General features: G+C 29.2%; 8 protein-coding genes and 1 pseudogene across 12 annotated transcripts in view; 4 read left to right on the top strand and 5 right to left on the bottom strand.

The window, feature by feature from the left end:
- LOC119678244 (elongation factor 1-gamma) overlaps positions 1–853 on the bottom strand; it is a 1,792-nt gene extending 939 nt beyond the window's left edge. The window contains exons 1-3 of the mRNA XM_038089967.1: positions 743–853; positions 451–600; positions 1–392 (exon numbers count right to left, since the gene is read on the bottom strand). The exon at positions 1–392 is cut by the window's left edge and continues 939 nt beyond it. Coding sequence (XP_037945895.1) covers positions 1–392; positions 451–600; positions 743–754 — 554 coding nt within the window. The 5' untranslated portion in view covers positions 755–853. The remainder of the gene's footprint in view (positions 393–450; positions 601–742) is intronic.
- A 2,807-nt stretch (positions 854–3,660) lies between these two features.
- LOC119678775 (ubiquitin carboxyl-terminal hydrolase 1) lies at positions 3,661–9,334 on the top strand. Its single transcript, XM_038090825.1, has 5 exons — positions 3,661–3,743; positions 4,404–5,060; positions 5,226–6,153; positions 6,225–6,771; positions 7,773–9,334. Exons 2-5 carry the CDS (start codon positions 4,415–4,417, stop codon positions 8,847–8,849), a joined length of 3,198 nt encoding a protein of 1,065 aa, XP_037946753.1. The 5' UTR covers positions 3,661–3,743; positions 4,404–4,414; the 3' UTR covers positions 8,850–9,334.
- Positions 9,335–17,184: 7,850 nt separating this feature from the next.
- On the bottom strand, positions 17,185–32,197 carry LOC119680068 (aminopeptidase N-like). Its single transcript, XM_038092702.1, has 6 exons — positions 32,062–32,197; positions 22,494–22,992; positions 21,097–21,252; positions 19,560–20,973; positions 17,606–18,132; positions 17,185–17,550 (listed from the first exon to the last, which is right to left on the bottom strand). Exons 2-6 carry the CDS (start codon positions 22,988–22,990, stop codon positions 17,319–17,321), a joined length of 2,826 nt encoding a protein of 941 aa, XP_037948630.1. The 5' UTR covers positions 22,991–22,992; positions 32,062–32,197; the 3' UTR covers positions 17,185–17,318.
- Positions 32,198–41,011: 8,814 nt separating this feature from the next.
- On the bottom strand, positions 41,012–41,826 carry LOC119675508 (annotated as a pseudogene).
- A 1,565-nt stretch (positions 41,827–43,391) lies between these two features.
- On the top strand, positions 43,392–49,146 carry LOC119685934 (origin recognition complex subunit 2-like). Of its 4 annotated transcripts, none has more exons than XM_038100343.1 (5): positions 43,392–44,101; positions 44,155–44,994; positions 45,055–45,288; positions 45,356–45,591; positions 49,023–49,146. In XM_038100343.1, the coding sequence occupies exons 1-4, from the start codon at positions 43,534–43,536 to the stop codon at positions 45,556–45,558; spliced, it is 1,845 nt and encodes a 614-aa protein (XP_037956271.1). In that variant the 5' UTR covers positions 43,392–43,533; the 3' UTR covers positions 45,559–45,591; positions 49,023–49,146. The 4 variants fall into 4 exon arrangements, with proteins under 4 accessions (XP_037956271.1, XP_037956273.1, XP_037956272.1 ...); XM_038100345.1 differs by lacking the exon at positions 49,023–49,146 and adding an exon at positions 47,230–47,328; XM_038100344.1 differs by lacking the exon at positions 49,023–49,146 and adding an exon at positions 45,650–45,826.
- On the bottom strand, positions 49,019–112,035 carry LOC119685935 (protein roadkill). Of its 2 annotated transcripts, XM_038100348.1 has the most exons (9): positions 109,820–109,950; positions 104,987–105,493; positions 54,078–54,228; positions 53,327–53,448; positions 53,101–53,262; positions 51,208–51,503; positions 50,961–51,139; positions 50,743–50,885; positions 49,019–49,163 (listed from the first exon to the last, which is right to left on the bottom strand). In XM_038100348.1, the coding sequence occupies exons 2-9, from the start codon at positions 104,998–105,000 to the stop codon at positions 49,019–49,021; spliced, it is 1,212 nt and encodes a 403-aa protein (XP_037956276.1). In that variant the 5' UTR covers positions 105,001–105,493; positions 109,820–109,950. The 2 variants fall into 2 exon arrangements, with proteins under 2 accessions (XP_037956276.1, XP_037956277.1); XM_038100349.1 differs by lacking the exons at positions 104,987–105,493; positions 109,820–109,950 and adding an exon at positions 111,792–112,035.
- Positions 112,036–113,673: 1,638 nt separating this feature from the next.
- Positions 113,674–116,410, top strand: LOC119681322 (dnaJ homolog subfamily B member 12). Its single transcript, XM_038094481.1, has 6 exons — positions 113,674–114,106; positions 114,167–114,332; positions 114,386–114,788; positions 115,645–115,763; positions 115,824–115,987; positions 116,057–116,410. Exons 1-6 carry the CDS (start codon positions 113,974–113,976, stop codon positions 116,167–116,169), a joined length of 1,098 nt encoding a protein of 365 aa, XP_037950409.1. The 5' UTR covers positions 113,674–113,973; the 3' UTR covers positions 116,170–116,410.
- Positions 116,411–117,040: 630 nt separating this feature from the next.
- On the bottom strand, positions 117,041–117,706 carry LOC119682707 (huntingtin-interacting protein K-like). The gene is made up of 3 exons (XM_038096200.1): positions 117,473–117,706; positions 117,294–117,401; positions 117,041–117,235 (listed from the first exon to the last, which is right to left on the bottom strand). Exons 1-3 carry the CDS (start codon positions 117,620–117,622, stop codon positions 117,137–117,139), a joined length of 357 nt encoding a protein of 118 aa, XP_037952128.1. The 5' UTR covers positions 117,623–117,706; the 3' UTR covers positions 117,041–117,136.
- Positions 117,707–118,326: 620 nt separating this feature from the next.
- LOC119675509 lies at positions 118,327–119,163 on the top strand. The gene has a single exon (XM_038086716.1). The coding sequence runs from the start codon at positions 118,327–118,329 to the stop codon at positions 119,161–119,163; it is 837 nt and encodes a 278-aa protein (XP_037942644.1).
- The last annotated feature ends 3,441 nt before the right edge of the window (positions 119,164–122,604 follow it).

The raw sequence follows: 122,604 nt of genomic DNA on the forward strand, positions 1-122,604 counted from the left end.
CGATTCACGTTGCCAAATCCACTCCTTACACTCGGTTCAAGAACATATTGGTAAACGTGTAAGAGAGATGTAAAAACTACTATATCAGCTAAAGTGATACGTTCTCCAACCAAATATGTTGACTCAACCAATTTATTATTTAACAGATCAAGTACAGCAGTTACGTCTTGTTTTGCGGTACTGTTCTTCTGTTGCGGCATAATTCCCAACAACGGGAAAACCCATGAACATGAGGCTGGAACAATTTCATTATCTGCATACGAAAGCCATTGCTGAACTTTAGCTTGTGCAAAAGGACAGTTCCCACCACGCAATTGTTCATTAGCTAAGAAGAAAGCAATTGCATTTGATTCGGAAAGGTAATTGCCGTTTGCAGTTTCGAAAGCTGGAACCTAGCGGAAAATAAAGATGATGTCACTGAAAAAAGCATGCTTGTACCAATAAACTTACTTTGCCGCTTGGAAATTTCTTAAGAAAGTCTGAAGTCTTATTAGTTTCCCCAAATACGAAATTCTCAGCTACTTTAACCTGGGCTCCTGAGTATTGAGCGGCTATTAGTGCTTTATATGCACGGAAATTTTCAGGGTAGGTATAAAGTGTCTATTTTACAATAAAAAGAATAAATTTATTATCGAGTTTAATCGCAGTATAATATATGGCAATTCTTTTATTATTTCAACAAATTAATATGTAAGATGTTGCAGATTTTTTTAAATTACATCTACTCCAAAATTTTACTTACTCCTGTCGCCATGGTTGTTTTTGCCGGAGAGAACGAGACTTGACAGACGTTGAATAAAGAAATTTTCGCAAATGTCTTTTTTGTTTTATTTGAAAAACAGTGTTGTTAATTCCGATCAATCATTTTATTTCATAAGAATACTCGTATAATTACACCTGATTTATATATATATAATGTTTCTAAAATTATATAATAATTTTGTTTCCAAAATTGATCAATTGGTCAATTGTTAAATAATACTCTTTTTTAAAAAAATTTAGTTTTTACTTCTGTATCCTAAAGATAATTATAGAATATAATTCAAATATTGGTGTAAATAAAAAACTTTTAAAAATCAAATTTTGTTTAAAAATATGTTTTATTTAACAATTGACCAATTAGCTCGTTTCAAAAATAAAATTATTTTTGAAAAATGTTAATCATTATAACAATAAATTATTAAAATTATATATAAAATATTTTTGTTTAAAATTATAGACGTAATTTTATTAAAGTAAAAAAGAACCAAGTTAAAGATAATAGTTTTATTTTAAATTGATACTGTTTTATTTTTATTTAATTTAAATTATTAAGTTTTCATATAAAGATAATGAAAAAATTAATACGAAAATTTCTAAAGTAATTACTTTAGTATTTATTTAGGTAAATGTTTGATTTCCTAGAGTAACATAATTAATTGGATATTAAAAACAATTTATAACATACAATAAACATTATAAATATATACAATGTACAATTTCAAGCTGTAATTGTTTTCTCCGTGAAATTATTACGAAATTACTCTCTTATTTTTTTTTTTTAATTCTACTAAAAAATAATAAATTTAATTTTCAAATAATTTGATATTTTATACGTTTATAAAACCGAAAACAAATTAAGACTAAGACTATATATGACTTACCCTACTTAATTCTATTTCTATTATATATTTATACAGTTCATACACATTAGACGTTTTCGGTGGTTAGCAAGTATGCGAAAAAATAGGACGTTGCTGGCCTATACTGATCAAAATGTATGCAAAACAACCACACTATTTTCTCGATCTAGGCCAGTAGTTGTATACTGGACACACACTTCGGCCAGCAAAGAAAATAGTGTTACCAGTAAAATAAGAGAACTATTGTGGACTTTCATTGGAAATTTCAACTAATATTTGCAATCATACATCATAATTACATGTAAACAAAAATTAAAATTTCAAAAAAAAAAGAAAAAAGTAAAATTCTAGTGTTTTATTTTGAAATTTTTAACATTTTTACCATTTCATTTAATTCTGTATTCATTTTAATTATTAATTTTATATTAACTATTTAGTTTTATATAAAATATAATATGTTCGCGTTATGTGCACATATGCAAGATTTGATATTTACCAAAACATAACACTGAACAGACTGCAACAGTGATGCGAATGTCTCGCTACACGAATATAGGTCAGAATGCGTTTTTTATCACATATGCGAGACCTTAAAATCGCCATCAATGTATTTAACACAATTAAAGCCTGATAATAACTCTATAACGTTAAAAATCATAAATTGTTACAATTCTCGTTTTAAGTAATTTGCTTATTTTATTCAATTCATACATTACTTATAAAAAGGATACACTTAATTAAAATAAATTATAGAGACATATGAAATAGTAAAATATTAATCATATTTTGCAATAAAAACAAAAATTTTACTGAGGCTAAATCTATACATCAGAAGGTTTCAGAATTTGAATAATTGAAAATGGCACTCTTCATCATTTTTATCTTATGTGAAATCTGGGACTAAATAATTTTTATAATATGTCAATTAACATTCCATGCGACATTTTAATTTACTATGATGTTAAATTTGAACTATGAAATCAGCTGTTGCTAGTTTATTTACATATGTGCAATTTTTTGGGGATTGTTTTAACTTATAGAATACAATAACTAGACTTTGGCAGTGGTTGTAGTTCCTGGTAAGATTTTTGGAGTATAAACGTTATATTATATAACGAAATTATATTTGAATATAAGTTTTTTCAAGTTAATTAATTAAAAATATATTATTATTTAGGGTCAAGTAAAAATTATCGGTGCAAATCATTGTTAACTTCAATTCCTATTAAAAATAGAACGTAATTTAATATATTGCATATTTTTACTAACAATAGTTGCTTGTTTATTTCAGGACTTTGTCTTAGAAGTTTTTTGTTATGGTTCAGTTAAAAAAACACATCAGTTCGGATCGGGGCTTTGCTTTAACAAGAATATCGTTTTTTTTTCGGTTTTCGTTCCGAAGAATATTTTTTAGGCATGTGTGCAACAAATTAGTTTTTCTATCATGATTAAAATCATTTTATTCATTCTTTTCAAACCATACTTGATGAATTTATTCAATAAAAAGACAAACTATAGGCTTATAGTTTAGTTTATTAAAATTTATGGTTCAAATCCCTAGTTTAGATGTTAATTTTAAAATATTGTAAATAATTATTTATTAAATTAAAAACAAAGTTAATTGGTCTGTAAATTAATTGCAAGGAATGTGTTGGTTCACATTATTTTAAAATATGTATAAGTAAATTTTAAGTAGTTTTAGTGCAAGCAGTTTTGTCGCATGTTTCATAGATGTAGCAACTACACGCCATTTCAATGGCTTGACATTACATTTCAATTAATTTCGCTTGGAACGTTGGAATTCAGAATCTGTCAAATATTCCAGTTGGACGTGTGAGAGTCTGAATTATAATTTTGTTATAAAATCTTAAAGTTGATAAAACTTATTTAAAAATATAAATGTATTTGTGTTTTAAAATGAAGTGTTTTATTTTATAATATATAATTCACACTGTTTAAATGTTAAAAAAAACAAGATGTAAGATATACTATGGCTAAAAATTTATTAATGAAAAAGGGAAAGCGTAACATTAAATAAATCATGCTATAGAGGGTGAAAAATAGAAAATCGATTCAAACACAATAGAAATATAAAAACAACGATAAAAACTGCGAAACTATGTAAGTTATAAAATAATGCTAATTATTTAAATAGATTTATTTCGTTATTATTACAAACGCAGAGAACAAAACTTTCTTTACTACCACGATGCGTTTTTTTATAATCCTGTTAAATTTGGTCACATTGACGTGAATAACGTTACTTAATAATATAGTTTTTTTCTGTGCAACAATTTAGTTTAGCTAGGTGTATATGTAAATACATATATCTATGATTGACACGTGATCTTCAATAAACAATAAATCGATAATTTATATTAATGATTTATATAGTTTTTAAACCGTATTTAACCAAATATATTTTAACTTTCATATTATTATTAATTTAAAAATAATATATAATTAGGAAAGAAATGTACAAGTCGAGCTATATGATATCTTTTCTATATTTTAGGACGTTTAGATACTCTCTACTTTATTTAATACAAAAATCCTTATTTGGGTTATAATTGGAATGATTTATATCAAAATAATTTATTTATGTAATAAATATTATATAATATGATATGGTATGTATGTAAAGTAAAAGTTGATGATATTTTTTAATGTAAATATTTAAATATTTATTATATTTATAACGTCTAAAAATATTGAGATATAATGTAAGTGAATTGCGTTATATGTGTAATAAATTTAAGATTTTATTTTTATATATTTAAGGTTTTCAAAAAATGCCCAGAAATGATGTGAAACAATTATGTAATGATAGAAAAAGTCTTCCCGGTTTATTAAATGAACGAACAAGAACTCGAAAATTTAACAAAACTTTAAGCATAAAAACAAACTCAAATGTGCTGACTGGAAGGAAAGGGAATATTATAAAAAAAGTGCCAACATACCATACTAAACATCCAGAGCAACTAACAGTTAAAGCAACTGCATTCAACACATTAAATCCCAATATCAATGTTGGGTTTTGTAATGTGGATGTCGAAAACGACTATACTGAAACTAATATATTTTCTACTCATTTTTATCCGGTTGTTACAGTAATTGTTAAAGATCCTGAAGCAATAGAGATTCAATCAATCGAGGACTCAAATTCTTTAAATTATAAGCTGCTAGATAATATTAGTGTAGACTCAAAATCTAAAATTGATAAAGTCCATAGTCATGATTTAACATTAAAAAAAAATAGAATATCTGTTTCTCCTGTAAAGTCTTTAAAATACAAAAATAAACCGAAACCTCTAATAACTAAAACTGTATTAAAATCAAATCATAGACTTAAGTCTCTGAGACCTAGAAAAAACGTTGCTGAAATTAACCGTAAAGAAATTGTTGTGCCAGATGTATTTAATGGGCCCGTTTGTTCAGGTTAGTATAAAATTTTGTTGTCATCTAATAAAATAATTTTTATTATTGAATTTATCACAAACTTAAAATATGAATAGATTTAGAGCAATATTTATTTATTTAATTTTTTTTTTGTTTTAAATTTCTATATTGTTTTTACAATGTTTATAATATTTTGTTTTACAGTGTTCACAGAAATTGATTCAAACCAACTAAATAAAATAGAAGTACTGGAAGAGTGTTTAGCAAAAGGTCCCAAGATTAAACGTAAATGTTCTAGCAGTAATACTTATCAATTTAAATCAAATAGAATTCAATTAAAAAAAGGTATTGAACAAAATAGTGATATTACTTTAGATAGTACAAATAAGAGAAAACGTACATGCAATATGTCACTCTATGAACAGCGGTACACAAACGACGATAGCCGAAATGTTGCAAATGGCTATGGAACATCCACACGAAGTTCTACCTCTGCTGTGCACACGGACATTGATGCACAGGAAATGTCCACACATAATCAATATTACATGAGTACATCAACTGCAGCTCTGAGTAGTAGTTCTACAAGTAATGTTGGTAGTTTACAAAGCATGGCAACACTTTGTAACATTGGAAATACTTGTTACTTAAATTCCGTTGTGTATACATTACGTTTTGCACCACAGTTTTTACACAACCTGCACCATTTAATTGCAGATTTGAGTACAATACAACTTAATTCAAAACAACGTTGCAAATCATCTTCTTTGGGACGCGGTATTAGTTCTATGCATATACGAAGTTGGAGTAATAAAGATTTGGCTTCATTAGAACAATATAATTATGTATCTAATGCTGGTAATGCTAGTAATCAGAAGTCGAGTCATCAATTGCTAACTGAGAAATTACATGAATTGTATCAAAACTTACATCATAATGAAATAGCTGACTCAACAGAACCTTTTCACGCTGACACATTATTACATGCTATACAGGATGTGAGTGCAATATTCGAGGGAAATCAACAACAGGATGCTCATGAGTTTTTGATGTGTCTTCTAAATAGCATACGAGAAACATGCCAAGTTCTTATTAAAACAATCGCAGAGTGTCCCGATATTATTACTAATGGGTATGAAAAATATTTATATACCATATGTATATAATATAATTTTTATAAATGTTAAATATTTTACTTTATAGTTATGTATCATATATGGATGAGCTAGATAATGGATATACGGCAGATAAAAATGTTGAAAAATCTCTTGGTATCAGTAATTCAACAAAGAACTCATTTTTGCGTAAAACAAAACGAAAAGAAGATACGAAAAACTCCAAAAATCATCGTGTGCAATCCCCGTTAAAGGAGTCAAGCAATAGTGGAATAAATAACTCCATTTCGAACAGTTTATTTTACCTGAATACTGTAGATCTTGCAAGCACAAATGCTCAAACAAACCATAATAATGCTAATGCAGTGAATTCATCTACTACATCAAAAAGTTTTTATGGTGATGATTCTGTAATAGCTACCACACTAAAGGATAAAGAACGTCTGACTAAAAAAATAAAAGATTTAGGTTTAGACTTTTTCAGTGAAGATTTTGAAGGAATCACTGTTTCAACGACAAAGTGCTTAAGTTGTGAAACTATAACAGAACAAAAGGAGAGAATGATTGACATTGCAGTTCCTGTACCAATATCGGGATGTTCAGATTATATGGAAAAATCAAATACGTTTATACAGGTAAAATCTATTATCAATATTGGTTTTTATTTTTTGCATATTTTGTATATTTAGGAAATGCAAAATCTATTTTAAAAGTGAAACAAAGTGTTAAATTTGGTTATTGGTTAATAGGTAGTGAAATAGGTATAGGATACGCGAAGTGAACTATCTTAAAAGGTAAATAAGTATTTATTTGGCTTAGAATACTTAAATAAACTATAATGATTTAGTTCACAAATTTTAGAATATAAAAACTTCTGTAGTTGAGATCGTCCTAAAAAGTAATATTAAGTACAAATTTTAGTATTTATACTGGATCTATAATGGATCTACTTAAGCCAAAGAGCTAAAAATGACTTCAGTTTGGTTGAAAACTACTTCAGCTTTGAACTTGAGATCTGTTTTCCAAGAACGTGAAAACGTGAGGTCACGTGAGTTGAGATCTCTGCTGAGAATTTCACGTTAGCTAAAGCAACGTTTCGTTTGAGAATAGGATAATATTCTGAGTCCAATTTTGCGACAATGTAAAACATTTTATCGTATTACGGCAAAATGCTGTTTGCTATTTAAAAATGTCACATTTGGAGTGACAGTTATTCCGTGTGATGTACCAATTAATTATCAGTTTTTGAACATAAATATAAACTAATTACCGTGCACATTTTATTTAAGAGTAATGTAAGTTGGCAATTAATTTCAACTTGAAAATTAATTGTTGCATTTATTGGATGTATGTTTAATTTAACTAATACATTAATACATACAATTAAAATACTTTTATTTTTTTTTACTTTTTGATTTAATTGTATTCTAAGTAGATTGTAATCTTTTTTAAGTATACTGAGTTTCTCAAGATTTTCTTAAAGCTGATTGAAAAAATTTGTAATAGTTTTACATTACTCAAAGCTTTCTCAAATGTGATATTATTTTATGGGTAAGAAACTCTACTTCGTAAAATTAAATCATGTTTCATCTAATGTTTCTAGCTGTAATAATTTACTTATTTATTTTTTTTTTAGAACTCCTGTGTAACACGAGAATATTTTCGTGGTGAGAACAAGTATAGATGTGAAAAATGTACGGGGTATACTGAAGCAATACGATCTATATCTTATGAAGTTTTACCGCGGCTGCTTGTTATACAGTTGAGTCGTTTTTCTGGTGGCATGGAGAAAATAAATAGCTACATTCCAACATCATTTACATTACAATGTTTTTGCGCGAAATGCTGTGAATTAAGCGATGCAAATAAATTACATATATATAAATTGTACAGTGTTATAACACATGTAGGCGCAACGATGTCAGTTGGGCATTATATTGCTTATACATGCTCACTTGATTGGGCAAATGAATATATTAATTGTCCTAAAGATCGACGTAACAATCAAACAGCTAATCAACATACGAACAATACGAATAGTAATGTTTTTACACAAGTGAATAGTAATGAACGAACACAAGGTAGTCAAAGTTCGAGTGCAAGTGCTGCAGCGTCTGCGATAGCGTCATCAGGTAGTAAACTCATAAAGAAAATGATTTGGAGTAAAGCTTCTAGCAGTGGAGATATGAGCAAAAGTATTAAAAACTCAAATTCGGCAAACAAAAGTATTACAAATGGAATAAGTAAAACCAATTTAAGTACAACTTGTAACAGTTTAAATTGCTGCGCTACACGTACTTGTGCATTTCAATATAACAACACAGAGGACCTTAGTGAAGAATCTTTACAGAATGGTTTCAATTATAGCGGAAATATTAACAATACAAATTATAACAATATGCCAACTAGTTATGGTAGTACTGGACGCGCAGGTATAAGAAATCCGTACAAACCAAATCATACCTCAACCGGAAACAGTGGTTCTGAACCTATTTGGTATATGTGCGATGATGATAAAATAAAAGCAATGACTCAAAAAGAATTTGAAGATTTATTATCGCCAACGCGTAAAATAACAATAACTCCCTATTTATTATTTTATGCCCGCTTTGATCTGCAGCAAGCTACAAATCAAACTTCCAAACAAATAACATCGTCTAAACCTACTTGGTCCAATGAGAGTCTAGCATCATATGGATTACAAAAAGTATAAAAAATGTTATAATTTAGAAATTCTAGGTTTTTATAGAATGTAAGCTATTTAAATATTAAAATAAATGATGACAAAAAGCAGTTAAAATTTATATGCTTGTCACATTAAAATATATAGCACTTTAGGACTATATATTATTCAATATTTTTTACATTACTTTGCGCTAGACTTTTGCTCTTTGAATAAAAGCAGTATTTACATATTTTGTTAGCCTTTTTGAAGCAAATATTTCTAATTGTTGATAGTATCATAACCAAATGACTGATTATATTTCTATTAAATATATTATTTAATGTCTGAACTATAAAATATACGTGAGCTATAAGTGTAATATGTGTAAAACCTTAAATGATAATATAAAAAAATTAGTTTAAAAAAGTAGATTTAAAAAAGGAAAACATGGGATTTAGAAACTATAAATACTGGCTGCCTTCCGGCATTTTAATGCGATTTAAATATATTTAAAGAAATTTACGTGGACTTAAATTAAAAAAAAAAGTATTTTAATTTACATAGAAATGTATAAGTAAAGTTAAAAAAATATATTTTATATATTTTATATTTACAATGGTTATATAGTTTGATTTTTGCTTTATTGTATAATTTTAGATTAAAATCTGTGTAAAATTTAATATGTTAATTCAAAATGAACTTATATTGAATTTGAATAAGTGTTTAAACTCATGTAGAGTTTTTGAATGAAAGATTCTTTGGAATATATTTTTTTACTTAAAAGGAGCTTACATTTCAGTGTTTGAATAAAACGCATGTTTATTGTGGTCGAAAATAAAAAGCTTAATAGCAATTTAGCATTTAAGCCAGTATTATTTATTTTTAAAAAATTGTCAAATGTTAAAAATATAATTATACATATAGCAATGTTTGTCTTGTGAAGAGAGGTGCATTTGTATTTCGAAGATTAATCTAGATTTAGTTAATACTTAACTCTTTTCAAAATAAAATAAATTTATATATATATTATTATGTATATATAAATAATACATAAATGAATGACGTTGTTAAGATATTATTAACGCCAAATATCTCAAAATTGAAGTTAAAATATGGTATATTAGTGTGACCAATCAAAAAAAGAGAGTGTAATCCATTTCCGAAATTATAAAAATGAAATACTTTTTTCTCTGTATTGTTGCACTGTGCAGTCATTGAACCATTGGATGATATGACTAATATGAGAATTTTGACTGTTTCACTGCTGCTTTTTAATATAGTTTTTCATCTTGTTATAACAATACATAAGGATATTTAAAAATATGTCAGAAAAGAACAAAAATAACAAAAATAACAAAATAATATGTTAAGTAGTTGTTATGAATTATTATAAAATACAATAATACAAAAAAAATACAGTTACGATTAAAATATTCAGAAATATATTAACTATTCATTATAAAGAAATATGTTTAAATGTTTCTAATAAATCCACAATTGTAATAAAATATATTAATACTTAGTATACGTCAAAACAAGTGAATATGTATTGGTTCAATATTTCAAATATGAATTATATACGTGAAACCATTAAACAGTCTTATTTTACTTTTAATTATTGAAAACTAAAATTTATTTTTTAACACAATTAGTGATATTAATATATATTAATTTTATTATTTGTAATTGATATTAAAATTAAGCTGCAAGTAATTTTGTAAAATTGTATCAATCTATTTTTTAAGTTCTATATGTATATAATCAGACAAGATAATGTATAAAACAAATTATCAGAGTTCTGTTGTTGTTATATAATTAATATTTAATTTAAGTAAATTATTAAGGAACAATAATAATTGACACTCATGCCTAAATATACTCTTATTTATTAAAAATATAATAATAAAATGTATTTATTTGACAGCTGTACGAGTATAAGTATTTTTATTTTATGCTTAAAAATACGATTTTATTTTATTTCAAATATTAACTGATAAAATATATATTATGTACATATAGTATTATTGTTTATGTGTTTGTATTATATTGATGAATATTATAAGAATACCGAAACTGTACTTCTATAACATATATGTCTATATGTATCATAAGTTATTAGAATGCTTTAGATGTATTTATCTCTGGTTGTGATTTTTTTTATTATGTCAGTGCAAACTGTTGTTACTGTTTTTATAGTTATAGAATATACATAGGTATATTTTATAACGAATCTTCAACCATCAACGAAACAACTCGTCTATCAAATGCACCTCACATTTCCTTTTGAACAACAACAAGATCATATGAAGTTTTTGTAAACATATATATACGAGAAATGTTAAAACAAACGTGTATATGGAACATATGTTAGACCCAGCCATTAATAAAAGCTATAACCGTATATCCACCTCGCCTCCAATCAACATGAGTTTAGTAAGCGTAACAGCATCACCTCCGCCGTCACAATTTAAATATCGAATTTTCTTAACCAAAGTCACCCTTGCGAACCCACGATGTTAGTAGGCTTTAATCTAGAAAATGCGTTTGACACCTATCGCTGATTGAACAAAATGACGAATCTGTAACTCTGATATAGGTGTATCATTCTTCGTTCATCTTAGAGGTAAAATGTCAGGAAAAGAAGCTGAAATAAAGTGTTCATCCGAACTGTGTTCTTTCGCCGATCCTATGCAATCTTTCAATTCAACCTTTTGCCACATTCTTTAGTTTCAGGACTAAATAGGTATCCTTGACTTTGCCCATCAAAATTCCTGAATTCGGGACCACCACCACCACCTCTAAACACAAAAACTTGGGTATCCTACTGGACAGTATGTTGACCTTTACTTCACATGCAACTGCGATTTTCAGTTAATTGAAATCAAATAATATATCTTGAAAGCTCTCGCAGCTTGTTAATGTGGTAAAAATAAATAAAATACTGGACTTATATAAAGCAATAGATCGCACTATTACGGCCTATGCAGCAATAGTGTGGATCCCACAACTATGCAAGATACAATAGAAATACATCCAAACGTGTCAGAACACAGCTTTGTGAATTACAACCGGTTGTCATCGCATGTCGCATGCGGAATCTAAAATAATTTTTGGAAAAGAGTATAACAAATTGCTGTCCAAACAATATCTATTTGTATGCCACACAGATGGACATCCCAGTGCTATGTTAAAAAAATTAAAAAAAAAATCAAATCTCAAGGGAAGACCAAAATCATTCGAATAATGGAAGCCTTAATTTATTAGTCTTTTTGAATTAAGCAGGTTAAGGCAAAAAATTCGAATTATACGGTTTTGTTTTTTATGATATCTATACTTTCCAAATAAAAAACAAGACAAATATTTTTATATGTAGATATATTTTAATACATACAGTGGAATCTCGCAAATAATAACCACTTGGTTTTTTGGGTAGTTCAAATTTGCGAAAAGTTCTAATTTCTGGACTTTTTGAATTCCTATAAAAAAACTATTAAAAAATTAAAACTCTACATAAAAACTTTACTTTACAGTTGAAATCAATTTTTATTATGCATTATTGTTTGAAGTAATCGGTAATGTTTGTTCGTTTTTTAGGTTTAGTCTCATTTTTTATAATGATATCGTTACGGAGCGTTAAAAGATTAGTCATGTGGTTAGTAAGAAATGAGTCATTCCTTTGCATCAATTTATTAAAATATTGACGCTTTCAATCGCTTGAGAATGAGACACATTTGGTGGGGGATTATGCGCAAGTGGCATATCATCATCGCTGTCGTAATGATCAGAGTCCCAATATAATAACTTGGACCAAGAATTTGTTAATACTTTTAGTGGCATCTTATTCCAAGTCTGTTTCAGATAAATTATTGCATTTCGGATGGAATAATATTTTAAAAAATTGTTCACTTCACCACCTTCAGCACCTTCAGCAATTAATTCGACAAGAAGCTTATTTTTATAATTGAGATTTGTCAAGCTTATAGGATTTTGGTCCATTGGTTGCACAGCTGCTGTTACATTTGGTGGGAAGAAATATGCAACAATGTTTCCATCATCAGTTTGCAGTTTTTTTATCGGTGCATGACCAGAACAGTTGTCAATAAGTAGAAGAGCCTACCTAGGCAATTTATTTTCTAATGAAAATCGAGTAACCTGTTTAACAAAAATATTTTTTTTAATGATAAATTTAAAAACAAAATTTACTTATTTAATAAATATCTTGTAAAACCACTCATGAAAAATTCGCAGTGTCATCCACGCATTTTTCGAAAAGTTGTAATGAAGTGGGTTATTAAATCCATTGATACATCTTGGTTTGTTTACTTTTCCAATCCCTTATGGTACTAACTAATGGTGTCAGCCATCAGTATTTGCGCCAAGTAAAATTAAAGGCGTTCTTTTCGTACTTTAAATCCAGGGGCGCTCTTTTTATAAGCAACAACAAATGTTTTTTCTGGAATGCAACTGAAAAAATAATCAGCTTTTATCGACATTATTATATATTTGTGACTCTTTGAGTTCCAACTTTGCGACTTCTGTCCGAAATTTGTGTATAAATGTAGTTATAGCTTCAACAACGCTGGAAGTATTTCGGCACAAATTTTTAAATAACGAATACCAAATCGCTTTTTAAACTTTGTGAGCCATCCATCATTTGCTTTGAACGCTGATGTATTGTTATCAGGACATATTTCAGCAAATAGCTTTAACCTTCGTCTTTAACTTTGGTCCATTAAGTGTACACTTAAAGGTTTTTACGCTGATGTAAAAGCCACTTAAACAGATATTTTTCCATCAGTGGATATTCTGCGCCAAGCAAAGATTTATTGCTTCCTTTTTCATAAGATTCAGAAGCAGCAGTAATTATGACCTCTTTTTTGGATTAATTGTAAGTGATAGTAGATTTTGTCACATTGTACTTCAAAGCTAAATAATTCGCTTGGACGCTCTTATCAAGCTTTACTAATATCTCTGCTTTAGTTTGTAAAGATAATATATTTTTTTTACGCTTATTTGACATTTTTTTTATAGTTTTCACTCTTAATCAAAAGTACATATATACGTCAGTACACATCAAGCAATTAATTACTAATGCACTTGAGCATGGCAAAAACTTGCATTTCTGAATGCGTCTCATAAAAGTACGCATTTTGGGAATATCCCTTTTTTTGTTAAAGTAAAGTACGAACAATAACATTTATCAACTTACTAATTTATACAAAACAAAAAAAAAATAAATAATAAAAACAAAATTCGTTCAAAAATTAAAACCAAAAGTTCAACTTTTAGAGATTACAGTGCAAATAATGTATTGAAATTTTTTGATTCTAATTTCTGGACAATTCGAATTTATAAGAGTTCTAATTTGTGAGCCTCTTCTGTATTATATTAAAAGAAAAAATCAATAATTTATATATAACTTTAATATTACATCAATATGGAATAAATACTTTTCACATACTTCTTATAACATCAAACCAACTTTTTTCAAACAAATGAGTTTGTACTTAGAACCTTAGAACCATACATGTTTATGCAGTGATCAAACAAAATCGAACGCACTTGCAGCGTATAAATGTGCGGCCAGCTACTCCGCACACAAAGCGGCTATTATATGGTATATAAGAGCAACAGCTAAAAAGGGAGAGACGAAATTTGAAAGAAATGTATGGTGATGTGAGCTGCAAACTTTAACCGCTTCGGCAAGTTAACATGTTGGATTCTTATACATGCAGTTGATATTCAAATAGAGAACAGAAAATTACTCTCATACAATTCCCAGTCTCTATTTCTCATATTTTAAGCTAGAGCACACGCACAGTATTTTGTTCATTCTACTTTTGTGCACACTTATGACAGAAATTTATGAATGCAATTGCTTAAAGGGGAAAGACGAAATATGATAAATATGTTTTGCGATGTGAGCTGCAAACTTATGATCACAACTAACGACTTTGGTAGCTAAGAGAAGCAAATTAAATGAATCTTTAAAAATATGTATGTATATAAAAATGTAATAAATATTAATTCTGGTTCTAAAGATATTTTATATATTTTTATATATATTTTGACAATTTGCAAATTATATTAGGGTGTGCACCGCACACCTCCGCACCTTAGAGCAGTCGTGACTGATTTAGTCGTCACTGATTTATATACATTATAAAATTTAGAAAGGTATAAAGTCTTTCTAAATTCTAATTAAAATATCGTGCTGATCCCTATTGATAATTAACTACTTATCTATCGGCATTCGGAAATTATTCCAAACTTCTAAATAAGCTCAAAAAAGTTCTTGTATTTTTTTCTTTTTCTCCTTTCTTCTTCTTCACAATTGTCACATTCTTTATTATTACATTCAAATATGACTATAATATTCTTTCGTGATCATCTTTACTATATGATCTGTTTGGGAACATGCAGTAATACCTTTTTTACAAGTAAGAGTTGCGACTGTCAATAAAGCGTTTAAGATGATACGATTTGTCAGAAATTAAAGTGGCGCTTCAAGTTTTGTGCTGTGTACCCTTCTGACTGGTTGATATAAATAATCTTCACTAACAATTTTATCTTGTTATGGGCGGCGCGATAGTTTAGTTCCGCCATATATGTACTGTAGACTCAATTGGGTTTGATTACTTCAAAACAAATTTTTCGATTAGATTTTTTGTTGCAGTAGGTGAGAATCATCAACAGCCACAGTGTGAGACTTGATCCAACAAAAACAACCTCTTAGGAATGAATAGAGAAAATGGGGAGAGAGATATGAGCAGGAGGCTTCGTACCTAGGGAACTAAGTTTATCCAAGCCTGAAAACATTGGCATGGCATAGATTGGGAGTAGGTGAAGGTGTTGGGAATATAGCGCATTCGCGAGAATTGGGCTAGCAGTAGAGCGGTAGACTCTGTGAACAGTGTCACGAGAACCGCGGTTATAGACAGGGAGGAGAGGGCTCAGAGTCTCACTCATCGAAATATAGTGTAAGATATTGGGCAGGTTTGTAACGCAAGGTTTGGACGAGGTCCGCGGGAATGATTCTGTAGATGGAGACGTTGGGGAGAGATTGTGCAAGTGAGTGAGATACCTTTGGGCGAGTAACTGGGGGGGGAGGTTGGTTGTTTATTGTGTCACATAAAGGACGTAGTTACAGAAGTTATGCTTTCAGGGGTATTCAGGGGAATGGGGGTATTGCGGAGCTTTAGACCGATATGTGTGACACTAAAGCCTCTGGTACGATCTCGTCTTTGGCATTGTTCGATAAAATGAATATATTACCATCACATATATCTATTTCTAGATAAATTATAGTATTCTGCGTGATAGTAATAATACTGCAATGATTTTTTGGCAAAAATACCTTAAATAAATACCAATTTTATATATGTACAAAAACGAGCTCAAAATAAAACTGTATAAGTTCAAAAAAGGAAATTGACTTGAGGGAACGATAGAAGTGTTCTCCTGACACGAAAGCGGCTAACTAAACGCTCATGTCGTCTTCTCTGATGAGTTAAAATTTCTAATTTATAAACAATTAAATCGACTTTATTTAATCTGCTAAATAAAATCATATCAAAATGCATTTAAATGGTCACAAGAAGTGAATCTACGCTATTTACGATAATGTCTGCAACCTTAGCTATCGATAGTTAGTAGTTATATATAGTTGGTATATCTTGCTATTTTTTAACCATGACAAAAATATCAAATTTTAAAGCCCGATATCTTAAGTTGTTTAGAATAGCTGACTCTACTAAAACTAGTTTTTAGATAAGCAAGCCCGGAAAATTGGAATCGTGCCGAAACAATATGTTTTAATAGTATATCCCAAAATGAGGTTATAAAATATTGTTGCACCATCTATTGATATTAAAAAATGTAAAAATAAAATATAAAATATTCATTTATAAACTTTAAATTTTAGAATTCGTTTCTTGAACAATTAAATTTAAACCATACATATATGAGATCGAACACATACTATATATATATATATACATATTTATGTATATGGTATATTTATGTATCACTAATATCCGTTTGGAATATATTCTTATATGACATCTACATATATTAAACCTTAGTTAATCTTCTTATTTTTTTTATTAGAGAGTCATGTTTCGAAAACTTCTGTCTTCAAATTATTTGTTATTTTACCGAACGTGTTCTAAGTGCCTTATATAACTGTGGAACTAAAATGAATAGTTACAATTTTTCCATTGTGCATATATCATATTTTTTTTATAAATATGATTTAAAGCCTATATTATGTTACATATCTATAAGTCCAAATATTTCATTTTAATCCAATTGCATGGATTTGAGCTAAAAAGGAAGCGAATTGATACAAAAATAGAACAATTTTTTTTTTCATTTAATTACTTATATTTATTAAAATAATACTATTATTCTAGAAATGGGCTGGTGTGGCTTTAATGTGGTAATAGGTTTTTTATTTTTAACATGTGGTAATAGTTTTTCGTAAGTAAATAGGTAAGTCACCACAGACAATTTTCTTTAGAGAAGACGGCTTCTCAGTCGCTCAGAAATTTCATTATAGTTACGATTTTTCCATTGTGCATTTATTTGAATTGTTTCTAATGCTCGTCGTACACTCTGCTCAGCTTTGTGTAAATACTTTTTATTTTGTTCAGCAAAACTTTTAATGTATTCATAATCTCTCTGGCTAGCCATTTGACTCGCCAATGGCGTCAATAAGCGCGCTAAATCTGAGCTATCCGGTTCATAACTAATAAGAAAATAACTAATATTAAATTCATTGATATAACTGAGCATATACTTACAAATCGTGTAAAAATTCAATATTCGATAAAAAGTAATCTTTAGCTAAATGGAAACCAACTTCTCCGCGTGCTACTGATCCAAAAGCATAAAACGAATCCTGTTTTCGAATATGTGAAGTTTCATCAAATGACCATTCCAAGTATCGCTGCAGTAACCAAACTTCTCGCGTACAACCAAGAGCAGAGATAATTGTTTTCTTTTCGGCAGCAACATTTGAGTTTTTATAACGTAACCAAAGGAAATGCCAGTCATCGTCATTACCATGACGCATAGCTGTACAATATACTACTGATCGTAGATCAGTTGGTATGGGGTTATTTTTGTCTGGATCTTCAACTCTACGCCATAGTTTAAAGTAAGTTCTAGCACGAGCTATACAGTCGTGCACTTCAAATCGGCAAGACCAACCGGCAATAAGTACTTTGTGCAAAATCGCACTATGATTATCTTCATCTGGATTTCTTGTAGTTTCATTTAATCCATTTAAATAAATGTAAATTGGAGTCAAAATTTTACGCATATATTTCTGTAAATCAATTAAAAATGATAAAACTTTATAAGCAAGTTATTTGATTTTTTTTAATACATTTTAACTTTTATATAGTACTATCAATACCGATAATTACGCTAAGCTTGGTGGCTTAAAGAAATAACTGATCTTAGAATTCAAAGCTGAAAAATTATTTTACTCAATTAAAGCCCTGGTGATTTATTGTTTATAGAGATTATTCTAATTCAAATTATTTGAACAAGTTGTCAAGATAGCGAAGCGAATATCTCGGCTAATATTTGTTAGCAAATTAAATAAAACCGCTGAAGTCTGTAAATATAGAAACATCCTACCCAAAATTGAAACTAATAACATTCTCAAAACAGTATTGGTTCAGAATAACCTCGTGATATGAAACTCTAGACACTATAATAGAAACTTACTTGCCCGGGAATTTCAAAAGCTTTAAAGCTTCAATTGAAAATAAAACCTTTACATCAAGAGGAATACCTCAAGCAGAAGTTATATGTTACCATTCATAGAGTACAATGATAACTGTACAATTATTGGACAACCCATTTTTAAGGATCACGAAGATATCTTTTATACTTACAATGTAATATGTTTATATATATAAGTTGCTCTGATACGGAATTCTATTCTGTGTTAGATGTGGCTTATTATTCCAATGTAAGTCATTCTCAAATAATTTTTTTTTTTGATGTGGAGTTTATTGAGATTTTATATACCGAAATAGATACTTTATTGCTTCATCTTTACGGCACAGCGTGTTTTTTTAACTATTACAGCTCAGTAGACTAATATAAAAAGCAATGATCAAAGGTTTTAAATATATATATATAATATATATATAATATATAATATATATAATATAATATCAAAGCTTTTAAATATATATATATATATATATTTAAACGCTTTGATCATTGCTTTTTATATTAGTCTATTGAGCTATGAGCTAATAATAATTTTCAGTAAGAGGAACACTAAACTATAAATTTTATGGCTCAGTAACTTGATGCTACAATTGAAGGTAGGATATATGTTGATTATAGAATTGCTCAGAACTTAAGGGTGAATTGGAAAGGAATTAATATACTAGACGAGACGAAACGAGCACAGATAAAATAAAACGCATTTGTGCGTTTATATGCTATATATGCAAATATACGATGGCATCTCACATGAAGCATTGTCGTCAATTCTTAAAATACTGCGATGACCTTTAAAACTATAACGTATAACGAAACTTATAAAACATTTTATTTTAATTTTTAATCAATCGAAATCAGTCAATCAAAGACTTGACGGCATAGCAACAGTTGAAAAATTACATTATAATCTTAAGCTCCTAAATCGAGTAACTATGTACTAAATAATTCATATAAATGTGTTCTATCGTCCTTTTAGTGCAAGTTTTTAAAGTTACATTTTTTGCTTACCTTAAAGAATTCATAATCCGGAGTTTGTCTTAATATTCTGTTAACATTGCTGAGGTTCTCTAGTGCTGCTATCCATGGTATATATTCCCTCTCACGTGTTAAATATTCAATAAGACGCATCGCTACATCGTAATCAACATCTCCACTCCAAGCAAGTGATAAGGCGTCATCAATTAGTTGAGCGCGATTTATTATATGAATTTTTTCAAAGTTGCTGCTTAAAAGCGTGTCTATTAACATATTCCAATTGTGGTCATCATACTTAACTTTATATAGGCCAGCCATTTGTATATTGAATATAATCCATTCGTTATCATTGGGCATATTTTCAAGAGTTTTTGAAATAGCACCAGCAGTACTCTCACATTCTAACCAGTCTTTTGGTGTGGTAGCACTGAAGTCAGCTTGGTTTTCCAATGTATAACTCAATGGTACCCACCAGCAATTCTTTTTATCAGTACGACCGCTTTCTGTGTCAAGTAAATAACGTGTCTGTGAAACTTCAGCTGTTTTTCTTTTATAGTCGCGTGAAACAGTAATGACAGGATATCCAGTTTGTAAGGTCCATGAATCCATTATAAGTTTTATATTGAAATGAGTTGGTATAGCACGAAATTTATGAGCAGATTCTGTTAGTGCAGCCCATAAATTATCTTGTTCAGCATTGCTGTATGCATGCTTTCTAAGGTAATTAGAGACTCCAGTACGAAAAGATAAATCTCCCAAGAATAAATGCATCATACGTAGTACAGCAGAACCTTTCTTGTAAGAAATTGAATCAAATATTTCAGAAATTTGACTAACATGATGGATTGGTTGAGAAATAGGATGACTAGTTTTAAGTGCGTCCACTTTAAATATTGCTAATGTGTTGTCAACAGATTCTTCAATTAATGATTTCCATTCTGGACTTATATGTTCTAAACCTAAACTGGCAATATATGTTGCAAATCCTTCATTTAACCAAAGGTCTGTCCACCATTTCATTGTTACTAAATTACCGAACCACTGGTGAGCCAGTTCGTGAGCAATTACCGAAGCTACGCGCTGCTTATTAGCTACAGAAGATACATTTGCAGCATACAATAATGCGGTTTCTCTATATGTTACCAGGCCCCAATTTTCCATTGCTCCAGCACTAAAATCAGGTATTGCTATTTGATCAATTTTGGCAAGCGGAAACTTTATGTTGAAGATTTCTTCATAATATTCTAATACTTTCGGACCAACAATACCAGCATAATTGCATTGGTCGATAGCATCTCGTCTTGCCCACGTACGGAATTGCACATTATTTTTTAAGTTCGTTTCAGCTCTCACGTAAGCAAAATCATTTACTGTATAAGCCACTAAATAAGTAGACATCGGAACTGATTCTTCAAATTCACTCCATAGCCAATCCTTTTGTTCGTGCCTTCATAAAAAAAATTTATTTTATTAATAAATATGTTATTCAACCTACTCGTACATACTCGTAGAACAAATAATAAATATGGTAATTATTAATATTTAAAAAAAATACAATATGAATACATACATTGGACGAGCTTCCCTCAATGGCATATTACTTAAGGCTGTGTAATTCTTATGGTGCCCCAACATGACAGTAAAAGTAGCCTTATAATCTGGTTCATCGAAACACGGAAAAGCAGCACGAGCAGCAGCTGGCTCAAATTGGGTTACTGATAGCCATCTGAATATGAAAACATAAGTTTTATACATAAATTATATATTTTATTTTAAAAAAATATTGATAAAAATAATTAAATTGATATATCTTTTGTAGCAAGATCTATTACGAAAAAAAAATATAACCGTTTTTTACAATAAATAATAGACAAGATTATCTGATTATATAGCAAGAATAATCTATGCTCTTACTATTGCAACTCTTCACAAATCCGACCATGTTGTAATAATATTAGGTTGTTAGTGTAAAACACCTATTAAGCATCTACAAGATTCTTAATTAGATTAAATAGTTGTATATATCCAAACCAAATTTTAACAATTTCTATCTTTAAACAGTCTAATTTATATGCATACTTTTATGTATATTTTTAACAATTGTTATTCAAATTTACCAATTAAGTAAAAACTGCATACCCGTAAACAAATTATCATATAAGGATAAGGCACTTAAACTGGTACTTTATAGAAAGTTACTCGTATACCAAAGTTCGGATGAACTTCACCTTGCTTTTTCATATTACTTTTATACATAATATATTGAATTTTTACATTCCAATACTAATCCCAAGTTTAACTATAAAATATTAATTTGTTGAATCGCAATGTTTTGGCTACATTTAATTAAATTAATTAAATCCAGTAACATTTAGAGCAAGTTATACGAAGATCAGATAAAAAATTCTTATAAAACAGTGCCCAATAGATTCCTTTTATTTGTGCAATATTTAAAAAAAGGGAAGGAAAGATAAGTAGTTTGAAATTTCTGAAATATCTCCTCTACCATTTTCATGGCGGTTTTTTCAAACTTCAATAATAGGTTTTACCAGATTTTAAATTGTTAATAAATCGTGATTTCGTGAATCTATATTTTCTTTTATTCATATGTATTACCATTATGTGAGAAAACAAAAACACTTAAATAACTTGATGAGTACAGTTCCTTACATTAATATGACATCGAATTGACTATGATTTTTTTATAACGGAGGCACCAACTTCAAGTTCTTTTTTCAATTATACAATTATTTTTGGATTATTGGAATAATTCTTAATTTTAACACTCATATCAATGTTCATTAATATAAAATTTTAACTTCTTGTTACGAGCGGATGTGCTCATATTGTGAAATGAAGACCATTAAATGTACAACATGCACTTAACATCATTAAGGGACATTTTTAAAGGGTTTTTATCGAATCAAATTAAGAATTATATGAAATAAATAGATAATATAAACTCACCTTGTTTTATTTGTCGTTTTGTCGTGATATGAAGACCGGTAATATCCACGTAGCTTATGATTCAGAATACCAGCGAAAGGTATTGTCATAATATACTCCTCACCTTGCTTTGCCTGTTTACATAAATGCATGATGTAGTAATCATGTTGCGGATTCACCTCCGTTGAGCTGATGCAATTTTGTCTGTCATTATGGAGCAAATTCTTCAGACTGATTTGTTTTTCGTCGATGGTCAAATTTTGAGAATGTATCGTTATATTATTGGTATTTTCTGCTATAATTAAATGCATAATTACATCTCCAACAAATGTTAAATTATTCGGATTAGAGAGATGTGTGACCACTTGCAAGTTATATTTCTTAGGACGTATCGATGTTGGTAATCGATAGTGATCATAGTTCGGTGTTTTTGATACATTATTGTATTCGTCTATAGATGTGTTGCCGAGCGCAAAGCCCGTTATTGAAACACATATTATTAACAGTTGTAAAAACATTTCTAAATATATGATAATAAAATCAATGCATCAATTTATTTTTTATTATTTTATGTTGTTTAATTTTATTTAATATTATTATTATATGAGCTATATATGTAAGTGTACTATTAAATTATTAAAGTACATCCAGTTAGTATTTTGAAATGACAGATTTTATTTAGAAAGTTGTTCTCTATTTATACAAAATAACCTTAAAACTAACTTAACTAATTTTACTATAAAGGTTGAAACAATATGTTGTCTGTTAACTCTATTTTAAGTTGACTGTATTAAATTTCATTGCTGTCGCAAAAATCGTTCAAAAAAGGATACAAAACGGAAGTCCTGGCACTTGGGATTTATCCTTCTATTGTCTACAAATATATTTTTATTATCATAATTAGATACGGTGCCTTGTTTGTCAAAAAATATTAGAAAATGTTACAATATTTGCTATTTTAGTTTAGGGTATTTTTTCTTAGTTTACATAATTCTGAGAATTTAAACGAAAACAGACTTATAATCAGGGTTCGTATTTGCTCACTCATGAGCAGCTCAGGCTCATGAGCAAGAGCCAATTCTTATGTGAGCCCAAAATTGGCTCATTGAAGAGCTGCTCACCAGCGTGAGCCTTCAAGTTGCTCATATTGAAGAGCTGCTCATGAGGTCTCACGAGCTCAACTGTTTAATAAAAAGCGATTTATTATTTTATTTTATTTATTTATTTTTTTAAACGTGAAAATATATAATTTCATATTAAAACAATATAATAAAACAATAATTTGAATTTGAAAAACAAATTTATAAAATATTATTTTCCACAAATTAACAATAAAAATATATTTATTGTTTATTTTAGGATGTTTGATTATTTCCATATTTTAGTTAGTTTAAGGTTATAAATGTTTTTAATCTTTTTTACTGACATGTTTTCACAAAAAAAAATAATAGCAAAATCTTAAATTGGGCGCATGAGATCTCATGAGCCGCAGCTCATACTCTTGCTCACGAGCGTAAGCCCATTTATAACTTAATGGAGGCTCTTGCTCGTGAGCGTAAGCGTGAGCTCTGTAGTTGGGCTCGCTCGTGAGCGTGAGCCATCGTATGAAAAGAGTTTTTGGCAGGCTCATGAGCCGTGAGCAGAATGAGCCGAAATGAGCCGCTCATGGGTACGCAAATACGAACTCTGCTTATAATAATAATAAACTATAAAATACGTGTTCATGCTTGAACAATATGCTTCCTATGGTATACATACATATGTATATATCAATGAACGCAGTTAAGGGTATTAGCAAGAACACTAAATACAAGAGTACTTCTCAACTGAACTTTTGAAAAATTTGTCTCCAAAAACATTAGGCCGATCAAGAGGAACGCTTTGTGTTTGTTCTCTATTTTTGCTTTTGCTTGTAAATTTCATATAAAATGTATGCATTTTAGCTGAAGAGAAAGAGTGCCATATTTAGGACGTGTGCGAGTTAGGCTAAGTTGATGCTAAACCAAATGGGAGATTTTTTGGGATTTTTTGCACTGCACACATTTTGCCTTTTATCAACACGTATCGACACATCAATACATTATCGACACAACTTAGAATTTCCCTCATTTAGAACGCAACTTAGCCTAACTCGCACACGACCTTATTTTCCTTTCTTTTTGTGTTTTGCTATAGAATAGAATAGAAATAAACAGGGTACTAGCTCCCACTGGAGCAGAGCACTGCGACCAGATTGATCTTTTGTGCCGTAACTGACCCTAATTGAACAGAAGACATTCCGCTTTCCGAATGAAGGCCAGAATGTCGTCCGTTGAGGACCTCTTAATGTCAGAAGGAGAGAGCAGCTCTCCTCCCAGTGATTTCCTCCTTGCCCAGATCAAGGCTGGGCAGTCACAGAGAATGTGGCTCGTAGTCTCGTCTGCCTCTAAGCATAGTCGACACTCTATCTCTTCGGACAGACCTATTTTGTTAAGGTGATAACGCAGTCCATGGTGACCCGTTAAATATCCCACCAGCAACCTCAAATCTGATCTGCTGAGGAGGAATGCCTTGCCATAACTATATGGATGAACCAGCTGTTTTGCCTGACGGTTACCTCGATTGTCACTCCAGTAGCGACCTCTCTCGGCTGAGATCCATTTATCAATTAGATAACTAGTTGTTGACCAACTTAGTCCACAATAGGGTTCTGGTCCACAGATTTTAGTTGCAGAACCTGCCCTTGCAAGGCTGTCGGCAGATTCATTTCCTTTTATACCTGTGTGTCCAGGCACCCAGCAAAGCGTCACCTTATTTCTGCTTGCCAGCTGTTGCAACATATCAAAGCAGTCTAATGAAAGTTTTGAGAAAAACCTCCAGGTGGATAGAGCTTTGATTGCCGCTTGACTATCTGAGTAAATACAGATGCGGGCGCCTTTTAACCCGTTGTTTAAGTTGATACGAGCGCAGACCTCGATGGCGTGAACCTCTGCTTGGAAGACAGTGGGCCATATACCCAGCGCTAGCGAGATTCTGGTGTTAGGACCAAATATTCCAGCACCAACACCTTCCGTGGTTTTTGAACCATCGGTAAACCATGATATCACTTCTGGTTCTGCTCCAGGGGTGCCATTTACCCAATCCAATCGATCGGGAATGAGGACTTCGAACTTTCCACCGAAGCGAAGTTCCATGTTCATGCGATCTGTCCTATCGCAGATCTCTATGCCAGGAACTAGTCTGCAGATAGAGTTTTGACTGTCAAGACTTCCGTGCATATTGATACCAGAGTGTAGCCTAGCTTCACTCAGGGCTGCCGTCTTTTTAATGAAGAGGTGCAGAGGGGTAAAACCCACTATGGACTCCATAGCTGATGTGGGACATGTTCTGATAGTTCCCGTCATAGCGATACATGCGAGTCTTTGCAGTTTATTGCATTTGAGTATTGCAGCTTTTTGTTGTGCCTTATTCCACCAAACAAGAGCTGCATAGGATACAATTGGTCTGACCATTGTACGGTAGATCCATGAGAGAATTCTGGGACTAAGGCCCCAGGTCCTACCATATGCGTTCCTGCATGTCCACATTACCCTTGTGGCTTTGCCAATTACATTATCCAGGTGAGTGTTCCAATTAAGACGCTTATCTAGGGTGATTCCTAGATATTTAACTTCGTCGGAACATTCAATAGCCGTATCTTTTATAGATAGGGACCCTAAGTTCAGTTTATACCTTCTGGAAAATGGTACAATTACTGCTTTTTTTGGGTTAATACTTAGGCCTTCTTTTATACACCAGCTCGAAACTTTGTGTAAGGCCGCCTGCATTACGTCAGTAACTGTGGCCTCATATTTACCGCAAACTATGATTGCCAAGTCATCTGCATAACCTATGGCATGGTAGCCAGATTGTTCCAGTTTGACTAGTAGATCGTCTACTACCAACGTCCATAACAATGGTGAGAGAACCCCACCCTGGGGGCAACCCCGTACTGCACTAATGCTAACGGTGGTATTACCTAACTTGGTAGATATGTTCCTGTCACGTAACATCCTATCTATCCACGTTATTGTACAGGAGTCTATATCTTTCCGGGCCAATGCACTGGATATGGACTCATAAGATGTATTGTCAAAAGCACCTTCTACATCCAGAAATGCACATAAGGCAATTTCTTTAGATTGAAAGGTGCTTTGAATTTTGCTGACCAAGTGATACAGCGCGACCTCCGTAGATTTGCCTTTTGAGTAGGCATATTGTGTGGGGTGGAGTGGAACCGTTTGTCCCATTTTTTCCCGTATGTGCAGATCAATTAGCCTTTCGACAGTTTTTAATAAGAAGGAAGTGTTTTGCTATATTTTCTTTTGGAAATATTTTAGTACCGTGCGTAGTCAGAATTCAGTTAAATATTTACTCATTTTAAAATATATATCTTGCATCAATATAAAAACCTTTCCTGATTAAAATGTATATATATGTTTTAATATTGTAATTGCTTTATGTGATAATTTATAATTATTTAAGCATGAAATTTGCAAATGTACATAAGAGGGAGTAGGAATCCTTTAATCACAAGCTACGCTCGGATTATATCTTACATTGATAGGAGTAAACGATTACAATTACAATTTAAATTACTTGTATTTACAATAATCCTATTAAACTCTAAATAAAAACAGATGCCATAATTTTTGTTTAAAAAAATGGAAAATTAGCATGAAACGGTTCCCTCGTCATAATAGAATTCGTGCAAAGGTTAACGTATCATGCCAAAAATACAAATAATATTTTACATAAATTTTTTTTAAAATAAAATATATTGATAAATATATACAAAATTTATATTCCAGGAACGTAAACACTAACCAGTATTATGTTATAAATTATATTATTTAAAACATTATTGAACGCCGCTTATGGTGACAGTGAGAAGTTTAAATTAAAGTTTCATTGGCCCAGACCTCAAATCGTGTTTTAACTACAAATGAGAATTTTTACATACTCATATACATACATATGTACAATATATACTCGTATATTATGCATGAGACGTACATACATTTTCATGCGTAGCTGAGATAATTTTTAGTCTTAAATATAACTTTAAAATAGCGGCATCATGTTTATATAATACAATTCAATTGATAATTACGTGTAAACTTAATTTTATTATAATTTTATTTAGATATGCGTGAGTGATTAAAACCCAAATCTTTTCGTATACCTCAAACGGTCTTATTTATATTTATTTATACATTTAAAAATCAAAAAATTGATTAACATAATTCGAGGGTGAATGCATCGGCGCTGATTAAAAATGCTTATTGAAAATTTGAACTTTAAAAATATTTTGAATAATTTTAAGAAATTTTTTAAAGTTAAGTCAACTCATATTTTTGCAGTTCGAAAACTTTAAATTCTTGTACCCCACCCAATATACCATATGGTGGAGTGAACACACTTATCCTCATACCAGAAGACTTATTTCGTTCATTTAAATGCGTATATATTAATGTGTCTGAGTAAAAATTATTATATTTTTTTCTCATTTTTCAGCCATATATGTCATATATAAATAAAATGATCTACACTTGCAATAACAAGATGCAGTAACCCACATTATTTAATAGATGAATCTGAAGAGATTGTAGACCCAAAATCTTTATGTCTATACTAAACATATTTGATACCAATATTTTTTGGAATTAATTTAATTTAAAGTAAAATCATTAAAAAAATTATGTCACAGCTACGACAAGATTCTTAACGGTTTCTTCAAATGTGTTACTATATTCTTTTTATTTCAATTTTTTAATACTCAGAGTATAAATAGTTCATAGTTGAGACAAAAACACACTTTTAGCCTTTAGATCTTTTACTTTTAGCAGCGTAATTGTGTAGAAAAAGATCTACATTTGCAAGTCTGTAGCTCAACCGAATTACCTCCCAAGATCAAGATCAATGTATATAAGGCATATGTGAAATCAATTCTACTGTATAGCTCTGAAACATGGCTGCTGAGCACTGAAACTAGCCGCATCCTGCTGTGTTTTACCAATATGGTAGATATCTGCGAAATATATTCAGAATTTGGTGGCCCCGTGTGGTGGACAATGAAACGTTGCTGCAACTCATAAACCAAGAAAACATCATCGTGCAAATAAAATGACGAGAATACAACTGTCTCGGACACACATTAAGAAAACCCTACGAATAGGTCTGTCATGCTGCCTTACAATGCAACCCGCAAGGCAATCGAAGACTTGGCAGGCCTGTGACGACTTGGAGAAGAACCATTCGGCATGAAACTAACAAATTATTTAATGAATTAAGATATTTAGCATTAAACACAAATACCTGGCGATTCTATGTAAATAGTCTATGTTCCTGATGGAATACGTCTTAATAATAATACATAATTATTAAACAATTTTTGAATAGGAAACTTGCGTTGATTTGAAGAAAATATCTCAACTCATATATGTATATTCCATTCGCAAGTATTTGTTTTTGTATGTGCCCACATGTAACATATGAAATGCATTTTTTTCCGGTTTTAGAAGCATCAAATGGAATGCTTAGGAATATGATATTTAAGAAACATTGGTAGGCTTGTCGTGTTAATTTATCCATATTCAGCTCTTAGATCCTTACTATTTTAATGCAGTTGAAAACCTGTAGAAGAGTGCACTGTGTAATAGACAAAGATGTTGCGATTCTACAACGCTAGAAAAACTTGTTAACTTGTTTGTTAAGCCACAAGGAAATGGAAAACTAGTCAACTATTGATAACATTCTAAGAGTCATTAAACTTCGGAAACTTATACTAACTTTACAAAGAAGAAGAATTTTAATACATGAATTTATTAAATGAAGACACAGTTCAACAGACTTGTTAACTACATGTTAACAGAAGATTTCACGGAATATTTTAGCAAGCTATTATTTATAATAATATTGAAAATATTAGTCCCCATAAAATACAAGACTTATTGATATTATTTTAATACAATATAATGAATCTATGTTGAGGCAAATTTCATGCTTGAGTAAAATTATAGCGTTTACTTCTAAATTTACTTGAATTAAATTAAAATTAATTTATTATTGGGAGACTTCCTTTTTAATCGTATTTCAGTAAAAACCAAGCATCGCGATTGATAATGAAGTAAGGAAAATTTACATATTATAAGCAATGGTTTTATGAGCAACGTTACGAGTACATATATAACGTAGTGAAAACATAATTTATTAACGGGCTAATTGGTCATTTAAATAGAAATAAATAACTGTAATTTATAATTTATATTTAAAAACAAATTATATTTTATTAAAATTTTTTTTCAATATTTCAATAGTCATCTTCAGGAAAATTCAGTTAATCCTAACACTGAAATTTACCAAGATCCATTCAATTATAGTGGCGCTCGGAAAATATTAATTGGTTTCATAAATGACTAAAAATATCCACAAATAGGTAAATCCACTTTCTGTGAACATTATTCATGTCTCGATTAATTAGAAATTGATGTTGAGAACTTTTTATTTAGCTTAGTCATCTTAGTTTTATTAAAAACTAGTAGAAAAACAGCCATGTGGACACTAACGCGTTTACCATCATCAATGTACTTCGGTTTTCAGTATATTGAGTTATCAATGTTCCCGAATAAGCAAAGAGCGTAACATAACGACTTATGTATGTTATTTAAAATAGGCGTTTTCTGACTCCATACGTCTTTTTAAAACGGTCTAAATATAAATGAATGATTATGAAAAGGTAAAAGTTCCATTGTGGCATATCAAATGAATACGGAAGTGATTGACTTTACAGTGCATGTAATGGATAATAGCCACAAATAACCATTCTTAAAAGGACTTGTTTTGGACCATCAGAAAATGATTGAATTGGCTAGTGGATATCCTTATTTGATCAAAAGTAGAGTCTTATTATAATACTATATATTATATGACTATATAATGCAAAATAAACCAAAGACTATAGTTAGTTTTAATTCTAGCGAAACAATTTTGAATCACTTTGGACTTAATATAATGGCACAAGTTCTTCTCTAATGAATGATTCTCGATTTATTTGGAAATGAAACAAATTTGGCTCTTTAAATGCATTAGGTATAATATATACACAATATTATGAAAGTATCAGTATTTTAAAGTTGTTAAAAGCCTGGATTTTGGTTGAAACATCAAAAATAAAATGTAATTTAATTTCGTATAATTTGTGGATGTTTTTGGATGTAAAAAAGATATGTGCAGAGCACTTCTAAAATTGCTCATTATTAGCCACAAACAGAATAATAACTTTGAAGGGGTATTTTAAGCGTTATTTAATAGCAATTCAGATAAGGTTTTGCAATCAACGAAACATTAATGAATACAGTAGCAAGAGCTTTTCATAGAATGGATGTGGATTTATCGGAGAAGAAGCTTAGATAGAGAAACATGCAATTTACATTATAAATTCTTAGTGGAACAATTTTTTTTCCTGTAATATCAAAACCGAAATAAAGAACTCTTTATTAGGTAGCTTTGATTCTTCGGTGCATCAAAACTCAGAATCAACTTAGCCATTACAATGAGAAACTTTACAACTCATTTTTTTTAAGGCAAAAGTAATTATTTTGAAATCTAGCAATAGAAGACTCAGATCGCTTTACAAAAACTATTCGAAAACTGCAGCCGTATTATGTATCCCATTGATCACACTGCAACAATATATCCTTAGTATTTAGCCTTTTTTATAACATAATAATTAAAAAAAAACTGCTTTCGTAAAGAGATAAGGAAGGGTCACCATCCCAAAATTTTATAAATATGATTGCGTAACGTACTGTTTTTTATTTTAAAAAATTCTGAAGAAATAGTTTGAGAATTCAGGTTAATCTTATTGTTTGAAAGTGATCAAATATTTGTAGAAATGTTGAACAAAGTACATTGATCTGAAATATTTTTCTGAAAATATGTTTTTTACTTTAAAAAATTATCTGTCTTTAAAAAGTTACTGAATTTTAATGACCTCTTGAGTTCATGAATAACCCAAAAAATGCTATCCAAACACCAATAATGGCGGTTACAACAATCTGACCACTTGATATTTATGTCTTTTAGACTCTGTATATCATTTTTATAGCAATTTATTCAAAAAACACGAAATAGTTGTTATAATAAATTGCACTTAAAATATATAATTAACAATAGATTGCATCACATTATCGTTAATTTTTAACGTATCTTAATGTTTTAAAAATTTATAGCGGTCAGAATTAACAAAATACATTCGAAGTTTTTTATAATAACACAAAATGTAAAATAATTACATGTATTTTAAATAATTCCTCTAATTTTCTCAGACTGTATATACAAAAATTTTAAACTTTATAAAGTCAGGAGCGGATGTTGCATGTCTTTAAAATCGTTTATTTGTTAGTGGTAGCGAGTATTTATATTTATTTTTATTTTATTGTTTATTTAATTTATTTTTTGAATTTCTATTTATAAAATCTTTAAAATAAATGTTTAATAAATATTTAATTGAATACTAATGCGTGCATAAAAATGAAATTTGTAATAAATGATTAGCTTTAGTTAGCACCTGTTTTGTATCCTAAAAAATATAATATTACTTTAAAATTCACTTTTCAATTTTTTAAATTAAAGTTAAAAATTGAATATGTTCGAAAAAAATAACTGTTCCGCGCACTTTCAAATCGACTGCGTCCACCGCCAAAGGTGGCTGACGAATGTCTGAAGTATTCTTAACTTAATCCACATATTTTATATTGCCAACGGCTTAACATTGCTGCATAGAAATTCATGTAAAACGAACTTCGTGATAAAGTAAAAAAATTGTGAATGCAAAGAAAGCTGCTTATTTCGATAAGTTACCCGCCGGGTTTGAATTGAAGTTTTTTTCAATAGTTTTAACTTAATTTAATTATAAATATGTTATGTTTTTTTTGTTATATATTTAAAAAAAAAATTATTACTTAAATAATCTATAATCTATCTAATATGGACATTGAAAATATATTATTGATTTCAATTATACTGGCATTGTATTTAAACCAAGTTTTTCAACTGTTGTTTTCATTAGAGATTACTGAAAGTTCATTGAAAAGCTTTTATTATTCCTAGTTGCTTATAATTAACTCTTTATTAATACTCGTTTTTGTGCTACAAAGAAAAGAATCATTCAATTCATCCGAACGAGTCCATTTAAACGAAAAATTTGTAGGATAATAAAATTTGTTATAATAATTTCGTACGAGAGTTTTGTTTGTAATTTTAGCTGCCAATTGTTATTGCTTTCAATGTAAATTGAAAATATTTAACAAATTAAAATTACAAATTAAACTTTCGTGTGAATCCAATATAATTGATGATTTGGATCACTATAATAAAATATCCTAATAATTTTGCTATAAATGGCAGTGCTGTGGAATTGTGGATTTTGAAAAATAAACCTTTTATGTAAAAGTTTATCACACTAAAGCTACGTTATGACAACCAGATCAAAAACATAGAAACATTTCTCTGTTTTTGTTAGAAACAACATTGCAGTAAATATAACAATAACGATAATAAAAAATCCTAATAATTTTGTTATAAATGGCAGTGCTGTGGAGTCGTGGACTCCACATGCTGCGTTGTTACATCCAAATCAAAAACATAGACGAAACATCAAAAACATAGAAGCGGTTTGGCAGTGGATAAGTAGCGAAGTCTGAGTCTTGCAAGACTATCACAGTGACACAAAATGTGTTCTGCTGTTTCCTCTTCTTCGCAACAATTGTATTACTGGCAATTGTATTATTCCAAACATTTTGAGCTGCTCTTTCCAGTCATTCATTAGTTTTAAATTTGAAAAAGCTCCACGAAGGACCGCAGAATATAATATGAGACCGCCCCTTTTCTCGCTAGTTCATCTGTTTTTTCGTTTCCCTCAAAACCGCTGTGCCCTGAAAAAAAACCGCTGTATTTCAGCCTGAAAAACTGAGTTTTCTTTACTCATACTCTCAAATATTTCCTCTTATTCCATATACTCCCGCCCCCACTCCTTCCATCGTTTTGGAGCCATCCGTGTACCACAGATGGTAGTCTCCCGCGAATAGAGGTATGTTCCGTTCCCATTCATTTCTGTCTTAGTATTAGGAACTTTTGGTGAAAGTTGAATTTAGGTAAGCAAATGTCAGATATGGTGATATTTACCTAGTCCTTCCTCTCTTTGCATTTCCTTACCTAACAAGGAGTTATCTAGTTTTTGCATTTATATTCAAGGATGTCAAAAGTTCTTTAACTTTATCAAGACTCCATGAAAAAATATTTTGTGACATTTAAAGTATTCGATTTAAACGTTTGCATTCGTAATGCTCGAACACTTTAAAGCACTAATAATCACGTATGTTTATTTATATGTCAGGTAAGATTCAGAATGAATAATTTTTAAATGTGATAAACAAATAGAAAATATGTTAAATTATTTTAATCAAAATAAATGTGTGCAATTTGTTTATTTATTTTTTTACTTGTGAAAATGCGCCTAAATGCGAATTGTTTCCTGCGGTGTGAACAACTTCTTATGTCAGTAACATACATAAACAACTCAGCATGAATATGTTTATCTAAAGCTGCGTTCTTTACATAATTTCTGTTTTCACAAAAAATAACTGTTGAAATTGAAAAATTGAAATTTAGAGAAAGTTAAATTTGAATTTATTTAGAAATTCAACAGCTATTAATTCTAAGATAGTTATACCGATATATGTAAGTCAAAAGCATTCTAAGAAATAAACTTTTAAAAAAATATATAAATAAAATTTTATGAGTATTAAGCAATGGATCCACCCAAGTGGTACTATCTTTTGAATGTAATTATAAGTTCTTAATTTCGACGATGATATCGATCCGAAATCCTAGAAAAAGAATTTTTAATTATGATCAATACTGTTAAAAAATTTTTCAAAAAATTAACAATTCGTTCATTTCGGAATATGTTATTCATCTCCTCGAAATGCACTGTCTCTTTTATCTTCATCATTCTTTGAAAATTGCATATTAAAACAACATGCGGTACTTAACTTCGTTGTTTCTTGCATTTTTTCAGGTACTGTTCTCACAGCTCATACTCGTATTTGCTATTTATTCAAAATACTCAACCGTTTTTTTAGGAAAACGCTAAAATCAAGCATCTAAAATACTTGCCGTCAATTCTATTTTACTTTTTAGTCTTCCATTTTTTTTACTCAATCTTATTCCAAATTTTATATTCTCAAACTGGAAAGTCTACAGATATCTTCCTCCAAAGCCAAAGTGTCATGCAACTTGATCCTATTCGACTATGGTAAGTTTGCTTAGGTTTAACTACATTCTTATTAACCATCTTGTTACCAGATTAGAGTAGTCCTGTTGTAGGGAACTGCATTCATACAATTCTTTTTCATCATTCCCTAACTGCACTATACAGCGTTTACCTTGTCGAACAGTGAACATTATTATGATTTAATGATATACGAGCTTCAGATCTTTTAGTAGCAAACATAAATTCTATTTTAAACATCCAAAAAACCATTTCAGAATGATAATCTCAAACTATAACGACCAATATAACTTAGATACCAGTTCGGTGAACTACTAGATTAGAATCAGAATTCTCTCAAATAACCGATATAATTGATAACATGAAAATAATAACTATAAAACTTCCAGCTGTAAAAGTTCCAGTTGTTTAATGTTTGATTCCAGGTTTGAATAACTTTAAGAAATATTGAAAATATATCTAATGTATATTTCATTTGCCAGACAATGATGCGATGAATAAGGTTGCATCTAAGTATTACGGTTACGTTAAACTTTAGTAGACGTGGAAGTTGCAAAATCGTGTGAAATCGTCCTATGTATAATTTATTCATATATGTTTGATAAATATATGCGTTTTTTTTACCAGTCGCGCACAACCTGCCGTATTAAATAATATATTAATATTATATATTAATGAAAAAAACTAAGGCTCTGTTTATAACATGTCAGTGGAGACAGAATTTGTCGAAAGTGAGATTGGGTGATATGGTAATATGTTAAACTAGGACGATAGCATGAAATATTTCGGTATCATGCTAGGCAAACGAGGAAGCTGATATACCTATAACCAAATAAGTCGTCCGTCACCTCTATATGGTTGTGTAGCATTTAGCAAAGCTTCAAACACTACTATTCGCCAGCTAGAAATTGCACAAAGTCAGGCTCTGAGAAGATTTTTCAAAGTACCATGGTACATTAGGACGAACGACATCCTCAGGAACCTCAAAATTGATCTCATCAAAAAATACATAATGGATAGAGCCCTGAAATTATTTGAAAAAACTGACAGACTTAACAACACTGCGTTATCAAATCTCAGAATGGTTACAGACTCCTCGGGGAGGTATGCAGATCTGAGGTCAATTATTGCTTAGTCTGATGAAGTGATAAATAATAATGCAGTCAAGGCGTAAAGATGGGTTTTGAAAATATCTCAAGTTAAGAAAGAGTAAAAGTGCTCAAGTGCACTAGCTAAAAGAGCTTCAACATAATAATTAACTGTAGTTTATAAATATCAGATTATTAAAAGCATCAAGTTGTCATCTTCAATACGTATATACCAAATACCTCTTCCTCTTCCAGAGCAGAGTATAACAACAATTTAAAGCGCCTTCACCAACTACGAAATCAAATGCGATACTTAGTTTTGCTATGATATAAAAGTAGCATATCTCACAGAGCCGATTAAGCCTTGATACATGTTTAAAAATTTAGGTTAGAAGCAATATGAAACCTCAATCCTATGAAAGATTAAAGGAAATGAATTTACACTTATAAAAAATGGTACTAAACTTATACACATTTTTGGACCATACCAATCAAAGGTCGCCTAGTACTGAAAATGACTCACAATATCGAAAAAGTATCCAGAATGATCTGAAAAGTTCACATAGTAACACTCTAGCAGCTGTTTACAAAATTCGACAATGAATCGATACAGTTTGGTAGAATTTATACGGTTGCGCAAAAGGAGAATTACACAATTTACGCTCCGGAATCCTATTACGTTTAAAATCGGAAGTTCTCGCAATATACCATCGATATTGCGAGAACTTCTCTTTCAGTTTGATCGCTTGCATATATAATATATAATATATAATCTTATATATATATTTCTTCTGTACGTGTGTTGACAGTGAACTCCTCCTAAACGGCTGAACCGATTTTGATGAAATTTTTTGTGTGTGTTCATGTGGATTCAAAGAAGGTTTAGATTCACAATTTGGCCCACTGGATAATGTCTTTTTAATTAATTTTTTATTTTTTGGTATCCATGTACATTTATATTAGAAATTTAAAATTTATTCATGCTTACTTTGATTTATTTCAAAAGTTTAAAATCTCTAAAATGAATCGTAAAACTGCCGTTGCATAGCTTAAATGCATTTAAATTCAGCAGTATAATTATAGGTGAGCCAATTTTTAATCTTAAGTTATGTGGTGGTATTCCTGGAGACTCCAGCGAATTCAAAAATTCAACAGGATAGCTGAACGATTCATTTTAGACTTTAAACTTTTTAAACAAATCAAAGTAAGCATGAATAACTTTCAAATGTCTAATATAAATGTATATGGATACCAAAAAACTGTATAATAATTTAAAAAACGTTATCCAGTAGACCAAATTGTGAATCTAAACCATCCTTGAATTCACTTGAACACACACAAAAAAGAAGAATTATATATATAAAGATATAAATAATGTACAAAAAACACTGCCACGTCTTCGTGGACGAGGAGAAAATATTGGTCAACGGACTCGGAATTCACAATTACTCCAGAACCGTCGGTTAAATAGATCGGCAGAAAACAATGAAAATGTAAGAAACCAGGATACAATCACACGTGCTAATGAAAGTCAAGAGCAACGCAAAGAACGCCTTCGAGCTAATGCATTAAGACAAAGACTGGCCCGTCAACGAGTCACCGACACATTCAGAACACGTGAACAACGGCGTTTGCAAGTGTATCGGGCATTGACACGTGCATCATTTCATCGCCTTGCGTTTAAATATGAATCGGATATCGACTATTCGTCACATTCACGAATTGTAATCGGTGCTATGAACAAACAGTGTCAACACTGTCATGCACTCAAATACAAAGGTGAATCGGCCGATTTCTGCGTGGCATCTGGAAAAGTTGTATTGCAACCATTGAATTCGCCGCCAGAACCATTGAAAGCACTATTGGCTGGACCTACATCTCAATCTAAATTGTTTTTTCGTAAAATTCGCAAATTCAATTCGTGCTTTCAAGTGACATCATTTGGAACAACAAAAATCGTTCAGAATGAGAATGGTCGCAATTTTCAATCTTTAATGCCGATGCCCAATAACGATCCCAAATTTCTGTAAATCTACTTCATGGGTGATGACAAGCACCAAATAAACGCACGTTGCCAGTACAACCATATCGAGCAGATGGAGGAGCAAGAAATTGTAGGTATTTTAGAACCGTTTTTAAAAAATCACAACCAGTTGGTCCAGTTGTTCAATACCGTTTCAAACAGACTGCTAAACGACAACTATACAAACCAGGAATGCTACCATATAACTTAAGATTAAAAATTGGATCACCTATAATCATGCTGCGGTGAAATTATTTGCGAAATCTGACAGACTTACCAACACCGCGTTATCAAATCTCTGAATGGTTCCAGACTTCTCTTGCAGATCTGAGGTCAATAATTGCTTAGTTTGATGAAGTGATAAACAATAACCTTTTTTCATTTAAAATGTAGTGCTTATAAGGATTTGAAGTAACATGAAAATATTTGTAACATAAGCAATGCATGTGGACTTTTTGTAGATCAAAAAAAAAAATCAATTGAAAATAATTTTCGGATTAAAATGCTAAAGGTTAAGTTGAATAACAACAAATATTATAACTCAGCTGAGCCAGGAAAATTAATTGCAAGGGGAAACAACGTTCGCCGGGTCATCTAGTATATATATAATTTTGTTAAACTACAAATTTAAACTTATAATTGTTATTTGTTTAACAAGACATTTGAAGGGGTAAAACGGGACACCTATCTTGAATATTATTGTGTTATCTAAAAATTTAATTAAAGGTTTCATAATTTTTGATAGTTTGTTGTTTATAACTCTGAAGCTAGGAAGATTAAATACACCAAAAAACTGCTAATCATACAATTTTAATCATTTATAAAATGACTCGATTATTGATTTACAGTTTTAAACCACATAAATCGTTAAGGACGTAATTCTTAAAAATGTGCTCAAATGCCAAATAAACTAACATGGACATTAAAAATATTACTTGTTTTATTAAAGTGACAAAGGGGTTGCGTGTTCATAATAATGATATTTCACTAAAGTTTTTTAGTAAAATATTTAAAATGATCCGCTCTCTCTCTGCAAAACGGGACGTCTATCACACCTTCCGGCCCTGCAATTTCATGTCGAAAAGCAAATCTGGCAAATTCAGTAAAACAAGTCCTAGTCCCTAACATTTTCGTTTCTAGGGTCAATGGGCATGTGTTCAAACTACAGGTTCTCAAAAGTTATCAACTGCTCGCCGACCTCTCTTATCTGCTCTACATGACATGTCCAAACGCTGTTGTCGTCTAGTTTAATATTATACTGGAAATCACCTATGCGCCTCTCACACACAATGACCGCAAACTGCAATTTCACTTTCGACAGATAATCCCACACCGCTATTCTCTTTCCCACTTCAAAAAACTTACTAGATGGTATATATGGACCTCTTTTGACGTTATTTTGCGATAATAAACAGAATAACTGTGTTTGTTTTTGCTTCCCAAGCATCAAAATTTCTGGCGATTTTTGTGTTGTTGGAACTTTTTTGCTTGTACGTTCGTTACAGGGTGGTACGGTGCCCCCTGATTGTGTATAATACCGTAGCTTTTGAAAAATTCTTAATATTCTGCTCAATTTAACTGAGTAACGTGATCTGACACTATTTTGTGTGGAATGCCAATCGTTGCGAATATTGTCTCACATACTTGTATAGTTGTTTCTGCAGAAAAATTACGTATTAAATTCACTTTTGGCCAATTCATATGAACATCGATTAATACGAAGAAATGTTTTCTCATAAAGGGTCCGGCAAAATTCACATAAACATACTCAAATGGTTTCTTTGGTATTTCCGATGTACGGGATTGAGTTTTTTATTGTCCGGTTGTACAATTTGGCATGGCTCACAATTTTTTACCACATTTTCGATATCTTGATCTATTGCTAGCCTCCAGTAATACGCTCTAGCAAACTGCTTCATGATACAAATTCCGAAATGCCCCGTATTTTGGGATGTACACACGAATTCCAAGAAGTAAACAACCTTTTTGTACCGTAAATTGTAATTGTTCTATTTTGAAACTGCTTGAAGTCTCGCATTGTCTTTTGTCTTCTATATTTCAGTTATTTTAATAAAATATCACCGTCAAATTTTTTATTAACTCTGTGTCTACGAGATCCACTTGTTCAACGTGCTTATATTCTTTGGCCTCTGGTAATTGTGAAATTGCGTCTCAGAATAGTCTTTCGATTTCTTCATGTGCATGCCGTAATCGAACGCTTCCAAGAATACTGCGTAAGGCTGCATTCTTCTTATAAAAATATGGGTAGTCTTTTATATGGAGCGAAAACTTGTGATACCGCTTGCTTGACTGTAACTAATGTTGTAATGAACCCCTTTAGGTGGGGACGTCTATAACTGGGATAGTTTAGCCGTAGCCAAAGTCCTTACAAGAAAATTTGTATTTCTAACAAATACCTATGATCTCAGTTTAAAATCAAGTTTAAAATAAATCCCTTATTTTATTTCAATTGGTATATTTCTTTTTTATTCTTCAATAAACTTAATGTTCACAGTAATTATATATAAAAAAATATAAAATTTTAAATCGCAAATGTTATTCAGAATATTATTAAAAGCAGCTATATATTTCTTAGTCGTAGCTGGTTTCAAAGACTCGGATATTATCATTAGAGACGCAACGATAAAATTTCTTAGACACTGCGAGTTTCAAACACTCGGGTATTATTGTCATGACGCAGCTATACAATTACTTAGACACAGTTAGTGTTCAAGAGGCACAATATTATATTCTTAGACGCAGCTCGGTCAAAAGGCACATATATTATATATTCTTAGATGCAGCTCGGTCAAAAGAGACAAAATATAAATTATTAGAAGCAGCTCGATTTACAAGCATAATTATTATATATTCTTAGGCGCAGTTCGATTTTAAAAACACAATATTATATATTCTGTTGTTATAAATCTCTTACCATTTTTCTGGCTACTCGAGTCTCATCTTACTCTGGAGTTCCTTGCCTCGATTCCTTGCCGCAGGCACTATATTTTCGTGTTATGCCATACCTTTTGCATAAGATTTTCATAGAGTATGTTACTATTAAAGCCTTCTATGTAATTCCTCCATCTGAGAAGGAAGCTCCTAGACTGGTATGCTAAACGTTATATAGTGGAATGCCTTGTATAAAAAGTCTGCTCCGTCCCAGGCTGAGCTTTTTCTTCTTCGCCAAATGCGGTCCTTTTTGTTTCAAATCAACGTCGAATCTGTTCAAAAGCTTTGAATAATATTCGCCGGTGATCATTTTACCTTTCTCGAGGTAATCGATGTGAATGACATCGCTTGCATCCCAAAAAACTATGGCCAATACCTTGTTGACTGATAGACTCTGTTTGGACTTCTTTGATCCACGTTCACCCCTAGCAACCCAGTTGTTTGTTGATTGTTCCTTGGTGTCTAGCGTGTTGTGATGGATCCATGTTTCATCCATAGTAACAAAACGGCGAAAAAATTCGTTCGGATTACGGCTGAACATCGCTAAACACTCTTTTGAAGTGGTCACACGATTGCGCTTATGGTCGAGTGTGAGCAATCGCGGCACCCATATCACGGAGAGTTTTTTCATGTCCAAATATTCATGTAAAATATGATGTAACCGTTCAGTTGAGATACCTACAGCATGAGCCAACTCACGCACTTTCATTCTCCGATCATCCAATATCATTTCATGATTTTATCGACGATTTCCGGCGACCTGAACGATTTCCGGATCATTTCTTTTGGGCGACCTGAACGTTCGACGTCACTAGTGCTGGTACGACCACAACGGAACTCTGTAAACCACTTCTTAACCATTGAAATTGATGGTGCCGAATCCCCATAGTATTTATCAAGTCTTTCCTTAGTTTCAGTTATGGATTTTTTACGTAAAAAGTAATGTTTAATCAGCATATGAAATTCACTTTTTTCCATTTTCGTAGAAATTTACGAGGTTGTCTGCTTTGAACGGCTATTAAACACCAACTGAACGACGTAGCTTGCTCAAAATTAGAAAGTTGCCCACTGGTAGATTACATCTGACGGCAGCACTGTTGCATTTGGAGTAACTGCGTGGGAAATTCAAAAAGTCACTGACTTATCAAACCGCTCTCGTACTTCTTCTATTCTTTTAAGGTATGTTCTATAATAAGGCCCTGTTATCTTGATAACAGCTCTTTCTAAAAAAACTTTCACTCCAGAAAAATCTACTAGTAATCTACTAATAGCTTCACGGTGTACAACCACTCTCTACCTAGCAAGGGTTTCTTATCTGAACGTACTACCTAAGCTTTGAACCATTTCTTATCCACCATTACTTTAACGTAACCCAAACATTCAATTGGTGTTTTACAATAACTAAACAAGTTTTCATTACCCGGTTACACGTTCGATTTAGGAAAGTACTTCTTAACATTATATATATATAATATAGTGACTGAGAGCCCGTGTCCAGTTAAAATTCTATTTGAATATCGTTCACTTCAAGTACGCAAAAAAATTTTCTTACGTGCATCACTTGCACTCTATTTTTCGTTACCTGTAGTAAATCCTCAGAGATTTCGTCCACCCTGTTCACAGATATTTGTTTAATGGAAGGTTTATATTTTAAACCCACATTTTTTAGATGACCTGTATCTTTATAGAAATGACAAATCGGCTTTATATGCCTGCATTTATTAGTCATGCGTGTTACTTTACCACTCTACCACAACGAAAACATTTTTTTCCTTTAATATCATTCTTCGATGTTTCTTTTTATTGGCATTAGTGTTATATCCTTTCTCTTTCTTTTTCTCTTGCACTACGTATACTGTCTCAACACCACTTCTTTCTAGTTCTACACAATTTTTCTCTAGCGCTTCAAATGTCGTCGCTATAACTACCGTTTCTTCCATTTTCAATTGCTTTTTTTCCAGAATTCTATTTTGCAATTTCCGTTGTATAACCCAAATACAAATTGGTGGCAACACTGTCTGCAGATATTCACCAAAGTTACAGTTTACCGCCAAGTGTCGCAACGCCAAATCCACACCAATGAGGTTAAGGCATAGACCAACCTATGAAAACATTCACAAAGTTGAAAAAGGTATTGTTCCCTATTGATTGCACTAGGTTACTAGGTTACTTTGGGGGGGAATGATGTGGCTGTGAGTCTCATTTATAATTTGTTGCGTTCGCATGGCTATCTGTTGCCAAAACGCAACAGACTGTAGTAGATGAAAATGACAAGTGAATTGAAACACAACGTTTTTGTGATTGTTTCACTATTGTTGTGTTGATTGAGAAATAAAGAAGTAAAACTAAAAATCGTGTTTTTTCATAAAAGTGCATCGTGTTATTTTATATGATATTATATAGCAAAGCAACCATAAAACTTTATATAGTAAAACAGCTGTAAGTATAATGTGTTCGCAACAAATGTGTTCGCTACAGATGTAGCAGTAGTTAAAAAAATTTCCTTTTACGATTTCAAAATACAACCATGCCTTTTAAGAATAAATGATAAATGTCTCTGACTAAACATACCTAACGAGCACAACTGTTTTTGTTTTTGCCGCCAAGCTGCAAGCAATAAAGATAGAAATTTTCCATACAACAGATCAACTATTAAATTGCAAATAAATTGGTATTAAAAATAATATGTGTGATGATGAAATAAAAACGCTAAGACCCAATCGAAAGTCCAAAACAACTAATAAAAGGAATCATGAAGGATTAATACAAGAATCGACCAACAAAAAGTTAATGAATTCTGAAAATAGTGACTCTAACGATGAAGAAGTTATCGTCATCATTGAATCTGATGATGATAATGGAAACCAAACCCCGGTATTAAGACGATCCAGTCGAAAACCCAGTCCAAATAAGAAGTATTGCAAAAATTTTGTAGTGAATGATGAATGCAAAAGAAACTCACGAATACATACAAAACGAATTGTTGCAGACGATGAAGACGAATTGGAAGACAGTAATAGCGAAACTGAATCAAATATTTTCAAACCAAATCAACAAGATTTACAATTGTTACAAAAAGAATATGAAGTGAGTGGTAAAAATGTATTTGGGTTTAATACTCCAAAAAAAAGAGGTGGCATGAGTTTAGTCGCAATAAACACCGCAAAAACACAAAAAACACCAGATACAAAACGTCGTAAATCTACAACAGAGTTAAAAACACCATCACATGTAAGAAATCGGGTAAAAAGTCGTAAGTAGTTTATGTGAATACAGGAATTAAAATATAGTATTTATATATTTTAGAAATAGCAAAACTAGTAAAAGTCAATTCAGATTCTGATTTCTCTGCTGATGAGAGTGAATATGAACCTTCAGATTGTGCATCATCTTCTGGCAGTGACAATGCAGATGACAGTTCGGATGATGCTGCTGATGACGAACCAAAAACACCACACAAAGGTCGACGCCCAATTGTTATTCCCTCTTTGACAAAAACCCCTTCTTTAGCACGTGCACGTCAGTCTGCGCGTGTCAAAAAAACAACAGAATATGTACCAGAAAGTGATGGTTACTTTCAATCGCGTTCAAGTAGCAAAATTGTAACATCCGATCATACACTTGATCGTTTAAAAAATCCTCGATTACCTGCTGATCGTTTGTTTAGTCTACTGGCCTCAATGAAATTATCTACTGAACATGAAACATCCATAAATGCTATTATAGAAGAATATCGGTCATACTTTTCTAAGTGGATGTATATATTAAATGAAGGCTTCAATTTGTTGATTTATGGATTAGGTTCAAAACTACAATTGTTACAATCATTTCACCGCGATATATTAGCACAGCAAACAGTGTTAGTTATTAATGGATTTTTTCCAAGTCTAACACTTAAGGATATATTGGATAGCATAACCTGTCAAATACTCGATGCTGGTATTAGTTCATCCAATCCACATGAAGCTGTTGATATGATTGAGGAGGAATTTTCACTTATACCTGAAACACATTTGTATATTATAGTGCATAATTTAGATGGCATAATGTTGCGGAATAACAAGGTTCAAGCAATATTAGCACGTTTGGCTAAAGTAGAAAATATTCATTTAATAGCATCAATTGATCATATAAACACACCTTTGTGTAAGTTAAATTTAATGCAAGTAATAATTTTATATATATTAAATATTATATGTAATTTAGTATGGGATCAATCTAAATTAAGTAATTATAATTTTTCCTGGTGGGACTGCACAACAATGCTGCCATACACTAATGAAACAGCATTTGAAAATTCATTACTTATACAAAATTCTGGTGAATTAGCACTAGCTTCTTTGCGTAGTGTGTTCTCCTCCCTCACAACTAACTCTCGTGGCATTTATATGCTAATTGTGAAGCACCAACTACAAAACAAAAACAATCCAAACCACCAAGGTAGGCTATAAAATCTTTAAAACTTATTAATAAAGCCCTCTGTCAAACAAAACATTTTTATCTTTAGGTATCGCCTTTAAGGATTTATACTGGAGTTGCCGTGAAGCATTTTTAGTGAGTTCTGATTTAGCGTTACGTGCCCAACTTACTGAATTCTTAGATCATAAACTTATTAAAACCAAGCGCAGTGTAGATGGTGCAGAACTATTAAACATACCAATAGAGTCAACATTACTGCAACAATTTTCAGATGAACATGAAAAGAAATAATTATGCAAATTTTTCCATGTATTAATTTCAAAGGTAATCAAAAATTAATGTGCTCCTACAAATCATGTTTAAAAAAATATATGAATTACAGAAAATATTAGTTTTAGCTTCGCGTAGACTGCAACACTCAACACCCATAATTATGGTACAAATCAAATCTTTTGCAATTTTATTACATATTTTAATTACTACAAATTTACAAACATCATCAAATTCTATTTTTTTAACTGATGTCAAACGATGTAATCTTTCGAATAGCTCAGCATCAAATTTTGGTTTAATGATGCTTATCTTCAAACTTATAATTCTTAATATTGCATTTAAATAAAAAAAAGTATTATAAGTGCATTAAAGACTGTCGAAGAAAATAACTAAATTTATTTCTAAATTAATCCTTAATGAAACAAGAACATTTTTAAATTAAGTAATAAAGTGCGTTGCTACACTTAATTAACAAATACTCTCAATTACTCATTTGTTCCTACATTCACAGATCTGTATAAATTGACAGCATGGTACCTGTTTAATGAATTTAAAAAATAAATAAAAATACGGATATATTTGTTATATACGCATGAAGCCCATAAAGCTCAATTCCAATTAGATGACAATATAAATATAATTACATACTTTATGCAGGGACCGTAACAGTTATCATTAAAATTCTGATTTTAAAATAAAACTCAAAAAGTAATAATTAAATTTTCTTTATATTATATTAATCAAAAATAATTATTATCATGTGCTTTTTATTTTTTCAAGAATAGTCAAAAATAACTTTTATTTTTGAAAGCAAAATATAATTTAGTATTATTTTTTGAGTTCTATTTTAAAACGCTCATATATTAAAAGCATGCATAATATTAAGGAGAAAGTTGTTAGAATGATAACTATGTACTTTAATATGAGTTTAGACAACTGCTTTTGTTGCTGCGTTTTTTTTGAAATTTTTTTGAAATAACTTATTTTCGATCCCTGATTTTATGTAATAAATTAAGCTGCTATTAAAATTATCAAATTGATCAGAAAGCATCGAGTATTTTCTAACAAAATATGTATATAAAAACCTATTGTAGAAGTTACGTTGAAGCAGTTTTTATTTAAGTATTAAAAATTGTTATTCATTAGTTTAATTCAGGGGCTGTTCAATGTACGGCCCGTGGGCCACTTGCGCCCCGCGATCTACTACAATAACTACAATTAATTTTATATTGGTGTACTGGTAAAACTACATTATTTTATTTTTATGATATACCAAATAAATGACTTTAGTAAAATTTCTACTAAAGATTTTGTGAAATAAGTAAACTGCGTTTTAAAAAACATTTTTGTTTTATATATTTCACATATTTCTCGTGTGGGATAGAGAACGGTAGAGCTTCGGTACGACGGTTTGGGCTTAAATTTCAGTAAGATCTGGCTCTAAAACATATTTATAAAAATTTCTAATGGTCGCTAAACTGATTTTGGCAAAAAAGCCTTCTACTAAAATCTGCATAAAACAGCCACTAGAAACCAATAAATCTTTGAAACGATTACAGCTAGTCAGATTAACCTAATCTAATAATCTGTAATCATAGCATGATAAAACAATAATTTAAAACTATATTATCTGTTGTTATTCAATAAGATTTTTAAATTATCTTATAAAATTTTCAACCCTTATTACAGATAAGAGCACTGGAAGAGTTTTAAAATTCATTATATCATTATCACTACCATCATTTCCGGCATTATTAATTATTAAGCAGTTGGCTTACATTTCTAGTTGTTCCTAAAATGTTAAAAATTGTTAAAAATGGTTAGCAACTTAGAGTACAAAATGAACTTTAATTAAAAACAAAACTGTTTGATTTTTTATTTAAATTTATTGATTTTTAAAGTTCTCTACAAATTGTTTTATTTATTGTTATTATCACGTTCTCTTTTGTCTCTATAATTATAAATAATTTTTAAAAGTTTAGGGAAAGTGTTCAAAAAATTAATTCTGCAAAAATTAACAAAAATATTGTTCTTCAAACTTGAAAAATAATTTAATATTTGAAAATAATAATTTATTATTTTTCAATTTTCGCTTAATAATTATTTGATTTTTTTCTTTAATTCAGTATTTGTACATCCAAAGCTTAATAAATAGTTCATTTTAAAATTGATTACATGTATTTTAATTTTTTTTCATAATATTTAAAATATATAGAAAATCTTTAGATTTACATTCAAAACTTAAATAATACGCAAATTAAAAAATAATAGTTGATTTACACAAAAATTAAAACTTATTAACATACAAAAAATAACACGCGTTAGCTTACAAAAAAAATTTTCTTAATTTAAATTTTACGTTATATTTTTCTTAGTAACACACATATATATATGTATATATAATATATGTGCATATGTTTTTTGATTTCTTAAGTTTGTGGTTTGTTTTAGTTCAACTATTTTTTTACAACTTTTACTTGATGTTTACTTATATTAAGTGAAAAAAATTTACACTCAAAATGAATAGGTTAGAGATATTTAAAAATTAAATTTTCTACTTTAACTATGTTGACAGAAGTTATTAATATATACTTTTTTTTGCATCAAAAATATAGAATATAAATTTTTAACCATTTTATTTTTATTTGCTACAAACTTTTTGCTGATATATAAATTTGTTTAAAAAATAAAAATAAAAATAATAATAATAAGAGTAAACAGGCATTTAAGCAAACGTACTTGTAACACAAATGAAAATAAAATGTTATTTTAAATACTTTATTATGAATTTAATTGCATTGAACTTATATTTTATAATATGGCTTAAAACAACAAAAACAATAACAAAGAGTCTGCACTTTTAAATTAATTATGAGTTAAAATTTAACATTGGTAATATGCTTTACTTTAAGATCACGGGGTTTACTATAAAGAATAATATTAGTAAATATAAAACAAAGAAGTCAGTAATTCTAAAAATAATAATTGTTTCGCATTGTCATCTCCTAACATTATTAGAAATACATACGTTATAATACATAACTGATTTAGGATAGAATATAATATTAACTGAATTATTTTCATTTGATGTGTGTACCCTCTCTCTTCTCTTTGTCATAAAAATTGTTATTGTTGTGTTGCTCTCGATATTAATTGGCGTTCTATAAATATGTTAATTACAGTACTGTTATTAAATGTTTATAATTATTGTTGCTACATTTGTCACAATTGGGGTACGTAATAAATTTATCAACAAAGTTGTTCGGTCATTTCCATTCATTTGAAAGTTGGGTTTGTTGCGGCTTTTAAAATTCTTATTGTTTAATAAATTTATAAAAAATCTTCTTTTAATTATTTTGCAAAATTTTGAGAAGTACAGTTTCTTGTTACTAAACTTGTTATTACATTTTTTGTGGTGATAGTTATTATTACAATTATAAATATTAAAATAATTATGCATATTAATGTTGCTAATGTTTCAGCTCAATTTAACACGTTTTCTTGGTGGTCCAATTGGTGGGATTTGTTGCGTTGCGAGCGCTCGAAACGCCTCCGCAATTAAGTGCGAATGTGTTGTTATCATATTTTGCCAGCCGGCGGTTTCCATCACATCAGTGGCGTGACTAAAAATATGAAATGTAAAATTTAATAATAATCATTTGATTTCAAATCATATTTAAATGGTATGCCAATAAAAATAACCTTAACTTCATTTTTTCATAGTTTAAACAATATAAATATACTTTAACTATTATATTCATGTTTTTTTTTAAATAGATTTTTTTAATATTACGATTAGCTTAAACTTCCGTTTTAAATCTAAAAAACTCATGTTTAAGTTCTTAATCATGGAAGTTTTACTTAAACATAACTTTATAGCTAAAATACAATATATTTACAATGATATTTACACAAGTCAATTGCTGTTCATAGGCAACATCATAACATAAAATGAGCTTGTCGTTTATTTTATATCACTTTTAATATTTGTATCGACTATAACCGTCTCCTATAACCTAAAGAAAATTTTTATTTTCATTTCAAAACAATAAATATGAACACTTAAAAATACTTATAATATAATTGGGTATACATATGGAGACAGGATCATATTTCTTAAAAATTCTAACTGCTACCTGGGTATCGTCCCAACGTTGTAGCAATCGCGATCACATTTTCAATAATTTATTTTTTAACTCTTGCTACACACAATTAGCCCATTTTTGTCAATATCATTTACTCCACAATATCTCTACTCCGATATTCTCGGTTTATTATATTTATTTTTTTTGATTTAGGATATGTCGTTTTTATATGTATTTTTCTATTATAATTAAATAAGGGTCACTAAATGTTCAGGTTATAAAGAATTAAGTTACATATACAAACAGTATATCGATCTAATAGTTATTCATTTTATATTAATAATTAATAAATACTAAAAGGAAAGATATTTGCTTTATTAATATATAATTAAGTCCCAAGTAATTGATACGCTTGCCAAATGAATTAATAGTCTTTTTATTTTAGTTGATTTAAATGAATTTCTAGAATATATGTATAATATTAATTTACAAAATTATAAAAGAATTAATAAATACTTATTAAATACTTTTATATATACTTTTTTAAAAAAATAAAAACATTTTGATTAAGCTAAATTCAATAATTCAACAATAACGCAACATCTACACTGGTTAGACTGTGGCAAAATTTTTACGTTCGAATGCAAATATTTTTATATATGCCACGTAAAATTGATTGTTTGGCAAAGTATAGCCATTGCAGATGCTGGACAAATTGAATGAGAACTCAAATATTTATACAAATAAATTATTATTATATTACATCGATTAAAACTATACGTCCTTGAATACATAATTTTTAGCTTCTACTTAAATTAACTCAAATAAAAATTGCCATTGATATTGTGTAGTTCAAACTAATAACAAAACTTTAAATTTTGTGTAATAATAATTCCTTATTGAATCTTGATTAAGAGCACATAATCTACCAATATTTGGAAGTGGATAGTTGTTAATTGGTGGATTGGCGGTTTGACCTGAGACAGATGTGTATTAGTTTTTAGTAATATTCACATTAGTTAATATGCAAAGTAATAATAATTATTGTGCCTTTATGTATATATTTATATAGTTGCTGTTGACTTTCCATATTGATATTTTTGTTATTTTAACTTACGTATTTATGAAATCTATAGTTTGTGCTTTCAGTTGATCCGCACTATGGAGATCGGCTAATATTAGTGTGTCAGCAGCTGTTTCAACGGATAAATTAACGCACAGCGCCTCTTCGCACATCACTTTCAGTTTTTCAAGTGCGTACTTTAAAAAATAAAACAATTATTTTATAAACTTATATCGCGCATATATATTCAAGTATTAAAACTCTTAACCTACCTTGTCAGCAGCTGCTAAGAGATCATCAGCCATTTTATCTAAATTTGGCGCCTTGCCAGTATATATAAAACGTAACATTTCCTTTAAAACTTCATGCTCAACATCTGTTATGGCGACACGATTCAATTTTCTTTCTTCCATTTCATGTTCGAACATGGCAGCAAATACTTCGCTACGAGCTAAAAATATTTTTTTACAATTATTATTATTATAATAAATAAACTTTTTGATTACAATTATCACTAACCTGCTAATATTGCTTTATGTGCTTGAAATTCGCGACCGCCAACAGCTAACGTAACATCACTAAATTTTTCATTATCGAAAAGATTGCCTAAGTCTTCGGATAATTTACATTCGGGCACTTTAAATTGAACAATATTAGATTGGCCAGATATATTCACACTATCAGCTACAACGCTAACTTCGCAAAATATTGTTAGTTTATCTTCCGGTAATAGGCCATTTGCTTCATCTAAAAGAAAATCTCGCCGAATGAATTTTTTAAAGCCCCAATCTTTGCCTTGCACAAACCGGTATGCCCTTAAATATAAAAAAAAAATATTTTTAAATGACAATTGCATAAACTAATAAAAATATGTATTTTTATAATAATATTACTTAATACACAAACACACAGATAGATTAATTGGAGTTGCTATTTGGTTATAAGTATTAAATTCGTTATAATTAGATTTCAGTATTTCAAAGCACTATTAGTATAGTTAATCAATCTTTTCCAATCAGGATCATTTTCCCCATTAAACACACTGATTACATCCTCTTCCATTAAAGATTCTCTTTAGGACAACGGCCAAAGAAGTGCTGTATGCTTTCCCTTTCTTTGAGGTTGCACAGTGTACAGTTTCTATTGTATTTGCCTTCTAAATAAATTAAATCGCATCTCGCCTTAAAATTCCACATTATGCGCACACGACTGAAGTACTGAGTCCCTAAGAATTATTACTATTTCTCAATGCAACAACTGTGTTAGCTTTATAGTATATGTTAAAACTTCTAAATACAAGAAAGGCGTTATAGTATATGTTTAAAGTGATAAATACCGGAAAGGATCGAAAAACTGATGCTAGAGCCGAAATTTAATTCAATTTCTTAGTAAAAGGAATGGTTATCTCTCTTCGGCAGCACGCAAACGGATTTGGAGGTGCGAAACTCACGTTCAAACAGAATCAATGCGATAGGTACCACTGTAACCACATGGCCTAATGTTCCCCTGGGAACGTACTGGATTGATTGATTGATCGCGCGGTTATAAGAGAAAAATTATATTTAATAGTAACATTAATCAGTAAAAACTGAATCTAATCGTTTTCAGGATATGTATAATTAATTTTGATAATAATAAATAGTCAATTTATTATTTTGCAAAAAATTATATAATTTTATTTAAAATCTTAATGGACAATAACAATATGTTGTGTGTCAAGTATCGCCTTTCAGAATATGTATGGAATGATAAATACCATAAACAATATATAAAAAATTTGACCTACAATAAAAGTACTTAAAGATCGAGAAAGTTTAGATATTAGGAAACGCAACCAACTAAATATCATTTAATATTATATCTCTTCTTATAATATTTGTCATATGTGTATTTGTTTTATGTTGAAAATATAATAGAAAGTTGGAATTAGGTCTTTATTTAAATTTGATATACAGTAGTCGTCCAATTTAACGAAAGGTTTCCTTGAAACTTTAATTCGTTTGTTTCTTCTAATGTTCTGATGTTTTGTATTGATTTTTTGTAAGTTTCTTATTGTAAGTCTGGTAAACTCATGAGTTTGGTTTAATGTATACTATATACATTAGTCCATTGTGCAGAAACTTCTGGTCTGGTTCACAGCATTTATGTGGGGTTGTTATTTCAACGATAGTTCAGATTTTATATTAGTTTTTTCCTACAGTATTCGTTAAACCTATGACTACTTTATATAATGAATTATACATTCGTTATATTGGAATATTCAATGATATAATTTTATTATTTGTTAAATTGGACATTTCTTAAATTGGATATTTGTTATATTAGACGAATACTGTATGAATCAGAAATACTAATCTAAATTTTCATGTGAATAATTATGAATATAAAATTTTATTAATTATTAATTTTTACCTCTGCGATTCCATAGCTTTCGTTTCCTCTCTCTTAGCATTTAATATCGAGAATTTAAATTTGGCTCTAACTTCTGATTTGTTACAAGATACTAATAATAAATATAAAGATAGGTAATCCTTGCTTTCTTCATCCAAACCTTTGGGATTTACACGTAAACACCTTAAAATATTAAAAATATATTGTAAAATATAAATATATGAAAGGATATTTTTCTTTAACTTACCATTTCAACTTGTCATTAGCACCGGCAGAAAAAGTAGATGACTTTAGTACCTCACCCATTTCTTCGCGACAAAAACTAAAGTTATTTATTGTCCACATGTAACTAAATTTTACAACTTTCACCTAAGAAAATAAAAAAAATTATTTTTATTAATAATTGAAATGTTTGTGATACTTCAGGAATATCTTTTGTTCACATATCCCAAAAATGCAACAACATTAAATAAAAATACAAGCAGGTGTAACATATTCTTTATACATAAATAAATAAAAAATAAATGAGAAATTCCTTAACAGGAAAAAATAAAGGTAAATTGAGTAAATGGAAGTACCATGGATAAAAAAAAATGATTTTCGGAAATTATTTTTGCATAGTAAATAAGTATGTATAGGTATATATATAATATTTTTTCTTACAATAGAACATAAGAAAGTAAGGAAGACAATAAGATATACAAGGAAAGTAATAAGAATGTAATTCAATATGTAACAGGAAATTGGTTTTAAAATTTCAATGTGAACGTTTTTTAGAAACAGTAATACTAGGTATTACTATTACTATAATTATGTTACTGTGTGGAGTTTTGCGGTCAGTACCAATGACACACATTCAACAATGCGTTTACAAAATCATATTTAAAAGAAATTTTTAAAAAAATTTAAATATTTTTAAAAATGAGAATATTATATTAAAATAATATTCTCATTTTTAAAAAACATTTTTCAACAATTAAAAATTAGTTTGGACTTACTTGTGTGTAACACCAGTTTTCAGCAACTGGTGTGTTAACTTCTGGTAAAGGCGGTGATGGTACGCGACTAACCGCCATTGTGCTGCTGGATGCGTTCAGGTTAGACGTTACTCTAGCAGTTTGGCTCGCCTGACATTCGTTTACCGGCAATCTGCACAAAAATAATTAAAATTATTTATTGATTTTTGTATTGTATTAATTGTAAAAATATTGTATATAAACAAAAAAAACAAGAAACAAATCGTTGGAATTTTGAAAATTTTAATATCCTTAACATTATCATTTATTTGCAAAAATTTTGTTTTTCTCTTTGATGTTATATATATATACCCCCCGTAAAATGTTTCATTCAATTACTTTAAAATAAAAATTACTTTCCTAGAGTTTAAGAAAAATCTTATTTTAAAACACATAATGCATAAATTCAAAAAGAAACTAGACTAAATCTACAATCTATAAGACGGATCAAGATATTCATTCAATAAAAATTTACAAACACAGGTCATAATAACAGCTATTCCTTAACTAAACATTGATATATGAGCACGTTTCAGGTAGTTCCATTTGTAGGTATGTCAAAAATATGATCCAACATATTTCCCCATAAGCATGTGTTAAATTTTTAATCGTATTCCGTAGATTAATCCTTTTTAGTGTAATCTATATCGAGGACAATTAGGTTATATTTTGTGTTATAATTAGGTACGGTCTTTGTGCGATTAAATAACTTTCATAAAGATTATAAACTTTCATGTTTCGCTTTTTCATATATTTGGTCCTAATTATATAGAATATCTCTTCTATATAAAACGCGTTTACAGAAAATGTGAGATGAAATGACAGGAATCTGCATGATCTATGTGTCTATATAAACAAATATGTTAAAGTTCGTTTATTCAAAACTGCACATCTCTGAAACTTCTTTACTGATTGCTTTTAGAATCCGAATTCAAACTTATATTATATAGATATTACACCTTCGACAAGAAAAGACATTTTTAGAAAAACAGAGATTTTTCAAGGTTTCGATCGTAAAATTCAGTTTTCATAAAGTTTAAAGTCCTTTTTTAATATATTTAATTCTGGATTTTGTGAGACATTCTTTTTGAACTCAGCTGTGTCGTTTACTTTAGCCTTAATTTCCTACACACATATATTGCTTTATCTATCTGCTTTGCTTTGTTTTTATTTTACATATTTATTAAAATCAAATTCAGAAATTGTTTAAACTCTTCTTCACCTTCAACAGAATTTATGTCAGAAATATAAAACGCATTTGGATGGATGTATTTTGAATATTGCAATTCTCGAACCGATCACCATCGACAAAGCTCAGAACAGAACTCTAAAACTGAACAGTCTTAGCATCGAAGGACGAAATATTTTACATGAACAAATATATGTTGCATATTCTAGAGTTGTCGTCGTCTCAGAAAATATTGTATACCGACAAGTATCACATAAAACATATTATTAGAAGTGTATGCTTTCTCTTTTCCTGAGCCAAAGCAGTGCATTTTACAGCTAGTTACTATAATATATTAAATTTCTCAAGATATATGAAACAAACATTTAGAAAGAGACATCGAGAATAACATAAATATATTTTTATATTATATTTACAAAAGATAAATCTTGATGACTTTATCATGTAGAACCTATGCAAGACAATTACTGAAAATGAACTCATATCCATCAATAATAGATACATAAATTGAATTTTAGCTTAATACATATAGGTCAGGATATAAGAGCTTTGTCATATAAAAGATGACTTTAGTGCTTGTTTTCAATTCAGAACTGAACTTCTTTATCTACCCGTTTTTTTGTGTTGTTTTCTAACATTTGTTTATTTATTTATTTTTTTGTCTAAACAAAACAACATGTAAACTTTTAATTTTACTTATTGTATATGAAAACAATTTCTTTTTAAATTTAAATCACGAATTATTAAATTAACAAGCACGTAGTTTTTTTCTATATTGCACCAGAACTTTACAAGCTCAGAAGAAGGTACACACATTTATTCTTGTAAATATATAATTAAATACACTTTCACAAATAGACTTACACTGGATCGTAAAGTAAATCCATTATGCTCCGATCAAACTCAATTTGAATCAATTTAAGATCAGTATTCGAAAACTCCGACATTATATTCAATAATTTTGAAAGCAATGAGTTTTCCAGTTTGATAATTTACGAATTTACGAATTTACGAATTTAATATTAAGTGAATGTTTAAATTTTTTTTAATTATAAAAAATCTTCGAAGAAAGAAAAATGTTTATTACACATTAATCATATATATTATAATGATAATAATAAAACGCACTATATGTACAAATGACTAAATGTGCAAATCTGTTTTAAACATTTTATCTTTTTTTTGAGAATATCTGATAGTTACTATCATTAACACTATTACAATTATAAATTTTTGGTCTATAGTATACAACTAGCCAGAGACAACTGCGGGGATAAATCTATCTTACAAAGTAAGGATCTGCTCAAGGATGTGAGAAATGTCGTTACTATAAAATATAATTAAAAAAGGTGAGTAAGAGAGGAAAGCAGATGCATATTTGGATGTAAATGTGTCGTTTTTGCTGGGTTTTTATAAATAACAATAAGATACAAAGAACAAAAACAACAAAGGAGATATATTTTTTGTTTTACAATATACAACAAAAAAATCTGTAAAAGTTGTACAAAGACAAGGTAAATCAAGGCAACAAAATCGTGTGTTCAAGGTGTCAGTTATGTGTAAATGGTTGTCGTTGCAGTTTTTGTTGTTGTCGTCGCCGTTGTTGTGATTGCTACGGTTAGTGCACATCAGTTTCTCTGGGTATATTGTGAAGTCCTTCGTCAATTTGAACACTGCTGATTGCGTGGTATGTGAATATTCCAGTATTTAATGGGGAAAGATTCGTCAAGGTGAACAAACTACTATGAGTTTTATTTGACAAAATGAGAAACGAAAGCATTTTTCGATTGAATGGGTACATATTTTTAATATATAACGCAGCAAAAGATTGTATATAAATGTTAAAACTCATATATTATAAGAGTAAATTTATAAATTGATGATTTTAAAAATTAAGACATCACAACTATTTAAAATTAATAAAAAGTAACAATTTAAAAGTTTAAATACGAAGCTCTTTTTATACGAGAAGCCTTTTAGATATTTTTTGTAACTATAATAATGGCAACTATGTGAATGATTATTCTCTTTATACACATTTATCTATGTACTTCAGTAAAATAGAACCAAGGACTATTCAATGTACAGACTCGTTATAACTCAATTTTGATTTTGTCAGCCTTATAATGCGGGAGGGGTTGGGGTGTTATATGGTGTTATAGCATTTGATAGTTAACGATTTAAAAGAAATGTATATAGCTTTCGAATCATTTTGTGCGTGTCAATTGCAGTAGTTGGTATTTTTGTGTACAAAGGTGCATGTAACAACAGAGAAATCAAAAATATATAAACGACATTTGAAAATATCATAACAATAAATGTCTACCGAAATAGTAAAAAACCTAATTTTATTTGGTTTGTTTTTAATGTATTTAATTTCATTCATTTTACAATTTTTTGTAAAAACCGAAATTCTGTTTTCAAGCTTAAATTTACCATATTTTATAAAAGTAAAAGGCACTTTTTTAATTTATACGTAATTGTTGTTTTTTAAATTTATAAATTTGAAATATGTTTTAGTGAACAAGTATATTTTATTAATTTAATAATACAATAATACAACTTGATGCAAAAAATGATGTAATGAGTAATGCGCCCAATTATTCTTTGGTTATATGCAGTTTTATGAAATTATAGCGAAGTTAAGATTACGCAAAACTTTAAATCCTTATAATTTTTTAACTAACTATTCAAAAATGACCACTAATCATGTTTTTCAAAGCTTAGGATTTGTTATTATGTGTCCGTAAAAAATTCAGAAATCAGTTTTTATTAACAGTAAAATTTTATAAATAAAAATGTGCAAAAAATCGGTCAAATCGGGATATCCAAAAAATGTGTCCGAGTTTTTCTACAGAATTTTTCCTACTAAATAGGAAATAGCCAAATGTTAAAGCTGCACAACAACAACAATTTGTCGTTTACACGCAATGTTTTATACATATTTCAGGTCTCAGAAACTAAAAAAAATCAAAATCGTAATGTTTTATTTCAATATATTTGTTAAACCTATTTCAAATTAATTAATTGTAAATTATTGTATAAAATTAAACTCAATTTCAATTCAATTAGTTGCAATGGAAAGAAATCTAAACAGATTATTGTTTAAGCGTAAAGCCATCATTGGATTTAGTAAATCAAAAAAAAAAAAATAAATAAAAAGATAACGGGTGTTGAAGTTGGTTGGAGGGAAAAATGTGGTTTTAATACAGGAAATGTTGGCATACAATATTTATGTGCTAATAGGGTTTTGTCAGATGAAACTAATTTGAAAAATACTTTAGAAATGGGTTCGAAAAATACACATTTAATCATTCTGTACCAACTTCGGAAAATACATACGATTGTCGGTAACTTTGCCAAATGTAATACTAGACAACATTCATATTTTAACAAGCATCACTTATTCTTTTCTTGTATTCTCCAAATATACAATAACAGTTAGAGTTAGAATCAAAATCAATATCACATTTGAAATCATTTGCTTATTATTGTCAGATATGCATTTATATTGCTTTTTTGGTTCAATTTTTGACAATAATGCCGCTTTGAAAATTTTAAAATTCAAATATTCAAATATTTTAGTTAATGGTCAGTAGTTATGATTTGAGACCTGATTACTATACTGTGATTACATTTCCCATTACTATAAATGTTGTGTACTTTTAATTGATGATCGTGAATACTACCCACGATACTAGCTTATGAGCTTTAAAAACAAAAAAAAACTCTTAGGGATAGCATAAAACAGTAAGCTCATTAGCTTTTTAATGATTAACAGTATCATCTTTTTAGATGAAAATCTACCGTATTGTCCACATCTGCCCTACTAATGGAACTATATTATTTTTTTTAATACTGTAAATGCATATCTAGGAACATAAGACTGTTGGGATGATATCTGACCTATTACTGGAATAATAGAGTTTTATTATATAAATTTTCTTTTTATTATATTTAGACCCATCTCTGCATCTCTTAGGCAAATTTTTATTAAACTTCTCTCGTGGGTATATTAATATCAAATTTCTGCTTAAAATATAGAATAGATGTATTTTAGTAGATTTTTAATGAAAGTATTTAACATTTCAATAAGGAAGTTTATGTATGACATTAAAACTCCACTCTTGCTTTATTATTGTTTGAAAAAATTATTGCTTTTCCTTTATATTCAGTTCAATTTTATTAAAACATGTGCTTTTATATTGAAAATTTTTTAATAATTTTGAAATCAAAATTGGTATATAAATTATACTCGAACCATGCAAAACATTTCACTTGGCACAAATTTTCACCGTAGATATTTAGGCTGCTATCACTCATCTAAGTCATTCACTTTTCTCTTACCATTTTTCTACACTTTTGGAAATGTTTTTTTTTTTGTTTTTGCTTTTTTTTTGTTATTTTAGTATTTTTCTTGTTTAATTTTTTCTTTGCAATAATTGAAGAAAATTTTCAACTTTAAAGTTGCTGAAAAGATAAATAACTAAAAGTCAATTTAATTTAAATAACGTAAACTTTCATGTTTGCAGCTGAAAAAAAACAAAATACACAAAAAGCAAACGATTACAGAGAAAGAGAAATTTAACCGAAGTGATCTCTGTGCTGTGAATGCTTCCGGTATATTTTTACTCCCACCAATGATGATTTTACTATCATATAAGAGTTATAATTAATAAATAATAATTATTTTAAACTATAATTCATACCAATCACTGAATGACAGGATGATATAACAATTCAATTTGCATATTTTAATTTCTTTAATTAAACATATAGTATAAAATTTAATTTCTTCGCAAATGATATTTTACATTTTTACAGCAAATATTTATAAATATTTATGTTGAATGTTTTCCACGAGATACTTTTAATAGTTTCTAAAATCCAGTCTGTTACAGACTTATTTATTATAGGTGATTGATACATATCTCTTGCGGTTCGTATTATTTTAAATTGATCAGTTCTTTGTTTATAACTATTTTTGTGTGAATTTTTTACACAATATGTTAAGCAAATAAAGTTTTTCAATTGATTGAATTTAGATTTTAATTAATTGCATTCTAAAATTAATTAAAATAATATTAAAAATTTTTTGTTGTTACACTTTCACTATTTTTCGATAAAAATCACTCCATTGAAAACAATAGTTTACATTAAGAATTTAGTTTCTTTTGTCAAAACGGATATTAAAAAATCAATTTGATAGATATCTTATATCATACCTCCTCCATAATTTCATAATTTCACCTCTTATGACCATATGGTTAGTATAGAGGAATAGAGAAAGTGCAAATTGTCACACAATACATAAAAAAGCAAAAAAAAGTTTATATCCTAAAGGAGAACTGTAAATTACGAAAAACATCATTATTATTTCCATACTCCATTAGGAACTTAACGAGTCTACAAAAGTTTTCTACTGGTTTCTATTTTGTGCTATTCCTCTCAACTCGTTAAACGATTTGCCCGTTTCCTTCTGAACTGTGCTTCTCCAGGTCATTGCTGGTCTGCATCTGGGCCTAGTCCTCTGGGGGTTCCAAGTATGAACATTAAGAATTACTAATATTTTAAAGAGTAGTGCTCGATAAAACCTATACTTTTGAGTAGGATTTGAATAACATAAGGGTGGTGAGTCGCTTATGGAATTATACCGGTACAGAACATATATCAGAAAGTAATGAGTTTTATGTATATTTACATAAATTCTGAAACTCAAACTTCAATTAAGGGACTGTCTTAAGATATAGTCAGTTGTACACTTAAATGCACGACAATGTAATAGCAGGCGAACTAATTAGAAATATATATGTATATCTAAAACTCCACTACTTCGTTCTTAATTATTCTTTAGCTTAAGCAAACATTTATCTGTAAACATTTAATATAATTTTGTAGGAATTAGTTAATAACTCTATGCATCATTCTCACTTAAGACTAAAAATGAGAAATAACATCTCAGTGCATTACATTTATATCATATGGATTTGTTTGTTAAACTGGCAAATATACTTACTTGTTTAGTAATAGAATCTGTTATAAAAACTAGAAATAACATCAAAAAAAATATTACATATACATAACAGTGACTTGATTTGTCGCATAAGTAAGATTTGTCGCATAAGTCCTACTATTGTAGCTTAAGCTAGTTAGAAAAAGAAAATTTAATTGCCAAAATATATTTAATCTATAATTTTTCTGACAAACCTATATGTCTAAATATTCAATAATATATATTGTTATAGCATTGTTATCTCTTGTTATCTTTCTTGTTCGTTACACGTCACAAAATTTGCCAGAGCACATTGTTAACTTTTTGATAGAGCGCATTTCAGTTGTTGCACCACAAATGAAAGTTACATTGTGTTTTTTGAAGGTAAGCTTTTTTGTTGTTAATTTTTCATGGATTTGTAGGCGATAATATATAAGACAAAGCAGCAACAAAATATGCAAGGAGAAATTAAACATATTTATCTTTTTTTTTAATTTTTATAACTTTAAAGATTACGTAAAAGTGAAAAAGTTTTCCATATATAATTTACACACAAGAGAAATTGTAATTTTATTCACAATTTCGAAAATAAGTATTTAATGGCAATAATAGTGACGAAGACGGAGACAAGGAGAGATCGTCGATACAAGATAGAAAAGTGTAGTGTAACGTATTTTATATGCACATTTTGTGGGCGAAAGGCAAAACTGTTTTCAAATACAGACTTAAAAACAGGGAAAGGATAGAGAAATAATTTATGCATTTAGTCACAAAAAAGCTAAAATTAGTATGAATTTGATTATGCTATTTTACTTTTTTAATCAATATTCATTGTGGTTGGTGTATTTAGAAATAAACAAAACAAGATAATTTAGTTAGATTCATATTTTATATTCTCTTTTAGACATTACTAGAGCTATATTGATGAACTATTCAGTAGCTTCATTTGAAAACCACAAAGTCTAAGATGTCATAAGAAATTGACATATATATAAATTAACTTTTGCAATTCATAAATATACTAAATTTAACATTTTTCAATAAAAGAAAGTTGAAACCTGTAAGGATGATTATTGTTTCTTAAAAATTAAAATATTTTTAAGATAATTCTAATATTTATTTAATTTGTTCAGAGTTAGTTATGCAAAAAGAAAACAAATATCAGACCCTGAGAGAAACAGAAGCAACCCACACTTATGTAAAACGCACTAGCTAGTATGTCTTCTTTGGGAACTATCTGATTTCAAGAAAAACGCTAGAGCATTTTTTTTAGTATACCTCTCTTGATTTAAACTAAGGTTTAGAAATCCCATAGAATGTGTAAATCTTGAACTCTTTTAGATACAGACATCTTGTGTCCTACTGAACTAAACTATTTTGCAACTTTTAATTTCATAATTAAATTAATTTAATTAACTAAATTAATTAACTGAATTAAATTCAGTTAAACTTAAATATACGTATGTATTTATTTTATGAGAATGCAGTTTATTCTTTATGTTTATTTAAAAATGAATTATATTATTTTTGTAAAGAAAAATTAAAATAAACAACAACAACAATTTTGTTTAACCCAATTAAACGCAAAACTTCAGAAATGTTTCATATACATGTTTATATAGATTTATTTATATAATCTGAAACAGCCAAAAATGTATATGTATACGAAGGTAAAAAATGGTTTACTGTCAATACGTACTTATACATATATAAAAACAAATATATATATTAAAAACTCCAATATTGGCGTTGATGGTAGCCTACTTTTTTTTTTGACATTTTCTTTTATTAATAAAAAAAAGTTTAGTATAAATATGTTTAAAATTATAGGTTCAAAAATTATTGCAACCAAAATCATCTAACATTTTTAAGATAGAAAAATCAAGTCAATAATTATTTGAAAAACCTTTATCATTTTTTCGATTATATCCTCCATCTTTAAACATCTGCGTTTGTCTATTTTATTTTTTTACTGTGTCAGATTACAATTAATTTGTCGTCAACATACAGATGGACATAGCTATATCAATTTATTAGCCATGCTAATATAGCTAAGAATAAATATAGTTTATATAGTTCCCAAACTACTTTTTAAAGACCTTAATAAAATAGTATATAGTTTATAGTACAATCACAATGGGCCAATAGGCCTAAGTGGATCTACTGGGGATCACCGGTATAATCATAACCTTATAGTACATATATATAGCAATTAAAAATTAATTATATATAGTAAAAATTTATACCGCAGCAAATAATTTGAATGCACAAAACTGTCACACAAAAACACTATTTTAAAGATCTGATTACTCAATTATGTTTTCTTTGCAGTATTGCGATCATTTTTTTAGATAAATAGCAGAGGAGTAGTATATTTTATTATATCAATATGTCACTTTTAATTTCTAATGCTTATTGGGATTCATAATCAATTTAATTATGCATTAAGTGCATTAAAATGGATGAGAATGGCACTGCTCTAAATTATGAAATTTACGACGTATCATGTATTTTAATAACACTTCAAAATACATAAATACATAGAATAACTATATCTGATATGTATTGACACGTTCTCTGTTGTGAATTAGATATACTATAGAAACTTTATTATAAAGATTTTTTCAAATAATTAGATTTGTTGGAGTTATCAAACAAATCATTGTTTCATTGTTTGTCAAAATAGTAATAAATAAAAAAAACCGAGATTATCATTGATTATAATAAAATGTATTATTATGTTCTACTTAAAAACTTTTAGACAAAAAGCTTTCAGTTATTAATTTTTCTACAAAAAAAATCCTCAAAGATTGTAGTACTTGTAATTCCTTAGAATCTCCTCTGACTCTATAGTATATATTCATAGTAAAAATTTCATTCTCATACTGTATTTTATTAAGTTAAAAGAACGAAAATAAGATTTTATTCTAAAATTAAACTACTGATTGTATTAATATTAAACTTAATGAACTTCTAATTACTTAAAAAAGGATAAAATCGTATACAGGCATAAATGCGGAAACAAAACAAAACCCTGTAGTATTACTGAAAATGCAACGTCCTCATTTCTTAGTTCTTAAGAACAATGAACCCTTTCATTTATGCCGAATAATTCGAAAACATCCTGTTTATATACACACATATGTATTAATATTGGGAAATTACCTTTTATCACAGAAAGTAGTAGCAGCGTTGCAAATGTCTTTTGAATTTGGGCATTTAACTAATAATACTAGACACAAAGGAGATTGTTGCTGTTGCTGTTGGCGTGGATTATGTTGCTGATGTTCCTGTTGCTGATCAGCGCAATGATGATGTTGAATTGTACAGTTTGAATGATGCTGTTGCATTTGCTGATTAATATGTGGGGTATATTGACGGTGGTTATTTGTCAGTTGTTGGTGTTGGTGTTGTTGTTGTTGTTGCAAATTTAAATGCCTTCGAATGGACTGATTTATGCGGTGCGTTATGGAATTCGTCAATGCTGTGTGATGATGGTGATAAAACTGTTGTTGCTCAATATGATTAGTGGTTGTGGATGATAATAATGGAGTTATTGAAGATGAAGCCGAGGCTGATATTACAGCAGGATATCCAATAATATTATTTTTGGTATTATATTTTGAGTTTTCATTTTCATTAAGATTATCATGAATAATTCTTTTACTTGTCGATAATGTCTTCTGATTAATCGTTGGCAAGTAGGTATTGGCATTTTTTCTAGCACCAGTAACAGTGCAGGAAGCTGCTGTTGAAGCTAAAGCTGTTGATAAGGATGACGATGAGGATGAGCACAAATTTGAGGAGCTATGCGCACGCTTGAAAATATTAGCAGTACTAGTTGTTAAAGCGCTATCAACACTTGTAGAAGTTAACGATGTTGATGATGAAGTAGTTGATCTACTTTCGTAATTTATATGACCCAAATATTGTTGCAAAACCGAAGGTGCTGCTTGTTGTTGTTGGAGTAGCTTTTGCGCGTTTATGTGTATTGGTTGCTGTAATAGCTGCTGTTCTATAGCATCTGGCGTAGGTGATGCTGGTGACGATTGTTGTAATAAATGTGGTATAGGTTTTGCTATTGACGCTGGCGTTTGTGCTTCGTTTGTACAGTTTTGCAAATTTTTTAATGAAACTGGAGGAGTTGATATCAATTCTTGTAAGCGCCTAAAACTACTATTTATATTGCCATTAGTACTATTAATACTATTGGTGTTATTGTTGTTATTGTTACATTTCTTACTATCGTGGGTTGTTGAATATATATTTGTTGTACTATATGATTTGACGTTTGTACTTTTATCAGTAGATAAATTTGCTTGTTCTTTTAATACTGGATTATTGCAAACGCAATTTTCATGTGACTTCACACAATTGCAATTTAATAATTGCTGTTGCACATTTAACAAATCACTTTCTACGCAATTTGAATTTGATTCATTTAAATTAAACTTTTTTTTTATTTTCACATAAGGATCAAACATTTTAAAAAAATCTTTGTTAACTATTTTAAATGTGTTGGTTTTTTTTTGGTTGTTAACAATAGCTTATTTCTTAACTAATTTTATAGTTGGGTTATATATACATAAATATTCTTTGTTATTTTTTGATATAACACATTTTTGTCAAATGAAGAAGTTTTAAATTTTTGTTTTAATTTTTGTACTAAAAATTTGTATTTAAAACTTAAATTATTTAGCTTTATCTTATTTAATATACAATATTAATACATTTTTATGTTAACAAAAAACTTTTAACACGCAAAAAATTACTTTTTTTTTCTTATTTCAAGGCACAACCAACGTATTTTGGGAGTATTTTAATATATACTTATTATTGAAATAAATAAACATGCTGTCTTCAGCTTTTTGTTGACCAAAGCAAAACCGTCCAACCCAATTGAAAGCATACGAACAACTAAACGAGTACGATACATTAGGAGAAGCATACCCACTCACTGCTGCTAGCATCGCTGCCGACAGAATTAATCATTTAGGAAATTCAATTGCAACACACGACGACCAAGCTAATTTAGGCACAGAGAGCGTTACGTTGAGAGCGCACTATTTCATGCAGGTTTCTTTTGTAATGCCTCGTTTTCCAATTCAATCCATTCCAATTTGACTCATGTAGTGTGTTTTTGCCAACCAGCAAACTTGGTTTCAGCGTTAAAATTTGTGGAACGAAATTAAAAAAGAAAACAAAACAAAACAAAACAAAACAACTAAACAATCCGAAACGCAAAATTTATATAAGGTGGAAAGCGATGTGAAAATGAGAACAAATTATATGCATACAAGCAAACGTACATGTATAATATGCAAGTTATTTGCATTTGTATGCCGATACGTTAACGTTGATATCCATACGGTGATATGGACAACACAAATATAGTTTCATTTTGCTTTAGCATAACCTGTAGATTTACTAATACGAACCAATAAATTGCACGTTGTGTTCATAAAATTTATTACAAATTAAACGAAATTTTATTTAAGAATTTAACAAAATCCCTTTCAAATATCAAAGAAAAAAAAACAGAATATAGATTATAATATGTATAAATTTAAAAAAAAAAACATTTATATTAAAATTATAAATTCTTTTAAATAATTTAAGGAGATACTTAATGATTTTTTAGCAATTTGTGGGCACAAAAAAAATTTCCGAAATTCAATTTTAAATCTGTAGTACTGCATTAATAAATACTATTAATTACTACATTCAACAGATAGAATAATGGAAAATAACTTAAAATATTACTGTCATAATAAAATAACGTAAAAAACCTTTATTTTTAATTAAATATTATGATTAAATATTAAATATTTTCTCAAGTTTAAATAAAATCTTTAAAAAAGAGAAAAATTGTCAATGCTAAGCTGTAAACACAATAAAAATAACGCATTATTATACATTTAATACATTTTCTCTAAAATTTAAAAAGAAGTAAACATTCACTCACAATAATATAAACATATATACATTACAAAAATAATAACAATAAATCACAAAACTACGAAAAAAATTTGTAATTAATGTCAATAAATAATATCTTCCATGATAAAAAATATATATCTATATTTACTAAGCTTGTAGGTTCCAAAATAGTGTTCCTAATAATAGAAAATAGATTAGTTTTATCAAACCAAGTAGTTCGTCAATACTTTCATCCTTCAGAGCAAAATGCTATAAAATAAAAGTTTTGTAAAATTGAAAGTAAATACAATTGTATACAATTCCACAATTGTACAATTGTCAATTGAAAATGTAATAAATATGTTTTACAAAAATACCGTCTATTAGTGATTCAATTGAAGCTGTTCTAGTGACAATACTTTTGATATTTGTAAAACAATTTATTAAATTGCGCACCTCGCGAAATGAAATATCATAATTTCCATGGAAACACCATTGCATCCACAAGTCTCTTTATGTTGTCGCATTTGGTTTGCCAAACATTTTTAAAAAACGAAGATTTGACTTAAATCGTTTATTCTGATCGCTACAATCACAGTACTACCAGTTTTTTCGCGTGAAATTGAAAATATGGATATCTAAAATATATGGTTTTAACATAACGGTACTAAGAACCATATAATTAACACATCTTGTTTTAGCTTTGTTGAGCAAGAAATGTATCGGACACGTAATTGCAGCATATGAGATTTAGCAAATTATTTTTTTGCGGATTAAAATTATTAACATTTATTAAAATATTGTATTTTCAAAATTATTTGTGTATCTTCTAGAATAACATTTTAAACATTATTGAATAAATTTAATGAACAACTTGAATAATGTTTATTCAATTTATCGTTAGAAGTAAGTTTTGTATCATCATCATCATTAAAATGAGTTGTCAGGACTTAAACTTAAAAAATAAATCGATTATCCAAAATTTGTAGCTATTCTAACATATAAAGTATTTAATCATCAGCTATCTTTAAGAAGTGTAATCTTGCATCGCTAAGTACGGTCAAAATCTATGGTCTCGACCAAGACTAAAATATGTCCTCGACTAAACTTTAACCTATCTTCTTAAATAATAATGATAATAATAATAATAAATAAATAATTAAGTAAAACGTATCACCAAAAATAAACTAACTAACAAATATAAATCTGTGTTATTGTGTACCATAAATAAATTTGGTGAATCTTTTAGATATATTCGTATAAAAAAGAATTTTAAGATTAGATATAACTATAAATACATTCTGTAACTCAAAACGTAAACATATACCAGAATTACTCTTTTACATTAGACGAATACAATTATAAATATAAAAGCAATATGACTGAAATCTTATGAATAAAAAAGGGTTTAAAAGTGCATACATATGCTTGGTTACTAAATATATGTAATGAATGCAATTTTCAAACGAATTGTTTAGTAATGAAAAAAGAATCATAAAATTTTATTTAATTGATGAGGACGTTTTAATTGCTCTAATGATAGCACATAAAAAAGAAATGCCACCAACGCCGTAACAACTCTAACTTCTTAACGTCATTGGTGGTATTTAATAAGATTTAATTCGTAAAAACTACCAATGTTAAATCATATAATATTACACACATACAAGACATAAATGTATATTTTTTTTTAACCGGTAATGACGAATAAATACAAAATAGAAAACTATCTTATTTACTATTTTTGAAATTTCTTCTTATTTAATAGATTATACTTATAATAAATAAGATTATATATTTTAGAAGTTTTATTTAATACACATAATAAAAACTTTCTTCATTAAATTAAATATTTAGTTGTTAGGTATTTCGTTGCATTATATACATATATACTGTAATATTTTTTTTGGGAATAATGTGATAAGATTCTTTCATAATTCTCAGTTCAATTTGACCAGTTTGAGTTTTTCTTGAATACTAATTCATCATCTAAATTGAATTCAAATTTTTATATGGTACTTAAAATTATTCTACAAGAAGCAGAACACCATCGTCGGTATTGCCGGAAAACAGTCGTTGCATTGTCGTTTCATATTTACCTGATTCTTATGTTTGATTACGTATAGGTAGAAATGTATCTGCAGATTCAGTCAAATAGAAACGACAGAAGAAATCTTATAAAAAGAAATCTTCAAAACATAACAAATCTTAAATCTTGTCAGCGGTAACTTATATGACCGAAGCCAAACATATGTGCAAGTACAAATCCCAAGAATACAAAACTTTATGAAACTGTGTGTGTTCTACTGTTTGGATTTAACTTTGTCCCAACACAATTATTTTATTATTTTTCCTTTTATATTCTCCTTTTAATTTTATTTGTGTGGCAATGGCAATTTATGGATGCCACACACATCGTTTCTGTTCTGTGTTCTGTGTTCGGCTTAGGCTTACATTATATTACTCCTTAAATAATACGCACGGTTTCATTTTACTTCTGAACTAGTCTTTCGTCAGCACCAACGGAAGAAGCAAATTGAATACAAATACAAATGAACGCATCGCATCTTACACTCAAATTAGCCTAGCTCTCCGAGCGCATATAAGATGACTTCTTGCTTTATGCCACCGGCAGCGTGACAATTATACATACTATATACGTATATATGTTAATCATTATTAAACATATATAAATATACATATACATATATATATATACTCGTATTTCTTTCATACTTAAAGTTATTAATAAGCACTGTTGTTCCACCATCCATTATTTCACACTTGTCAATCAATTCATAGAATAAAAATGGAAATAGTTTTGAATTGTTTATTTTAACTTGGTTTGGTATTCTGAACACTGTCTTAGAAAGGATGTGCATATTTGCGGTCTTTTCTTCGTTGCTAGACAAATACCTTCGTAGGTCTGCAGGTATAGTAGATGTGTTAACAGTTGACAGGTGTGGGGTCTTAAGTATTTATTTACATAAACAAATATGCTTAATACTTAAAACAAAAATTATTATTTCAATGCTTAAAATATTTCACAGGTCTTTGAGTATAAACGAAAATATTTAGTAGTACAATGACTACAATGCAAAAAATACATAATACCTATATACAATCAGTTCAAAGACATGAATGATTATATATTACTTTACAGCAAGTATATACATAGTATAATAAATGGTATCTTAACCTGGAATACCAATTGTTGAAAAACGGTTATATACCAATTTCTATTATTAGAATTATTCTAATAAAAAAACCAAAAAGATCGAAACTTCTTCATATAAAAAGCACCCAAAACACATATACCTTCTTCTTTTGTCTTATTTTCAATGATTTGCTGTAAACTTCGACAATCTCACTCCGAAAATAACATTTCTATGATCGCAGAAACTAAAAAAAAAAGACCAGTGGGAAAAAGACCTTAGTAATTTACTAAAGTTCCGAAATGAAACAATGTCTTAAAATAGTAATAATTTGATTTTTCGTCAAATTACAACATTATCTAATTAATGAATAACCGAGGCAACAGGTATCGGTAATTATTTCAGTATTCGGTATAACATCAGCTGATTCTTATTATTGTGATATACTGCACAAAATTTTTAATTTTGAAGTGCTTTAAAAAATAATATACAAAGAATATTGATAGAAACTAAAAATTAAAGATCATGTTTTATTTAAATTTGAATTCTTGTATTTTCATTTTTTCTTGTAATGGCCTTGCAATGTTCTTGCGGTATTCATTCTTTGATCATTTTATCACTTCACCGATTAGTGAGTTAATATAATATACTAGGAAAACTATAAGTAAAGAAGTATGGAAAAAATAGTGATTACAGCACATTAAAATTTAAATATACTTAACTTTAGCTTAATTCTAAATAAGATTGAGATTTCAATCAATTCAATATATCGGTTCAATCTTGCCATCCTACATTACTGTATTTTTTAAGGTAATTTTCAGTAATTTCCCGGTACATAGCTTGGTTATAACTTGACGAATGTTTGTCTTCAAATTGTCAAAAAATACAAAAACATTCATTGTTTTCAAAAAAAAACATTGTTACCTGTTAGACCTCCAACCAAATGTCAAAACATACAGTGACTTTTTGCGAATGTGATTCTTTCGATGGGTGCTTGTAGATTTTCATTACTCAAGATTAGCAATTTCTTTCGTCGGCATAACAATCGAGTTAAAAATAAACCTAAACAGATAAAATTCAAATTTAGATAATTTCAACACGTTCACTGGTTGGTAAACAATTCGTATTGTAAAATGGCGGACTGTAGACTGTAGTTTAAATATATAATGCCCTGAGTTAGTGAAATAGTAATATATTTTTAACACTCGTATATCCTGATTACAACGGGAAAACGAAAATAAATATGACTTAAGATACAGATGACATAAGAAATATCGTACCCTTTTCATAGGCACACTAAAGTGAAAAATGTTAGGGGATAATAGTATGCACATAAAGGATTATAACTTAAGGATAAAAAAGCTCATTTTCGACATGAAATATGTTATTAAATAGAACATTGTTATTAAAAAGGAATCTTTCTTTTAAATTTTGAATCAGATATTTAAAAGATCATGACTTCTTTAAAAATATATAAAACACTTTTTATTGTAAAAGGTTATTGTAATTATTTTCTAACTAAAAACTGTATATTATTAATATTGAAGAACTATATATGTACCTACATATTTTAAATATAACAACTACCATATAAATGTATACTGCATTATTAGGAACTTTTGCATCGAGATTCCTAATCATAATCACGTTAGGAATAAAGAAGAGAGGGAAATTTTTTTGTGCATATACAACGTCAAGCATTGCTATAGATGCCTAAAGAGAACACTGTTCTCAATTTGGTTTAAAATTTTAATTACAAAAAACATATAATATATTTTATTTATACGCATTGTGCTGAAGACATTTCTTTCTAACTTATTCTCTTTAAAGGAAACCTTAACATTATGACAAAAAAAAACCAATTATCGTGGAATTTGAAAGTATCTATGTATCTATACACGCAAAAGCAACTTTTTCAATGAAAGTTTTTTCATTTTTTTCACTACAGTGTTTTGAAACTGTTGGTTTTGTAACTTTATTGTAGGCTTTTCACTCATTTTATCCATTTTACAATGGATTGACTAACGTCATGATCATTACTATTATTATCTGTCGCCTCATTATAACTTCGCATGCTGTTATACTTTCTAAAAGTGAACATTGCTGTATTCAAATAAAAATTACACAATATTAAATATTTATATTTATAGTGTTTTTGATAGTATTTCGGTAAGTTTAATTCTTTAAGATTATAACGAATATATTAAACCTAATCGTTCGGCCTTTTTCTTGGTCAAAGGAAAAAAATACTTTGTGAGTATTTTTAAGATATTGAGAAATAAACGAATTTTGTAGATTGTCTAGTGTGTTGCTTTGTATTTTTGTATCGCGATTTATATTTATATATAGTATCCATCGAATACTCATGTACATCGAATATTCATGTATCACATACACAGATACAAAACGCAAAGCGCAAAGTTTCAAAAAAAAAAAAGTTTAACTGAAATCGAAAAGAAAACAGTTACACGCTCTGCTTTATTATGTAACACCCAAAACATTTTTTTGTTTTTGTAATTTTTGAAATGCGGTTACACTTAATGTTTGTAAATTTGTATAGAAAAGAAATAACCACATATCGAATGGGGGCACGACTTCATTGTGGGGCCTGTTTAAATCGTGTTCAAAATTTCGGTTTTCTTTTTGCGGCTCAAAGTGATTGTACGTCATTTTCTTTTGGCTGTGCATAAAATTAACGATTTTTAGTTTTGTTACTTCGTTTATTCATTGTTGGAGTTTTTGAGTTTAAATATTTAATTTTTACTATATCTCTTTTATGTAATATCAGCCAGCTTAGTGCTGGTTTCATAGCTGTTGCCGCAACAACAGCTGCAAAAATACGAGTAAATTGAAATAAGACCACTTTCTTTATTTTTGAATTTTCAGTATCCAAAAATTGAATTCATCTGCACTCGTGCATGGATAAGTCTCGTCGTCTTTTCGTCTATTCATTTATCCAAGTGATAGGTAGCATTTTTGTTTAGCTGTGTCTTGTTACTTTTAACATGACAACAAAACGTTTGTCCTACATTTGGACAACACACAGTCTTGTGTTACTTAAACTATTAGATTCTCAACGTATAATCCTTTTTAATTTAGCACAATAATACAGGCACTTTAATTAATTTCATATACGAGATTTACATTATCTGTGGAATGCAGTATATATCAGGGAACGACAGTATAAAAAATTAAAGTTAATTGAATTACAGTTAACTGAAAAAGTTATTAACGGAATCGTATATCCTCATACGGTCTCTACTTATTAACGGGATTGTGAAACTGACTAAAAAGTCAATAACAAACGTTTATCATCCATGAGGGCAAGATCAGATTTGTACTATCGAGATATTATTATGCAATGCAAAGAACTAAAGAGTATATTTTTAAAATATACATATTATGAATAAATATGTATATTTATAACTCTGAAACAAAACTGAATGTTATTGCGGAACTACGAATATTTGATTAATATGATATTATAATTGCGAAATAAACAAAATCATTTTCCTTTCAATAATAATTCAAAATATAATAATTCAATTCATAATCTATACTTCATCACTAATTAGTTTTCATTTATTTAGTGACGAGTCTTAACATTATAATTTGGTTGATAAAGCAAATAATTAAAATCTAAAATATACACCAATATTTTTCAATACGAAAGCAATGACAGAATATTTTTGATGGATACACTTTACTTTTACATAAAAGAATATAAAAATTTGGAAAAGAAAGTTATATGGTTGCAGACCGTTGTCAACACTAAAAAGCCATCAATTGACAGTTTAATAACTACCATTCCCTATTTTCCTATGGTATTTCGAGAAGTATTACAATTTTTAGATGAATTGTGTTAATTAGTTATTTTTATACTGTTAAAATTTGGTAGTTCATATGCAATGTGTCCAGTCATCTAAATTTTTTAACTGTAAGAACGGGACAATATCATAGCTACTTCCATAAAAGTCGTGAACCGCTTGTTTTAACTTAGTGACATATCGTTCTAATTAATAGTGACTTGTTATCGCTCTGACCAGTATTCATATTATATTAGTTTATACTTTTCTATACATCGGAAGATTAATTACAAAGAGGAACTATAACTAGAAAAAGACATGTGTTGTTACTTCGTTTTGTATTGTCGGATTAAGCAAGCATATTCGTATGTATACTTTATAGGGCCTCGGAAGTCTTATTCATTCATTGTGTTACAAACATCTTTGTAAATTGAACGTATTGTTTTCACAATTTGTTTATGAAACATATAAAAAGTAACAATTAAAATACATTAAAACTATGATAAAATATCAAAAATGAAAACAATTTTCATTCAATTTTTGATATCGTACAAGTTTATATAATATAAAACTTCTTGCCTCCTGGATATGTTACTATGTATAAGTAACAATTATGAACAGCTTCAGTAAATATTATCTACTTAAGTTAGAAATAGTGATATTAAAATCAAGATAAAACCACACTAACAATGCGACAAAATAATATTTTTATTTACATTTTCTAATGTTAAGTCGTAATAATTTATTATCTGCAACAAGGAAATCAAATAAAAATTTCAAGTGAATTAAAGTGATTTTGCTCATAAGTTGACTTTATATTAAGTTCAAATGATTGCAAAATATTAAACCGCATTAAATAAAATTAAATTAACTTTCCACAGCAAAGCAACAATCACTACACAAAACTATATATAAAAACAAAAAGTCTAAAAGAGAAAACAAAACAAATGTTATGTCATCGAGAGAGAGTAGTGTGGTAAGTAGCGAAAAAGTAATAAAATCATAAGCTTACGGGCACATAAATCCAAGCGCAACTACGTATCTAGATACTAAGATACAATAGTGAGAGTGCTAGTGAAAATCTACGTAGGACGGATAGTTAGGCAAGGCAATAATCACAGGCCGTTTGTATATGGTTTTATGAATTAATATTTTTTGTTTTTGTTTTATTTTTAATATATGTAACTATAAACTGAATGCATACAATGTATCTGGTATTGTCTTTGATAATAAATAAAAATATGAGTTATTTTATTTTTCGATGCTTAAATCTGATATTTATTCACCAACGAAAATATAATTAAATCAAAAATATTAAATTAAAACAATAAAGCAACATCAGATATGAAGACATTTGACAAAAGTATAAAATCATAATATTAGAAATGAATTAAATACACCAAAGTTAAAGCATAAAACCACTTAACTGAAAATAAAAAAAGTTGATGAAAGAGTGCACCGATTTATTCTAATAAAAAAGTTTTCGGTTTCCTTTAAATTAATAAATGCAAATTATTTTTAAGTTGATAAGACAGTTTTATTGAAAATTATTTACTATTTGTTTCTTTAATAATTTGTGTCTGTATGGTGTAATTTAATGCAATTATTTTCAAAAATATAAGTTCATTTCGTTTGACCAACTAATTTTATTTAATTTTATACTTCTTTCTTTACAAAATTTTACTTGATCTGTTCGTAACTAGTAAAATAATGACATACTCTAAATATACAAATCGATTTAAGAACTCACGCTGTTTTAGAATATAAATTGTATGTTATCTGACTTCTCTTTTGCCGCGTTATAAATATCTTGATCAATTTGAAATACCATTCATTTAACCTTTAATTCGTAATAGTATGAGAGCTCGTAAGAAACTTTTACTCTTAAAAGTGACCAATTTACTTATCATAAATAAGTTTATAAAACTACCTTTTTAGATTTCTGTTAGCGTTTGCAATACAAGTCCTCTACGAGACTTTTTATTTCATTCTTTATTTGAAAGCTTGAGGTTTTATATTGACTAACTGCACAAACAAGTGTTGCAAACCACAACATAAAAAGAGATGTAATCTAAACTACATTTCCTGAGTACAAATAATAAGGTAACATAATCATTTGATTTCCGAAAATTTTAAATAAAGTTCTTTTTTCCAAAATACTCACTAAAATATTTTTGCGAAAGTTAGTCTATGAAAATATTTAAAATTATTAAATTTATCACATCATGTTAAATACACTTTTCTAAAAAAAAATTTTTTTAATATTATGAGTACTTAATAATACATTAATAGCGGTAAAATAAAGTAATATCCAAAGGGATCAGTTGATTTTTTTGTAAACTTTTTTTAATCTTTATATGCCAAAATATTTATTTAAGATATGCAATCTTAACAAGAGTACCTAATTAATATGTAATTGTGGTATATAACAAGAAGGCATATATAAATACGAAAATAGAAATGCAAATAAGTGATGATATTCTGAGAACCCAAAAAACGATTAATTACATTGGTATAAGATTCGATGAGGATCTTACGTTTCGGACACAAATTAAGCAAACAGTACAAAAGGCAACAAAGGCCACTGCCTCCTGAGCAAATTAATGGCTAACACTGGAGGATCCGTTGCGGAAGAGCGAAAATTGCTGATTGCAACAATAAGCGCTATCCTTCTATATACTAGCGAAGTGTGGACTGACGTCTTAGCTATCGAAACACGCAGATAAAAAATAATAACGACGCAAAAAAGGACACCTCTGTGTATCACATCAGTGTATTGTACTATCTCGGCGTTAACAGTGTTTGTAAAATTAGATGTAATTTGAATTGATCTACAAGCAAAGGAGCGGCAAACAGTACACAACAAGAAAGTAACCATATATTATACTCAATAGATGGCAAGAGAAGATCAGGACCAAACCATCGCAATGTGGCAAGAAATATGAAACAATAGCACACAAGGAAGATATACATCTAGGTTGATACCTACTATAATGACCTGGCTCAAACGACATTCGGGATACACAAATTACTATCTCATTTAGATGATATATGTACCGCATGGGAAAGACCCGGCTGCATTTATGCCGACTGAGACTGTGACAACGCAGAACGTATCTTCTTTTACTGTATCCTTTTTGCAGAATGCAGATCGAAATTTAAAAGAATATGGCTTGAAATACCACCACAAAAGAGACCATCTTTTATGTGAAAACGATTCTGAGGAAATAAGTGTCTCCGAAGACGAGTGTTTTAGTCCATGTACTACAAAATATGTTAGGAATTTCAGGCTTATAAAGCTTTTCACTTTAACCATAAATACAAAAAAAATTAATTATTGTGCTTGATGTAAAATATATAATACAATTGTTTTTATAATTGTATTTTATTCGATATAAAATAAATTGAGTTTTATTTGCTTAAAAACTTAAACATGGTTTTCAATTCAAATTTAAATATAGGGATCTAAGAACATAAATAAATATTTACTCTTATTTAAAAATTAAATCGAAATGATAATCTAAAGTAATTTTAAAAATATTAACTGTAGTATTGATCAAGTCAGAATGTTTATAATGTTCTAAGTGGGTTGCTTATCGGTTGGTGATAACTGTTTTAAGCATAAGTTTTAAAACATTTTCATTAATTTTTTTTTTTGTAATTTGGCAGTAATTTAGAAATTAAGGCAACATTATTAATACGTTATGAGAGACTGATGATTTAACAGGAGAGACTGCTGAATTTGACATGGATTAGTACATTTAAAAAAAAAATAAAGCATTTCTGAGACTCTGTGGAGACTCTGTAGCATCATATATAATATAATAATATGAAAGTGGTTAAGCAGCTTCAATAATGATGAATAAACTCCATGATCATGTGATATAAGATTACTATATTATCGGCGCTACCGCTTATATAGTAAAAATTTGAATTAGTTATATGCATTCACAAACAATTTACAAAAACCGTTGCATATTAAAAACGTGCCAAAAAGATGAGTTCCTAGATAACTGACAGTAAATCCAATCAGTATTTTTAATTTTTTAAGACTTTGTAATATTTGACAATATTTGTCCCACTTCGCCACTATTCTCCAAAAAATAAAATGCAATCAAAATAATGGACTTCTCCGGACTAACGTGCTCCAAAAATGTTTTGGCTTTTGATTTTTGTAATGCACACTAGTATAAACGAATTGACTTATGATCAAGTCAACACCGATGTTTTTTAAACATCTATGAACTTTATTTATTATAAATTTAAGTAAGTCTACTATAGAAATTTTGTATTTACTGAACTATGCGAATACAAATAAAAAATCTAATATAAAACAAGAAAGAAATTTTAAATAAAGTAAATTTTATTTTAAATTGAGTATATTTTCAAACATATTTACAAAATATAATTATATACTCGTATGGGTTGAACAACAAAGAGTGACATTATTTAATTTTGATAACATATTATATTCTAAAATTATTAAATTATCGCAATATATAATTAACACTGTACTTTAGTACAATATAAAATTAAACTCGGATATAAAAGATGAGTGATTCTGCTAACAGTAAAATCCATAAAGTCAAACACATCAGAACTTTGGTTACATAAAAATGGAAATAATATATTATATATTATATTGTTTTCACATTACTTATTTCTTAACTTCTTTATAGTTCTATTAATATTTATATTTAAGAAAATTTAAAAATCTTCATTTTAATTTTTATTATATACAAAACTAATTTATTTTCACACAGTTGGAGTGGCAAATATTTCTGCAATTTAATATAAAAAAACAAAATATCTTCATTAAGTCACAATAACGTAGTTTATTGTTTATAAATTAGAGAGTGGAAACATGCTATCGATGTACTTTTTCTTCACCTTTCATTAAAATATTTTCTTTTTTTTTAAAGCGAAATGCAACACCAACGGTCGGCACGGAATTTATCTATATCCAAACGAAATATTGTATGCTTTTCGAAGAAAGTCACAATTGTTGCTACTGCTTTTACTTGAAAATATTATGTAAAGTGAAACATTATAAACGAATATACATACATATACATCCAAGGAGAAATCTCTTTTGAATGCGTTAGAAATGTGTATTGACTTTGAGTAGTGTTTATTTCGTAAATTAGTAAATTGGGGACACTAAATTGTATAATGATACAATGATACAATAATACTAATATTATACTAAATATATCCAAATGTTTTATGATATTTATTTGAATAAACATCATGTTTTACGTTTAATTTTGCTTTGCCAGGAAATTTGAACAATCAACTTTTATATAACAAATGTTCACTCCTTTCATTTAATCTTAATAAGTTTATACTATCGTACCTCCATTAAAATCAGATATTTTTGTTGAAGTTCAACAATCTCTCTTACTCTAGAAAGAAACTGAAAATATTATCAATAAATAATTGTTTGGGTGTTGCTGCTATATATGTTAAGCATTATTTTTACAGTTAGTATTATTTTAATCGTTTTGAAAAATGAGTTCAATCACTAATATTAGCATTAAAATCAAATAATATTGTCCAAAGCCGATAGAATTTAATAAATGAAAATAGTAACAATTTGTTCATTGAAAGAAAATTAAACTTAGCAAACAAAGCTATAATTTGCTAAATATAAACGTATAAATTTATTCGGAGTACTAAACAATTACAGTTAACAAACAGCAAAAGCAAGCAATAAAAGTCAATCATTTCAAAGTCAACCTTGAGCGTAAATTTCAAGGTGCACGTCAATAATCAGCTTCAAAAACAGAAAAAAACAGAAAAAAATAAAAAAAACTTAAATTAAAATGAAATAAAACTAAAAGTAAATGTGTGCCGATAACAAAATATAAAAACTCTTGTGAGTTAGCTACCGCACATCGTGTGGTTATGTACGTACGCATTAACTATCTACGGTGGTTTAAGCTAAAGATAGATTCTTTGACGACGCTTCTTTACACGGGTACACTCCACGCTCATGATGAGCTCGTAATTTAATCAATATAGGCACGTTTTCTGCCTAACGTACATGGAATACCTATATTTACACATATACTTTAAAGAGTATCTTTAGTATGATAGTAACGCCACTGCCTCCCGCTGATGTTTTGTTTTCCATGGGTAGTAAACATTTTAAATTGTGCACTAGACATGAGACATGTGAGACATATTACAAAGCCATATAACTTTATGATTTATTATGTACATACAATGATAACAAATTCTAAGTAAACATTTGACGGCTCAAACAAGGTGTTTCAAATAAAAAAAACACAACCGTCTTGCCTTTTATACTATAAAATTTATACATAGCACAAGCGTACATAATCATTAAATTACATTTAAAAAGCGTCAATCATGCCCATCATGTATATCAAAATTGCCTATTCGTTCTTTCATTTAATCAAATTTTATTACAGATAGTTTATAAATTTGACAATTTAAATGTTCATATATAAACGTAAATTCAATTTTCAGCCTTCACCAAAATTGAACTTTATATTGAGGAGTATATTAAAAAGCTAAATTTTTTTTCCTATAATTTCAATCCTCAGGCGAGAGATTCTATCTAAAGAGTATCATCTTCATATTTTAAGAACTTTAATAAAACGTAGAGAAATATTAAAAGTTTGATATTAATATCTTTTGGCATAATTCATTTAAAATATTTGTGTATATATATATACATTTATACAAATATAGTTGATAAATATACAATTAAATTAGTTGAGTATTCACTATATAATCTATAATAAAAATAGTTCCTCGGAAGTCATCAAAAGAGACCGCGTGAACACTGCAAGGCTTACTGTAGTTCTTACTGGTCATTGGATTACAGGATTCCCCATAATCCTCACTGCAGAAGTTGTGGAAACCACAATAGATTTTCTCTGTGAATGCCCGGCTTTGACGTTCAGAAGATATAGGTTCTTAGGAAATTACTTTTTTGTTAGTTTATCAGACTGTTCATCGGTGAAGACGAAAAACCTATTAAATTACTTAAATTCGGCGGGATGGATTTAGTCTCTACTCTTCTATACTAGCGTTCTTGTGAGGAATGTGGTAGCAAACCGGCGAAAAATCGCTAATTGAGTTACATGGCAGTTATCTAATGGCCTGTTGCTGTAACCAACCAACCAACTGCTATATAACTTTCATTAACTAATTATAACGATTTCATTAAGTATATTTATAACTTTTTAAATTTATCATTTTTTATTACGTAAAACTTACAACATTTTCTACATATAAAACAATACGAACTTTAATATGACACACATTTGGTCCCTTAATAATGCTCATATGTTGCATGGCGTATATACAAAAAACACTTTCCATTCTGCCGCAATGAAAGAATATATAGAATTCTACAGTTTTGAATAAAATATTATTAATAAATATTTTCATATTCCAATGTAATACCAGCTAATAATAATGCACTAGTTTGTATAATAATCATTTCCAAACTAGTTCTAAGCTAATGCTCTTTTCAATATTAAGTGTACTCAGACACACTGAATCCCAGCATTGCAACTTAATTTTTCTACTCAAAATGTTCCGTGGTATAAACAAACCGAGCACTTGGAAATGTCAGAATATTTACGTAATATTATTTGGAAAAAGAAATGCAATAACTTCGAAAATAAAATGCGTATAAATAAAACAATGCGCACACTAACAATAATAGCGGGTAAAACTAGACTTATATGATACACCTATAAGAACCATAAGATCAAATGTGAAACTTGACGCCTGTGTCAAGAATATTTCATATGTATTAAATAAGGGAAAGAACGAATAAGAACAGATCCCATTTGATCTTCCAGTTTATTTTCATTAATTTCTACTTTTACCATAACCAACATGATTTTAATTTTGCTAGTATATACATATATAAAGCCCATCATTATATATATTTTTATACTATTTTTCTTATTATTATATATATTATATTATTTTATTATATTATTATATATAACATTTTGATAAGAGCAAAACACCACATTATTGGAATAGGTGAGGCAATAGTTCTTAAAGGATGCAGACAGTACATTGCTACATATCATAATTCCACAAAAATAGCATTTGTTTATTATTTGTTGTATAAAAATTTTTATTAAAAACTATAAGTACTGATAATAGTTAAGAGATATCAGAGTTAGATAATCTGGGCTCCAAAAATATTATTGCGATAAAAAGAAAATAAACATTCCCAAATTTTCAAATGAATTATTACTAACACATGAAAAGTAAAAGTAAATCATTTTCCTATTAAAATTATTAAAAAGAAAGGATTTTTTTTTTATTTTTATTGTTTTAATTACTTTTCATAATATTTTATTTTATTCCTTTTGTTTCTAAATATCTTATCACATTTATTGAAAACTCAATATTAATGTTTCGTATAAGTCAGAAATTAGAGTGAAGTACCGCTCTTAAAAAAAGCAGGTTGTGTTAGTCAGTCTTTAAGGTTGGGCATTTTGCAAATTTCTTTTAAAATACTGAACAAAATATTATACAAAATTTCATACAAAACAATTTAGTATTTTTGTACAAATGGCAAAAATCGCATAAGAACAATAATTTTTTATTTCAAAGATATACGGTTTACGGCAGATATAAGGTTTTATATTTATAATTATATTGAGAACAAACTGAAAATAAGCAACAAATATCTTTGTTGACTATGAATAAAGATAGATATAGATATAGATATTTTAATATATTAAGACTATAAAAAAATTAAAATGAAAGATTAACTTTAATAATTCTATAATTTAATATCAAATTTTTCTTATTTCACTTAAGATTATGTTAAATGGATCCATTTCGATTTTCAAGGTGGATCGATGTTTTTGATAGATAGATTTTCAATAGAATCATCTATTTTGAGCAACTTTTTTATCACACTGTATGGTGATATAGTTTTCATCTCCAGATATCGAGGTTTGAAGTTATATAAACATTGAGAATTAATTACACTAACAAAAAAGCACTACATATATAGTTGGCCATCTAATGCCAGTTACTAAAGCAATTTTATCATTGATTACACAAACGACTTTCTAGCACGTCTACTTCTTGCTAGTGCTTTTCATATAAATATCTCGATATCGTATAAATTAAACTAAGCTACGCTGACATATAGTGTAGTGGAAACAGTTGTATTTTCTAAAATCCATTGTCAAAAGAATGTGTCCCGGAAATCAGGATTTCGCCTGTTTAAATAATTAAATACTATTCTCACTAAAATGAGTTTGCTACTAATTTGTTCTTGGAAAGGTGTAATAGAATACAGTTACTAGAGCATACATTTTTAACAATTATCATTATCATTTTATCATTTATAAATGTTATTTCATTTGTCTCCGTTTTTACCTATTGATAAAAATGAAAAAGATATAAGAACAAACAATCACTTCCAATTCTATACCTTATAATTGATTCACTTTTTAAAAATGAACTTAAAAATACTAATTATATTTAGTTTTTGTAATACTTACAAATTAATCATTTTGTACGCTACATACCTGCAAGTAAAAAAAAAATTGTTATAAATAACTATATACACATATATATACACATATTTTGAGAACTTTCGTAATAATTTAATAATTTAGTAATTATAATAAAATTTATATCAAATAACTTTTGCAAAAGGAACACAGGCTCTGAGAAAACTTTTCAGGCTCTGAGAAAACTTTTCAAGGTACCAATGTACATTAGGACGAATGACATCCTCAGGGACATCAAAATTGATCCAATCAAAATATACATAAAGGATAGAGTCCTGAAATTATTTACGAAAACTGACAGGCTTACACCGCGTTATCAAATTTCAGAATAGTTACAGGCTCCTCGGGGAGATATACAGATCTGATGAACCGATAAATAATAACCCAGTCAAGGCGTAGAGAGGCGTTATGAAGAAACCTCGCTGTTAATAGAGAGTAAAAGTGTTCAAGTGCACTGACTCAACTAGCCTCAACATAATAATTATTGAATTAAATTATATATTAAAGTTTACGCTGAATTACCTAACACAGGGTTATGCGATTGAAGTGTTATCAACTTCACAGAGGTATATCTGTCAAACTGATATTGCCAACTACGTGAAATTCATATGGATGACAGCTGTTTATATTCCAAATAAAAAGTGCTTGACATTTCGAATGAAAGCCAAAATAGCTTATAGGGTATAGTCACTAATAATGTGACTCAACGTCTTAGTCTTATTCTCTCCAGATAGGACGTCTCTGTCATTTTAAATATAATAATCTTTTTACTTTGGCAATAGCTATAAAAAAATATTTATCGTTGTATAAATATTGTTTCATATAATATTGCGGAATATTTTCAAACCATATTTCTGTTTAAATGGAAAAGATAGTGCAGTTTAAAAATTTTAAATAACTGGATATGACCAATCGTATAACACTTGAATTTCAAAATATTCGAGAAACTCATTTTATTGTTCGTAAAATTTACTAAATTTATATAACTGCAAAAAAGTTTACTCATGTGGGTGTATTTTTTTTTTATTTTAATGAAAACTTATAAGCGAAAGCTTAAGTCAGTCACAGTACAACGGTTTAGTGTAAAACTTGCTTAAAAAAGCAAATGCGTTGTAACGCCACAGACGCCACAGATACCAGATACAATTCCGACTGACAACTGCAAATTGATTTAATAAGAGGAAAACAAAAACTAAGAAATGCAACTGAACAACTGAACAACTGACAAGCGTATTTACACAAGACAAAAAGTTTATGTTTCAAGTGTTAAACGATATAAAAACATAATCTAAATTTATATGTGGTGAGGTGAACTATGTTAAATTTAAAATTTAATTTTAATGTTTATTAACATGTAATAATAAAGCAAAAGATAGCAGCCACAACAGAAACAGGAAGAGAAAGTAAAACAATAAAAAACAGTTCGTCCATTTTTTTGTATGTTCAGCTTTCCACATGTATTCAAACATTAGTCCCCGCAGCTTATAACCTCTCCACTTACACTTAGTTGGCTTATTCGTATCAGTTGCATTGAGTTAAAAATCTACTTAACTATCTCTGTGAAGCCAAATACATTCAACATCGTGTGATTGATATGATGTAAAACTTCATCAATAGCCAAGCCAGTCTGTGTTGGAGAGCGTATATTCGATCACAGCCAATTGCTCGTGTTGCCACATAACGATTGAAGTCGTTACTCGCTGTGAGCTTCAACATTGGAAAGCAAAATTCATTTTATTAACGTTAATTTTTTTAATTTTTTCTTCATTCCAATTAATCCAAAACTTCACTGTACTTTCTTTTAAGTGAAAGAAATTTTTAATATTTTTTCTCTATAGTTTTATTAATTTTTCATGTAAAAAGAAAGGATTGATAAACAATTTCAATTTTTTATGTATGTATTTTTAGTGAAGTACTTATAATATAATAATAATAGCATTTTTCAACTACAAATTAAAACTATTAATTACAAACAAAAATTATTTAATTATTCTAAGTCGTAAATCGTAAATTGTAAATTCTATTGAATTGTTACCAAACCCTTAGTTTTTTTAATATACTCTTCATTAAAATTGATACAGTACCAAAAAAGTGAATAAATGAAAATTAGTAACTTTAAAACACTAAATTACGAAACAATAATTTCTCAAAAAATTTATATAGGATTAAAAAATTTGAAAAAATTTATTTATAATTTATTTATTCTTATTACCAGCATTTAATTTTTTGACTACCACAGCGGAGAATAATTACACATAAATTTAATATTAAATGTATTTCTAAGTATTTTTATTTAAATTTATTGTTATAATCAAGTTATAATTTTAATAGGTACTTAAATTAAATGGGTAAAGTAATGTAATAGTTGGAACAATTAACTACGATTTGTGATTAAAATTTAATTATTTATGATTAAATATTTATAAAGTTCGCTTTTAATTTCAAGCAATGAAAGATATAGTAAAATAACATTTTTATTGAGAAGGGGTCACAAGTACAATACGCGATTGAGTAGATGTGGTTGTTGTGTGTGAGAGGGATTAGCGACTATAAATAATAATCTCAGAAAGTGATGTACATAGTTTATTCCAGGAAAAAGTTGGCAAAAGTTTGGAAATTTACAAAAGTTTTAATGCAGGTATAGGGCTGCGTTAAGTGTGGCTTTATGTAGTGAAAGTAGTTTTCACACACCATAGATTATACAATAATAACATCTTAAAGCTAATGTAGCCCCTAAATTTGTGCTTCGTAAAGGATTGTTGTGGAAACGAACAACCCAAATAAAAAAAATAATAAAATGTGTTTAATGAATTCTAAATAAGTCTCGCGACTGACACAATACTACTTGTATTTTGTTTTCTAAAAGTATATAAACATATGAAAATTGTATCTAAATGTGAAATGAGTTCAAACCAACCAATACATTCATTTATTAAGTTCTACACCTTGTACAGTTACAAACAATACGTGCTCCAAACCGACAAGGAAGTAGATATTATTAGTTTTACAAACTTACATGGTCATTAAAACCAGAATAACATTTATTAACTAAGCTTATGAAATGCTTTTTAACATAGTAGATTTAAATTATTAGTACAACTTAGTAAGTATAGAATACAATTTAAAGCTTTACATATGAGTAGCATATCTAGTATCAAGAACAGGTCAGTGAATTTTAATTTTAATTTTAATTTCAAAGCATAATCACCAATAATATAACCAAGGAGTTTCGAAGCAATTTTTATGAGTTGCTGCGAGAGTATCAAAAAAAAATAAAAGCGAATCAATTTATTATTATTTTTTATAGAGAATTGGGAACGTTTTCTGAACAAATTGAAGTACAAAATTTAAAAGCAAATGAATACGAACAATAATCAGAAAACAAGAAAAATAAAACATTGTGTAAACTAAGCAATTTACGATCAGAGTACGAGTAAATGAGGTTTTTATATTGGCGCTTTATTTTAACTCTTCATGGTCAAACGACAACACAAACTTATTTGCTAAAACAGCAAAACGAGCAAAAACGTGTTCAGTGAATATCCATCCATACATAATACGAAAACCTATACTCTATATTGCTTATACAGAGCACATATATAATAAAATAGCAAAATAGCGAAATATAGCAAAACACAATACAAATATACATAAGCTGTCATACAAATTCAGGTAATTATTCGAAACTGTGTGCTGTGGTAACCACGTGCTTTATACATATATTCTGTTGCAATTCTTTCAAATAGAACACTTCATTTACTTCATGAATCTTTATTATATATAAAAAAAACTTTCGAGACCACACTAATATTAGTAGTTTATCTTTTAAATTGATAATAAATATCAACAATTAAGATACCCTAAAAAGCATTGTATCTATTATGTTAATGTAGTTCATACTCGTACAACAGCAAAAACAAAATCAGTTGGATTCTTTTTAACTACTTATTCAACACAACATATTTTGTTAATTTTTGTTTTTTGAATAGTTGAAAGGTGGTGGGTGGTGGGTGGTGCAGCGCAGAATATACTTTTTTTCAATTTTTGTTGCTGAGAGAGGCTAATATCAGGATAATATTTTTGGTAACGCATATTGTTTTTTGTTTGAATAGTTGTTTAACCGAGTTCGGATCAAGTGAAATGTATATCAAATTTTTCTGTTGGGTAAAATTAAGATCGAAAATTAATAATTAATTAAATTGAAGTTGCAGATCAAATGACACGCCATCGCTTACTAACGAGAAAAACAAAAAGCCAATAGAAGTTGAATTTCTACCAGTGACTGACTAGTAATTTTAAAAATATGATAATGACTTTCTCTTAGAGCTATAACTTCAACTTTAAAAATACGCAGCAAACTATATAACACAGATTTCACAGAACACGATAGAATTATATCTAGAAACGAACAGTACTAAAATATAAATATAGTTATATATTCGTAATTACGTTTAAGTGAAAAAGTCGAATATAGAAACCAATATACAACTTCTTTGTTGCATATGCGTATTGAAATAGAATTTTAATATAAACATTGAGAAACTGCACCTTTTTACAGTTTACTAAACCCCTAAGTACATGTAGAAATAAAGTATTTCTATAAAATTAACTGCAAATCAGTGGACGAACATTGATACAGTAAAATATTAATCGATAAAAAAATTTTAATGGATAAATCAATATATAGTTATACTTCGGAAGTTTAGTTAATACAGTTACGATCAAAATTAAAATAAAGTTAGGTTAATAGGAAGTGTTAAAATAGCGATATATGTACTGAAACTACAAACAGAATAGTATTGAAATTTAACCAATAAAAACAAAAAAATATAATTAATTAATTCAATTATTCTACAGCTGGTTTATGATTTCGTTCTAATATAAACACAGCAAATTAATTTGTTAATAAAAGTTTCACAGCAAAGTAAAGTTGCACAGCAAAACTCCAGAAAAATGTGCAAACATAAAAGTCAAGTACGGCTTTGGGTCAGTTGGTTAAGGTGCGCTGACTCTGAGCTTCAAATTTGGAAGGATACGAGTCTGATTCCTGGTACTTGAAGTCTCAAAAAATTATTTAAAAATAATTAAATACAAGTATTATTTCCAAGACTACAGATGATGGGTATTTGCAAATACTCGAAGCAGTTGTATGGTCAGCCAAAAATTCAATTAAATACAATAATATAAATGAATTTTTGTTGTTGTATTTTACTACTGTTCGAAGAAAGCTCTCTATAAAACTATATATATGTACATATATAAGTCATTTAGATTTCAGCAAATCTATAAAACAGTAATATGAATCTGGCTGAAATTAATGTGATTTTAATAAATTTAAATTAGTTTTTTTTCTTCAATGCATTGCAGTTATGATAAAATAAATATTAAAAAGTTACCTCAGTGTATCTAATAGAAGTACATGTTAAATTAAAAATACATATTACCTAAAATACATATTAAATTTTTTTCTTAAAGAATAATTCAGCATTACATTCATTTTGATATACTGACCCTGTAAAAAATCAACTTTTTCAAGGATATCATCATATTAACTAAAATAAGTTTAAAGGTATTCTGACAAGCACAAGGCTTTACTCTACTACTTTTTGGTCAATGATCGCTAAGGGACAAGCTCAAACCCATTTAAGTTTTTTCGTATACTTGTAAAATACAAAGCAAAGTTACAGAAATAAAGAATATAACAATAAGCAACACACAAAAAAAAAGAAACAAAAAAACGTGAACAAACTACATAAAACAATTAAATTTAAAAAAGATATATAATATATGAAATGTGTGCATTGTAACCATGGAGGTGATTGAATTTATAACTACTATAATATCAATGAATAATTAAACTGACATTCAAATAAATTGTATAAAGAAAAACTTTAAGCAAAAGTTAACTATCTAAAATATCTTCAATAAAATAATTGCAAGAAAAAGTACCTTGATGGTTCATGTGGTACAAGTATCTTAAGACATAATAGTATAGGTATGTAAACAATTTTATGATGGGTCTATAAATAAATAGAACTCTTTAATATATACCTTCTGCTCAAAAAGTATCCGGATTTTGTTGTTTGTTAACTATTCCTTAAGTAATATACCTTTTTCAAACATTTTTTTTTGTTATGTTGGTACACCCTTTCTTGACATATGGTACAAATTTGAGCGCCATCTGTCAATTAGTTTGTTTACAGCAGCTGTGAATGTGAGACGACCTCAAGTGCATTTAGCGATTTTTACTATAGAAAATTCTTGTTGTACGCGATTTATTGACCAAACACGGCACCACTGTCATCGCTCAGGCACCATATTCACCAGATCTGGATCCTTGCGACTCTTTCTTGTTCCTGAAACTCAAATTGCCCCTTCGTGGTAAGCGTTTTGCGTCGATTGAATCGGTAAAAGAGAATTCGCTGATGGAACTAAAAGCCATACCTTCACGGGCCTACGAAAAGTGTATGGAAGATTGGGTTAAGCGTTGGCATATGTGTATCACTTCAGAAGAAGCATATTTTGAAGGAGATAAAATAAATTCGGAATAAAATTTAAATTTGTGTTTTATTTACAAAATCCAAGTACTTTTTGAGCAGAAACTATTATTAAAACTTTTTTTATAATATATTATAGCATTTGCTAAAGTAAATTTCACATAAATTTCAACATTAGTGCTCATAAATAATGTATAAATAATCACGAATCGTGTAACATTATATATAACAATTTTTCTTTAGTGACTTTGGAAATCCCCTACGATGTTTCCTTATTGTTAAAAAAAAATCATAATCAAAATTATTATAAAATCAAACATGGCAAAAAAACCACCTTTAAATAGAAAAAGGTAAATAGCAAGGAAGCCTAAAGTGTATAGATTTACACGACCTATTAAAATCAAAAAGTATTTCAAAAGACCATTTACGATAAATATTTATTATTAGGCAATATTTTAATAGAAGTACACCTAATATATATTTTAATAGAAATACACCTATTTTATAGATATAGCATAATTTTTAGAAATGCAACTGTGCATAAATATTATATAATGTTATAGTAATATACTCGTATTAATAAAGTTTCTTTATTCCGTCTTTGCTACTGAATGTGCAACGCGTGTTTTACTCCTCATTATTTAGCTATTATTTGTATTTGTGGCTATTATATGGACCTAGGCCACATTGTATACGGATATAACTAGTATAATTAATAATAATGTTCTTTTTATACTAATTTATTAATTGTTGCTAATTGTCGTAAATAAAAATAAAAAATAGCAGTATACTAATGTTACTTCATTTTGAAAAATTATGCGGTGGAGAAAATTTCGACGTCTGGAAACAGCATTCGAAATCGTACCTGATAATTAAAGGACTCTGGAAACACATTGAAACAGGCGTAAGTGAGAATACAACTGCTGCTGAAACGGAGAATGTTTCCCGCGCAATTACTGAATTATATTTAATGACTGACCCAAGTAACTTTGGAATTATTGCTCAAAAGAATACAGCAAAAGAAGCCGGGGATAGCTTAATGGAAGCATATAAAGGCAAAAGTTAAACCAGGAAGGTTGAGTTGCTAAAGCAATTGGTTCAATTGAAGTTGACAAACTTTCGAACAATGCAGGAATATATTAATGCTATGGTACTCACGTCAATAAAGGTGAAAACGTCTGGACTTGAGCTTGGTGATAAGCTAATTGCATCATTATTATTGGCTGAACAATCAAATGAATTTAAACTGCTGGTATTGCTGTTATGCCTGTAGCCTGTAAATTGCCTGGATAGAGAATACCTCTCTAATACAGATTAAATTCATAACATTATGAAGTAAGTTCCTTCACTTCACAGTCATGCAGTCAGTGTTCAAAAAAAAATTTTTAAAGAGCCAGCTAAAAAACCAACACATAAAAAGTAGCCAGTTAACAGAACTAAAAAAATCTGTTTAAAAAAATATAATGATATCAAATAATTAAGAAAGAAATTTCTGTAGGAAACGTCTTTATGATGACTTTCGAAAACAGATCATTGAATATTAAAAGTTTAAGATATTGTATTTGAAAAGGAGTATTTTTGACAATGAAGAAGAAAGCAATTATATCAGCTCACACAATATTTCCAAGTTGTTCAAGTTTAGAAGATAAATAAAACGCAGAGGCAGACATATTAAATTGTCCATAAAAAAAAAAAAAAAAAATAATAATAATATGCGTGAATATCTAAATGAAATCTCTCTCAATTTAACCTGAATAATTTTTACAGATTTTATAAGTGTCAAATGATCAAATTGTAACCAAATTATAACAAAACATAATTACATGCAATAAACACACCTTTTTATTTTGTATTTATATATAGTCAATCATACATACATAGAAGAGTAGACCTTGTAAAAAGTTACTAAATGATTTTATATCGAAATGGCAAGAAAATGTTATTTTATATATTGAAAAAGTGAAATAAAAATGATTGGACTCAATATTTCTGCAATGTAAATACTAACTGAAACGTCAAAGGTCAACTGCGCGTTGTAAGTACACGTTGCTATGTGTTAAGTATGCGCGGGCAGGCAATTAGCGCAATTGACCTACATGCTTGTAGTTTTAATGGTGTCAATAGTAAAAACTCAAGAGCAGTACAATGATATGCATAGAAATTCATAATCATAATTATATAGCAACAAAAAGTGTTTTTTATATAAAAAAAAACTTCAGTACTACTGAATAGTATTGAATAATAACTCAACTGAGAATTTTGTGCTCTTGAAACGAGAAAATTATTTTTAATTCGTTCAGCCACAATATCATAAATCGATTATATATACGTAAAATGTGTATATTGTACTGTACATATTACAATAAAATAAACAATAGTTTGGCCATGACCACACCTTTTATGTTTATAAAAAAATATAAATATTATATTTACATATGTAATATATACAATATATATCAGGAAGAAATAAACTTTCGTGTCATCATGTGGTAATAGTATAAATATTGCTGGGAAATTAAACTAGTAAAAATTATAAAAATTAATAATATACACCATAATATTTGTGGTTTTGGCCTTTTCGAATTCTGAACTCTGATATTAAATATAGAAGTTTACATGTTTCATATTGAAAAGTGCCACTATCCTAATTAGTTCTACATCTATCAAATCAAACCCACTGGCAAACATTTTATATTGACTTCATTTAATTAAATCTCATTAAAATAAATTTTATCAAATTGAGTTTATCGTTGCAGTAATAACAACAACAAACAAATAAGAATTTATTAATTTTAAACGAATGGAAAAAACTAGCAGTTTATACTTACCCTAAAAATTACAACTTATTTCCCCTAGTCTAACATTAATTTTTTTTTTGTTTATCTATTATTCATTAATATTATAAGGGTTGTATTGAATGTCAAGAAGTTATCAAACAGAATAAAAAGTTTTCTATATACTGAATATTTTTCTTACATTTCTAAGAACCAGAATGAAAACAGTCTAAGTTAAAATTTATATTCTCTCAAAACAGATATTCTACAGTTCAAGTTAAGAAAGAAACAACGGCTTATTACCATACTTAGTGTGATGGAAATTTTGTACTGTCATATAAATATAAGAATTGTTATGCATATTTTGAATATTATCTATGTTTAATGGTTATTTGTGAGAGAATCACATGTGAGTGTCTAATTAAAAGATGTATATTTTAAGAGGATGTGATATATTATATTGTGATGCTTCAAGATGGTCTATGTCCTATTTATAAATGTCCGTTAATAGGATATTTCTTATTGTTTAGTTAGTTATATTTTTTTTAATATCTAATATTGTACTACATTTAATACCAGTATCTATAATATATACACAATAACTTCTTGTAATAAGCTTATCCGCTTTATTGTAAATAACTATTATTATGACATTTCCAAGAGATAATATAAAAAAGATAAAAAAAACTTTAAGCAATAAGTTATGAGAACACATTCGTACGTACAACGTCTAAGTTAAAAACTGTCAATATTGTGTAGAAATAAGAGAAATGTAATAATTTTAAACGCACTTTTATACGATTTGTAAAGTTGCGTTAAGTCATACACGTAAAAGGCAATGTAACGCTGTGTCAATGTAGGCGATACCGCTCTGTAAGCCTAAAATTTTTGTATTAGCGCAGCTGAGCGTACCAATGCGACACATTCGTGCGCTCGTTTGTATACATATAAAAGTGCACAAAGCACATACATAGAAGTGTGTAAATTTTACACGGTAAATAAAAAATGAGGTTACCTACTTTTTAAGAAGGTCAAAACGACCCAACAATCGAGAAAATCAACCAAGCAGCCTAACTGACTAGTAGCAGCAGCAGCAACAGCAGCAACAGCAGCAACAGCAGCAACAGCCGCTCCAGCAATGTATAAATAACAATAATGCGACAAAAAAAAATTTAACACCGATGTTGAAAAACGCAACTCAACAATGATGCACGACCGAAAATTGTATAAGCCATTAAAAATATACAAAAAATAATTCAAAAGTGACCAAAAAGATACAAGCAGCCTGAATAAATGAAAAGGGTTTCATAATAAAACAAATACCACCACTCATACTCATACCACTGTCCACTCATTATAAACATTTTGAAAGTCTTTCAGAAGCTAGCATAATTTTATTAATTTATCACAGGAAATTATCATAAACACGTATAATGAATGAAATCTGGATACTATTAAAGTCCTTGAGCAAATAATATATGAATACATGTTCGTACTATTAAAATATATCTAATTATATAACTTCAGTTTTTAGTTTTTAAATCAAATATAAATTTATTCAAGGAAGAGAAGTGAAGTCGATTGAGCAATAATTGTTATAATTATATTAATTAAACTGCTAAGAAATTTAATATTTATTTAAGTTTCAAATTCACAGATTTCACATGGCAACAACTGTTATCCGTTCATCATTCGTAATATATTATTGAGATACGGTTTTAGGGCAACAAAATACGCTTAATTTATTTCAGAATTAATAACTTTTTGATATTCTAACCGAATTGTTAACTTAATATTGATTAAATATGTTGGAGATGGAAAGAGTATGTGGTACTAAAACTATCAGTAAAAACTATTAACTAGATTGAGCAGATTATATGGGTGTAATATTACAGACTTTATAGACTCTGCATAAACCTTAACAAATTTGATATTTATAAATTCTATCATATAAGATTCCACAAATAGACTTTAGTTGCATATCTTGTCCTTATCGATAAAAACGTCTACTTCCTTTCGGAGTGTAAGATAGCTACTGAATCCAATTTAAGGTTAACATAGCTTCAACGGCCATCAAATTTCTGAACTTCACTTAACATTATAAGACTTGTTGAACAATATAATTATATCGAATTTTTATTGATTTTTATTGTATATTTAAATGTAATGGAATGTTCAACTCATTGCGAGTCCTGTAGGTTCGATCGAGTACTGTACTTAAACGATGCAAATTTCACACAAAGTCAGTAATTTCATAAAATAAATATGTATCTAATCCAAGAGTAATCCAAATGGTTTTTTTAACTTTTACAAAAAAAAAAGTTTTATTTTATTTCATAATATAGTTAATAAAACAATTAGTTAATAAAAATTATCTAATTGTTTCGATAATGCATGAAATTTGCAATATGTTAATTTATCTTTTATTTTTTTTTTTTATGTTGAAAACTTTACTGTACACAGATATTTCAATTGTATAACAATATATTTTTACATGTATATACAAACGAAACATATATACACATTTTTCATGCCAATCGATTGTAGGTGTTGCTTATAAAAAAAGATGTATATAAATTGTGTCATTCCTACTATCTGTAAATCTACAGGCATAAAATTGAACTGAAATCATGTCATCAATATATTTTGTTTTCATATTTTATTGTTCAAGCTTTATAAATGTCACCGTTTTTAGGTTAATTTTTTACGCTCGAATATTTTTGTATATACAATTCATACGTACATACCTACATATTATAGGTACAGGGTTATCTATTAAAAGATACAATCACGTACATCGACAAAATAAGGGCATATTAACAGAAACAAATGAAATGTTGATGTAAAATAAATTGATATCTTATCAATTTTATCTTAGAATTTGTTTTTTATTTGTAGAATATACGTTTTTAAATGACGGTATATGATGTTTATATCAAATCAATAGAAGTTAATCAAACAAAATAACACATGAGGCTTAAAAGGTGTAGAAAAAATTTAAAAAATTTATAATAGAATGAATAAATCTCAGGTTGTATAAATAACTGGTGCAATTATATTCTTCAATAATTAAAATTTATTAATATATATACCATAACTAAACTTAGAAGAAATATTTCCACTATGTACATTTCACTATGTTTGAATGTTGAGACAAGAAGTGACATATCGTTTTCTTTCATTACTGAATCGTAAACGTATTGCGCTATTAAATATTATTAGTACCATCTTAGCTAGATTACTTGATTTCTATACTGATTGTTATTTAAGACAGATAGGTATGAGTACTGCTCAACTAGTGTTGAGCTCTCAATAGTATTTCAACATTCAAATTGCTTAAAAAAAATGCGTTTTCAGCGCACTGCACATCCCTCGGAATGCGTACTGATGATTATTTGAACCACATTTTAGGCGCTTCGACCGCAGTGAAAGCGAAGGGTTTGGCTTACTTCCCATTATATGCTAATGTGAATAGATACGCATAAATAGCTATATTAAAGAACTTTATACTCAAAGATTTTTGTCAAATAAATAACAAAATAAATAATCTTACGAAGAAACACTGTTAGCTGTGCAAACATAGAGAGTCAAGATTATTGAATTTATTCACGGATGCTACACTCTATATGTTATCAGATAACTAAATTATCACAACACCTTAATAAGGTATTTCAAAAAGTTTATATATCCTTCATAATGAGGCATACTATAATCATGAAATAAATGCAAATTGATGTTGAAATTGATGGTATTAAGAAAAATATCAAGATATTTATGCAATATTGCGGCAATTTGATCACAATCTTTATAGTAATCATTATAATTCTGACAAATCAAAAAAGCTGACACAGTTTTATTAAATTTTTTATTCTTTACCCACAAATCACTTTCGATCTACATTTTATGTAAGTACAGTTATCTCGAACTGAAGTTATATCGCAAATGCGGACACAATAAAATAAAAATCTTTCTGTAATCCAAAAGTCTTAATGATCCGGCAACCTACGCAACCTAATTGTTCGAATTATCGGGAAAATATTGTATTTTTTTAATACCAAATTCTTATCAAATAAATTTATAATTATTTTTAGGGGTCTAATTGGTCAATTCAAATACAAAATAAAAACTATAATTTATAATTTATATTTAAACAAATTATATTTTATTAAAATATTATTTCGATATTTCGACTATCCTCAATAGTCATCTTTCAGAAACTGAATATATTTAAAAATAATTAAAAACACTCTATATAGATCGTTCGAAGGATAGGTCGTTCGATTTTGATTACTTTGATTATTCAAGGTTTCTATGTTAAAAACTGCATACCTAATTTGTGGTTCTTTTAGTGTGTAAGAAACATTTACACAAACTTTATAGGCAGATAGTCTTTTTACGCTATTTGTGTGAAAAGTATAGTAACAATCCGTTGGTAGGTTATACCGGTATAATTAAAAACTCAAGAGTTAGAACCACTTAGAACCTTTGGCAATGCTTATTATGCTATTCAAGGGGATGTCTTGCAGTTCGCCAAGATCCTCAAAAAAGAAAACCCCGCGCGTGTACTGGATAGAAACTAAGCAAATAAAGGCACTTTCATCGTCCTCTTCACAACTACAGTAGGTATGATCAAAAAGGAGATTTCTTCTAACAGGGTTACCTAAAATACAATGACCTGTAAGTTAGAAAAGCAATAATATGTATAGTATAGGTACTAAAATTGTAACTGATAATGTATGAAATACAAAAATGAATTCAAGCAAAATCTGATGTTAAAGAATATAAGAATATAATGAAATGTTGTAAAGAACTGATTTGTGATTAGTTGGTATGTGACATAGACATTTTCAATGAGTCACCTGAAAAGGATTACTTACTGACAAAAACGACTTAAAATTCATGCAGCATTAACTATTTGTACATTTTTAAATTGTACAGAAATCGGTGTTGCAGATGTACATATTTTCAAAATATTTTTAATCGTCCATTACGAGTCTAATTTTCCATATTTATGCATATGTACATATATTTTATATGGCGTTAGCCATAAGTTTAGAAGTAATTTTGAGTTTAAAAGTAAAATCCCAAAATCCCATATATAAACTTTATCAAATGCTATTTTCTTTATCTAAAACATACTTTGGAAAGTGTATTAGAAATAATAACAATGAATTATTACTTTCATTATTATTTGTAAGTTTTGAAATACTATAAATATAGATAATTATAAAAATAAAAACTACTAAAGTTTAAATTGCGAAAAATAGCATAGAAGTGCAGTGAAAAACCTTCGCACAAATTATAAAGCATTTGCACTTCCTTAAAGTAAAACTAAACAATCTCAAGAGTTATGTGTTTTAGGAACACGATAAGCAATCATTTTCAAAATAAATAAGCAAATAAAACAATTTATTCAATACGAAAAAATTAATTTAAAAAAATTAATTTAATTTAAATGAAAAGCGTGCTCATAGGTTAGAGATTTATCAATATGTATCTGCACAAGTTAGCTCAGGTAAGTTTATATTGTAAATACGTGCATATAAAAAGAAAAATTTGTACATATAGTTGAATATCACCTTCAACAAACCTATATTATTTCGTTTAGAGAGTGAAAGCAAAACTGGTACTAGTAAATTGTCTAAAATTTATTCGAAAATACAGGGTACAGATTTTTTGTACTATTATGTACTATTGTGGTAATGTGTTTTTAATGATCCATCGTGTTTTTAATAAGAAAAAATAGAACTATTGGGATTATTCATGATTCCATAACTTTAGTTTTCAAAAAAATATAAGCTTACTTAAAAAACTATTACAAAGCTCTACTTTTATTACTACTAATAATCATTCATAATAATTCATTCTATTTAACGCCGCACTTATCAATACGTGATAATTACATGATTTGATTGTTGGCTCTGCTAGCAATATACTGACAATATAATTATATAAATACATATATATACGTCTGGATATGGTTCAGTAATATATTAGGAGTCAATATTTCTATAAGGAAAAATGTATTCTATAAACATCTTAATTTATCACAACTCAATAATAAGAAGAAAATTATATAATAACGAAATTAAGGTAAATTTATAAAGTAAAAATATAATGATTTAATAACATATTTGTAATTTATTTTTAATTATACCTAGGTTTTTATTGATTGCTTTTCAAATTTTTAAGGTTATATCCAGTAATATTTTATAAGTTTTTGCATCACATATAACAATACCAACCGTTAATAGCAATATAGGATGATCTGGTTTGACCGAATTGGCAAAAACCGAAAGAAAGTAAACTTTTTCTTTTTCTGAGAGGACTTTTAGTTCTTTATATGGAACCGCAGTTTAGTGATTTTCTGCTTCTAGCGCACTAGTTGGGCTATGTAGCGATCGCTATTGATGGTCTAACGCACATCCCAATATATAGAAGCCATAACATTGTAAGCTTTCTATTATGTTCTGTTAACAATTTAATGGTGGTAAATAAAGGTAATAAACCTACTTTTGTAAATGCGATTAGTGGAGAGGTACTAGATCTCACTCTAGCAAGCGTATTTATATCTAATAACATTTCAAATTGGTCAAGTCAACCAAAGGACTTGACAAAAAGAATTTACCTCAAGGAGGCGTTCTATCGCCACTCCTATGGCTATTTGTCATTGACGAACTATTACAGTCTCTTGATGACCTCGGATATGAAGTTCAGGGCTTTGCAGATGATCTGGTTATCATGGTTAGCGGCAAATTTAACTCTACCATATCCGATCGTATGCAACTAGCTCTTGACGTCACTCAAGATTGGTGTCAAGAGAAAGGACTCTCGATTAATCCGTATAAAACAAACGCAGTACCTTTCACCAGAATAAGGAAGGCGAGTCTAGGGACCCTAAAGTTAGGGGACACTGACTTAATACTATCTGAGGAAATAAAATATCTAGGAGTAATTCTATATAAAACTCTTACATGGAAAAACCATTTATCATATATAACTGGAAAAGCTCGAAGAGCAACTTATGCGTGCCAAAGACTGTATGGTAAAACATGGTGTCTGCGACCAAAACTGATGGCTTAGTCATACAAGACCGTAATAGTACCTATCATCACCTATGCTTCCTTGGCATGGTGGCCAAAGGTAACTCAGAAGAAGTCTAAGATGATCCTCAATAAGATTTATCGAACAGCCTGTCTAAGTGTAACGGGAGCAATGAGAACGTGCCCCACAGAAGCCATAGCAATGCATATTGGACTCACTCTATTACACATCACGGTTAAAAGGACTGCGACCAGTGCCGTACTAAGGCTTCCTTATCTATGTAGTCTTAAAGAGGGCAATCTGACAGGACACGCAAACATTCTAGATGAAGTCTGGAATTCTCCGTGCCTAAAGGTCTTTGATAAGATGAATAGAAAATTAACTTTCTCCAGGGAATTCGTAGTGGTCATCAGTGACCGATCAATAAAAGATGGCAGTGCAAGAGCAGGAGTTATGGGACCGAAATTCCGCAAAGCAATCGCAATGGGAAAACTGCTTCTATTTTTCAAACAGAGGTCTATGCCTTAGAGCTATGTGCGAGAGAATGCCTACGTAGCCAAGCAGCTACAAAATCTTTAGCAAAATCCTTATTCCAACCAAAGTTGGTCTGGATATGCTTTCAACTTCTCAATACCCTAGCATCGGGGAACTATGTTACTCTTATGTGGGTACCGGGACACGAAGGGCATGAGGGCAATGAAATAGCAGACTCTACTTTCATTGGTCCAGAGCCCTTCTGCGGGGTAACAAATAGATTCACAAATAACTTACTAGGTGAACGGGAGAAACAACATCTATTTGACTCAAATAGATGCCCAAACAGGCATGCGACAATGAAAAAATTCATTGATCCTGAACACATCAAAGTTGATGCTATCCTTGACCTTAGCAGAAACGTTATTAAAATCTACACTGAACTTCTTACAGGACACTGTAGATTTACTTACCACATGAAGATTATAGGTACGGTAGAAAATGCCTCCTGTCGACTCTGTAATGAGGAGAAGGAAACATCAGAACATAGACTCGACTATCATGGAAGCGGGATCTTAGTCCCAAATCAAATAGGTAAAATTAAGCCCACAGGAATTACAACATTCATCAATAGTCTAGAATTGTCTTAGGTGAATCTTTAGGCACACAATAGATCTTTTAGGTCGGGGTGCTTTCACAGCCTATTACTTAATAAAACGAATAATAATAATATTATGTTCTGCATCGTTCACTGACTGCTGCCCTCAAACCTGACTGCCGATATAGGCAACGCAAAAAGTTCATTCTATCTCGCTTCAACTACTCCGAACAGCTCCAATTGTTCCAAGCAAACCAATTGTCAGCAAATGCAGCACCCACTTTGAAAAGATCTTTCATATAGACAAATGTTCATGATCGGGTTCATAATAAAGCCGACACGTTCTTTTGAAATATTTGCAATATTTCATTGTTTTTTTGAATTATTTAACCTGTTATGACAAATTGTAAATGTTGTTCTTTTTTATGGTAGCTAAGACAATAACAAATAAAACTATGTATTTGAGTTTTTAAATGAATAATAAAAAGTAGACAAAGAACTTATATATTTGATGTGTTCATGTTGGTTGCTTTTGTTGTACACAACACTGTATATCTAATCAAAAAATTTAGCTCTTACACATTTTTGAGAAATCCTATGTCAAAAAAATCTAAAATGCATGATATATTTATAACGCATTGTCGTATCGATCTAAAATTAGGCTCATTCAATTAAAAATATTATTATTTTATGCCATTCTGATCTTTTCTACTTTAGGATACAAGAAAAAAGTTTTATTATGCCCCATACAGAATCACACGGAGCATGATTGACCTATAGTGCGCAAGTTAGTATCACGTTAGTAATGGTGATTCTTCGTCTGATCTCCAAGCTGATATCGTTGTTGTTTGTCATTGCGGTGCCAATGTAGATGAAATGCTTGACAGATTCGAAAGTATTGTTCCACCCGACCGGCGTACATTTCTGCGAGTATCCAGCATGTACCTCGTTTTGCTGTCATTCACCGCTAAGCCCATTCTTGCAGATTCCTTTTCGATAACTGCTTTTCGAAAAGCAGCTGTAACATCACACTTGCTACACCCAATGATGTCAATGCCGTCGGCGTAAGCAAGGAGCTAGACACATTTGTAAAATATTGTTACATTACGGAAAACATCTGCCCTGCGCATGATCACTTCCATAACGAAAAGGCCACATTTTAATCAAAAGGTTTGGAGAGACTCGATCCTACCTTGACGGAGCTACGGGTATGGCTCATTATCATTCTGCAGAGTCGTATTAACTTTGCAAGGATACCGAGCTCAGACATTGCGGCGTAAACGCGATCACTTACGTTATCGAAAGGTGGTGAGTGTCCATGTTACGTTCGTGGGCATTTTCCAGGATTCGTCGCAATGTGAATATCTGATCAATGGTGGAGCTACCAGATCGAAAGTCGCACTGATAAAGCCCAATCAGTGACTTGGCATCTGGCTTCAATCTTTCGCACAGTACAGTTGAAAGGACCTTGCACGCAACAGGTGTTAGAGTGATCCCGCGATACTTGGCGTAAATCGTAGGATCGCCTTTTTTCAAAACAGGACAAAGGGTACTGAGATTCCAATTGATGGGCATACTTGCCTCTAACCATACTCTGCAGATATGCTGATGCATCCACCCTATCAACATATCGCCGCCGGTCTTGAACAATTCTGCAGGTAGGATGTATAGCAACACGCACTTTGTTTTGACTAGGTGATGAAATTTCAACACTATCATTTTCAATTGGGAAATTGGGATGGATTTAAATTCAACCTTTGTTGTTTTCAATTCAACTCTTTGGTGAGTGATACCAACCAATTTTCATCTAATTAAATTATTTAAATATGGTTTTGCTCAGAGTACTATAATATTTAATGGCACTAAAAACAATTGAATTAAATGTTATTCAAATTTAGTTGGGAAGCTATTCGTGGCATAAAAGGGGTATACTTCCTTCCCATTTCCTTAGCATAGTACCACTTTAGTAATGAACGTGTGAACATCTTTTCATTTAATATTTTAATCAATTTTTAGTGTAATTTAAACAACTAAATCAGAGCACGAATATAATCCGACTTCAATGCAAATACGTTCGCATACAGTTCTAAATAACCTTTTGTAGCATTTAACATTACACATACAGTGAAATTCTTCATAACGGACAGTTCTTTTAACCGAAAAGCCATATTAACCGGACAAATTTCGTGGACACAGCCTTTTCATTAATTTTTTCATACAAATATCATTTTAAACCATACTACCTTTTGAACCATTTTGATCAAAAAATCTCTCATAAACAGACAAAATTCAAAAAAATACCGAACAAGTTTTTTAAAAATCTGCGGTTTTCCTTAATACAATTTCTATTTGTATTTTAATCACCAATAATTAATTAAATGTAATTTATAAATTACTACGGTCGAAATAGCCCAGAAAGAGGAGTTTTCTTTCACGTATTATCTGACAAAACACTCGCTCTTAAATCCAAAAAATACATCGACAGTAAATTTTCGAGGGACAGACTCACAATTTTGTTTAGTGCAAACATGGTTGAAGATATAGAGCTACTTTTAGTTATAACTAAAACAGCCCGTCCACGAGCAGCTCGATATCCTTAAACGATATCGCGGAACTGCAAATGAATTGGAAATCTAACAAAGAAAAGCTTGTATGACTCGAGAAGGAATGAATGAATGGCTGCAGCAGTTCAATAAGCAAATAAGAGCTCAGAATTCTTTTGTTTTCGAATAATACATCATCTCATCAATGGGAATTAAACTTAACTTATATAAATATTGTTTTTTGTTTCCAAACACAATGGCAGCAAGCTAACCCCTTGATCAAGGGATAATCTAAAATATTTAAATTTTTAATAGGATCTTACTTCTAAAACATTTGCTAAGTAAAATTAATGCTAAAAGGTCGGTCTTAAAACTGTCGAAATCTATTAATGTGATTGAAGCTGTTTATTTCCTCAAAGCATCTTGATATAAAATAGAAACAACAACAATGCAAAATTGCTTCCGTATAGCAGGTTTTTCAAAAAGGTATGAAAATCTTACCGTGTTTGATCTTGAAGATGACATTCCGCTAAATATCATGCTAAATATTAGGAAGGGACTCGATTTGGCAAATTATTCCGACGATTTTCTTCAGGTAAACAGAAATATCTGTGGAAATTTAATTTGAAGAACAAAGCGATATTATGGACATAAGTTCAAAAGAAGAATCTAATGAAGAAACAAGTGACCCAATAACATCGTACGATAAGGTGTGAACACTCAGGTGCATTCAAAATATCATTTGAGTGCAATTTACTCCTAATTTTTTGTGCTCCCTCCCATAAGCAGACATCTCCCATAATCGGACAAAAACACTGCGACGGTGAGTGTCCAGTTATGAAAAATTTCACTATATATACTTGCATATCAATTTGAGGATGATATATCTACAACACTGACATCGGGCGACAAAATAACAAACGTCTTTGCATTATGATGCAAAATATTGAAAAAATCACTAGTGTTATTTTGTTTAAAAAATTTAGCTGCAGAGTTCACTGGAAAATTTCATATTATTGTATATCTATAAAGAATGTAATCAAATTTGAAGAAAGTGTCAAAGCTCAACATCACAAAAACGTTGTCACCTTCATATGACAAAAACTACAAAGTTATGTATATCTTAGTAACATATTTGTATTAGTAAAGGCTTTAACCTGATTTTAATCTATATTTTTGCCACGAATAATTGACACAAATTACATTCTACACGAATAAAAAGGCGTGCAATTAATTTGTTTTATATTTATAGATAATGAATTAAATAAAAAAAAATTTTATAGATAACTTATTTCTTAAAAATTATATATTTTTTATGTAAATAAATTGTGTAAACATAGATTATGTTCTTAACAGTTATAGCTTACCTAGCCAAAGCCATTCTAACATGGGAAAGTCCTCCAAGGGGCAACGATATGGTATCCACTTTGAATATATATCTTTAAGTCCAGAAGTGTTAAAATTTTGAAAATTATTTAATGAAGTTGTTTTATTTTACGAGTAGTTTTGCGAAAGTTTTTTGTACAAAAAAAAACTTAAAACCAGCTTTTTATTTCAAATATTTAAAACATCATGGTGTATTTTATAATACTTGTAATATTAAAATTTTGTGTTTTAATAAATAAAATTCTTCACTTTTACACGTTTTACACGTTTTACACTAATATCGATAAACAGATTTTAACAAATTGTTTGCATTTTTGAATATTATTTTTTATATTATTATAAATTTTCTATATATTTAATACTGTTAAGTTAAAAACATCATCATTTATACGAATTAATTAAAATTATTTGTTAAAGTAACATCATTTAATAGCTATAGTTAATTTTTTTGTATTACATTTAATAATTACATTTTATAATTATATACACTAAAAAAAATGATATAGCAACTTTAATTTTTATATATTGCTAAAATACACATTTAAGAAAATATATATAATATATAATTTCATTACATTAAAAATTTTTAATATTTTATGTTTTGGATTCTATATTTTCAATTGCGTCCTTATGTGTATTATAAATTGAATTTGTGTGCTTTTAAATTTATTTATAAGAATGATTTATTAGTTATTATATTATTTGAAAACATTTTAATTAAAAACGGCCTTAATTTGATTTTATATCTTGCAATGATACACATTAAATCAAGTGTTTATTAACTGCACAAAAAAAAGTGCTCATTTGGGTAAAAATCGACATAATTTATGTATAAAAATTTTTAAAATTGAAAAGAAATATAAAACCAAGAGAACCAATTAATTATATAAACATAAGCTAATGAGAGTACAACTGATGCCTTAAGGAACTTACATTTCTTGTCTAAGTTATGTTGAATATAATGGTGAAATGGGATTCCGAACTCTTTTAAAGTTATAATTTAGAACTAATTTTTTACTGAACTATTTTTAAAAGTTGATGCTCCGTAATATACACAACAATAGAATTAAATGCATTAAGATGAAAACAGTCTATATCGTTCATATTAATACCCAATTCTAAATTTATATAAATTTTATAATTTAATACCTAATTGCTCCCGTATTACAAACATTTTCGTGAGACTCTTAAAAAACATTTGTAATGGTTCACAGTCTAAGATTATTATGTTTAGAACAAAAATAGAATTGAGATTTGCAGAATCTTGATTACAGACACAGGCGATCTTTTATATGTTCTCCGTCTTTCTCTCTATAGAAAATTATTATCCCAAACTATAAAAAAATAGATAAAGTCCTTCTTTATAGAACATATGACAATTTGAATGGTTCTAGTACTGGTGTCATGTTTTTGATATCCCAACCACAGTAGTCTACGTTCACCAAAATTATTAACATTTATTGGTTTATTTAAAAATAATCAATCTTCCATAACAGTCTAACAGGATTGCTTGGAAAATTTACACAAACATTAAATAGCATTATATATGTATATACGAAAAATCGATATGCTAATAAAGTATCTGTATTTAATTTACAAACTTTTATTTGAAGCAATGAAATCAACAATAAATATGATAAATGAAAAAAATTTATTATGTTCTTAAATAGTTATATTTTTATATGAATATATTTAACTTAGCATTTTAAAAGATAAGATCGAGTATCTTAACATATAAGGCGAATTTAATACCTAAAGTTCAATCAAAACTAAAAAGTTTATTTTGCATACTTCTAATTCCACATGTCATAAACTAAATATTGTCTAATTAATCATTTTACAAATTTTTCTAACTAAAGATACAATTTAATTCACTTGCATCATAGAGCATTTAATCAAAGAAGAAAGTTAATATGTAGTAGTAAATGTTGACTTTTCTCTCCAACTACTAAAATAGGAAAAAGTCTGAGCATTAAAGCAAACTAATTTCGAAACAACTAATACTAGTAAATATTAAAACAAGAGAAACCTTTGCTGCTAACATACTCGTAGTATCTTTGTACTTAAAATCGGTTCTGGCAAACAATTTCATAATAGTGACGTGACAACTTGGAAAGAAAATGTTCAATGTCAATGCATTATTTATTTATGATGATATTTCTCTAAGCTATTGCAAATACATAGAAATATATAAATACATACCCAGAAAGTGTAGTCAGCAGCAAACAATATTATCAAGCTTTTTAAAACATTTTTGTTATTTGCAAATAAAAAAAGACAGTGATTATTTGAGAAAATAACACATCAACTATACTACTATATCTTATATACTAATATAAAAAAATAACAGAACACACCACATGACTAATACAAAAATCAAACTAAATTCCATTCCGCTAGTACACACATGCAAGGTTCTTCCTATTAATTTTGTAAAAAAAAATTCATAATGTTAAAAAAATTTCAAAAAAAAAAAAAAAAAAATACTAACAACTATTTGAATTCATTATAATATAAGTTACGATTATATCTATGGGATACAACTTTTATGTAGTAAGTATCTTGTGTGCGCCGGTGTTTAGTAGCGCTCTTATGGTCACATCAATAAACATCAAACATTTAAACTTTGCTTTCGAACGGCAAAACTAAAGCTTTTTGCTGCGAATGTAGCAACCATTTTCGAATAAAATTTATTTTTTAATTTGTATTTTATAAAAAATCACATTTTTTTGTAAAACTTAAATTTCTGTAATAACAATAATTATTTATAATAATAATAATCTAAAATTAGTATCATATATATAAAATTTCTAAACCAGAGTGCTGATTCTTATATAAAATACATATTTGGACAATTTATAGACCTCTTCTTTTTGTGCCCTTTGCTTACATATATTAACCACAATATATATATCTACATGTATTTATTGTATATGGTACTGGAATGTTATGGTTAGGCGACGTTAAGGATAGCGTTGTTTCTCAACTTATCATTGATGTGGATGCTTGTACCAATAATAATTGTGTATTTTTTATTAATTCAAATAAGATATTGAACTTTATAAGAATAAATAGTATATTTTAAAATTTTTTGCTAAGTTTAACACAATACAACAAAAGATATTAAAAAAAATGAAATACTAAACTTATTAGATAAAACCATACTACTATGAACTCGGAAATTTCTATGATATGGAAATTATGCCTGATATTAATTTATTAATATATATCTATGGGTTAAATGTCACAAATATTGTATTTACTTATTTAAATCATTTTCAGCACAACCTGTACAAATAAGAATATTTCTAAAATAACCTCCTCCTCCCTCTAATATGACAACCCGGAAATAAACTTTATCATTTTAACAGCAACATTTATATTTTTGAATTTAAACCATTTTATATGCAAAAATAAAACGTCTATATGGCAATACTGTTTTAGCAGAGACTCGAAAAGCAAAAGTGAGCACATGACAATAAAATTAGCTTTATTTGCTTACGAACTAAATTATTTGTAACAAGTTTATATATGTAGTCTAAGTTTATGCTCATTTATAAACAATAAATTGAGAAAGCACATGTTTTGTGATATTTTCAATAACGTACATCAACTAATTTGTATATTTTTTTAATCTATTATATGTGGCCTTTTAATGTTCATAAAAATAATAATAATGCAATGTGTACATTAAAATACAACAACAAACAGTGTTATTCTAGGCTCCATATCATATTCTTCTGAGACATTTATAAACTACTTTAACTTAAACTATTTTTGGTGCATGTATTTTTATTTAAAAATTAATCATTGACATAATCATAACAGAATTTCAAGTATATAAAAAAAAATATTTTAAAGAAGGTACCGGTTTAAGTTTTTATAAACTATATTACAGTTGCAACCTTCGCTTTTGAAATCAAAGTTCGACACTTTACTGTAATCTATGTACCGTCATTTGTACTAAAAGATTATAATATTGTTGGTTTTATATTTATAAATGTATGCATGTATGTTATATATATTTACATTTGCACTTCTGCAATAATTTAGAAATGTTTAGAATTGCATTAAATAAATTTAAACGGCAAATTATTTGGACGTTTTTCTAACACATAATGTACGTAATAATACATGTTTTCGTTTGGTCAAAAGTTTTTCAAGTAATTTGCAAACATCATCTTTTTATAATGGCAACACTGCAGAATAATATAAACTTGAGAGCACTACCACAACTTTTGCTCATTTTTCTTGAAGCTTATGTGCCTCTTTTTATTGTAGCACCAAACTCGCTCACACACATATCTTGGGTGACAATGACTATATTAAAAAGTACATTCGCATTAGTAATAAAGGCAACAAGAAAAAAAAGATTTTAATATTAAAAAATAAATACAATATATACTCTCTTTTCACTTATTTGGAGCCACCATCTTGTTGTATATATGAATGTATGGTATATGTACTTGACTTCATCATGTATGATGACCTCAAACAAAATTTTTGGTACTAAATATAAAGAAAAAATACATTTGTTGGATATACTATAATAAAATTTTGTCAGGAACTAAGCTATGCATTGTTTTATCAAACAGAATTTCTTGCGAAAAAATATCATTTATTGAGCACACAAATTGCAAATATATTTCAAGAATTATTTGTTAAATTTTCAATTCGTATTAGCACGTTTCACGTATATACATAAGTATATACTTTTTTATTATTAAGGTCACATTACACATTTGTTAAGAATTTCACGGTTAAACGTGCCATTCCAAAAACTTAATTTTAAAATTAAATAATGAATCTTTTACATTTAGTTAATTATAAAATAGGTAAAATCACTTTTTGCCCGTCTTCAATTCAAAAAAAAATTATACTATTGACATCGAAAGTCGACTAAATGTTCTTTAACGTCGCTGTTGTACTCTCAACGCGCAGCAGCTGACTGAAGAGCTTTTTTTTGATTTTTCCATGCGTATCAGTACTGATAAATAGTAACGAAGCTTTTTATAACGTATGTATGTATTAAGTTCTCTCACGGTGGTGAAAATTTAATAACAATTTCTTATAAAACGTATTCTGCCTTATTAAATTTATGTTTATGTTTACGTTTATTTATAACCCGAAATTTAAATGACTTAAATATAATTTAGAATTCACATAAAACAAACTGATTTCAAAAGAAATTAAAATGATTTAGAAAATAACAAACTTTTTAATAAAAAGGTACATTAAAGAGACCATCTACGAATTATACAGAAATATAGAAATATATAATAGTCAAATCGTATGAATTATAGTATATTAATTAAATAATAAAATATAAATATTCCAATTAAATATTTTTATTTAAGAATGTTTAATAGAAATATATATACATATTTATATAATATATATTGATTGTTCTATATGCAAGAAATATTTTAAAATTGCTAAGGAGTTCATCGGAGTGTTTTTCAATAAGTACAAAAAATAAGCTCTTTACAATATAAAAGTAGTAATATATAATATTTATCACATATCACCTGCGAATTATATTACTCGTTTATTAATAAAAATATGATTTAAAAAAAAATATATATTTCGTATATCAATATGTACAGTACAAAATTATTAAAAAACAATGTAACCTACATTCAACGATGTGTTATGTTGTATTATGAATAATGTATTATGAATATCATAAATATATTTCTGTTTTTGGTATTATTAGTACATCAGACAAAATTAAAGATCTTACGAGTTTTTGTCAATATACTACGAAGTTAATTTGTCTTAACCATTGTCCTAGCGTCAAAGATCAAAGTTTATGATTTGCAAATTGTATGATACTACATAAATGACCAGTGTAAATTCTAGTGAAATACAAACTGGCCTAAGTTCCTTAGATATCTATGGCTTATACACTACAGTTCATCTCTTGCTTAAAACTACAAATACATTTTGATGTTTTATTTTCAGCGAAAAAAAGTGTGATTCAATTTACCACTTCCTTTGCTAAACGCAGTAGAAAATGGAAAATGTTTCAATTTTTAATAGATCGAAATGGTGCACATGAGTTTAATAATCCAGGCAAATCAAATGAAAAAATGAATGATGTCTATGGACCAATAAATGTTTATTATCAAGGAAAATTTGGAAATTTAGTGCAAATATACTTTATAAAAGAGAGAGAGATAATTTGCTTTGCAAGTTAAAAGAACTACAAATCGTATTTTATTGGCCTCCACCAACTTTAAATAAAACCTTATAAATACAAATGCATGAAGGTTTGTATTAAATCGTTTTAGGTCTTTTGTTACCTCATGGATTTATGATATTTGTAAACTGACCGAAAAGGAACAATCTATATTTCTCGTACACAGAATAAGAAACTTAAATTAAAATATTTTGCGATACAAAATTTTTTGCTTATATCAATTTCTCTATAGGTAAAATAATAATGATACTTAATACAGTATATACATTAAGAAATTTATGTATATAACTCTATGAGATTTTTATATAATTACTTATAATCGAACTTAAAACAAATCAAAGGAAAAATATACCTATGAGTTTATCTAAAAAAACAAATATGTTAATCAGTTTTTTAAATCTGACTTGGGACAATAATTCAGATAATATAAACACTAATTAATAATACACATTAAATATCTTCAAAAATGCGTTATGCGTAAAGATTGTTTACAATATTTTGGCATAAGAGGAAATAAGAATATTATTACAACCTTTAAGCAATTATTTAACTTAAAAAGTAAAAGTTATTTTAACATACATTACCTGCTTATTGCTGAAGATAAATTTGCGAATTTTTTCTTGGAGAAAACACACACAGCACTTTATGACGATGTCATAAGCCTTAGAAAGAACGAAGACACTATATTATTTGAATTCTTTGTTGAAATTTTAATATAAAGAGTTATGCTCTTTACACCTATGTATTATCAAAATATGTATGATTTGTTGTCTTTAACAATTTGCAACTTCTCAGACTAATTATATTTACATAAAACTTTTCTAATAAACTGATGAAATTAGGGTCACTTATATTTTTTCAAATAAACTTTGCTGAAATAAAAGTTATTGACTTTTCGTTTATTAATAAAATTTTTATGAACGTTATAAAGAACTTATTTCACGCAAAATCCAAACCTAATTTGACAGCAAAAGTTATCTACGGCAGACTTTCAATAAAAGTGTTGCAGTGCAGCTAATAACATACATACATAGATGCATTTTAGTTTTGTTAACGTAAAATTAAAAAAACTACTATTTGTTCCGTCTAGCTCATCTATATAAAACATACAAATATTAATTACATGCGAAAGTTAAAGAAACTAACTACTTAAAAAAATAACTACTATATAATTTTGTTTTAAATTTTTTTTTGCATAATGTTATACTCATCTTGGAATTCAATAGTTTCAGCTAATTACGTACGAAGTGTATTGCTGAAGCACCATATATATATTATTTTGCCAACATATTTTAATGAGTGTATATTATAAAATATTTGATTATGTGATCAAAAAAAAGAATTTTATAATAATATAACATTTGGAATCTGCAGTTGTATATAAAAAACATACAGTTAATCAAAAATAATATCAAAATTACTAGATATTTATTTAATAACTATATTCTGTCACTCCAAAGTGAGATAAAAAGAAAACTTGGCTAAGTTTTTAATATGTACATTTAATAACAACACTACCCTTTCATAATAGACTAGTTATAAAGTCTATAACTATATTAGTAACTGCATTAATTCTTGATTCTTCTTCTTCTTGAGTTAGTGCTATTACGCACTTTTACTCTATAATGGCTGGGGGGCTTATCTCTATCTCTTAATATTATCGAGCTTAGGTCATTTATTTAACATATAAAAAATATTTTTTTAAATAAAAATTACATATAATAATTTGTGTTAAATATTTAAGAAAAAACAATAATATTTATTATTGTACACTGAAGATGGTTTGTAATGCAAATAATTTTTTATAAATATAATAAAATATTTAACACAAATTAATAAGTGTAATTATTAAAACATTAAAAAAACATTTTTTATAATTTTATGTGTTAAATTAACAACCTAAGTAAATTTTTCATAATAACCATTGATTGTAATTAGTTTGTTAACACTATATTTACTTTATTTATTAGTTAAAACAAAAACTAACACAAAATATTTAACAATGTTTGTTTAATAAACGCTATAAAACTATTTAATATTTAAAAAATCTGCTTCACAACTACTATGCCTTGGTCGCTGAAACTCAAATCATTTTCTTTTAACGTGGCAGGCATCTTCCACCTGAAAGGAAAAATCAAATTACAGCAGTGAAGCCAATAAATCAGCGAGAGATATTAGTAAGTTAACTGGCCTCTACAATAGATTTATTTTGGTTACATTTTTATAATCAAAAGTGAATATCTATTGTATTCGAATTTTGTTTATGAACAAAAAATTGTATGTGTTGTGAAAAAGTGTGAATGTTTGTAAAAGACTTGCCAAAATCGAACCAATGTAGACGCAGTATATCACTGTTAAGTAGCTATACTCCATATCACTAAAAATACTACACACCTGTTCTTAGTACCAGTGTTGCATTGAGAACTGTTAAAAATATTATAACTATTTACTTATTACATCCCTGTCAATTATAATTTTTTCTTCTTACAAATCAATTATCGAAAAAAAGTGATGTGGATAAAAATTTTGGTTTAGTTAATTAATGTAATTATTTGGAAAATTTTAGTGCTAGTAATAGTATGTGCACGTAAAAATTTATCATTATATATATAAATTCAAAATTCTATTGTAATTAAAATTTGATTTTTGTATAACCATAATAGCACAACAAATAAAATAGTTTTGGTATTATTAATATTTAATATACCAATAACTATTTAAATATATCTTGGCATTCAACTCGCTAAAGTTATATAAATCTTTAAAATGGACGGAAATAAAGATGAAGCGAATCGTTGCATCGAAATTGGTGTTCAAGCTCTATCAGAAGGAAAATTCCAAAAAGCAGAAAAATTTCTAATAAAAGCTGAACAATTATTTCCAACACAACGAGCTAAAGGTAACAATTTCTATTATGTTAGTTTTTGAAATGTGTTGCTCAAGCAAATAAATTATACAGATGTTTTAATGCAAGTACGGAACTTAGCTAAGTCCGGCAATAGTAAAGAAAAACAAGAACCAGAGCAACAGCCTGAAAGTACGCGTAAACGTAAAAACTCTGATTCTCGTCATGCTGAACCTGATTACACTACAGAACAACTTGAAGCTGTTCGCAAAATTAAAAGGTAATAATTTTTTTTATGTGGGAAACAACATTAATGTGAGCTACTTATTACAGATGTAAAAACTTTTATGACGTACTTGGTATCACCAAAGAAGCAACTGATTCTGAGATAAAAAAATCTTATAAAAAATTGGCGCTTCAATTACATCCTGATAAAAACAAAGCACCAGGCGCTGCTGATGCTTTTAAAGCAGTTGGTAACGCAGCAGCTATCCTTACAGATGCTGAGAAACGAAAGTCATATGATTTATACGGTATAAATGAGGCGAATGGCCAAAGTTCAGGCGCCGGAATGCGTAATCAATATTATTCTAATGAATATGGTTATGCTCGTGGCTTTCAATCTGACGTTAGTGCTGAAGAACTTTTTAATCTTTTCTTCGGAGGTGGTTTTCCACAACAAAATGTTTTTATGCGTCAACAGCGACGTCGTCAGCAACATCGTGACGACAGAGAAGTGAGTATAAGAATAAAACGTCATTTTATATAATTGTATTAATATTATGCTAGTAAATATATCATATATAATAATTTATGGTGCGATTGCTGTATGCAGTCGATTCAAGAATGGACTCATGCTAAAGGTATCCCATACAAAGCAATCTGTGGCAGTCTTTTTTGTGTCAGTATGAACCTTACAGTTTTGCCAGATACTGAAATAATCTCCAGTCATGTCACTACGTCGTTCTATCGGTTGTCATCGCGTGTAGCATGTTAACCATCTTTATGTCTAATCCTGCAGGATTAGATGTTGTTGTTGTGACCTGCAGAAATCTGTAAAGCAGATAACATGAAAGGAATTACAATACGAATTCATGGGTCAGGATTTGAGTTAATTGTGTTAGAGGGTGTTATTTAGGAGTAAGAGTGGGTTGCAAGATGGGTAGAAAAAATTATCCTTTAATGTCTTACAGATGTACACCGGCATTTAGGTGTGTTAGTTAGAGTGTACAACAAAGTTCTCAAAATGCCTTCACACAAATTTTAATTAATTTAATTTAATTTTTACCGACCCAGTTTAGATATAACATTCCAAAGAAGAGTGCGTTACCTGCGGCTTTCTATACCTTCCTAATTTCCCATCACATACCTTTCAAATTTCATTCACCTTATATATAATTGGTGTTGAGTTTAACATCATCAAAAATCACAACGCGATAATTAATAGTTGAGTTCCTACTTAATCACAATAACCACAAAAGCAAAAACAGCACTTAATATTAATTAATTATCAAACTAGTAGGAAGAAGAAAAAGAGAATATTTATATATTTTTATACTGATATATTCACTCTACTATGTTTACATTTACAGAACCAAGCAGGTGGATCTTCGGCTTTAATTAATTTGCTTCCTATATTGTTATTAATTGGCTTATCAATGATGTCGTCATTCTTTATTTCGGATCCAATTTACAGTCTTACACCATCACAGTAAGTTTTTCGATCACTATTGCCTTAGTATTTTATCTAACATATTTTATATATTTTTAGAAAATATTCTGTTAAGCGAGAAACAAATTCACTTAAAATACCGTATTATGTTAAAGACAACTTTTATTCAGAGTATCAAGGATCTGTGCTGCGATTGGAAGAGTCTGTGGAAGAGGAGTTTATTACTCATTTAAAACATTCGTGTAGTCGCGAAAGAAATTACCGTTAGTAACTAATAAATTTATATTTTTATTATAAATTGTCGGGCTTATGATATATTCTTTTAATTTTAGGAGACTCAATGTTGGCTAAAGCACGTACATTTGGTGACCGTGACTTATTCCGTAAAGCGCAAAACATGAATATGCCTTCATGCGAACATCTTCAAAAATATTTAAATACATAGTTTAATTTACCAATAACTACTTAGTGTTCCATATATCACACATTTTATTTTCACTTAATGAAAGTTTTAGAATATTAAATTGGAATGTCGTTAATAGTAGTTTCAAAATTACTTAACTAAATTTTTGGAACATTAACAATTTTTTGTTTTTATTTTAAGTTGTTGGTTTTGCTAATTTATATGTATAGTATTTAAATATTTTGATGTATAAGTGTAATGGTTATAACTGAAGCTAAGCAATACAAAAAAAAACCAGTTAAATAATTTGCGTCAACATGATATTTCAATGATGCAGTTTCTATTCGATTAGCCTGAACTCCCTGAGTAAAGCTCTGAAATCATTGTTATATAATTTGTCATTAAAAAGTTTTTCATCAAAATAAAACTTTAAAAATAATATAAACTAAATTTTTATTTTAATATATCGTGCCTTCGCACGATATACTGCTATGACAAAATACTATGTGAAGAGGGCATCACAATAGGCAACATATATCTCCGAGTGAAAGTGATAACAGATAAGGACGACCCTCACAACACAACCTACTGCGTAATATGAAATCACAGTTTGTTTTTATAAAATTAAATATTCAAGGTAGCTGTTTTGATTAAATTAAAAAGTTGGGTAAAATATTCTAATCCAGTTTTACACAATCTGCTTCCATTTATAACCGTTTATTCTTCGATCAATTGAATTAAAGCTTTATACTTTCTGGAAATTTTAACTGATGTATGCGGGCGTTTGCGACTTTAGATTACTTAACAGTATATTGCGTAGAGTTACGATCAGACTTATAGAAACACAAGCAAAATTATTTGCATTTTCGACTACGTTTAATAAATATATCCTCTACTTCAAATGTATATATCATTTCACATTTAAAAAGTTTTTTATTGGTAAAAATTTCTAAGGTTTTCTAAACTATAAAGTAGTTAAGTTTCATTAACATATATTTTGTACAATTTATTAGTTTGCTATTATAGCTTCTAGGGCAGCCACAAGATCTCCACTTTGTTCTCGCAAAACCTTCTCTGCTTGAGCTTTAGTGATTAACATTTCATTCATCTAATAGAAATCAACTATTAAAATATATGTTATGTACAGAATATAAAGCAATAATTACGATTATTTCAATGTCTTCCTTTTTAACATGTACTTTCTGCAGCTCCTTTTCTTTAGCTACCTTTAACTCATCTTCTTTACTACGTTGGTTGCCAAATTGTTCTACCGCCTGAATATCGATGTATAAAAAAGTAACAAGTCTTATTTTTATTAAAATTTTTAAATTTTAGTTTTACTAACGCTGGATATATTAGCAGCTGATATTTCTTTTTCCTCGGCATAATCTGTTACACGTTCCAAATCTGCAGCTCCGCCATCGTGACGAGTCTGTTTTTTTTGCTTTTTATCCTGCACTTCATCATCACCACCATTTATTTCGTGTTCAGACATTTTCCAAATTTAGATTATAATTCTCACTGTAGTATTAGATATAAAATGTGCACTAATAAAAATGTTTAATATGTTAATCAGTGTTGTAAGTATAAGAAAAATAAATGTATACAGAGTTGCAATTTTGTAACGCTGAATAAAGCAATAAATATCAATAGGTGCTTTTGGTGGCTCGCAAGTGTGCAAAAAACAACAAATTGCTGACTTATAATTGCTTAAATGTACACAAAACGACTCGATTTTCTCTATCTAAGCAAGTAGTTGTGAAGTATGTTGCTCTACAGTTTAAGTAAAAATAATTATTCTCAAAAATATTATTTGCATACATATGTGGTTAATATTGCATTTAATTCCACACGTAGTTATTTGCTGAATAATTATTAGTTATTCCACAAAGTATCACATCAAATTTATACAACTCTGTGGCAGCACCAAAAAATATAAATAAAAGAACTGTCAACAAGGCACAAAGGAGACAACAATAGCCGCAGTTCCCGCCAGTAGTAGTTTGGAAAAAGACAAAGCAGCACGTGAATAAAACGAAAAAACACAAATTTTAACTTTAAGAATATTTTATAATAACTAAGTATAAGAAATAAATAAACTTATCCATTACCAATACGGAGTGTTAAATTCGAAATAAACCCCAACATAACAAACCACTACATTGGTGACCAAGCCGACGTCGAATATATAAAAAAAAAATGGCTACTCAAGAGCAAAAGATAACCGAAGACACTAACCCAATCAATGAAAACGCAACAATCACTGCAATAAAGCTGCCGATGCCAACATTAATAAAAAACAACATTGACCTTTGGTTTATTCAGTTGGACTACTGGTTCCAAGTCAACAACATAAAGGGCGATACTCAAAAGTTTGGCACAGTTATCGCAGCATTGGATGCATCGCTGTTAGAACAAATTTATAACACAATACAGAATCCACCAGCAACTCAGAAGTACGAAGCTATCAAGCAAGCAATAATAAAAAACTTTGCGGATAGTGAACAAAAACGCGTACAAAAATTAGTTAGTGGTTTACAGCTTGGGGATAAAAAGCCATCCCATCTTTTAAGCGAATTGCAACGTATTAGTGGAAGCAAACAAGACGAACAATTACTGAAAGGGTTATGGTTACAACGTCTTCCTGTAGAAGTACAGACATGTCTAGCCACAATTCAAGTGGAACTACCTAAGATGGCGGAATTGGCAGACAACATAACCGAAACAATCCGTATAAACTCAACAATGCAAGGAACTTACGTCAATGCAGCTAACGTCCCTGCAGCAGCTCATATTCAACGTGATGCACAAATCGAACAACTTCAACGAGAAGTGACCAGACTGACGAAAATGGTCTCGAAATTATCAACCGAACACCGCTCAAGAACAAATCAACGTTCACGTTCAACATCCAGAAACCGGAAATGTCATGATGATAGTGAAGAAAAGACCAGTACAAATTGTTGGTATCATAGAACATATGGGGCAAATGCAAAAAATTGCAAGCAGCCATGCACATATGGCACAAAAAACTAAAACCGACTTCGTCTACGGCGGCAGAGGAAGTTGTAAACGAAACATCTACAAGACTGTTCGTCTATGACAATAAGACAAAAAAATCATTCCTAATAGACACGGGTGCAGATGTTTCACTTATTGCCGCCAAACAAAAAAATTCAAATACAAACAATAAGAACGAAAGAATACTCTACGCAGCAAATGGTTCTATGATCAAAACATTTGGAGAAATAGAGATAACTCTAGCTCTTGGCTTACGAAGAAATTTCACATGGCCATTTATTATCGCAGATGTAAACACTTCAATCATCGGTGCAGATTTTTTAAATCATTTCGGATTAATAGTAGACATAAAAATGAAACGATTGATCGACACATCAACAAAGATTTTCTCAGCCGCAAGTGAACGTAAGGTAAATGCGCAAAAAAATATCAACTGTGAACACATCTTGCAAAATTGCAGATCTACTAAAAGAATACATCGACATCACTAAACCAACACCGACAAATCGCCAGGTGACAAAAGTCACTCACCACATATTAACAAAAGGTCCACCAATATGTGAGAGACCACGTAGGTTACCTCCAGACAAGCTAGCAGCAGCAAAAGAAGAATTCCAAAACTTAGTCACAGCCGGAATATGCCGTCCATCAAGCAGTAATTGGGCTAGCCCCTTACATATGGTAAAAAAACCAGACGGTAGTTGGAGACCTTGCGGAGATTACCGTCGCTTAAATGCAATCACCATCCCAGATCGTTACCCAGTTCCTCACATACATGATTTTGCACACATGTTATATAACCAAAAAGTTTTTTCAACCATCGACCTGATTAAGGCATATCACCAGATACCAGTTGAACCGGGGGATATTCCAAAAATGGCGATCATAACTCCATTTGGATTATTTGAATTTACTAACATGACATTCGGACTTTGCAATGCAGGTCAAACATTTCAACGCTTCATTCACGAAGTATTACGAGATCTCGAATTTGCCTTTGCCTATATTGACGACGTCATTATTGCATCAGCAAACGAGGAAGAGCACAGGCAACACTTGCAACAAGTATTCGAACGATTCAGAAAACATGGTTTAATAATAAACGTATCAAAATGCGTTTTTGCTCAAAACACAGTAAAATTTCTTGGTTATCTCATCAGTGAAAAGGGCATTCAACCTCTACCAGATCGAGTGAAGAGCATCAGCGAGTACCCGCTTCCAACAAAAACAAAAGAATTAAGAAGATTTCTAGCATTACTTAACTTTTATCGCAGGTTCGTACCAAACGCTGTAGATTCTCAAACTGCACTTCAACAAATGATAAAAGGAAACAAGAAGAACGACAACACACCGTTATGCTGGACCGAAGTGAACAAAACAATCTTCCAAAAATGTAAAGATGAACTAACAAACTCGACACTACTTGTTCATCCGTCAAAAACTGCTACGCTTGCATTACAAGTAGACGCCTCGGATAAAGCTCTCGGCGCAGTTCTTCATCAAGTGACAAACAGCACGTTCCAACCACTCGGTTTTTTCTCTAAACGATTAACAGATACACAAAAACGATACAGCACATACGATCGTGAGTTGTTAGCCGCATATCAGGGCATAAAACATTTTCGACATATGTTAGAAGGTCGTGAATTCGTATTAATAACTGACCACAAGCCACTCACGTTCGCATTCCAGCAAAAGTCCGACAAGGCTTCACCACGTCAAGTCCGTCAGCTTGATTATATAGGTCAATTTACAACGAATATCGTTCATGTCAGCGGAAAAGACAACATCCCAGCAGATTTTCTCTCGCGGATAGATAGTATTAGCATCCCAAAAATCGACTACGATTGTATAATTGGATTACAACGATGTTGCCCACAACTACAAGATATCAAAAACAACAATTCCATCGAAATCAAACTTTTATCTTTACCAACAATATCAGATAAAATTTATTGCGAAGTTTCAACTGGGCGAATTCGTCCTTACATTCCGCAGAAATACCGGCTACATATCTTTAAAGCTACGCATGGGTTGTCTCATCCCAGCATTCGGGGCACAACAAAAATGATAGCTGAAAAATTTTTCTGGCCTTCTATAAATGCTGATATCAGAAACTGGACCCGACAATGTATCCCATGCCAACGTTCTAAAGTGCAACGTCACAACCGTTCACCTATTTGTCAATATGAACTCGCTGAACACAGATTCGAACATATAAACATAGATATCGTCGGCCCGCTACCACCATCAAACAACTGCACATATATATTAACCATCATCGACCGTTTCAGCCGATGGCCAGAAGCAATTCCGATCCCAGATCAAACAGCGGAAACCATCGCAAACGCACTGATTACTCAATGGATCGCACGTTTTGGCGTACCCTTACGTATCACAACAGACCAAGGAAGACAATTTGAATCTTCATTGTTCAACCAACTAGCTGAAGTTATCGGTTGCAAACACTTACGAACTACGAGTTACCATCCTCAAAGTAACGGAATGGTGGAACGATTTCACCGCACATTAAAAGCAGCCTTAATGTGCCACCAAACAACTTCTTGGACAGAAGTTTTACCAATAGTATTGTTAGGTCTACGCACGACTTTTAAACCAGACATTGGAGCTTCTGCTGCTGAAATGCTATATGGCCAAACTCTACGTTTACCGGGCGAAATAGTAAGCAACCCTAGCCACAGAAATATAAATCAACACGATTTCATAACCAGGCTAAGAGAACAAATGCAGAGCGTCAAGGCAACGTTGGTATCGCATCATATAGACCGAGGCTACCACATCCAACCGGCTCTAAGCTCAGCCACGCATGTATTTATACGAAATGACAAGGTAAAACCACCATTGACGCAACCTTACGATGGTCCTTACCAAATACTAGAGCGAAATGACAAGACGTTTAGAATACTGATCGAAAACAAAGAACAAACAGTTAGCATAGATCGTCTTAAAGCTGCTTTCATATGTCCCGATACAGGCATTGACATCCACAACAAATCAATGGTATACCACATTCCAAACAACGTTAATGGCGACCAGTCTGTGCGACCAAATACAACAGCTAACCTGACAAAATCAGGACGCAACGTTCGCTTTCCAACCAAATTCAGTGACTCCATCACTTAGGGGGGAGTACTGTGGCAGCACCAAAAAATATAAATAAAAGAACTGTCAACAAGGCACAAAGGAGACAACAATAGCCGCAGTTCCCGCCAGTAGTAGTTTGGAAAAAGACAAAGCAGCACGTGAATAAAACGAAAAAACACAAATTTTAACTTTAAGAATATTTTATAATAACTAAGTATAAGAAATAAATAAACTTATCCATTACCAATACGGAGTGTTAAATTCGAAATAAACCCCAACATAACAAACCACTACATTGGTGACCAAGCCGACGTCGAATATATAAAAAAAAAATGGCTACTCAAGAGCAAA

The sequence above is a fragment of the Teleopsis dalmanni genome, chromosome 2 (genome assembly GCF_002237135.1).
Source record: "Teleopsis dalmanni isolate 2A chromosome 2, ASM223713v2, whole genome shotgun sequence".
Taxonomy (NCBI): Eukaryota; Metazoa; Arthropoda; class Insecta; order Diptera; family Diopsidae; genus Teleopsis; species Teleopsis dalmanni.

Excerpts from the sequence above, each read along its gene's own strand:
- LOC119678775 (XM_038090825.1), top strand. The coding sequence starts at position 4,415 with ATGCCCAGAAATGATGTGAAACAATTATGTAATGATAGAAAAAGTCTT. Across the intron at positions 5,061-5,225 it reads TAATGGGCCCGTTTGTTCAG|TGTTCACAGAAATTGATTCA; the intron begins GTTAGTATAAAA and ends TTTGTTTTACAG. Across the intron at positions 6,154-6,224 it reads CCCGATATTATTACTAATGG|TTATGTATCATATATGGATG; the intron begins GTATGAAAAATA and ends TTTACTTTATAG.
- LOC119680068 (XM_038092702.1), bottom strand. The coding sequence starts at position 22,990 with ATGTTTTTACAACTGTTAATAATATGTGTTTCAATAACGGGCTTTGCG. Across the intron at positions 18,133-19,559 it reads CGGATTATGAATTCTTTAAG|AAATATATGCGTAAAATTTT; the intron begins GTAAGCAAAAAA and ends ATTGATTTACAG. Across the intron at positions 17,551-17,605 it reads ATTGAATTTTTACACGATTT|TTATGAACCGGATAGCTCAG; the intron begins GTAAGTATATGC and ends TTTTCTTATTAG.
- LOC119685934 (XM_038100343.1), top strand. The coding sequence starts at position 43,534 with ATGTGTGATGATGAAATAAAAACGCTAAGACCCAATCGAAAGTCCAAA. Across the intron at positions 44,995-45,054 it reads TCATATAAACACACCTTTGT|TATGGGATCAATCTAAATTA; the intron begins GTAAGTTAAATT and ends TATGTAATTTAG. Across the intron at positions 45,289-45,355 it reads AAACAATCCAAACCACCAAG|GTATCGCCTTTAAGGATTTA; the intron begins GTAGGCTATAAA and ends TTTTATCTTTAG.
- LOC119685935 (XM_038100348.1), bottom strand. Across the intron at positions 53,449-54,077 it reads AAAACTGGTGTTACACACAA|GTGAAAGTTGTAAAATTTAG; the intron begins GTAAGTCCAAAC and ends TTATTTTCTTAG. Across the intron at positions 51,504-53,100 it reads AAAGCTATGGAATCGCAGAG|GGCATACCGGTTTGTGCAAG; the intron begins GTAAAAATTAAT and ends TTTATATTTAAG.
- LOC119681322 (XM_038094481.1), top strand. The coding sequence starts at position 113,974 with ATGGACGGAAATAAAGATGAAGCGAATCGTTGCATCGAAATTGGTGTT. Across the intron at positions 114,333-114,385 it reads GCTGTTCGCAAAATTAAAAG|ATGTAAAAACTTTTATGACG; the intron begins GTAATAATTTTT and ends TACTTATTACAG. Across the intron at positions 114,789-115,644 it reads AACATCGTGACGACAGAGAA|AACCAAGCAGGTGGATCTTC; the intron begins GTGAGTATAAGA and ends TTACATTTACAG.
- LOC119682707 (XM_038096200.1), bottom strand. The coding sequence starts at position 117,622 with ATGTCTGAACACGAAATAAATGGTGGTGATGATGAAGTGCAGGATAAA. Across the intron at positions 117,402-117,472 it reads CAGCTGCTAATATATCCAGC|GCGGTAGAACAATTTGGCAA; the intron begins GTTAGTAAAACT and ends ATCGATATTCAG. Across the intron at positions 117,236-117,293 it reads AGGAAGACATTGAAATAATC|ATGAATGAAATGTTAATCAC; the intron begins GTAATTATTGCT and ends GATTTCTATTAG.
- LOC119675509 (XM_038086716.1), top strand. The coding sequence starts at position 118,327 with ATGGCTACTCAAGAGCAAAAGATAACCGAAGACACTAACCCAATCAAT.